This window comes from Haemaphysalis longicornis, unplaced genomic scaffold, assembly GCF_048455015.1.
Source record: "Haemaphysalis longicornis isolate Haplotype H1 unplaced genomic scaffold, Haemaphysalis longicornis Haplotype H1 scaffold_10, whole genome shotgun sequence".
Lineage (NCBI taxonomy): Eukaryota > Metazoa > Arthropoda > Arachnida > Ixodida > Ixodidae > Haemaphysalis > Haemaphysalis longicornis.
The window spans coordinates 86,160,594-86,304,772 of record NW_027526204.1 but is presented as its reverse complement, the minus strand read 5'-3'; the positions used below and the strand labels follow the sequence as shown (position 1 = coordinate 86,304,772).

General features: G+C 47.3%; 3 protein-coding genes across 3 annotated transcripts; 2 read left to right on the top strand and 1 right to left on the bottom strand.

The window, feature by feature from the left end:
- Window positions 1-4,005: 4,005 nt before the first annotated feature.
- On the bottom strand, window positions 4,006-6,334 carry LOC144157833 (uncharacterized). Its single transcript, XM_077688570.1, has 2 exons — window positions 6,240-6,334; window positions 4,006-5,606 (listed from the first exon to the last, which is right to left on the bottom strand). The coding sequence occupies exon 2, from the start codon at window positions 5,603-5,605 to the stop codon at window positions 4,421-4,423; it is 1,185 nt and encodes a 394-aa protein (XP_077544696.1). The 5' UTR covers window position 5,606; window positions 6,240-6,334; the 3' UTR covers window positions 4,006-4,420.
- Window positions 6,335-76,483: 70,149 nt separating this feature from the next.
- On the top strand, window positions 76,484-100,191 carry LOC144158867 (uncharacterized). The gene is made up of 10 exons (XM_077690038.1): window positions 76,484-76,667; window positions 78,058-78,107; window positions 80,071-80,109; window positions 80,398-80,433; window positions 87,812-87,908; window positions 90,584-90,696; window positions 90,895-90,942; window positions 91,994-92,029; window positions 96,881-97,037; window positions 100,029-100,191. The coding sequence occupies exons 1-10, from the start codon at window positions 76,595-76,597 to the stop codon at window positions 100,031-100,033; spliced, it is 654 nt and encodes a 217-aa protein (XP_077546164.1). The 5' UTR covers window positions 76,484-76,594; the 3' UTR covers window positions 100,034-100,191.
- A 21,290-nt stretch (window positions 100,192-121,481) lies between these two features.
- Window positions 121,482-142,253, top strand: LOC144158868 (uncharacterized). The gene is made up of 10 exons (XM_077690039.1): window positions 121,482-121,707; window positions 123,379-123,428; window positions 125,381-125,419; window positions 125,707-125,742; window positions 130,049-130,145; window positions 132,995-133,107; window positions 133,306-133,353; window positions 134,378-134,413; window positions 139,398-139,554; window positions 142,086-142,253. Exons 1-10 carry the CDS (start codon window positions 121,635-121,637, stop codon window positions 142,088-142,090), a joined length of 654 nt encoding a protein of 217 aa, XP_077546165.1. The 5' UTR covers window positions 121,482-121,634; the 3' UTR covers window positions 142,091-142,253.
- Window positions 142,254-144,179: the final 1,926 nt, after the last annotated feature.

Genomic DNA, 144,179 nt, shown 5'->3' with positions numbered 1-144,179 from the left:
TTGTGTGTTGTGTGCCCATTAGCTGATCCCCCCCCCCCCCCCACACACAATACAGGAATTTAAACAATATTTTAAGCCAACAGGTTAAAAAAAATAGTTTATTAAAGGAGCCATGAAGAGAAAATGCAAGTTGGTTTTATTCGAAAAATTTCGTGTTTTATAGTGCCCCCAGCGCTTGTCCGGATACAAACGGTGCTTTATTCACTGATAAATTAAACAATTTAGGTTAAAATTTTGATTTTCCCGCTCAATCGTTCGTTTTCGTGGTCCCAAGTGACATCACGGGAACCGACCGCTCTGCAGCCTAGAGTACCTTCATTCACGCATCCGCCGTACAGGGAAGAGACACGTAACGCTGGCGCCGCCATGTTCGGTTGCTCGCTCGCCGCCGAAGCAAGCCATTGTGTCAAAACCGCGCTAAAATTATCGCCGCAACGCGGTTTACTGAAGAAGTTTGAATCATATTGTCTGTTTCGCGTTGCTAGGTCTCGTGGGAAACGAAAAGAATAACGCGTTGAGCCCGTTGGCCCAATTGCGGCGGCACGGGACCGTTCAAAGGTTGTCTCCACCCTGTAGCGGTGTTGGTTTGTTCCCGCGTTTCTTTACGTTCCGTAACCTAGATGGCGCCACCATACCGTGGCAAGCGTTTGGTTTGTTTTTGCCCGCATTTAAACCTGGCTTGTTTTTGTTCTGGGAGAAAATATTCGTTCCCTGAAACAGTGCTCGCTCGACAAATGGGGTCACGTAAGACACCGTTGCTTGCGTCAATCGGCCAGTGTCGTCTGAGACAATCCCAAGCCCCATAGTGCTGTGCAGCTAAACCAAAGCATGCTGTGCGCAGTACGAACAGCAGAACGCATCAGTACTTCTATGTTTAGATGTGCTTTCGTAACTTCCACTGTTTGTCCCATCATTCCTATTGCTTTGTAAAGAATGTGCCCTAAATTTAAGCGCAAATCGCTCGTTCGTCTAGTTTGTAAGCTCTACCTAATTTGCGTCTGCTTCTGCCAGCCTCCGCCAATCGCAGAGCTTAGCCCATGTGACATCACAGGTTCTGTTGCGGGAAATGAGCTGGTGGGTCGCATGACCATTCCCGTTTTTCCTAATTATGTAGCTTATTTGAGCGAAGTTTACGTTAAAAGTGGTATCAGTATGATTCTAACGAGACAATCTTTGGTCACCATCTTTCTCAGTCACTGCATTCATGGGCTTGCTGATGGAGTTAGCAAGCATGAAGACAGTCGGCACCAACTATCAGCCGAGTTACCTCTGGATCGGACAATTGCTGGAGAGGCTAAACAATGTTTTTGAGATCCCGAACTGTGAGCTTCCACTTTTTTTTTGCAAGAGAACATCTAGCTAAGCCTTTGAGAACTGTCCGAAATGCCTCGCATAAAAATCTATCAATGCAAACCTACCCTTTGAACCTGTTTAATACTTTGCAGAGACTCACTGCTTTGGCTGTTTTATTGCACTGTGTGTGTGTGTGTGTGTGGGGTGGGGGGGATGGGTGGTGCTACTGGTTTTTACCTATAGAGTTTGTGGGTTTCGTTAGAGTTTCCAGTCCTGCTGTCAAATTTTTTTGGAGACTAGCACTACCCTGCAGTGTACCTCCGTGGATTCCTTGGGTTGGCCATGGGAAATTCTAGTGAATCGTTACAAGCCACCAAAGCTGGCTGGCAAGTGAGCATTTGTTTATCGACCACTGCTTTTGTGACCACGAAGAAAAAAACACGTTTCTTTTATTAAAAAGACTAAAAAATGACATAAATTTTATTGCAAACTTCAAACAAATAATTGGTATTACAGGAATTGTGTAATGGAGTGGGAGCTCTTTAGCCACTTTCTGGCTATTTCTCTCTGACATCACAGAATCTTGTTTGTGCGACTCACAGTCACCGACCTAATCCACTGCAAAGAAACATAACTAGGCGATTGCAGTAGGGCCTCTAGTTCCGTTTTATCGTATCATGTGAGTTTATATACAGTTAACATATGCTACTGGTAACTGTGTTTAGAGTGTGTGTCCATATGGCATCACTTCTTACCCTATTACATCAGTGTAGTTTGAAATTGGGATGTTTTTCACCATTTCTTTTCGTTAGACTCGCCCCATGACAGCCTTGACGTTTTCCTATAAATTACATTTGCAGCGAGCTTGCTGCTTATACCTGTGCACACAAACTATCCGTAGATGCTTTCACATTCCGGGCACATTTTAAGATTATCTTTGACGTTGATTATTGAGCGTGCGTAGAACCCATGGGTTTTTATATGCTAGAGTGCATTTAATGTGTATTAGACACGATGGTCGGCCAAGTGTATACCCTTCCTGTTACCGTCTGTACAGCATCTTCTCTGACCCTATCGTATGGCTGTCCTGAATTAACTTCCTTTGCATGATGGGACTCAGTAAAATCTGGCCAACATAGCGTATACCTCAATATATACAGTGAGACGTGAATGTTATGCCAATGCAGTAGCTATGGGATGAAACGCCTAACTAGCGTACATTTTTAAGGACCCAGGTCCTAATATGTCGTAAAATCATGTATGTGCAAATGTGAGGAGTTGAATGCATGACGGAAACTACCAAATTACGTTCTGGGACATGGTACATAAGAGACTGGTCTGACTTCCGGCATCCTTTGTGTCGCAGATGTATTTTAGCCACATTTTATTGTAATGAAAGGGCTCGCGAGTACAGCTGCAAGGGTTTCTTGTAAAAAATCCTTTCAATCGCAGACTATCATGCATTTACAATGCTTGTGGCGCATGCTCACAAGACTTTTCTGTTCATAAAACGTATCCTGGGTGTAAAAACAAATTTTAAGTTACAACTTCGTCCACTCGTAAATAAGAATTGCCCGATTTTTGATAGTTTTCCTTGCTAGTATTCCTGAACGGGAGATCTACTGTAGGGGTACGTACGCGGTACATGTGTGGGGACAGCAAAGATTACCTTTCCTATTCTTGGCGCAATTGTTGGTAATTGTAATGCGCACATGTGCCTAGTAAAAAAACAGTTGCCGTGTCTAGCCTTCGTCGTGAGCACTGTACATTTCGTATATCTTTTGGCACTGCTAAGATTTCTTCATTTCGAGAACACACACTGGGATTTCAGGCCACCCACTTAAGCATTCTGAACTTTCCGCGGGGCACTGTTGATAGCTGATGCCGCCGTGCCGACATGGCTCGGAAGGTTCACAGAATTACGCTCGGACTGTGTCTTTTCTTGCGTGGAACGCAGGTTGTTCGAACGGGGCCAGTCGGCTGTGCGATGTCGTCTCACGTACGCTTAAAATTATACGCAGGTACCATCGGCGTACATCAAGCGGTCACGGGTCAACATTACTCGAGAGCGGCTATTTTGCTACCGTCTGGAAATGCTGGCTTGGTCTCCATGCAGTACTTAATCACAAGCAAGGTTCTCACGTTTTCAAATAGTGCTTATAACATTATGAACTCCGGTTTACCTACGTTGTCGGCCCGAGAAAACCGGAGCTTCGTCCCCCTTTCGGATACGCCATACGGCTGCAGCAGCAGCAGCAGCAGCGCCGGCTGTTCCCGCAAGAACAAAAATGGTTTGTTTAGAAAACTTCTAGCAGTTGAATAGCGCGTTAATTTGTACTGCAAATAAAAAAAAATGAGTGTTTCGGGCTACACTACGCAAAATAATCACAATTGTAATTAATATTATGACTTAATTATGATGTCACACGGGGCACGAGCCACCGCGAGGGGGGGGGGGGGTGGGCGTCTGGCACCACGCGCGGGGTACGAGACGCTGCCAATGGTTATCCTATCAAACGCCTACGAAAGAGAAATCCTTGCTACAGGATAATGCCCTGAACCCGCGAAAGGCTCAGCGTCAGCAGGCGAAGTCAACAGTGGAGGGACCAGAATCAAGTCATGACATCAAACTGATTTTATTTACTACTTCAACTCAAAATACGTACACACAGTGGTCATATAATACACGAGTCTACAAGTGAGCATGGTCCTACTTGCGTTATCCTCACCTACTTGCGCTGTGCATTGAGCTGGAATTTTCCGTATATTTCTGAGAAACCTGTGCTCCGTGTGACTAAAGTTTAATAATGGCTGTGACTGATGAGTTGAAAATGTTTTTTACTTATTTCGAGTTTTCGAGCACTGCCGTGTAAGGAGTATGTGGACGGATAATAAAGGTAGTGGGGTAGTGTTTTGAACCATAGAAACAAACATGGTTGTTCAGGAACGGCTTCATTCCGTGCCGCAGAAACTTTGGTGCCACGTGAATCTACTGAAGGTACAGAATTGGAACACTGGAGTTAACGCAGCGTAGTGTGTGCCTTCACATGTGGGCATCTGCACTGGCTTATCATATATGGCCCGCGTCATCTGTGCTATCCCACTGCGTGCGTGCTGATCGGTCATCTCAATACGTCTCCTGTCCAGGAGTAAGCTGTATCAGCACCACAGTGTACGTGGCCACAGCGCCAGCTATGGTCAGAATGAAGGATCGGTCAACCTCGAAGAGACCCCACGCGCTGAGCGTGAATCTGGACGCGTTGATGCCGGACTCCAGCAGCGACACTTGCTGACACAGCTGCCAGTCATCGACCGGCACTGCGTTCCGGAGACGGAACGTCTCCTCTTCCAGCTCCTTGTACTCCTTGTCCACCTGGGCCAGCGAAAATGAGAAGGTCATGAAGAAGGACACGGAGTAGACGACCTCGATGAAGAACGACATCACATTGGCGATGGTGAAGGACGCGATGCCGTTGATGAGCGTACGGATGGGAAGCACTATGTTGACCAGGAGGTCGATGAACCAGAGGAGGACCACGGGCGAGAACAAAGAGTCGAGCCGCCGTTCGACGTCGATGAGCCTCGTGCACATGTTGCGGACCTTCTGGAACTTGGCGTTGTCCAATGGTCCACTGTCCAGGACGGCCCTCTCGGCGACCCTGAAGCTGAGCATCTGGGCACGCAGGCGGTCGCAGAGGTACATGTACTCAGTCATCAGCAAGGGAGAGCCCGTGACGATGAGGTTGTACGAGTTCCACTCGATCATCCCAATGAGAATGGCGGCCCCGTTCGGAATACCAGCGCTAACGAGGTTTATACCGTAGAAGCATTTGTCGAAGTACTTCTGCGCTGGCACCAGGACAAAAAAGAGACACGTGGTGGCGATAAGGAGGAGGCTGTAGCATGCCACGGAGAAACGAAGGTACCGCCGCTTAGCGGCTGCTTTCCTCAAGAACTCGGCCGGTTCGAGCCCCTCGAACGTTGCCAGCTCGTCGGCGATGCCGCTTATCTCCGCTCTTTTGGTGACGGCGTAAGTGGTGGTGATGGTGGAGACGAGGGAACGGACGGTGTAGGTGAGCGTCTCGATGATGTACGCCAGAGAGCTGGTGCGTATGCTTCCGGCTATGGCATTGGACACGATGTGGATGCTGTACACGTACATGAGGGCTAGCTTCAGCAGGATCCAGGATGAGATGGTATTCTTGTTGTCCTTTTCGCCGTCCCATGCCCTTTCGGCTATGATTGGCCCAGTCTTTCCGTGGAACGGACGAACGGCAGCCTCAGCGGGGAAGATGTCCTTCCGGAACATCATTCTGCAAAAGGAAGGGGTGTGTGCAAAACAAACTGAGGGGTGGGTAGTACGATGGATATAGAACGGCTGAGCGGATAAGGAGTTCTAGCGCGTGAAGCAAGAAGGGATGCTGCGAGTTGATCAGATGGTTGTGTGTAACCACGAAATCACGACATGGCATGCCCATAACAAGTGCGTAATCTTATCAGTGCCGTGCTATCAGCTGAGTTGTGTTCTGAAAACAAGTACAAACAGTAATTGTAGCGCGCGTAGTACGCGCAGGCAATCTAATAATACAAGCAGCATGCGCAGGCAATCTAGCGGAATGCTGAAGGAATAAAGATGTCGAGAATCCTTGAAGTTAGCGCTAAAACAAAAAAAAGCTGCCAAAAGCACACTTCTGCGAAATACAAAGTTGTTTTTTTTAGTATTAGGCTACATTGAGGGGAGTAATGAAACGCATGCAATTTTTATCATCCTTTCACGAAGTTTTCCAGCGTGCCGCAAAGTTATCGGTCAGAAACCAAACCATTTATTTGTAACGTAAATTTAGTAAATAAATAACTTTATAATTAGTAAGTACCTTAAAATGCTCTCTTAAAGTGGATGCGAGGAATATCGCGTAGACTGATGCATTATTGCGACTAAGACTGACCTGGTCCTCTTTGGTGACTGCGCAAGCAAGCTCCAACTCGCTCCTCTGTGACAACGTACCGGAAAGCACCCAAGGACAGAGTGCACAGATTCGCAAGAACACAAAAAGTTCTGAAGGTAAGAGTTACATGTGGCCACACCGGATGGTTCGCGGTACCTCTGTCCACCATTACAGCGCTGCAGCTGTAATGGTGCATATTAGCTCCCCGTGAAAAACAGGTCGATATCCTTCGTCGATAGAGGCATAATGCGTTGGCCACCATTAAACCAAATTGGTTCGCGAGACGGCTTCAAGTTCATCACAATCGTCTTTGTACACGACACGCTACAGTAAGGAGGCGTGGCCAAGAGTCAACATCTGCTGACAATGGTCAAGAAACTTTCTCGTGAAAGAAAGTCGATGTCATTTCGCTCGCGGAAACGCAGAAGTGCGCTGCTAACGATGCTTTCTTCGGCAAACAGGTGTCTTCAGTAATCAGGACAAGTAGCGCCACACCCAACCAGAGACAATTTTTCGAGGACAGGGACATCCCGAAGGGCATTATGTAAATGGCTGTACGTGGCGGGCTATGCGCGCAAAACTCCACCATCGATGAGAAAACGCCCCGTGGCTCGTGAAACCTCTGTACGTTTGATATGGCCAGAATCGCACACAGCACTCCGTGGCTGCAAGCGTCTACAGAAGGCGCTTGGACTTGTCGCTGCTGCCTGTGCACCGAGGGCCCCCGGGTCGGGCTTTTCATAACGACAAACATGTCCGAGACGAAAGGTCGAACCGTGGTGCCAAGCGATGTCGCCCGAAGGATTTTCACACCAAACCTTTACATGCGCGTCCTGGAGTCCGGGCCCACTGGATTTTTGCAGAAGATCGCCTTCCTCAAATGGCCTCTTTTGTTGGCCGCCTATGCCTACACGCTGCATACGACCCTGAACGTCTGCTTGACCTTCATGCGCGTCCACAACATGATGAAGATCCTCGACATCGTCAGCTACGTCATGAGATCCTTCTTTGCGGCCGTGAATCTTCACTTGGCGTTCGGCATCAGCACACCTTCCAAGAGGCTCCGTCAGCGGTTGAATCTAGAAGATGACAGGGACCATCGCTTCCGATTCTTCACTCTGGCCGGTTTCCTCAAAGCATTTGTGTTTGCCTATTTCGTTCTCGAAGTCTGCCTTTCCGTCGACTTCGTCTTAAACGAGGACATTGCAGACTACTGCGCCAATTTCCTGTACGGGATAAATATAACGACCACGAACGTGACGCTCGACGGTATTGAGGCAGCGGCATTCTTCAACCTGACCGCATTCGATCTCCTCAGCATCGTACCGGGCCTCCTGATTGCAGACTTTGTGGCGGCCTGTCTCAAGATCAAGTCACTCGTAAGGGGCTTCAAAACGGTCGTCTCGAATAGCAACAAGAAAGGAAACACACAAGCCGAAGATGTGAAGCGCTACCAGGAGATGTCCTACGAGGCGTGGAAGGAGATAAAACGCCTGGACACCATATACAGCACGGCCGTGTTCCTCTGGTACCTGGACATCATCATAAACCTCGTTCTTTCGGTGAGGAACCTAGCCAAGGGAGTGAGGACCGGGCAGTGTGCTCTGGACTCGACGTACTACGCGGTCATCTTCTTGATCCTGTCCCTGAGTGCTTCGAGCGTCGACGTCGAAGCCAAGGAGCTCGTCCAAGAGGCCAAGCAGCTGCGCACCACGGTGAATGGCGACGACTGGCAGACGAGTGGCCAGATGCTCCTCCTGGAGACAGGCTTGCAGTCATCGAGACTCGTCCTGAGCAGCGGTCACTTCTGCGTCCTTGACAGACCGTTCATCCTCGGAGTCGTCGGAGCCATCGTCACGTACACCATCCTGCTTGTCCAGCTCACGCCAGCGGGAACTTGAGCGGCGCTATGGACGCAGAGTTTATCCGTCCGTTACGCCTGCGGCAATTTGAGGGGACGTTGAGCTGTTAATTGAACTTCAGTAACTAAGATAAGAAGTAATTTAGGAATTTGATTTAAACAAACATTTTAGAGCCTGCTGCATGAGAATGCGCTAGAGGCGGCAATTCCTGGCCAGGACCTCTGCAATCACCAGTGTTAGTATTACAAACATAACAAGCGGTCCAGGCATGATACTTCACGCACTTTACGCAACCAACGAAACCACAAATAGCAATTTCGCTCAGTGATAGGAGTGTAGACATCCCGGCTGCTTAGCGTTAGGACATTGCAGGCTGTGCACATAAAATGAATAGTAGCTGAGTGAACCTATAAAGCTCGTTTCTATTGCTGGTCACGTTCTGAAATCACGCTTTTAGCCACGTTTTCTTGGCGAAATAAAGTTCTGATGCATGCTTTGTTTCGGCCTCACGTTTCTTGTGCTTTTTTTGCTCAGAAGTAACGCCAATTTCAAACTTCTGGTGGCATGTTGCTGATGGCGCTGCAGACGCGTTTTCAGCATACGTCAAAGGGTACACAGTCGGCTACAGCGAATTGACAACGGCGTTTTTTGTGCCCGCAATGTCAACGACATTGGCATTTCCTCTACAGGGAGCCATTTTATTGTCGGATTAGGACGCAGATTGACTTTTCACGTGTGCGCGCCGCCACTCAGGTACGCGAACGAGATCACGCGAGCACGCACGTGTGCACAAACAACACACACAAAATTGAAATTAAATTAAATTAAATTAAATTAAAGGGCGTATTATGTGCGCAATTCGCGTAGTGCGTTTTATCCCTGTATCATTCAAAAGCAATACCCAGGATGAAATTTACTAAGAATTTCTTAACTGCCTTCAAGATGCACCGAAAGGAGGTCATGTGCCCCTACGGTGTTCAGCAATTTGCAGCACCGCTTTGGTTCGTTAGTTGAAAATGACCTTTACCGATCGCTTGAACTGATCCCCCGTTCGAAGCGCCACTGCATGGAGGGGCCCTGACGGCCAACTACGGCGTTCATTAAAATTTAACTCGCATCATAAATGCAAGAGTAGGTTCAAAGTTTTCGCATGCTCGTTTCGCACGCAGGTGAATGATTAGGCGTAATTGCCCCGTCGACACGAACGAACGATTTTCGATAAACCCGGTGACAAACCAGTTGAGTTGAAGGGGTACTGGGAACACTTTCACTGCTGCAGTGCGAATCCACGAGTGCACGAAGCTGACGCGTCAGCACCGTCTGAAAGACACCGAAGGAAACATGCTGAGACGCGTCAAGGTCGGAGACGACGGTCCTTGGAGCTCCGCCATTTCCGTCATTGTAAGTACTTACAAGGATGACTCAACACGGAATCAAGTTCGTTGCAAGGGCGGCGAACTTTTGTGGCCAATCATTACCATTTGTTTTTTATTCGTTAGCCTATTTCTGCTAACTGCAGGAGGAAGGCCTCTCTTACCATGGTATACGTGTCAGCCGAATAGTTCGCCAGAATGGCCAAATACTGTCTGGGGATGAGTGTGCTGTTTTTGCCCCAGATTATCCGCCGCCTGGAACTGCGCTAGGTGGTATACGCCGACAAAAAATTGGGCCCATCTCCCCGCGGGGGGGACTCGAGTAAATGCGTCGCATAGGGGGTGGGTGTATTGCGTTAACGTTTAGTGTTTGGGGAGTTGGTGGTAGTGAATGCGTTGTATCAACAGCTTCTTGACGTAGTTTGAATCAGTCAAGGATATAAGGCGCGTTCGCAGCCTCCCATTCTGTGTCGGCTTTGTGGCGCAGTGGGTAGAGCACCATGTACATTGCGTTCCGCCCGCAGGGTCGAGGGATCGAAACCAAGCGCCGGATAGTATTTTTTTTATATAGTGGGGGGGGGGGGGGGAGGGGTGCGGACTACGACTACGGACGTCAACGCGGGTGACATCGTGAGTTACTGAAATGCTCTGCATTTAAAAGGACTAAAATTGCTTTTTAGGGATATATGAAGACATGCCTGGAGCCACTAGATACCCTTATTTAGAGACTATAGCACGGGGCGGCCTCTCTAGCATTCACCGTGGTCCCGCGTAATTCGCGCCAACAGCGCCAAATCCTCCCCTAGTGGTACGTGGCGTCTGAAAAACGTTGCATTTATCGTCATGGCAACGAGTGGCGAGGGGGAAAGGAGGTTGGTGACGTCGCGGACGCTGATGACGTCATTTTTTCCGCGGCAGCCGGTCCGGGCCGCCGCGCGCCGGCCGCAGCAACCGACGCTCGTCCAACTTCCGCGCCTGCCGCCGGTCGCTGCTCATGGGCCGCTCGGCAATGGCACCAGGCGCGAAAGTTGGACGAGCGGCGGCGATGCCTCGGAATGGCCGGCGCCCGTCGTTTGGTATGTGTGTGCAGTAACGTGTCTAACAATTGAACGAAGAAAACATGTTGGTAATAGTATGTTTTCTGGTGTCGAATTGTTGTCTTTGTGGCGATAATAATTGGAGCGTTACACAAACATTCTTCTCGCTTTTGTTTTATTCAAAATTCATATGAAGACATCTTTGATTCGAAGTCATGAAAACACATGCACTACACAGAATATAATGCACATACATTTTATGTACACTCTGTTGGACCCTAAGCAAAAATATGACATGCAAATTTAGGCATGCAACATTGCAGAATAGGAAAAAAAAACTTGCAAGATGCACATTTAGGTACACAATAATTGATTACGCAAGAATAACTTCGAAATTTCTAATCACTATACATATTTTGTTTCGCGCACACCTCGGCGGGAGAAGGAAAGAACTTGAAAGTTCCACTCAATTTATACATATTTCTTGGGCTCGCCTCGAGACGGGGATGTTCTTTAGACATTAAAAAAATTCGTTTCAGTTTCGTTACACAGTAAACGGGAACCTATAATTTAAAAGAAAGCACGCACATGTATGCTTCAACGCCTGCCTTTTGGGCCAGTTAACGCAAACTCTGAAAGGAAGTGTTGACCCGACCATACACTTCCGAGAAATCTTGTTCACACCAACAAAATGCAGCGAGAAAAAACTGTTGCAACACAATAACCGCACTATTGACCACTCATTGCTAGATTATATCTGCGTACAAAAATAATGAGCAACCACGTCGTATAATACAGAACACAATCGCAACACAAATGGAGCGCACCCGTCTTTTCTTTTAATGGCGCGTGAACAGTCTGATTATGAGGGGGGGGACGCGCAGAAAAAAAAGTTTTCCTGTATTGTAAGCCGCATGTACCGAGCTCATTACTTGCAGATATCGGCTAGGTTGTCACACGCTACTCCCTAGCTCGTGTCTGGGCAGCGCCTCTTATCTGATCCTGTCCGATATCGACTCTAACTTTAGAACTATGGAACAGCAAAGCCACTCGCGATAAGATGACATGGCGCGGGCGCGCAGGTTAGATTGAACAGCAAAGCGGGCTTGTTTTTTTTTTTATGAGAGAAACGCTTGCAATGGCAGCTGCAGACAACGCATGTATTTCGGCTTGGCCTTCCACTGCCCCTGTGCAAATTGACTGGCATTGAACACCGCGGTTTTAGGTCAGATTTTTTGGAGCACTGAAGCAACGTTTGGCAGCAGTTTTGCCGGAAATATCCGTTTTGGAGCAAGATGGCACCGGAAAAATTGGTTAGGGCACGCCAGCCCGCGCCAATAATCGCCGTGGGAATAGGTACGCAGTCAATGACAAGAAGCGCGTACAGTTGAGCTTGCCTTCTTTGTGAGCAGGTGCAGCGTGATAACTTTGGAGGGGTTGAGGTGATTCACCATAGGAAACGTCCAATGAAGTCTCGAACCGTCCTCGACTTGGGGCCCCACCCAAGACTCAAACCCACTGCACGAAACAACAACAAAAAATACACCGATAAGAATCCTGAATCGACGTTCAAGCAGTTACTCAGGCAATCGCGAAACGGCAATGCCGCCTCAAATTCACCTTACGAGCAAGAGTCTGCGCGCGGAATGCCCGTTTACTTCTATTAAAACTTTGTGTACCTGCAAAGCTGGGATATATTTGCACATTAGTTTCCACTCCAAGACGACTGTCAAGTCTCATTAACTTCACGTTACATGTGCGAAGTGAAAATAGAAGAGTGGAATCGGGCGGCTTCTAAGGAATTCACTATAACTTGTACAAAGCTAATTTGCTTACCTGTCATTTTTGGAGAAGACGAGAAACTTGGCCGAACTGTTTCGCCCTGTGTTGCTGCACCACAAAGCTGCGCAGGACTGGTGACGCTCCTTCCCCCGCGGCCCCATATTTAGAATACATGCGTATATATTTTATAATGCAGCGAAACTTTCAGCCCGTGGAGGCGTTTAGGCAACCCGCGGAGCCCTTCGCACGCCGGCTCGCTTACGCACGCACCGAACTGGCCCGCCGTGCGCGCCCAGAGAAAGAAAAAAAAAATATTGGCGCCGGTGAGCTGTTGCGCATGCGTGAGGAGGCGCAGAAGCATGCGTGGTGTGGAAAGAAAGAAACGATGAGGGAAAGGGAAGGGCCACGCCGCAGCACCCTGCCGCTAGGATCGCCCCAATTTTGAAAACGAAACTAGCCAGAGTCGCCGACCAGTGACTATAGTGGTACCTAGAGCCACTAGATAGTGGCTCCAGAGGTACTTTGCTTTGGCCTTCCTGCTTCGGTGTTATAATCCTTATACTGAACCTAGAAAAATACCTTTGCGGCGATGTATTTATGTGTAGTACTGAAGCCGACATTAAAGGAAATAAGTAAGGAATGGAATGGATGACGTTATTGCAGGAAGGTGGCCAAGAGGCCCTGTTGTGGGATGTGGGAATAAATGTAGGGGAAGATGGTTCCTATAAGGCTTTTTCTCTGCACTTCGAGCGTTCCCCTTACGCACGCCTGTAGTAGTGGCGAAGACACTCTGAGGCGATGATCATCCAAGTATCCATAAGGAGGAGTTCGGGAGCCACAAAGGGGTTTGTAGCTTCACAACGAGGAGCCTCAAAGGAGCCACCCCCCACTCCTTAGAGTCATTTAGAGAGCGGGTGACGATCCGCAATCATACTGTTTTTAGACCGAATTCGGTAATTTGCTCTAAGGAAGGAAGGAAGCCTAAGAAAGGCAGGAAAGTTAACCTGGCTAGAGCCAAGTTTTCTATCCTGCACGTGGGAAAGGGGAAATGGGCAAAAAAGGGAGAGGAAAAAAAGAGGAAAAGTTGGACCAGACACGTATGCCTAACACTGAGGCACTGACAGTGATTGACACTGGAGGCTCTCAGTCTATAGCCTAGTGTTCAAGTTCGACGCCCGTAGAAAACGTAATAGTTCCTTAGTCGCCTTCTGAGCGGATGACTGAGAAGGCCAGTGGCACAGAATCTTCTCCTTCGAAAATGGCCGCCGAGAGTCTAAGTTCCTCAGTGCTGATGACAGCTTCTTCCTTGCAGGCGAGTAGTGTGGGCACTCGCATAAAACGTGGCGTATCGTCTCCGATGTGCCGCACGTTTCGCACTCCGCCCTTGCTGCTATTCCTATTAAGTACAAGTAAGCATTTGTGAATGCTACCCCCAGCCAGAGACGGCAAAGAAGAGTTGCGTCAGACCGTGGGAGGCCTAGTTGAAGGGGACGTTGCAGGTGCGTGTCAAAGGCACCAATGCGTGCACATGTGAAATCTTCTGGAGACCATTTGGAGATAGCTGTTTCCCGGGCAAGAATGCGGAGGGCCCTAGCTGCGTCTGTCCTAGACAATGGGATGAGTACAGTTGTCGCTGTTTGATGCGCCAGCCGGGCGGCAGCGTCCGCACTTTCGTTGCCGACAATGCCGCAGTGGCTAGGAAGCCACTGTGACATCATGACCCGCCTGGGCAGCACGGTCGTACACCATTCTTATTTCTGTCAGGAGCTGTTCGTGAGGTCCCCGGCACAGCGCTTACGGGAGTGACTGAAGTGCAGGCTTCGAATCACAGAATATAGCCCATCTACGGCACGAACTTTGCTCGATGGTGTGAAGAGCGCTACGGATGGCCGTAAGTTCTGCAGCCGTAGATGTTGTAAGATTGGCTATCTTGAATTTTCTGCACAGTGACAGTCGTGGTATAACAACAGCTCCGGCAGAACCCGACGATGTTACCGAGCCATCAGTGTATACATGGGTTCGGTCACTGTATGTCTCGTGCATGTACGTCAAAGCGAGCTGTTGCAGGGCCGGAATTGGAAGATCACGTTTTTTTTGTCACTCCTGGGATATCTAGGCACACTCGGGGCTGCATCACACACCACAGCGGAACAAGCGGTCTCATCGCCGGCGTGTAGTTCGATGGAATGCTGGTGTTGTGGCCAGCTACTACCCTTGCGAACGACGCCCGGGGACGGGTCACTGGTATTCCCGCGAGGTGATGATCAGGTAGACGGGCGAGGTGCCTGATATGTGTCCCTTTGGCAACCTTTGTGGACGTTGCTCTAAATTTTAAAGCAAAGCTTTCTACCTCTACCAGCCAACGGTTCTTTCGTGGGGATAAGAAACTCACAACGCGGCTGGGGAGGGAAGGACGGTTTTTACTCACGGAGCATGGTGTAGATGGCGCAGCGAATTAACCAAGCGTTAGCGCGCTCACGCCGGTGGGCGTATCGGCGCGACCCGGCTTTGTCGTCTGCTTTCGCGACGGTTGTTTTGGGCCTGTTTTGGCGCAGCTTCGCGTCTATTGCGCGCTTCCTTTGCACGGCCTGATTAAATTGTTCGACAGCGCCTCCTGGGTAAACCGGACACGACGGAATTAAGTGGCCGTACGACAACGATACGTTAAAGATTAGTTTGCAGGGCACGAAAACAAAATGTAGAGACCACATACAGACGTCTGACCGCTAACCAAACACTACCTTTTGGACACTGCTTGGCATGAATGGGACTCCGTTTTATAAATTGGTGAAGACCAATTCGGTTGTGTTTTAACAGGTATTACTAAAGGCAAAAGGAGCAACTAGTTATAATAAATAGAGATTATAAAAGTTCCCTTATATTTCTCGCTATTCGTAAACTTACTAAACTAACTAGTTTAAATCGGTATAAATGGGAATCACTAAGCTCACATGCCGAACGGTTTCGGTGTCGGCGCTTGTGTAGCGCGTTGATGTAGCCCCGAGCTAGCACATCAGGATGGCTAGGTTCCGCAGTCTCACCCTTCGAATGGCGCTCCTCGCCGTTTTCTCTCTCCCGACTCACGGCCAGGGCTACAGCGGCTGCGTCCGCCGCTCTAGCCCGGCCGTGGCCGACGCTTCTGCGTTTTGGAAGCCGCCCCTGCGAATTATAGGTAACGGCAGGCAGAATCTCGATCTGGTTTCACTCTTTGCAGAGCCACGTGCGTGAATTCAAGTGACGTCGCATAGGCAATTGTTGTGGGTGTCGTTTGCAGCTTTGCTTTCCACCCACCCTCAAAGCGTGGATTAGAGGCAATTTTTCTTCCCAGTACCTTTAGTCGGGGGGTTTCTTCTTTGGAAGCTGTGCCCGAAACTGTCCCGGCCTGGACGTCAGAACAAGCTGCCTCTCTGCGGTGCGGTCAGCCAGCCTCGCCTCCCCGGATGACACAGTTCGGTTGTAGATGAGGGTTCATCGTTAGTTGCCGATCACAGGCCCGTAATGTGTGGAAGATCTGAGAGTAACCTCCGCAACTCAAAGGGAGAGCTTCATACGCTGCGTTTGGCTGCCACGCGGTGGTGCCACCGTCTGACTGCGGTCACTCCTCGGGCTGCGATGCGCTGGCTCGAACGACGGATACGCGGCGAGTTGTGCTTCTTTTGTGCGGGAAATAAATGTAACGTGCATCTCGCGCTACTGTGATGCGACTTAAGTAGTGCAATGACGATGCCGGACACGTGTTGTGTCCCGGGATATCGTTCCGGGTGCAAGGGTACAACAGAAAAATTTCCTTGGTCTCTTTACCGAGCTACGGGGTGCTGCGTGAGAAATGGAAGCGCGTCATTCCAAGGCAAGAAACGCGAGATTTCAGCTTCGATTCTAAGTATGTGAGGGTGTGTGAGAATCATTTCGACGACAGTGACATCATTCGTGCAGATGAATTGTTGTGAATGGTGAAACGGTGTCACCTCAGCGCTACAAGCTGCTTCTGAAGCCTGGTGCCATCCAGAGGAAGTTTGATGGCGTGCCAGCCTATTGAACCAATCCGAAGCAGCGATCACAGATCATCAGTACTGTTTGATATGGAAGGGGTGTTACCTTGTCAGTAACTTGATTTCTTGTTTGTTCGACAATGTTCTCGATCCTATTTTCATGGATGTGAAAATTAATAACGTTCCGAGAATAATGCATGCATAGCAAATGCCGCGCAACTAACTTTATCGACTTCATCTGTGCAGGTCACGCTGCGGACTGCTTCTTCGACTTTTGTGTTTCATTCTAGTCTTTTGTAAAACAGGAGTTCGCCTTAATATACTTCATTCAGTAGAGCTTTGCGTCGTTCTTGTCTGCGTGGCAATATTCTGCTTGACCCGCCGCGGTGGCTCAGTGGCTAAGGCGTTGCGCTGCTGAGCACGAGGTCGCGAGTTCGATTCTCGGCCGCGGCGACCGCTTTTCTGATGGAGGCGAAAAGCAAAAACGCCCGTGTGTACGAGATTTCGGCGCACGTTAAAGATCCCCAGGTGGTCAAAATTAATCCGGAGCCCTCCACTACGGCGCGCCGCCGCAGCGCCTGCGTTGCGTCGGCGCGTTAAACCCTACAATCAATCAATCAATCAATTAATCAATATTCTGCTTCATCCGTGTGCTGCGACACATCACAGCGCATAAAATAAATTTTTGTACGCTCGACCACGCTCTTTTGTCTCCCTTCGTAATACTGAATTTTTTTGGTAGCGTGTGATAAAATCGGTTTTATTCTTGTTTTTGCACTTCCTTTTTCGCAAGGATTGAAAGAGGTGGTAGTGGAACACGCAGTGCAACATGTATCTTTCCGTGTTTTGATCATTTGACTTTCTGCAGCGCTTTTAAATGTTTGAAAGCATGTAACAACTCGTCCTTGCTGCTAAGCACGAGGACGCGATTCTCGGCCACAACGGCCGCTTTTCTGATGGAGGTGAAAAGCAAAAAACGCCTGTGTGTTCGAGATTTCGGCGCATGTTAAAGAACCCCAGGTGGTCAAAATTAATCCGCAGCCCACAACTACGGCGCGCCTCATCGCCTGCGTTGCGTCGGCGCGTTAAACACTACAATCAATCAATTCAAACAACTCGTAGAAACGAAAATATTAGTGTGATATCTATTTGAGTGTTCTGTGCATTCCCGAGCAATCACAAATTCATTAATAGCGTAGTCTGAACGACGCGTACTTGCTCCCTTTCAGGTTTTTTTATTGTATTATCGATAGTCCCGCAGCAGTCCGTGACTACGGAGCTACCGTATGCATTGTGGTTACAACGTTTGCTTTAAGAAAACAAACACAATGCATTTTGAAATCTGTAAACACGAAGGCGCAGCGCTTGTGCCCGACTACGCGGAAATAGTTGCCGTTCACGGCCGAAGTCTACAGCGATTTATTTGGAAAAAATAAAAGCACATTGAAGGCACGTGGTATACACAATGATTGGATGATTCACCGCTAAATACTACGAAAAAAAAACACACTTAATCAGCGCACAGAAACCAGAAGCAGTGAGCGTTTGCACACCGAAAGCTTGCAAATATGCCGCACGCGCGGCAGCTGGATGCCCATCTTGAGGCGGTGGCGCCAGTAGTGGCTCCCGCGGTCCCGATATGAAACGAGCGCTGAAGAAAGCTATAAATAACTCTGGTAATAGCCACCGAGCAGAACATAACAGGAGTGCGAGACTGGCTACTACTTCATTGACTTGGAGCATGCCGCGGGGCATGAACCAAGCAATCAATTTGTAGCTGCGGCATCACCACCTGCCTTTAGCGCCACTGTCCCAATCATAAATGAATGTAAACATCATCACCCGAGCGTGAGCCGCGCCACGCGCCAGATCGAACAGCACCGCACACCAGTACACATCAACTACGCATAGACACGTCAAGGGAGCAATGGGAAGCCATCCTGAGCAGCGATGGCTGGTAGGGAAAGACACATCGGCGTTGGAGGTCAGTGGAATTCTGGAATTAGGATTGCCACGTTCTCTCCTTCCTCCCTCCTTTTTCTTTTTAATAAAGCAACATTTGCAATCAATCAATCAATCAATCAATCAATCAATCAATCAATCAATCAATCAATCAATCAATCAATCAATCAATCAATCAATCAATCAATCAATCAATCAATCAATCAATCAATCAATCAATCAATCAATCAATCAATCAATCATTCATTCATTCAATCAATCAATCAATCAATCAATCAATCAATCAATCAATCAATCAATCAATCAATCAATCAATCAATCAATAAATAAATAAATAAATAAATAAATAAATAAATAAATACCAGTTCGGGCCGGGCTTTCGCACCCGCAATAAACGCAGGAGCCCAAATCCGTGTAGTGAGTCGACGGCCCCGTGCCTGGAAATTAATCAGTTAATCGATTAGTTAGAGCGCAGACACGGGGGAAGGGGACCACAAGAGATCTGTGCCGGTTCAGTCAATGATATTGTCACGAAGCCAAGGACGACGCAGCTGTCTTGAAGGAGAAATGCGCTGCTGAGCACGAGGTCGCGGGTTCGATTCCCGGCCGCGGCGGCCGCTTTTCTGATGGAGGCGAAAAGCAAAAACGCCCGTGTGTACGAGATTTCGGCGCACGTTAAAGATCCCCAGGTGGTCTAAATTAATCCGGAGCCCTCCACTACGGCGCGCCTCATCGCCTGCGTTGCGTCGGCGCGTTAAACCCCGCAATCAATCAATTGAAGGAGAAACAAGTTTATTGGAGCGAACTTGCGCTCCCCTAACAAGTCAAAGAATACAGAGGCGGCGAAGCAGCAGTCAACAGAGTGACGTGCGCAGGCGAGTGTCGATAAAATCGAATGCCGCGGCGTCTAGCTGCTCGCGGGAATTTATCTTTGGGCGCTAGTGTTTCTACCGTCGAATTACACCCAGAACACTGTAGATGAAAGAAGATTATGCTAGGCTGTTGACGTTAGTTCGAAACGCCCTCCCTGTCAAAAGACGTAACACATGCGGCATAGAAATAAAGTATGGAACACGCGGTTCCCTTGGCACAAAGATAACACAGACCGGCGCAGCCGGGCGGTAAAAGCAAAACATAAACAAAACCAACCCATGGTTCGCGGCAATATGTACGCGTCCTCTGAAGCATACCAAAAGTGCTACATATTGCTTTCGCCTTAAAATGGCAAGGGCATCTGTAACCCTACGTGCCACATTCCGAAGCCCACGTGTGCACACATAAAAAATGCCTACACTCGAGGCTTTTTGCCCATTTTAAGCAATTCCTTTCCTTTTTCAAGTCACGGCCAGCCGGGTACTTGCTGACGTAATTCGCGCCGTTAGACGAAGAAACAAAAGCGAAGAAAGAGGCGCAAGCACTGTGTAGCAAAAAAACAGCAGCATCTCCACTCCGTGGATGATGGCGAGGGGGCGGAGTACGGGGACTCCAAATGACATCCAAGTTGCGCCCCGAGTGACATCCGATTGGCGCCCCGACCGTCATTCGATTTAAGCCGGGAGTTGCACCTCGATTATTCCCTAAATGAAACTGCAACTCACGGCTCAAATCGAATTTAGCTTGATTTATGCTTGATAGTGGTGTGCGCACAGATGGACGCGGACGGACATTGGGAGGTCCTAGGGTACTCCGCACCGTTACAGGAGAGGGAGTAAGCCGTTTGACTCTCGGTTACTAGCTCACGGTCATAGCCCAATGGGTAAGACGGGTGCCACTAATTCTGTCTGGTCTTTTAGACGCAGGCTCGAATTCTGCCGTTGTCTGTGCGATTTCTTTGCGATTGTAAATGCTATGCGTCCAGACGTGGACGGACATTGTGCGGTCATGAGGTACTCCGAACCTAAAAAAAATCACACATCTCCACGCCGTGAACGATGCCGAGGGTGCGAAGCACTGGGACGCAAGTTGTGTATTGCCTGTGTGATGAGCGTCATCGTCCGCGCGTGCTGATGCATTGTGAGTTTTAAATGATTTGAGGTGCAGTAATGCACTGTAATGACAAGCGGCACCACTTTCCGCGCTCTCAGCTCCGGGTCCGCTTGACGCTTTTGCCGTTTTGCCGCCGCTTCTCGCGCCTTCGTCTCCGGGGACGCTTGTTGTCTTCGCAGACGTTGAGCATCAGCATGACGCTGTTTGCGTTCATTCCCATCCATGACGGAAAGAGGATCCGTGATGGCGGAACGCGCTTATACAGTGTGTTGCGACGATAACTGGAACACTTTAAAAATTTTTCCTGAGCGATCCGCCGCTCTGTTCACGCTCAAACTTCACACAAAGGTCGCATTTTGTGGTCTATTTTGTTTGACACCGGGAACAACAACGGTAGTTACCTGTTTATTCTGAAAATAAATAAAAACGATTTTCGCCTATGGGGAAATGGCGGCGATTTGGACGTGCGAGCCCGAAAACCGGGTTTTCGGATCGTCTGTTAGCTCATTTCTAGGTGCATTTTCTGATCGTCTGCTGCACCATTTGGCTCCGTAAGTGAATCCCAAACGTGCGTTTCACTCTGCAGGTGGTTCCGTCGTTCCAACATCAACTTGCGCTGGCTCGCACGTCCAAATCAGCGGCCATTTTCCCATAGGCGAAAATCGTTTTTATTTATTTTCAGAATAAACAGGTAAGTACCGTTGTTTTTCCCGGTGTCAAACAAAATAGACCACAAAATGCGACCTTTGTGTGAAGTTTGAGCGCGAACAGAGCGGCGGATCGCTCAGGAAAATGTTTTAAAGTGTTCCAGTTATCGTCGCAACACCCTGTATACGCGTTGCACCGGAGCGCCCTCTCGTGTTTGCGCGTAGCGCCCTCTCGGTTAGCTCTCTGTAGTCACCACGCGCACGCCGGAGAACGCGCGGATTACGGACATTGCGAGGTCCTAAGGGGCTTCGCACCTAAAACACGCCGGCCGAAAAAATTTGCCCCAAAAGGCAAAGGAACGAAAGCAAAGACGGAGACGCAAATACGATGCCGGAGTAAAGACGTTATTGATGATTCTCGACACGCTTTCGCGTTCGAAGCACGTAAGCAAACTCACGTGACGCTGAAGAAATTTCTTTTCCCCGGCAGTGCGCGTATATTCAACAATCACATCAATCGATTTTTCTGGTTTCATTCACACACGCTGCAGGGTGCCACCCCGACATCGGAATCGCCCCAGAGCACGAAGGCTGTACATCTTCGAGACACCAGGCGGACTGAGGAGGATAAACACATTCCAGGCATACGACATCTCCTCCTCAAAGTTGGCATATGCCTGCTGTACGTCGTCGGACTGCACAACACCGTGTCGACGATCTTCAAGTGCACGTCGACGCGCCAAGCCATGGAAGTGCTGGACGCCGTGTCCGTTGCTTGCCGCACACTCTTCGGAGCGGTCACTTCCCACCTCTACTACCGTAACTACCCGAGCGTCGCCCGCTTCCTTGCCCGAGACAGAAAACAAGACCCAGGTAAGGACCACGGGATTATGAGCGATAGATAGATAGATAGATAGATAGATAGATAGATAGATAGATAGATAGATAGATAGATAGATAGATAGATAGATAGATAGAGAGAGAGAGAGACAGGGAGAGAGAGAGAGAGAGAGAGACAGGGAGAGAGATAGAGAGAGAGAGAGAGAGAGAGAGATAGAGAGAGAGAGAGAGAGAGAGAGAGAGAGAGAGAGAGAGAGAGAGAGAGAGAGAGAGAGAGAGAGAGAGAGAGAGAGAGAGAGAGAGAGAGAGAGAGAGAGAGAGAGAGAGATAACTTTATTCCGCAAAGCCTTGTGGGAGTGGAGCCTTCTTACAGTTAGCCATGCGCCGTCCAGGATAATACCGCTCTCTCAACCAACAGAAACTGATCGTAAAGGAGGGGGCTGGACAGCAGCGTCTCCTACTGCTCGAGGGAATGGGGAGGGGGAGGAGGTGGCAAATCAGTATTCTGGGCGCATTCAAGGATGATGTGCCTGAGTGTTCCTGATGCGAGTGATATTCCGAGCCGTGAGGCTGGCCTTTTGCATGCTGGCCTCTCCAGACTGTTCCAGCATTGCTGCCTGGTCTTTCTAACCTCGCGCACTTATTTGCGTTCGATATACTTGCGTACATAGAGTTTCATACAATAATATTATTGCACGAAACTCTATGCCTGTGTTCAACATAAGAACGACATCGGAAGGTCCCCTGCGCCTCATCACCGCAGCCGAGTGTTCCTCCGCGAGGCACGATGAGTCCACTGCCGTTACTATTTTGATCGTGACACGAGTCGTTTCCACAATTTTTCGGACTGTAGCGCCGACAAGCAAACTGTGAGGAAAAGTAGATGGCATGACGAATCAGGCACACTCTCCTTTCAAAACGCGCGCGCTCATTGACGTCACGGTTTCATGGCTTCGGCCCAATGGTACACTGATATTGCCGTTCCTAACTTATACACGGGCATAGACTGACTGCACTACATGTGAATATCGCACCGGGTTGCACGAAAGCACGGAGGTCATATGACGATTGTAAAAACTGCGAACTTCGAGGACTTTTCTCTCTCAATTTTAAACTCCATAGCAGTCGCTATGTTGATTTTTTTGATAGTGTGGTGCATCGTCGGCACTGATTTTAATTCGTACCATTGTTTGCCGCGTACCGCCACAGCCAGGACCGTGCAACGCCCTGCATTTCCACAAAAATTCAAATTTGCGCCTGGAATCGTCGTAATGACGTAAATGGAGATAATTGGTAGAACAGAATTAAAAAAAAAACAGAAAATAAGAAAAATAGAAAAAAAATGGTGAGAAGTGGTGAACAATGTAACGGCCCTCATTTCCACAAAAATGCAGATTTGGTGGAAGTTCCACCTGTAATCGTTATAATAGCGTAAATGGAGAAAATTGACCGAACAGAATTTTGAAAAACAAATAAATTTGTCTGTAAAGAGCTCACATGCTATACAAACGGCAGAATAATTCTACGCATTAGTGGACCATCATCTGAATTTCCGCAGAATTTTTATTTCGCCGGGCTGCGCACAAAATTTTGGTCAGCAGTGCAGGCTCGACCCTGCACAATTTCACGCTCGCACAGCCCCCGATTCGTACAATTCTCTTCGCATACCATGCCATTCTCATCCTTAGACGGGTGGCAGTTGGCTACTAAGCCTTATTTGCACCCTCCCCGTCACACGCATCGTTACTTTCCTCGCCACTGTTGGTTTCGCAGTTCATGCTTAAAACGTGCCACGTGACACTTGTTACCACCATACAGTGCTCCTTGGCATTATAAGACGCTTCCTTAAGTCTTAAGTTGAACATAACGTTTTCGTTATGGCATTAAGCATTCGGTGCATAAGGCCCTAAAGTTGGCATTAAGGTAACCCTAAAGGGTTAGCTCTTCAACCCCCAGAGGCTCTTGCTCCTCGTGCGAAGTATGTGGGTATGAAACAACAGGTGTCGGCGGCCCTTGTAGCTAGTGCCATGTGTATAAAGCTGGCGAATCAGCCTAGCCGAGCAGGTTGGTAGCGACACTCAGCAAATGTGCATGGTAGAACTGTGCATGGTAGAACTAGCCAGCATCCTACCGACTGCATGGAAGGAGGCAGAGGTGAGATTTCTACCAAAACCGGGCAAGACGCCATGCGTCGACAACCTCCGCCTGATCTCCCTCACCTCCTGCGTCGGGAAGGTTATGGAGCACGTTGTTCTAGACAGGCTGCAAAGATATTTAGAAAGAACTGAACAAATGCCACATACGATGTTCGGGTTTCGTCTTCACCTTTCAACACAAGACATCCTACTGCAACTGAAAACCGACATCTTCGAATCGGCCAGTAAGACCACGCCCAAGGCCATCCTCACGTTAGACCTCAAGAGGGCCTTCGACAACGTTGCTCATGCCGCCATCCTAATGAACCTCAGCTACCTCGGCTGCGGCGAAAAAATGTACGGATACGTCCGCGACTTTCTTACGGGCCGGCAAGCTGTCATCAAGGTGGGCGACCTGCGATCCGACCCCTTGATATGCGGAAGTAGGGGTACGCCGCAAGGCGCTGTCTTGTCTCCAATACTTTTCAATATAGCCCTGATAAACCTGCCAAAAGAGTTGAACGAAATCCCGGACATTAAGCACGGCATTTACGCCGATGATATCACTATCTGGGTAAGCAAAGGGTCCGCAGGAGCCATGCAGGACCGCCTCCAACAGGCTGCAGACGTGGTGAATGCCTACGCCAAAGGGTGTGGTCTCAACTGTGCGCCTGAGAAATCGGAACTTGTCATGGTGCAAAAACGCCGCCGAGATACAACCACGGACATCTATATCACAATGGATGGGACCAAAATCCATCCCACCCCAACCATCAAAATACTCGGCATGACATATCAGGCAGATTGCAAAAACACCCAACTAATAAAAAAACTGGACTCGTCCACCACCCGAATAGTCAGGATGCTTCGCCGCATTGCCAACCAAAATCATGGCATGAAGGAACAGGACATGCTGCGTCTGGTCCAAGCCTTCATAATATCGAGAATAACGTACGTCGTTCCCTACGCCACCCTCCTGGCAACAGAACGCCGGAAGATTGACACCATCATACGCAAGGCCTACAAACAAGCCCTCGCACTTCCTACCAGCACTTCTACCGCTCGCCTGATGGCTCTGGGAGTACATAACACCCTAGACGAACTTGCGGAAGCGCACCTGAATGCCCAAAAAGCGCGACTAAGTACTACGCCCACAGGACGCCAAGTACTCTCGAACGTGGGGCTCATGTCGCCAACGGAAGCAGATACTGCGATAGACATACCCTGGGATATAAGATCCAAGCTATACGTTCCCCCACTTCCAAGAAACATGAGCCCCCAACATCACGAAGGCAGAAGAACGGCCAGGGCGCTGGCCCTCGAAAGACAATACGGCGACTCGAGTACGACAGTCTTCACCGACGCAGCGGACTATGCGCGTGCAAACACTAAAACAGCGGTCGTCGCCACCCCCACTTCTCTCATTACAAGTGTCACCCTTCGTAAGTCCAGCATCCTCGAAGCAGAAGAAGTGGCACTTGCACTAGCCATAACGCAGACCCAAGCCACGACCATCATTACGGACTCACAAGCGGCGTGTCGAACGTATACGGCTGGAAGAATTTCTAAGGTAGCCGCACGAATTATAACCCAGAACCCCCCCAAGAGAACAGTCAAGATTATCTGGACACCTGCTCACTCGTCTCTTTGCGGTAATCAAGCGGCGCACGCTTACGCCCGAGAACTTGCTCGCCGGGCACCGCAAGAGGATGATGAGAGGACCCGTCACTCACTCATCACATACAGCGACATCACCCAACACTACATGCTCACACGACGCACCTTCCCGCCGCCGGCCGACCAGCTAACAAAAGAACAAGTCACCCTTCGACGGCTTCAAACCAACACATTTCCACACCCCACGCGGCTACACACCATCCACCCCACGTTATACTACCCCCTGTGCAAATACTGCGGCAGCCAAGCTACGCTATACCATATGGTTTGGGCCTGCCAGTCAAACCCAGACCTTGATCCAATCCCTGATGCAACTCACGAGCAGTGGGAGAGTGAGCTTGCCAGCTCAGACCTGAGTAAGCAGCTTTGGCTCGCTGAAAGGGCGAAGACGGCAGGCCGCACCAACGGAGTCCTGGAATGAGGACCCCGACCACGATCCCGCTCGACTTCACTGTTAATAAAGTTTGTTCCTCCTCCTCCTGGTAGAACTAGATCAGGACATATGCAATGCTTCAGACTTGCGGAACCTTAAATTTGGTCGACAAACCCCGCAACATCGTATTCAGTGCATGAAGTTGAACAGCGCAGGGACGGCACTGAGTGCAGAGGCGGCAAACACGGGCGCTGCCGCCTCTGCACTCGCCTCGCACTCAGTCCCGTCCCTGCGCTGTTCAACTTCATGCAATGAACCAACTAGCCCAGTTACAAACCCTCCTATCATATTCAGTACTGCGGCTCAAACCTTTAACTTTTGGCGTTGAAATTTGGGCTTGTTGGTTCACAACTTTCAAACTGTAGCGGAGAAGACCAGGGGCAAAAAACGAGATAGATAGATAGATAGATAGATAGATAGATAGATAGATAGATAGATAGATAGATAGATAGATAGATAGATAGATAGATAGATAGATAGATAGATAGATAGATAGATAGATAGATAGATATGTAGATAGATAGATAGATAGATAGATAGATAGATAGATAGATAGATAGATAGATAGATAGATAGATAGATAGATAGATAGATAGATAGATAGATAGATAGATAGATAGATAGATAGATAGATAGATAGATAGATAGATAGCGCTCTTTATTGGGCAAGCGGGGTCAGCCAGGCCCCAGTAGGTTGCCTTTACCACAGTATTCCAAAATGACCATTGTAAGTGGCCCAGTATAAAAATTCAATGAATGACGTGTTCGATCATGCAATTTAAATGAAAGAAAGCAACTAAACAGGGACATTGCGCAATGAAAACGCCATTTACATCATGCGTGTGGTCTCCGCGCACATGCACTTTTTTACTCAAATTGTACGTTGGGCTTCGTCATTCGCCGAATTGGCACACTTGGTCCCTTCAATTGGTCATTCTGTAGCATTGTGATGAAACGACCTACAGGGACGTCCTACTGAGAAGGTAGTATGAAAAGATATATCGCGTACGCATGACTGTTCACGCGCACAGAAACACACGAAGAGCACACAGTAGACGCACACAGCGCTGCGTGTCTACCCGTTCTTTGTCCCTCGTCTTCCGCGCCACAGCTTGACCGTTCACTTTGAGTGTGCACGCGCATCTTGCCTTCTTGTCTACGTGCAAGGACCGTGTGCGCCTCCCGTTGCCAGGGCTGTACCAGGCGTGGAACTGCAGTAAGACCATGCAACGCAAGCGTTGGCTGGCCGTCGGGTTCGTGGCCCTCTACGGCGTGGCCATGGCTATACAGCAGTGCGTCTGGCTTCTCGCGTACGGACCGGTGGCGTACTTTCGCAGCCAGGTATACGGCCTGGACCCGGTGGCGCTGCGCCTCCCCTCCATACTGGTCGTACTCGTCGCCATCTTGGACTTCACGGCGTACAACCTGAGCGTGCTCGTGCCGGCGGCCTGCATCGTCCACTACGTCGGAATCTGCGACCTCATTGTCCTCAAGGTATACGCGCATCTTCCGCTCCTCGTTCTTGGCGGGAAAACGTGTGCCTCAGTTGGACTCGACTGAAGTTCAATTAATGTCATCTGGGAACGTTTTCAGAGAAAAGATGTCAGGCAGCAGCGCTACACGATGGACACAGGAGCAAGAAAAAGGGAATCGAAAGTTACGGAGTTTTCCTATTTTCTTCAAGAATTTGGGCTACAGAAACTCTGAAAGAACAGGTGCGCAGCCGCACGTCGAAAATTCTCCATCGGTAACTCTGTAACGCCTCCACCATTGAAATTATTAAAAATGATCTGAACAAGCGGCAGAGAGACAGACAGATACTGACCGACCGACAGACCGGTTGATTGATTGATTGATTGATTTACTGATTGATTGCTCTTCAACTGGTCTGCGATGTGTAGGTAGATCAATCAATCAATTGATCAATACCTCTAAAATTCACACTCGCCCACCCCGGCCCCCTTGTGTGGTCATACCTTACTTTCGCTTACTCTCGCTTGCCTGACGCTTAGCGCGCTCTTTCACACATGCCAACAGCCGCACTAATGCATGCAGCTGTGAAGAGCGAGAGCTCGTCCTGTGGAAAGTTTTCTGTCGTGTGCCTGTCTCTCTGCACACCGTTACTGTCTAAAAAGCGCCCCAGCGCATGCGCATGCCACTTTGCCGCATCTTCTTTCTGTGTCTCACATCCGTCGACACAGGGCGAGCGTTTCCGTAGCGCCCTCCAGTGCTGCTCTGCCCTTGGCTCCGACGGACTCAAGGCGGCCAGCGTACGCAAGCTGCAGGCCTCCTACTCAGCACTCTTGGAAGCCGTGCAGTACCTGGACGAGAGGCTGCGCTCGGCCATTTTCTTCTGGTGCGTGCTTCTGAACCCTCCCCCACCCTCAGTCATTTCCCATTTGACAGCAGAACGTTGTGACCTCTGGATACCAGTACTTAACGGGAGCGGTGTAAAGATACATGCGTTTTGTATCAGCGGAACTGTTGTAGGTGGGGCCTTTTCGTCCGTCTGCTGATGGTCGTGCGTCACGGAGGGGTAGGAGCTGGTTCTCAGACCTGCCGATAGAGAGCGCAGTGGTCTCGCAGGGGCGGATTTCTCCCCCTTCCGTTAGGCGAGGGAGAGGAACTGTTTTTTTAGATGCGAAGCACCTTAGGACCTCGCATGGTCCGTCCGGTGGCGTCCGTGCACACAGCATTATGGACGCACGGCTCCAAGGGAGTCACAGAAAAAAAAAAAAAAAAACCCAGCCCCAGCAATATTCGAGCCACCGACTCCCGCAACAACACGCAAGGAATCCAATACTCTAACACTACACTCTTAGTCAATTCCTGGTTATACGACCCGCATGCAGGCGGGCCGCCGCGTCATTTTAAAGCCGCTTATAAAGCGGCGGTTCAGGCGGCCTCGCGCGCAAGCGGCCCGCCAAACATGTGGCCCACCGAACACGCGGCTGGCGTTTAAGCGGCCGTATTGAGGGCCGCCTAACCAGCGGGCCACCTAACCAACGGGCCACCTAAACACCGGGCCGTGTGTTCGGCAGGCCACTGGCCGTAATTTTTTTACGCGGCCCGTTATGCTAATCTATTCCCACTTAAGACGCGGCCCCCAAATCATACGGCCCCTCAAATAAGCGGCCTTGTTGCTTTCCACCAAAAAAAGAAGAAAAAACCAGCCAATCTGCCAGAATTTAGTTTATCCGGTTTTTTTTGCTCGCATTGCCAGGTCAACATCAGCATCCCGTGACGAATGCTCTAACACATGTTACATGATACGAGACACACAAAGTGCACATAGGCACATACACACAACCCTACGGAGATTCGAACCTGGGTCTACTACAACACATGAAGAGGCGGGTATCATAACCACTGCTCCACGACCCACGGGTTGCTGGGGAGGGCAAACATGGGCTTATAAGTATTCTGCACGCTGATGCGCGTCAAGCAGGAGTCTTAAATAACACATTCCGCTGCGAGTTACTTTCTTTAGACCACCGTTTTCGAATCACTCTACTAAAGAGGCATAATACTACGGTTTGGAGGGCTTTAAGTACATTGATACGAGCGGAAACCTTTTGTTATGCTGTGTGCCCGTTTCAACAGTATGATGCGCCATGCGGTGATTTATTCCATCGATGCAAACGGAATTGATAACAGTTTTTCTGCCTTGTAACCAAAAGTATTCTTGGCCATTGGCGGAAAGTGCCTCCTATGACAATGAATGCAAATAACTATACACGTAAGGCACACTGTCGTGCTGAACATAAGAGCTGTTTGTCACGAGTGGCAAGTATACCAAGCATTAAATGGTGTACTGAATTTTTTCTGCTCGTCGTAGCTCTTCTGATGGTGCGGTTACATGCCTTCACCTTTATTTTTGTAAGAGGGGGCAGTAGTAAATTACGTCTGTGGTAATGTAATGAACCAATAATAAATTACTCATTCTATATAACACTGTGTCGCGACGCCAGCATAATTGCTGCGTCGCCTGAAGAATTGGTGATCGCGAGCACACAAAGAATATCCTAGCGTTTTCTCGCGCAGACCGGATAGGCGCTCGGCCGTGTAACTTGTAACCCCCTGCATTTCCAAAAAAATGCAGTTTTCGCGGAAGTTCCACCTTTAATCGTTATGATATCGTAAAGATCATTGGTCGAATTAAATTTTGAGATACCAAAAAAATAAAAAATATATAAAAAAATGACGGAAACTGGCGAACAGTATAACACCTTGCATTTCCACAATAATGCAGATTTTGCGGAAATTCCACTTGTAATCGTTATCATAGCGTAGATCGAGAGAATTGGCCGAACATAATTTTGAAAAACGAAAAACCAAGAAAAATATAAAAAATACGGAAAATGGTTAGCCGTGTAACGCCCTTCATTTACAAAAAAATGCAGATTTGGCGCAAATAACACCTGTGATCGTTATAATAGTGTAAATGGAGATAATTGGACGGACAGGACTTAGAAAAATCAAGAAATTTGGCTCTAAAAGACTGACACTCAAGAGAAGCGCCATAAGATTGCTGAGCATTAGTAGACAATTCTCTTAATTTCTGCAATTTTTTTAAGTGGCCTCATTTAACTCGCACTTCCGTTATTAACGAGTTATATTATTGTACGCGGTAGCGCATGGTCGCGGTTAAGCATTTTCAACATTTTCAAGGCCGTTCACCAAAACCATTGCACTTGGTAATGAACGCACACTTGTGCATCTGAAGTTTAGACCGTATAAAACAATGCCACCAATAAATGGGTTACAATGGCTGCAATTGCACTAACACATTCGTGATTTGTGCACTTCTGGAACACGTTCATGACCTCAATTGTCATGCAATGAGGTTTTACCTTTATAATCTCAGTGTTTTGCCACCTGATCTATCAGGCCTCAATGCACATACCATGAATTAAAAAAAAAACTCCCTATATTTATAATGCCATGTTACAAGCAAAGCTGTAAAGCAAATATCTGTATACCTTAAACCTATACGGATCTTGAAGTGACAGTCTACTCATACGAGCTTGGGACATGAACAGAGAGCTGAGTTGGGTATGTAAATTTTAAGTATTTTGTCATTCTCGAGTTCATGAGCATGCACAAGTGTGAGATTAAAATGACATGAATGACACCATGTCGAAGGAACGATGTTTTCTTTTTATTTGATATCAAAAATACAAATACGAACATGAAATACTTATACTGAAATAACAAATACAAATATTAGCAGATTGCCCTTATGGAACACACAAATGAAAATATTCTTTTGTGGAAGAGCAAATAAGGACCTGTCAAGATAAAATTATTTTTTTCATTTATGGAATTTTCAGCAGCTTGCTGAACAGGGAGGAAACTCATCTTTTTTGCAGGCTGCTGAATGTATAAAGCCCAATGTTTGGCCTAAAGCTGACGGGTATACCTCATGTCCTAATGTAATATATTACCAAACAAAGAAAAAGTACTTTCTCCGGGCTTCAATTATGGTCCAGGTGAGGTGAGGTGCCTGTGAGAGGGAAAGAGGTTCCCAGCCTGCACCACATATGTATCGCAGGGAGAGAAAGGGAAGAGGAGGGGGTAGAAATACACCACTTCCGATGATGTAGAAGGCCTTTGTAGAATCCCCCCCCCAGCAATCTTTGGCCCGGGAGCTGCTGCTTCTGGGATTTCGTCGCACTGTAATGAAAACAGCGTTGTAAACATTTCAAAAACCTCGAGTTACGGGTAGCATTCTGTTGTGTTGGCACTGCGTGAAGAAAAGAAACGGCAGTTGAAAAAGTGACCAGGTACAAAATTGTGGCGTTATTTATCGGCGGTAAAACAGTATAGCCTGTAGGGGCGCAGCAGAAGTATCACCAACACCTTAGCAGATATGTGAAAATATCATAAATCAGGCAAGTGCATCGCTGTAGTTTAGGCAATTATTTCTTTCTTACTGCTTTATATTCAAAAGCTCTCCAAAAGGACGTTTTCTTCATATACATAGGAAGGCCGAGCGCTTTTTCAGTGCAAAGGCGTGCGAGAAAACTTTGGCATAATTTTATTTGACGCCGGCACGTCAATTGGACGTCGTAAAAAAACCCTGTTCGCTGTTACACGCGGAGAGTAATGTGCCCTAGTTTCTTTTTATGAAACAATTTCCACCAATAGTATGGCGCAAAACGTTTTATGAAAGGTCGAATAAAACTGCTAGCAATAATTTTTGCTAAAGCATAGATAAACTGCGCGCACCGACCAACAGCCAACGCATCTGTAACCATAGCCTCCTGTATAACGCCTTTACAGGAGGCTGAGTAACAACATTAGAAGCCACCGCTATGAGCAACCTCCACGCCGGCACCGCGCCGCGTTTGCGCTGCCAATGCATCATGTTTCTGCAAACCGCGAGTTGACACTCTAGACAGACGACAGCCGTGCCGAACACAACAAGATGGGGGCTGGTGTTACTCATGAATGTTGCTTCATTTGAAAACTTTACCACTTAAACGCACCGTCAGAAACTTTCCAAATCGCCACAGGATCCAGACTACTCAACTTGCCAGAAAATTCACTAGCCGAAACGACGACGCGAAAATCAAACTGTGTTTTATGTGGCTTGACGTTGACAATGGGATGCGTGTAAAAATGCAAATTCGGCACCACGGTATACTCATTACGGCAACGGAAGTACCCCACATGTGCAAGCGTTTTCGTTTTTTCCTGGATCCCAAAACGGCTGCCGCACTGGGAAACCGAATCCTCTCTATAAGCACGTCAAATTTACCGTACGATCCTGGGTATCGGAGAACGGTTTTGGCGCGGGCTTCTTACGACGACGCAAAAGGCATAATTTCGTGGTCCTTGCTACATTGTCTGCAAACACAAATTCTTACAGTCTGCGCTCCCCCACCCCTCGTAAAAAAAGAAATCCAGGGACTTACCTATCCACTCGTGTTCAACTGGGCTATGCCCGTAATACACACACCAGCCGGCTTGACATGGCGCTGCTGCTTGACTTGCCTTCCCGGTGGCCGGTGTAACAGGGTCGGTGTAACAGGGGAAGCAACTGCAGTTGCTTCCCCTGTTACACTGATTTCGGTGCACACATTTGATGTCAGCGGAAGAGAACGTGGTCAAGAAAGTGTGAGCGCTCGGAACTGAGTATGAACTATACAGAGCATGGGTCAAAGCGCGGGACCCCAACTTGCTCCGCGCTGAAATTACGCGCTAAAGACAAATCACCGGACCACAACTGCCACGCGCGAACTTTTTTCCACTCCTACTGCGCATGTGGGCGCAAGTTTTTTTTTAATGTTTTTCGGCTGTCGCCGCGTCGTCGGGCGCGTGTCGTCGGCCGCCGCAAAGGAACGTTGCGGGCCATTGTGTGAGGGGGAATACGCGCATGCGCCGCAAGCCACACATATCGCTCGGAGCTTCACGATTGCCCCTCTCTTTTTATTTATTTTCTGGCGTCAGGCTGTCCGCTAGTATATAGCCGTGACACGGGTCGTTGGCGCAGCATATAAGCGTGCTGTAACCACCAGAGGTTTTGTCACGGAAAAGAAGTCTGTCAGGGCCTCTTATATCACGGTATTGAGGCTGCCCACCGCATATAAATAGGACGCTATCCGGGACGCGACTAAGAGTGTAGACTACGCCGCTTTTTTTATTAAGCACAAGACTACGCCGCGAGACGGAAATTTAAATAGAAAATAGGTACTGAAGTGTACGGTGACCTCGCAATGTCCGTGCACACAGCATTATAATCGAAAAATATGTTAGTCAAGCCACCTAAAAGGGTACAAAACGCAAAAAAAATCACAGATCTCCACGCCGTAAATGATGCCGAGGGTGCGAAGTACTGGGACGCGAATTGTCTTTTGTGTGGCGCTTGTCATTTACAGTGCAGTTACTGCACCTCAAAATCATTTAAAACCGAGAGTGCATCAGCACGCACGGACGATGACGCTCATCACACAGGCCATACACAACTTGCGTCCCAGTGCTTCGCACCCTCGGCAACGTTCACGGCATGGAGATGTGTGGTTTTATTTAAAGGAACCCTGCAACACTTAACTTCTTCAAATCATGAAATGCTCTCAAAACATGAAAAACATGCAAATACCGAACTTACAATAGGAAACTTCACTAAGTACCTAAGTAAAATTTATTCCTCTAAGCCTATCATATAACCTAGACACTTAATCGAAATAAATTTCGCTCTTCACGCCAGGCAAAGACCGAATACACAACAAACTACTGCGTAACCTCAACCCCGAATGCACAGCCGCACTTCTCGACTATTTTAATCATTGCTGGACAACCAACTATCTGCCCCCTCAATGGAAACATGCCGAAATCACGCTCATACCGAAGCCCGGGAAGCCAGTCACCCTAGAAAATCTTCGTCCCATATCTTTAACATCTTGTGTAGGCAAGTTATATGAACACCTAGTTAATAATCGGCTCACAGCGTACCTCGAAAAAAACAGCTTACTTCCTCATACCATGTTTGGCTTCCGCGCACACCTATCCTCGCAAGACGTCCTGTTACAGCTAAAAGACGAAGTCCTTACACCACTGAGCTCACAAACCAAACGCGCTATCCTAGCTCTGGACATTAAAGGCGCCTTTGACAATGTATCACATCAGGCTGTACTCGAAGGACTCCAATTAACTAACTGCGGCACACGTACATACAATTACATACAAAATTTTCTTACCGATCGCACCGCCAACCTTAACCTCGGCCCCATCCGATCAGTCGGCTTTCGTGCCCGACCGCGTGGTACACCCCAGGGGTCAGTCATTTCCCCACTCCTCTTTAATCTTGCCCTGCTACAACTTCCGCCACTTCTACAACAAATTCCACACATACAACACGCACTTTATGCAGACGATCTGACTATTTGGACCACAGGGGGTTCGATTGGGGAACAGCAAGACGCCCTCCAAGAAGCCATTAACACCACCGACAACTACCTTACAGCCCGCGGCCTCAACTGTGCACCAGAAAAATCTGCCCTTCCCGTCCTCCAAAAACGCACGCAAGGCCGTAAACGACAGCCCCTCCCAGACCCACAATTAAGCCTACAAGGCGCTCCAATCCTAACCACCCCTACAATTCGTGTTCTGGGACTTACTATCCAATCAGACGGCGCAGACATTTCTACTATTCATAAATTACAAGGAACACTATTGCAAATCACGCACCTCATCAAACGCATTGCTAATCGTCGACAAGGACTGAAAGAAAATGACCTCGTGCGCCTAATTCAAGCCCTCCTAATTAGCCGCATCACATACGGAACTCCATATTTGGCTCTCAAAAATAGTGAAATACAAAAACTCGATATAATCATCCGGCAAGCCTATAAATTAGCACTAGGGCTACCACCGACAACTTCCACTGCCAAATTACTACAGATGGGACTTCATAACACCTCGGACGAACTTCGAGAGGCACATCATGTCAACCAGATCGAACGGCTCAAGCTTTCAAACACTGGCTGTCACCTCCTCCGTCGCCTCGGCTACCCACTACCTGCCACCCATCTCCCCCGCCAACGCATCCCTCTCGAACTACGCGATTGCATCTCCGTCGCCCCAATACCCAAGAATATGCACCCCCTTCATAACCAGGGTCGCCGAAAAGCCCGGATTCGAATGCTTCGCAAGATGCTTCAAGTCAAGCCACGAGAAACCCGCTACCTTGACGCCGCCAAATATGCCGATAATCCAGCCTTCGCAATTTCAACAGTAGACCACCGAGGAATTGAATTGGCTTCCGCAACAGTAATTGGCAACGACTCCACAACTGCAGAAGAAATCGCAATAGCCCTCGCAGCCACTACATCTCAAGACATTATCACCATCGTCACAGATTCGCAAGCTGCCTGTCGCCATTACACCGCCGGTCACATAGCTCCCTTAGCCCTCCGCATTCTACAGTCCATCCCTAACCCTCCTTACCTCTACATTCTCTGGACCCCGGGACATGAGTCTCTGGAGGGGAATGAGGCGGCTCATGCTGCCGCCCGCGCGCATATCTACCGGGCGTTCCCCTCCAACACTCCAGCATCACCGTCGGAAGTCCACCATTCTGTGCCTCAAAAATTCAACGACATCCTCGACCATTACCGCCTCGAACGCCGCATCTTTCCCCCACCCCACGACAAGTTGACTAAGAAAGAAGCCACCACGTACCGCCGCCTTCAAACCAACACCTACCCGCACGGCACCCTCCTCCACGCCATTCATCCCACCTCCTACTCCGCCACCTGCAGGTACTGTCCCCAACCCTGCACACTGTATCATATGATTTGGGCGTGCTCCCACACACCATCCCTCCCCCCTACTCCCTGCCCCAACCATGAGCAGTGGGAAGGCATGCTAGCCAGCCCGGACCCCGGCGATCAGCTTCGGCTGGTTGAAAGGGCCCGCCTGGCAGCGACGGCCCAGGGACTTCTGGACTGAGAAGACCCCCCATTGCCACTACTACAAAAACTAACATTGAAATAAAGTTTATTCCTCCTCCTCCTCCTCGTCGTGGTCTTGGCGCTCTTTCCGCGCTCTATGACGTCATTGGAGCGATGCAGCGGCTATTGGGCGCCTCAGCTGCAATTGCAGCAATGGACGCACTCGATAGCTACATTGAGGAAAATCGCAACAAAGGCAAACCAGAAACTGGAAGTCGGATCTGCTGCGACAAACAAATCACTCAATGCATCTGTGCACTGACGATACAGCTTTCGCAATGCTTCCAAGCTCGAAAGAAAGAGTGAAATCATTGATCGGCAGATTTGCAGATTTATATGTAAAAAAAGGGACTCTGCAACACTTCCGATAAACGCTTTCACTTTTTCCTTCGCTTCCTGAAGCGCTGCGAAAGCTATAGTTATCGCCAGCACAGAGCGGCACACACTGCGTGGTTTGCTCGTCGCAGTAGATACGCCTTCCGTTTCCGATTTGCTTTTGTGGCTTTCTAATGCGTTCATTGCTACAACTGAAGAAAAACCGACCAATAGCCGCCACACCGCTGCAATGACGTAATTCTGGGGGTTGAAGAACGCAAGACCGGGAAAGAGAGAAAAATCTTTTGAACAAGTTTCTGAGTTATCTGATGGGCACAGACAGAGCAGTGATTTTTGGCTGAGGTACCTTGCGACTTCGTAATCTAAATACTGGTTGAGTTGGGTGACTAGGTTCTGCAAACATTTAAGATTCTGAAAAAAAAAGTGTTGCAGCGTCCCTTTAAAAGTTGGAGGGAGTGTTCTGTTTTCGAAGGTTATCATTTTACATCTAGTACTTCGAACAAGGTTCGGTGTCCTCTAATCTTCTCTGAGACGTTTTTGACTGGTACACCGCAGGTACGTGGACACGGTGCTGAACATCGTGGTGAGCGTCCGCTCCGTGCAACACACGCTGGCTCATTTCAATCCGTACGCGGCCGCGGGCGCGTACGTGCACGGCGCCTACTTGGTCACGGCCTTCCTGCTCGTCTCGCTGTCCGCGGCCAATCTCGTGGCGCAGAGGAGGCACATATACCGGGACATGTGCCGCCTTGTCTGTGGTATTGGCGCCGACGACGACAACCTCTGCAACCAGGTCTGGGAGAATGCACGCGAATATAGCAGGAGACGTGCCTGTTGTTTGGTCGTGACTAGCGTCACTAAATAAAGGCTTTTAGAGTATCGACACTGTTTCTCTCATTATTATGTGCCGCCGGGATTTTCATTGGTCGGTAAGCACCACGTGATATTTGTTTACATAGGGGCGCAGCCATTTTGTTTCTGGGCGCCTCCCCCCCCCCCTCTCTCTCTCTGCTGCGCAGACGCTAGAGCGGCCAGTCACACTCTGCCCGTCACAAGCGGCGGATCGTTGGGAGAGATGGCAACACTGCAAGCCAGAAACAAAATGGCCCCCAGACGCTTCCGGGTGCACGAAGTGGCGGTACTCTTAAGCGTAGCTTATTTAGTGACGCTAGTCGTGACGTCTTAGGGGGCACAACTATCATCTCAGTGCTGTTTCTTGTTACGCGAGCAATAACTGGTACATATCGGCAAAAATTGGCGCCGTCGATCCGTGGACATTGAGCGAGTGAACTACAAAGAGAACCTGCGCTTGTTTGTACGTTTTACATGTTTGCATGTTTTACGCCTCCAAAGGAAATCAGGGTTTCGGCCATTGGGAATGGAACCCACGACCTCACGTCTACGAGCACGATGCCAATAGGCGAGGAGCTCTGAAATAAACGCATCTCTTGAGCAACAGTGGACATTTACAAGACTGCCTGCACACACGCACGCGCGCACGTGTTTATGCGCAGTTTATGAAACCTATGTTAACCATGTACGGTACTTGTCCCCAAAGAATAGTGCAAGTTTCACCCCGGGCTTAATGCTCAAAATTTTCTAGCCATTGTATCTTGTCACAATATAAGGCTCCGATGAAGGTGGTGTGTGGGCGCGGTAGAAGCAATAACTGCGGCTTCCCGCTACACTTCTCCTGGCCGAACAATCTGATAGCCAGCGGTTTTTCTCCCCGCAGGTGATGCTGCTTCAAGAGGACATATCCAACGGGGAGCTGGCCTTCACCGGGTGGAACTGCTTCGTCATCGACCGACCCTTCATACTCAGCGTCACGGGGGCGGTCATCACCTACGCGGTGGTGCTTCAGCAACTGACCTAATCGATACGCAATGGAGGCCCACACCATTATCTAAAGCTGGAAAATATGGTGGTGTCGAAAAAAAATTCTGCAAAAATTCAGAGAATTGTCTACTAATGCGTAGCATTCTCATGCCGCTTGTCTTAAGTGTGTGTTCTTTACAGCCAAATTTTTTGTGTTCAAAATTGACGTCAACCAATTATCTCCCTTTACGCTATTATAACGATTACATCTGGAACTTTCGCGAAATCTGCATTATTGTGGAGATGCCATGTTTTATACCGTTTTCCGTTTTGCGTAATTTTATTATATTTTTTTATTTTTTTTAGTTTTTCAAAATTTCCTTTCACCAATTATTTCCATTCACGCTATTGTAACGACTACAGGTGGAACTTTCACAAAAACTGCGTTAATGTGGAAATGCTTTTCCGTGATGTGATTTTTTATATTGTGTTATTTTTCCGTTTTTCAAAATTTTGTGCGACCAGTATCGCCATTTTAACTATTGTAACGATTACAAGTGGAACTTCCGCAATATCTGCATTCTTGTGGAGATGCAGGGCTTTACACGGTCGGAATTTTAAGGGGTGGGGGGGGGTGGGGGTCGGGTACTCGACAAAGAATGCTACGCGTTAAAAGGTGCATTCCTCCAGGAGAGATATACGGGAAGAAGACAAGAGAAGAGCGTCCGGAGCTTGTTTTGGCCCTTTGTTTCCATCCCGGCACAAAAGAATCGGCAACCCACGTGAAGCTTGTATCAGCTATGCGACTGGCTTTGATTTTGGCCCTGACCTCCTTTCCGGCTTTTCCCCTTCACTCTGGATTTGGCTCTGGCTTATGCTTCATCTCAGCTCTGACCGGTGACCTTGCAGGTGTGATCAGTGCGCCACAGAAGAAGCACTCAGGAAGTCCGAGTGTTGTTGTTTTGTAGCGCAAGCTACACTGGCCGAGGTTGAGCTGTTTCGCGTGGACCTTGAAAGGTCGTGCTGCGTAAGCGCGAGAAGCATTGGATTGGATTGGATTAGATTGGCTTAGATTAGATTGGATTTGGATTGGATTGGATTGGAATAAATTTGATTTGGAGTACGGGTGTGTAGAGAATTGGGTCTGAACATTGGGACGTCATAGCCGCGGCAGAAGCACTGGCAACGGCGCGTGCCCAGCTGTGCGCCTCCGTTGCGCAGTAGCCAAGTCTGAAGGTGCGCCAAAGCCGCTTAATAGCAGTTTCGCGTAGCTCCTGGAGAGCCGTGCGGCGCATGCGCGAGGAGCAGTGACTGGACTGAACTGGACTGGATTGGATTGGATTGGATTGGAAATCGTTTTAGCAGCAGTAAGCATGATAGTCAACCAATCCTAGACAACCAGGAAACCTAAGAATAATCCGCTGAACCTTAGCTCACGCTGCGTATATCCTGGCATAGCCGAGCGAAGCCACTGCTAGTTTTTTAAAGACGATAGTCTTTCTTGGGCTCCTTAAACCCAGAAATTTTGGTCTGTCTGTATGTCTGTCTGTCCGTCTGTCTGTCTGTGACTCGATTCAGCCACCCGGCCAAAGCAAAAGAATGCCTGCGCAATAGTCTTATATAGTCACAGCTAAATCTACCCGTCTTGGTCCGGTGTAATGTTCATACTTGTCAACATTGTTGAAGAAGAACAAGACATTACGCAAATATAAGACAACAAATCAATACAGAAGTGATATTTGCAGTGTTCCTTTATAAAAATTCAAACATGCGTGACTTTTGCGAAATTAAATACTTCATCAACTGCAGAAAAAGAATTCACTCCGCCGTCGCCTGCTGTCGCCAGCGCCACTATAGCTTCTGGCACCATTTTAAGAAATCAACCGGCAACAGTTACGCAAGGTTCCACTAGATAGTTTCCACGTTCTGCTTGCAACGCACGTGGAGTAGGGAAACGCGGTTCTATAAACGTTGAAGTAGGGTGCCTCGATTAACGCGCATCTTCGCCGTACGGCAGCGTTCGCATCGACACACCCGGTTTGGAGCAGTGGAACGCGGGAAATTTAAAATGATTTAAGCAAACCTTTGGTGTCTTTACCTTGGGAGGAGCGCGACGCAAGAGGAACAACTTGAGAGGTGAGCGGTAAAGCGAAGGGAGGCATTTACTTGGCAAAAGTCGATAAAGACTATCGTCTTTTGACGACATTTGCAACGAAAGAAGCAGATACGCGGCCAATTTTTTTTTTCCTTCACTCTGGTTTTGGCTCTGGCTGATTCTGCTTATGCTTCATCTCAGCTGCGACCGGTGAGCTTGCAGGTTGGATCAGTGCGCCACGGAAGAAACACTGAGGAAGTCCGAGTGTTGCTGTTTTTGTAGCACCTTCATTGAAGACGGAAGGCCAGTGGCCGAGTGGCTTGAGGTGGGTGGCGGCGTAGTGGGTTGTGAACTTTTGAACGCTGTTCGTAGGAGATGCGGGTGTCATTGTCGATCTAGATTACACTGCTCGTGCAAAACCACTTCTAATAGAATAATGCCTTATGGGATGTAAGGGGGCTTTGTCTAACGATAATTGGTCCTGTTGGGGTCTGCTCATTTTGTGTTGGCTAGAATGGAGTTTCTATTTTAGGTGAAAATTGAGCGGTTTCAAACGAGATGGTGGAGGTCGGTATTGGGGAAAGTTTACTGTATGAGCATTGAGGTGGAAGGTGAGAGGAGAACCATTTGCTAAGAATCTCAAGAGTGAGTACAAGGGGCATTGGCCATGTACTTATTTAAAAAGTTCTCCTCAGAACGCGGTGTCCCTGGAAATGAACATGCCCACGTGTCTCTTAAAAGGGAACTGAAGTTATTTGTAAACATTATGTGATTACTTGCGGAAATTGAAGTCTGGAGTGCGCCATGTTTTGACCATTCTGGGTGCGTTTACGCAACTTTATTTAGCTTAAAAATCAATTCGAAGGTGCTGTCCTCCTCTCTACATCCTCCTTCCTGGTTTCCCATGATGCTTTGTGTGACGCTTACTCGAGATGGCTTGGCTTGACTACACTATTGCGTGGCTCGCCGATCCTCCGACAGAGTCAGTGGGCCGGCCGCCGCCGGGTCGTCGCAATTCTTTCGCTCAGCTAAAACGAAGCCACGACACGATTTATGCACGGAAGAATGTGGCTTTAGTTTGTTAATTTGTTGACTGCATCAAGCTTAGTAAAGTTTGTGAAGTCAAAGTAGCTCCACACAGGCAAAAACGCAACGCTTCGCTGACTGCGCTTCACTGGAGCTTTCGGCTGCATATGCCTGTGCGACGTGTTCGCTAGTAGAAACGCTAAGATCAATTACAGGCGGGAGAAGGGTGAGCCATGCTAATATAGGTAATAATGAATTAAAATAAACGAAAACTTTTTTTTTCTAAATCCGAAGAGACACAGTCTATAGTCTTAAGATATTCGTGGGGATTTGGGGGGGACGTTTACTGCACCAGTGTTATACAAGAAATACTCATGCAAGCTGCTGTAAATGCTGAAACTAAAAACAATAAACAGTCTATACGATATAATATCCATATTTCCTCCCCGACACTCTTGGGGTGAAGGCCGAGTGGTCTGGAGCACTAGACGTAGTTCGTCAAAATGAGCGGGTGCGAATCCCCGATTGAACGTGTTTTTGTAGTGTAAGCTACACTGGCTGAGGTTGAGCGGTTTCGCGTGGACCTTGAAGGGCCGGGCTGCGCAAGCGCGAGGAGCATTGGATTGGATTGGATTGGAATCCAATTCGATTGGAGTACAGGTGTGTAGACAATTGGGTCTGCACATGCGCCGGTCTGCGCATTCCAGAGGAGTGACGTCATAGCCGCGGAACACGCACTCGCGCCGGAGCGTGCCCAGCTGTGCGCTTCCGTTGCGCAGTAGCCAAGGCTGACGCTGAGCCGGGGCCGCTTGATAGCCGTTTCGCGTGGCTCCTGGAGAGCCGTGCTGCGCATGCGTGAGGAGCAGTGACTGGACTGGACTGGACCGGACTGAACTGAACTGGATTAGATTGGATTTGAAATCGTTTTAGCAGCAGTAAGCATGGTAATCAGCTAATCCTAGACAACCAGGAAACCTAAGAATAACCAGCTGAACCTTATCTCACGCTAGGTGAATCTTGGCACAGCCGAGCTAAGCCACTGCTAATTTTTTGGGGTTATTTCTTTTCAGTGGGTCGAAACGAAAAAAAAATACCGGTTCGGTTACGGTTCGGGTTCGGGGAAATTCATTTCGTTCCGGTTCAGTTCCGGTTCGCCTAAGTCACTACCCGAGCCGGTTCGCGAAGTGGTTCGGAGAGTTAATCATTAGCGATGTGCGAAAAGGTGTTTCGTAGTTTGAAGCAACTCTAAAAACTCAATGCAATTGCGACGCATTCACAACACTGCTTTTCACTGTAGGAGTTGTGCAATTTTAAATACAACAGTAAGCAATTAGCTCGAATAATAATGAAAACAGATGAAGTACTGATGATTTACGAGCTAGTTTCACGCCCAGCCCTTATGCTGTTTTTAGGAAAAAATACCCCAAGCAGAGGGCGGCAGAAAGTTAGATGGGCAGATGATCAGATCAAGGAGTTTGCAGGGATAAATTGGTCGCAGTTAGCACAGGACCGGAGTAATTGGAGATTAATGGCAGAGGCTTTTGCCCTGCAACGAGCGTAGATACTCTGGCGGCGATGTTGATGATGATGATGACCTCAAGCAACCACCACGGGTCCCGACTGGCTATGGGATATACTTTCTCCCGCTTACTTTGTTTTGTTGTTGAAAAAGAGCTCTATATGTTTATCAAACTGAACATAAAACCCCTGGAGTTAGGCCTGCGTACCGGCGCGTCACCCCTCTAAATAAATCATACATCAGCCACGTACCTGCTACCAATGAATTCGGTTGTTTGGCCACATAGGATAACTATTAGCAGCCGCCTCCTGGATAATGTGAGCCAAAAGTTTGTAAAAAAAAGAGAGCTTTAGTAACGCTTAGTCCCTTATTATTGCTCTGATCACTGGAATGCATTTTCATACAGCTGTTATCGATGTGTGCGTCAACATGAATACGTCTCCGTTCCGCCTGACCATCGCCCGCGTTCCGTCCGCGCTACTTTGCCGAATCTTGTAACACATTATGCGATTACAAACTGAAAGCGTGATTGGACGCACGAAGCCCGAGGTGGAATTAGTTTTTGAAGGCGCTCTCTGATTTGTCGGCGGCACTACTCCCCCTCCGGAACCAGAAGCAGCGGCAGCGTGGCAGCGAGTTAGTCTAGTCGGTGAAGTGAATCTCCAGTAACAAAGCCTCCCTAAACGGGAGCAAACAGCAGAACAAGCGCAAAGTGTGAACGGTGCGGGACCGGCCTCCCTTTGTGCATGTGTGATCTACTTCTTGAGTGCCGGTTTCTTTATCCAAGAAGAAATACGTATCGCCTGCCAGGTTTGGAGATACAATTTCTTGCAAAAGGAGAAATACACGCCCTAGAGCTCTGCGCTCGGTCACCCTGCCATATGATACCGGTTTTGTAGCGTAAGCTACACTAGCCGAAGTTGAGCAGTTTCGCGTTGACTCTGAGGGGCGGTGCTGCGCAAGCGCGAGGAGCAGTGGATTGGATTGCATTTGATTAAATTGGATTGTATTTAGAGTACGGCTGTGTAGAGAATTGGGTCTGCACATTCGCCGGTCTGCACATTCCAGAGGATTGACGTCATAGCCGCGGCAGACGCACTGGCACCGGCGCGTGCCCAGCTGTGCGATTCCGTTGCGCAGCAGCCAAGTCTGACGCTGCACCGGAGCCGCTCGATAGCCGTTTCGCGTGGATCCTGGAGAGCCGTGCTGCGCATGTGCGAGGAGTAGTGACTGGACTGGACTGGACTGGACTGGATCGACTGGACTGGACTGGACTGGATTGGATTTGATGGTATTGGATTGCTGAACCTTAGCTCACGCTACGTATATCCTGGCATAGCCGAGCTAAGCCACTGCTAATTTTGTATTATCATTATTTAGATTTCAAAAGACGCCAAGTTAGTTTTCCGCTCTACGCGTCCTAAAAAAATTGGCGCTTACTTGCTCCTTCGGTGCAAGTGTCGTCGAAATAGACGCTGGGGCTCTGCCGCTCCTGCTTAGAAACTACCTTCGCTCTTTCTCCTGTTCAAGCTGTTCCCTCCAGTCTCGGTCCTCCCGTAATAAGCACACTGACGGTTTGCTGAATTCAATTCAAATTTCCCGCGTTCGCACTGCTGCCGGGCCATCGGCTGGGAACTTTTATTACTGCTGCAGGCCACGAGCCCAAGGCTCCAGCGCGAGCCCTTTTTGTATTTGGTGGTAAAAATATTGCTTTGACCCGTTGTTCCTTGTTTAACTTCGCAAACATTACGCCCACGTCTTTTTTTATTAAAGGAACAGTGGGAGCATCAGTTATGTATGGCTGTTTCGCCTCAACTATCCCGAATGTTTGCTTTTTGCTGAATGATATTGACAAGTATGAAGCGTTGTTCCATCTCTAGCACTTTGGAAGTTGTTTTGCCTGTACATTTCTCTTGTTCAAAAGTTCGCTTAACTTCTAGCAGGACGGCTGAATCAAGGAGTGCATAGACAGACATGCAGAGCAAAGTTTGTGCGTTTAATCTGCTCAAGCAAGACTATCGTCTACAAAACGGACTATTATACCAGGCGCCATGGCGCTCGCTGCCTTCGCCGTGATGACACGCTCGGATATGCTAACGGTTCGTCAAAGGAAGGGGTGTCTAGAGCAAAATCTACCTTTGGGTGTTTTGTTTATGCGATGGCTGAGCGGAGCAAAAAAGAGGAGAAATTGTTCATGTGGGAACTTGGCGCGGCATAATTTAAAACGACGTGATGGGCCTTTTCTGTTCTGTTTTCTGGTGGGAAAATACCTCTAAAAAAATACTGGCGCGTTTGATGCCCCGAAGCTTATCCCGTGCTGGCGGGCCGGCAGGCCGGCCTAGCAATTTAGACCACCTGCATTGGGATCTTTAACGTGCGTCGAAATTTCGAGATATAGTAGTTTACGTTTTCTGTCTGCGTCAGAAAAACGGCAGCCGGGTGTGGTGATCAAACCCGCATCCTTGGGGTCAGCTGCCAAAGGCTCAGCCACCGCGCAGCCCTTGTGGGTCGCTCTTGTCAAGTATTTGGACTTTCCAGGTGTGCGACCCTTCTAAGGCAAATTCAGAAATTCAACAAGAATAGAATAGAATAGAACTTTTTTTCACATCATTTGCATGATGCAGGAGACCTGCGGAAAAAGCTGAAAGAAGTCAACTTGACAAGGACGCAGGGCCCCTTCATTGGGATGATACGTAAAATTTGCGATGGCATTATATATAATTTGGCATACATGGGCATGATGCGTAAAATTGGCATGATACTCAAACAGAGCAATAAAACAGAATTTTTTTCGAAATGAAAAAAAAAAAAAGCACGAAAGATCACTGTACACATAGTGTTAGGCAAGCTGCCAAAAATGATGACTACGAGATTTCTTTTATTACATATCTGCGCCTGATAGCGCGTGAACAAAAAATCAGCATATTGACACATATTAAAAAAATTATTTATCATAATGAACAAACTAACACCACTACAGCCAAAGGTGATGAATTAGCCAATAAAAAATTGAAAGAGAGGCAAGAAAAGGCATGTACTACATTTTGAAATGGTCTTGCAATACTTGCGCATTTCGGGTGTGGACCTTCGCCGTTGCGCGGTGCCACAATTCTGCGGCCAGATTGTTACTAAACATTTGCAGCGAGAGAAGGGCAAAGTAGACGTTTCGTATCACCTGCAGGCTGCTCAGGGTGTGATATTTCGTTTGCTCAGCCTTGCACTCTTCTCGCGGTAGCAGCAGTAGCATACCATTGCAACATTGGTGCACATAGCTTTCCTCATCTTGTAACGACGGAGAGAGCGTTGATAGTGTGGCAATTGATACACAAAGTCATTCCTTACGAAGTTACGGAGTTCATGATGTGTGAAAGAGAAAAGCTCCGAATGCCTCTGACCACGCATTATCAACGGCGGATGGTCGAACCGTTTCGTCATGAACCGGTAACCGTTATTTTTTTTTTTCGGTTCAGTTCCGGATCGGGTTAAGCGTACTCAAAAAATAACGGCCCGGGTTCCGGTTCAGTTCCGGGAAAAACACCAGTTCAGTCCGGTTCCAGTTCGACAACCTGCTTTTTATTAGGTAATGTTTTCTATACTGCATTCACCTTTTTTTTTTTTTTTTGCGCTGCAACGTTCATTGCTCCACGAGCGAGTTGGCAGACGGCGTGGAGACTCACAAGCTGGCGAGTTCCCGTTGGTGTGGTGTTGACATAAGCACCGACACTTTGCAGGCTCAGTGCTTAATCCGCCGATAGTCGGCCTGGTGCGAACACGACTCTTACGGTACAGGCATAAGCCAGGAAAGCGCCAAAGGTGGGGGCGAAGCGCCTCGTAGTTGAGCGTCTACGATGACGCGGAGAGCGTACAACCACTGCGTACGCCTAGGCCAGTGAACATTATCATTGTAAGCGATGCTGGCAAGCTTATCTAGCCCATTCTACAGCCGACAACGTGGCAGAAGCGCAGTGAGCCGATTCCTGAGATATCGAGAATGCCCATTCAGACGATAACTTCGCATGCCAAGGGCCCTATTCTCGACTGCACAAATTGCCGGCAATTTGCCGGAAGTCTTGTCTGATTGGCTTTCAACTTTGGTCACGTGCTTCTGGTTGACAAAGCAGTTGTGTGTGTTGTCGTCATTTTGACGTTTTATGACGTTTACGGGCACCAGTTCTAAAGTTTGCCTTATTTCTCTTTACTGAAACCGCATTTTTCTTGGCCGGCAATGAAAAACCAGAGTAAAAGCACTAGACATTACAACGTAGGCCTTTCTTTGCTATTCAACAACAATAATGCCTGTAATACACGCCCTCTCTGTGATTGGCTGAGAAGGCATGACGTAATTTAAACAGTTGGCGTGAACGATTACGTCATGCAGTGGCAACTTCAGGCTGCGTAAAAGTGACGTAATGCTACGTAACAGCTTGAAAATGGCAGCTGTTTTTGTTGCAAAATACAAGCAAAATAGGGCAAAAAATTGCCCCGGCGTTCGGCGCCGCAAAATGTCCCCCAATTTGCAGCAGGCGCAGTTTCGCATGCACGCTGTTTAAAGCATGTTTCCTACCGAAACAAATTATAGTTTCAACTGATTCCTAGTCAGCGATCATGAGAACGCAAATAACGTGCAGTATTTTGCTTTTATGTTTGGCGATAAAATAAAAATTATTTGTTTGGCGTAACCGCAATATAAGAGGGCAGTACAAGCCTCTCCATGACAAAGAGAACCCAATGCATGGCATTTGTCCACACTCGTTCTAGTAAGCTGTTGGGTCACATGATCGAACTCAAGAGAAAAATAACAAAGAAAAGTGACTCTTTGGTTCATTACAGCGCTGATTGAAGTCGAGCTTGACGAATGAGTGAATCGGCGACATCGGTGCGCTCCGCGGTTATTAGGCGTAGCGCTTCGCTGCTCTTATGTGTCATAGAAGCGATGGTCGCGGCCGTCTTTTTCTGTGATCACGCCATAAACTTGTAACCTAGCAGCAGACGATGGCGTGGCGGCGGTGGCGGCAGGGAATGTGATAACGCAACAAAGCTTGCATTGAAGCAGAGAGCCCATCTATGTTACTAAAAGCGATTGAAAGAAATAAATAGATACGGTAAAAAAATGTGTGATGCTCTTTAGCTCGACGTCCGCCTTTCGCTCGCTTTTGGATCAAAGTTGCTCGATCGCGTTGTGGTGTTGACGCCAATTTTGACCTCCAGAAATGTGTTTTTCTTGTCAGCCTCAGCTACCACCTTAATTTTTATAGTACATGCTAAGTGTTTTTATATCTTTCTTGCACAATATTTGATACCTTGGTTGCGACCTTTATGAGGGAATAGTCAAATTACACTGCATGTCGTCATAGCTATAGGTGCCGCACGTCACTGATTGCTTACGTCGTTCTTACGCAAAAAATTGCCGGCAATCTGTGCAGTCGAGAATAAGGCACCAAGAGAGTTGTTGCACGGAACCGAAACCGAAACTGGCTTGAACTCCAATCTCGGACATTGCCCAATCACATGGCACCTCGAATACGCGTCACTCCTGTTAGATGTGGTTTCCGCTGCACATGTCGCATGGTATTTTTTCTTCTTTCAGGCTTTATAAGTTAAATGCTGCTTTATCGATATAATAACCGATGAAACGTGTGTTTCTTTGAGCCAGCTGTATGCAATGTAAAGAAAAGCAGACGTATGACAAATCCTCTTCAGTGTTCCTTTAAAGGGGCAATGAAGACTCAATACATCTTTGTTCAAATTGAAAGAACTGGCCTTTGGCAGCTCACTCAGCTCCATTACAGCCACAAAAGGCGCTTCTGAACCTAAAAAAACGACATAAATATTGAACAGATTTCAAACTTCGCGGTAGGAGTGACATATTATGGCCAGCACTAAAAGTATTTTTATAAGAGTTCTAAGTTCACTTTTTCAGTATAGGGATTCGAACAAGCGGAACCAGATTCCCCACTACAAGCACCCAATCATGTTTCTGGCGCGGGGCTTAGATCGGCGATTGCCAATCGCACAAGCAAGATTCTGTGACGTCACAAAAAATCGCTCGAAAATGTCTGGGGACTCGGCCACTACTTCACTTGTTTTCTTTAATACCTCCGTTATTTATTGGAAGCTTGAGATAAAATTGATGTCATCGTTATTGGGACAAAGCAATCCTTTTAATCAACCGAACTGGATGGCCCCTTTGACAGCGTTCTCATCTTAACCACAAGGACGAGCAGATATACAACTGCTGCGTCACGTTACGCACTAGACTGTCGCTGTTCGCTATTACGGCCGCCCTCCTAACGAAACAGTGGCAAAGCGTCCCAGCAGCAGTTACGCCCGCCCGTAAGAGTTGCTCAATAACGCCGCGTGTGTCGCCCGCGCCTACGCGGTAGGTAGCCCTTGACCCCGTGAGTCGGCGGTAATGCCGCGGCGGCCCGACAGAGTCCTGCTTGGTTCGGTGCTCAAGTCGGCCGGCCTCGTTAGATGAGATCCGCTGTACGCTGTGTAGCTCGATCCCCGTATACGGCCTCATCGCTGCACCACTGGGGTCGTCGTCGTCGGGGTGGCGCGGCAGGATATTTCATGTCAGCAGCACAACAAGGACGTGAAGGAAGAACGGAAAAACACGAGCGCTGACTTTCAACAACTTTAACTTGGGAAACAAAACCAGCTCGTATGCGTCAAAAGGGATGATGAAAACAACTAGAGATACGTAAACTTTACCATCCCGTCCTAAAGAAAGCTGAGAGAGGCGCGAAAGCTTTCTGACATCAAAACCGCGCCAAAACTGCGTCAGAACCTTCGCTTAAAGTGCGTCTAAACTTCGTTGAATTGCGTCCCATCGATCGTCACACGTTCAAAGACCCCAATCGCAAACGAAAAACGAACCCATGCGGCCATTTTTCCCGCACCAACTAAACGCATCTACGAACGATCAAAATGTATACCGATGCATGGTTTTATGAGAAAATGGTAAGCTATTGTACTCCTTTTTCATGGTCGATGCGAAGATTGGCTTACCTAGAACCGTTCCTTTTTCGCAATTTTCAAGTAACTGTTTTGACACAGTGGAATAAACCGATTTCACGAACACACTGCGTGTATAGATATCTTATCAGAGCTCTTCGGTTGAGTAACCGGTCTATGGGGAAATACATTAGTTTTTTGACAGAACGCCATCAGTTCTACTAAGAAAGTTTTCGCTTTAAAAAAACCCATCACATGGTACTTGTGAAATTGGTGCGGAACTGCGGCGATGGTGATTAAAGGGGCCATCAAGACAAAATACAAGTGTAATTCACGGTCATTCACGCGAAACAACCGAGACCAAAAAATCGACATTGCCAATTTTAATAAGAAATTTCGGTTAGTTGCAGATGAAAGGTACGTGGTTTGCACGAAGTAATTTCGCCGAAAAAAAATGTGCGGCCTTGCGAGGGATCTTTGAAGTTTCTGCAAATATGATGTACTTGGAGATATTAATTTTTAAGTCAAGAATCAAACTATGTAGAATGACAGATAATACTTTAAAAAATTCCGCTTGCATTGTTCTTTAATGTAGTATCGTGAATGAGGTCGTGTAAAAAGTTTTCGCAATGTATTGGTTGAATAAAAAGGCAAGAAATGTAGCGTTTCCAGGAATGTTTTCGCCAAAGCACCGTAAAACCTACAGCCGTAATAGTTCCCTCGTAAGCTGGAATGTTCCTTGAGCGTCTACAAAAAGTTAAAGAGCGTACTTTTCAAGCAAGTTGCTCACAATGAGGCAAAAATGAATTTTCGCCAGAAACCAGACCTAAATAAAGCATCAAGCCCTTCCTTGTAAAATTATGTGAGAGAGTTCATTATACGCACCAACGCTTTAGCTTTTATTGTTGCAATTTTCATTTGAGTAAATTTTGTTTGAGGTGAGAAAAAAAAAACATTGGAGTTCACAATCAGCTGCACTGATGTGCTCTACGAAACTGTGTCTCCACCTCGGAACACGTACGTGCCCCCGGATTTTTAAAGACGATAGTCTTTCTTGGCAACTATTTTTTAATTACTGTTTTTGCCTCGTGGATTATGAGATTCAGCCATCTGGCCAAAGTGAAACGGAGTCTGCGCAGTAGTCTTATAAACCCACAACCAAACCTAAACCCCGAAGTCCCGTGGCAATCTTCATACTTGTCAACATTGCAGAAAAAGAACATGACATTACACTAATGTGAGGCAGAGAATCAATTCAGAAGTGATATTTGCAGTGTTTCTTTATTTTAAAAAATTATGGATTTTTTTTTGTGATATCAAATGAAATACTACATCACTTGCAGAAAATCATCGTCTGCTGTTGCCCGCGCCACTATAGCTTCTGGCGAAAGTTTAAGAAATCAAACGGCAACAGTAATGAAAGGTTCCACTAGATACGTTCCACGTTCTGCTTGGAATGCACGTGGAGCAGAGAAACGTGGTTTTATAAACATTGTAGTAGGGTGCCTCGAATCACGCGCGTCTCCACCGTACGGCAGCGCTGGCATAGAGGAACCCAGCCTGTAGCAGTGTAACGCGGTAAATTTAAATTGACTTGAGGAAACATCTAACGTGTTTACCTTGGGAGGAGCGCGACGAACTAGGAACAGCATGAAAGGTGAGCGGGAAAGTGAAGGGACCCATTTACTTGACAAATGTCGACGAAAGACTATTGTCTTTTGACTCCTTGAACAGGAAGCATACATAGCCGAGACCGTTCCATTGCACTGAACAAACTCCCAAATATTCATTTGGAGAGAGAGGGAGGGAAGAGTGGAGGTGGTGGGAGGGCATGGCGGAAAACGAGTTACGTGGCAAGGGTGGCGGACGGCTATCGTCTTTTGTCGACATGTTCAGCGAAACAAGTAGATACGGGGCCATTTCTTTGATGCAAAACGACACAGACGTTTCTCAAAGAACGAGAAAGGGCATGCATGCCAAAAAAAATAAACAGCCGGCGGCACGTACGTGTTCCGAGGTGGAGACACAATTCCGAGAACACATCCGTGTGGCTGACTGTGAACCAGAAGTTTTGTTCTCCAGTGAAACAAAATGCACTTCAATAAAATTTTCTAGATTGAAAGCTTAAATGTTGGTGCGTATAGCGAGCCTTCTAACGTGATTTTACCTGTAGCTCCTTAAAGCTTCATATAGGTCTGGATATTGGCCAAAATTCTCTTTTTGGCATCTCCGTAAACCAGTTGCTTCAAAAGTACCCTCTGTAACCGACTTAAAGTATTTTTCGTAGACACTCAAGGAACATAGTAACGCAAGATGGAAATATTATGGCTGAAGCTTTGATGGTTCCGTTGCGAAAAACCCCTGAAAACGCGGCACTTCTTGCAGTTTTATTAAGCCAATACAATGCTAAAAACTCTTACAACGCTTCATTCATGATTCCATATCAAAAAACAACGCCAGCAGAATGTTTTAAGATTGATTGATTGATTGATTGATTGATTGATTGATTGATTGATTGATTGATTGATTGATTGATTGATTGATTGATTGAGGACACCAGTAGCCCGAGGAGTGTTAGCGATTATAGGATGGGGAGAGCAGGGTGGTGCACCTTCGTGCCGTCATTCATGGATGCCATCTTGGAGCGGTTTGGTCAGGATCACCTCAGACTGCTCTAAAGAGACCGCTTTTCAGCGCTTAGTGCCCAATTTCTCCGAGCAAGGGTGGTTCGTCGTGGACTAATCTAAGATGGATGTTTAGGTCATTCGAGGCCTGTAATTTGTGGAGTAAGGCGTCCCTACCCCTGCTGGAGCATGTGCAGTGCTAGGTTAAATGTTGCAGGTCCGGCACTACTTGGACCTCGAAGAAAAATAATATCTGCCATTCCACAATGTTTGGCTCTTAAAAATTACTATCACCAAACACATTGTGCTTCTTTGCAGAAACTTCAAGGAGGTCTAGCAAGGCCGAAATTTTTTTCGACAAAACTCATACCCAGCTTTCTCGCTCAAAATTCTGACTTCTCAGGAACCTAGGTAAACGATTCTAGGAAAATTATATTTGGCACAAAGCAAGACGTCCACTTGAAGATGACACCACTAGAAGAACTTTCCATGATTCGCAATATTTGATGTGCTATTCGCTGTCAAATCTTACTCCCCATGCGGTTCTATGGGATAGTTTCCATGGCTCAGGAACCTAGCCACAAAACGTTTAAGATTTGAAACTGAGCGCAAAGCAAGTTTTCACCCCTAATATTAGCAGCGCGAAAGAATTTTACATTACGGTAAATACCTACAGAGTAATCGCTGTTGAAAGGACTGCCATGAGCGGGAAAGCTGCACATGTCTGTGCAAACCTCATACTGTTTTTCTGCAACCAGCTCAATTTTTTTCACGAAAATTGGTTATGGTCGGTTTTTGGTCTATGACGTTTCGCGTCGAACGACCCTTTACTAAACAGTCTGCTTCGCCCTAATACCAAAGAAATTAATTTTATCACAAACTTGAAACAAAGCCTAGAGCAGTGGCGACTACCCAGCCACTTTACGGCAACACTTTTTTATGACGTCACAGGATCTTGTTTGCGTGATTGGTGGTCGCCGACCAAAGCCCCCGCCGAGAAGCATGACCGGGCGATTGTAGCAAGGCTTCTAGTTCCCTTTGATCGCATCACTGTAATGCTAAAATGCAGTTGAAGCACTGATACCTTTTCTTTAGTGCACGAATTTATTGCACCCCTTTTCGCATAAAAGCATCATTGTGGCACGACATTTGAGTCCTTCAATATTTCTTGCTTTTGTCTGTAGAATGGAGCTGACTGAGTTACCAAAAGGTAATAATTCTTACAAATTGAACAAAGCCGTATTTCGTTTTCATGGCACGCTGAAGAAATAAATATTGATTGATTGATTGGCTGATTGAGGAGGTTTAACGCGCCGATGCTACGCAGGCGATGAGGCGCGTCGTAGTGTAGTGCTCCGGATTAATTTTGACCACCTGGGGATCTTAAGCGTGCGCCTAAATCTCGAATACATGGGCATTCTTGCTTTTCGCCTTCCTCAAAAAAGCGGCCGCCACGGCGGGAATCGAACCCGTGTCCCTGGGCTCAGCTGCACAACGCCATTTTTGGGAAAGAATTTCTCAGGTTCCCGCGCATGCTGATATTATCACCATTGTTATGTAAATAGAATCCATGGTTCCCTCTGCACGTCCCGGCCCTTTGTCTTCTGGTTTCCCACAACACTGGTGCATGAAACCCGGGAACAAAATCCCCTAGACGACTCGGAAGCGTCTGACCTTGGGTTCAGCAACGATGGAGGCCAGAGACCCAACCTATGCCGATGGACTCGCCTGCACTGTGAAAGGCCCATGAAGATGTTGACCGCACCGACAGCTCACCACCGCTGCGGAATCGTGGTGAGTGAATCCAGAGCCGCATCTTCACTCCGGGAAAATATGATGGCTGACGCAGAAAAAGAGGACAGTTTATTGAAGCCTCGGGCTATCGAAGTCTCTACCATAAAACGACAGGCATTTCGTGCAGTAATACAAAAAAAAAATTCCCCCGCGTTTCCCCGAGGGGAAGAATGTGAAAGTGCGAATGCAGGAGTTGAATTTGCGCGGTTCGGTAATGTTCGCGAAAGAGAGATCACACACACACACACACAACTACAAAGAAAGAAAGATGCATTTATTCACAGACACCTATTTGTGTTGTCGTTGTACTTGATTGCTAGAGCGGATCTCAGCTTTGAAATTTCGTGTCAGTACTCCTTTAAGCGGGTGCATTAGCCCTTCTCACGCCCGATTCCTGGCCAATCCCCCACGTGGGTATGTGCTATGCACAGACACCTATTTGTGTTGTCGTTGTACTTGATTGCTAGAGCGGATCTCAGCTTTGAAATTTCGTGTCAGCACTCCTTTAAGCGGGTGCATTAGCCCTTCTCACGCCCGATTCCTGGCCAACCCCCCACGTGGGTATGTGCCATGTCAGCGGCCAGGCAGCGCGCGCCCATCTCCCCCCGTTGCCAAGGAAGACGAGGAGATTCCTGGCCAATCTCCCACGTGGGTATGTGCCATCTCCCCCCGTTGCCAAGGAAGACGAGGAGCGCGCGCACCCGCAGCTGTTGCTATGTGGACGGACGGCAGTCAACGGAATTCAGGGTCGCTTATAAAGTGCATTCGCACTTAAAAATTCACGCAGGAGCCATTTCCGCCGTGAACTGTCTAAGGTCCAGCGTTCTAATACTAAAAAGCCTTCTTCACCGACCCCAAGAACATGAAGCTAAGCTGAAGTTATTGGACAATTATAAAGACCTTGAGCCACACATATCCACCGAATGTATCGAAGAGGCATTTACCACACGGTTTGAATGGAAGAATATCATAACCGACACGAGAACCAGATTACGGGGCTCTTTAAAAGAGGCAAACACAGCAGAATCTCAGCTTACTACTGATTTATTATCCGGCATCTCCGACTCTTCACTCGTAAAGAAGTTACCAAGGAACTCACAGATATTCGAGCTACGAACAATTCAATTTTGACGCGGCCCTATTTGATCGTGGACAACGTTAATGAAGTCTTTTGGGGTGGACCAGACAATTTCCAGACAGCGAAGCCTGTATCCATTCGTAAGCAGCACTCAGAGAAGACGCATAATGACAACGGCCAACCGGAGCGCGAGCTACCTTCACCAGACCTCGACCAGGAGCAGCTCCCACGGAACACAACTTATAATGAGCTTCAACCTGCAAATAGCACACCCAGGGCAGCCGCAAATACAGGCTTCAAGGACCAGCCTCAAGACCTTGGCCTTCACCAGACGCTTTGTGCAACAAGCAGGCGTTTTCGTTGACGCTTGAACTGTTGGACAGTCCAACTTAGGGAGCGCACCAAAGATTGGGAAATGTACGAAGGCGGAAAATTTAAGAGGCCACCGAGGCTCTTGATTAGGCTCACCAAACTGACGCACCATCGGACGGGACAGAAAACTCGTTTGCTCAGAAGACACGCAAGACCAGAAATGGACAGTGAAACAAACAGGCACGATCCACACAGGAATCATCATAAACAGCTTCAAGTGCTTCCATGAAGGACTTTTTAGGCCCTGGAGCAACGAAGATAGTGCGGTGCGGGGTCTTAAAGCTCTTGTGCGTTTTCTTAGAGACTCTGGACTCGACTCCGGCCTGTGACTGCCCCTGTCGTGTTTTTATGTGTGTGCGTGTGGATCCGTCTGGTGAATTTTCTTTCGTTTTTCCTTTTTTTTAATTTGTTTCATTTATGTTAGCATTTAACCCTCATCACATGTTCACCAACCATCTGGAGTAGCAAGCCCAGCATTATGAAGGGATGACCTCTTCGGTCTCATTAAAGAATTTTTTCCTTCTCTCCCCATCTCTCTCTCTCTCTCTCTCTCTCTCCCTCCGAAGAAAATCGTCCACTCTCATGCGAAACCAAATTTCATTAAACAAGTTGTAATCGCTGTCTACAGGTGTGTAACCATACACAATTTCATTAAACAAGTTGTGGTCGCTGTCTACAGGTCTGTAACCATACACAAGTCTCCCTGCCGGAAACGTTATCGACGCTACAAACATCTTTGGACAATTAAGCCGTCCCCTAATGGAACTAGGCGAACTTAGAAAGTGACCATGCCAGTGAATCGGAATATATACAGGGATGGGACTAGTTTACTCACACTGTCCGGCCGGGGAGGATGTTGTGAAAGAAGTTTCCCGATTCCCGCGCATGCTAATATTGTCACCATCATTATTTAAATAGAATCTATGGTGCCCTCTACACGTCCCGGCCCTTTGTCTTCTGTTTTTCCACAACAGCCATAGCCACAGAGCCGCCGCGGCAGGTTAAGCAAAAAACGATATATTCACGCAAAAATCTCACTTTTTTTTCCGGCAGGGAAAAGGAAGGCGCGGAACCACCCAGACCGAGAAATATATATATACATATTGCTACGTAACACCCGGAACATTTCACATAGCATTGGACTGGACCACCAGGTGGTCAATCCATCGTACCCTTCACCTATGAGTATGTGCCTCATCAGTGAGCGCGTACAGCAAGCCGAGAGACGAAGAAGAGATTGGGCAGAAAACGGACTGGCACGAGCTGCATTAGATTCCTTGGCTTTGATCTCTTGGCCTTCAGCTGTAATTATCTGTAAATAGACAGCTTATTCGCATCTGCCTCGTAACATCTTTTTGGTGGCAGGCTCCACAGCGACGCCGACTGCCTGTCACGCCAACCAGTCGACCAACCGGACACAGCTGACCACGACATCGATTCTTGCGTCCTTGCACTATCCGACTTTACCCACATCGCCGACCACCAGCGCCGCGACAAACCATTGCGGTCGATCATTGACCGTCTCACTAACATCCCGTCAGACCCTGCATTAAACGCATTTTTGCTCCGTGACGGCGTACTATTCCGCCGCAACTTTCGCGCAGATGGCCCGCCGTCGGTTCGTCGTGCAGCTGGCGAGGCGAAGGATGTCAGGCCGAAGGTGCTCAGGCACAACGAGAAGCTCGGCAGGGCCATCTGCGCGAAAGTTGCGGCGGAATAGTACGCCGTCACGGAGCAAAAATGCGTTTAATGCAGGGTCTGACGGGATGTTAGTGAGACGGTCAATGATCGACCGCAATGGTTTGTCGCGGCGCTGGTGGTCGGCGATGTGGGTAAAGTCGGATAGTGCAAGGACGCAAGAATCGATGTCGTGGTCAGCTGTGTCCGGTAGGTCGACTGGTTGACGTGACAGGCAGTCGGCGTCGCTGTGGAGCCTGCCAGACTTGTAGGCCACGGAGTAGTCATACTCCTGAAGGCGCAAAGCCCAGCGACCAAGACGGCCTGTAGGATCTTTTAAGGAGGCCAGCCAGCATAGGGCATGGTGGTCAGTGACCGCGGAAAAAGGACGTCCGTATAAATATGGGCGAAATTTGTTGACGGCCCATACAAGAGCCAGGCATTCCCGTTCGGTAATTGAATAGTTTCGCTCGGAAGGTGACAAAAGGCGACTGGCGTACGCTATTACTCGTTCAAGGCCAGCGTGCTTCTGAACCAGTACGGCACCGATGCCGTGGCCACTCGCGTCTGTGTGGACTTCGGTCGGAGCGGAACCGTCAAAGTGCGCCAGAATAGGTGGATTTGTGAGACGGTCGACGAGGGTTGAAAAAGCGGCAGCTTAATCAGGGCCCCAAGAAAACAGGGTATCGTGCTTAAGCAAATCCGTGAGTGGTCTGGCAATTGCAGCGAAGTTCTTGACGAAGCGGCGAAAGTAGAAGCAGAGCCCTACAAAGCTGCGAACGTCTTTCACAGATCGAGGAACAGGGAATTCTTTTACCGCGCGGATTTTGTCTGGATCAGGTTGAACTGCGGTAGCGTCGACGAGGTGCCCAAGGATCTTGATTTGACGGCAGCCGAAGTGGCATTTTGACGAATTGAGCTGAAGTCCAGCTCTGCGAAAAACTGCCAGGACGTCAGAGAGGCGATGTAGGTGGGTCTCAAACGTGGGAGAAAAGACGATAACGTCGTCCAAATAGCATAGGCATGTCCATTTAAATCCATGAAGAAGCGAGTCCATCATTCTTTCGAATGTGGCTGGCGCATTGCACAGACCAAACGGCATGACCTTAAATTCGTACAGTCCGTCTGGTGTGACAAAAGCGGTATTTTCTCGGTCCATGGCGTCGTCCACCTTGGCATCGCTCGAACTTCTGACCGTGTGCGTAAGCGCTTTTATTGCCCTGCACTCTACCGCTCAGTCCGTCGCTACGTCACGGCGTGTGACCTGTGCCAGCGCCGGAAACGCCCTTCCTTGTGCCCAGCCGGACCGCTCCAACCCATAGAGATTCCTTCCGAAGCTTTCTTTCGTGTGGGTTTGGACCTACTCGGTCCTTTTCCTCTGTCCCGTTCAGGAAATCGCTGGATTGCTGTTGCGACCGATTATGCGACCCGCTACGCTATTACGCGTGCCCTTCCCACCAGTTGTGCCACAGACATTGCTGATTTCCTGCTTCAAGACGTTATCCTACACCACGGTGCTCCTCGTCAGCTCCTCACCGACCGTGGACGGTACTTCCTGTCTCGGGTTGTTGACGACCTCCTCCGCTCTTGTCGCACAAAGCACAAGCTAACCACCGCCTACCATCCTCAGACTAATGGACTGACTGAAAGATTGAACAAGACCATCACTGACATGCTCGAAATGTACGTCTCTGCGGATCATCTGGATTGGGACGTCACTTTGCCATTTGTTACGTTCGCGTATAACTCATCCCGCCATGACACCGCCGGCTATTCTCCATTCTTTCTTCTCTACGGCCGCGAACCCACTCTTCCATTGGATACCCTCCTTCCTGATGCGACACCTCTAGCTACAGAATATGCTCGTGATGCTGTCGCTCACGCTGATGTGGCCCGCCAGGTTGCCCGTGCCAAGCTCTCGGCTTCCCAGTCCGCTCAGAAGCACCGCTATGACCAGCAACATCGCACCGCCCATTTTACGCCCGGCTCTTTGGTCCTGGTCAGTACGCCATGCCGCCGAATTGGACTTTCCGAAAAACTGCAGCCTCGCTTCAAAGGCCCCTATCGCATTAAGCGCATGGTCACACCGGTCACCTACGAAATCGTTCCTGTTGCTTCGTCCTCACCGTCCCTGGACCCTGCAGCTCAACTAGTCCACGTCGGCCGCCTCAAGCCCTATTTCTCAACGGCCCCACCTGCTCCCTGAGCCTAATTTCAAATGTGCACCGAGATGGTGCTTACCCCGCTGGAGTGGGGGTCATGCTACGTAACACCCGGAACATTTCACATAGCATTGGACTGGACCACCAGGTGGTCAATCCATCGTACCCTTCACCTATGAGTATGTGCTCATCAGTGAGCGCGTACAGCAAGCCGAGAGACGAAGAAGAGATCGGGCAGAAAACGGACTGGCACGAGCTGCATTAGATTCCTTGGCTTTGATCTCTTGGCCTTCAGCTGTAATTATCTGTAAATAGACAGCTTATTCGCATCTGCCTCGTAACAATATATATATATATATATATATATATATATATATATATATATATATATATATATATATATATATATATATATATATATATATCCCACCCGGCGGGCATTTTTTCACCATTTTCTTTCTGACTCAAAAAATTCTTGATCTCTTTCTGTGACCTAACGCATTCCCCCCTTTGCTTTCCGAGGTTTTCTTGACTGCCAACCCTCACTGAGCCCCTCATTTCCCATTTCTGATTCGCTATATATATATATATATATATATATATATATATATATATATATATATATATATATATATATAAGGTGAGTAGAGACAGAGACACACGAAAAGGACATTAAAAATAAAAATAAAAGTTTACTGACGTTTCAGGGAGAGGACTCCCTTTCTTCAGAGTACTCTGAAGAAAGGGAGTCCTCTCCCTGATACTCTGAAGAAAGGGAGTCCTCTCCCTGAAACGTCAGTAAACTTTTATTTTTATTTTTAATGTCCAAATAAAAGTTTACTGACGTTTCAGGGAGAGGACTCCCTTTCTTAAGAGTACTCTGATGAGAGGGAGTCCTCTTCCTGATACTCTGAAGAAAGGGAGTCCTCCCTGAAACGTCAGTAAACTTTTATTTTTATTTTTAATGTCCTTCTCGTGTGTCTCTGTCTCTACTAACCTTATTTTTTCGCGCTCTGTGTAAGTTTTTGATTCCCGACTATATATATATATATATATATATATATATATATATATATATATATATATATATATATATATGTATATATATATGTGTGTCGAATCGAAAAAAAATATCGGTTCGGTTATGGTTCGGGTTCACACGAAATATTGCGTTCCGGTTAAGTTCCGGTTCGGCAAAATCACTTACCGAACTGGTTAGATGAGTTTAATAGCCAGTTAAGTGAGAAACAAAGATTTCGTGGTTTAAAACGCCAGTCAAATCAAAGTACAAACAAAAGTTCAAAAACCTGCTGTTTTTCAACTTCGTGCAATTTCAAAGCAAACTTTAAACAGATCGTGGCAGTAGCATAGCTGCACTTTCTTGAAGTGTACCGTATGCTCCCTTATTAGAAACTACGATAGGGCTGAATCAAGGTTAAGCCTTGTGACAACTTCGATGAGATTAAAGACCCAGAGATGAGTGTTACGTGATGTCGCGTGATTAATCCAGAGCATTGAGAGGTCGTTATAATTTCATTCGTTTTCCTTTGCAATCCTTTGTTTGAGCTGACTGTTGTCGCAGAGCTGGTAAAGCTCAGGAGTGCCTTTCTGCGTAGTCGTCATGGGGAAAGGCCATAAGCCTTTCAATCTTTTGTCTTTCTTTCAGGCGCAGAGCGTGGGATTTTTATTATAGTTATGTGCTTGTCTCGGTACCAACAAACCAATTGTCACACGTTTAAAAGAGAAGCCACCGACAGAAAGAAGCAAAAACTGAGGTGAGAAAACAAAAACGTAGCGAACTTCCCCAGACTTTCTACGTCACGAAGTCTTCAAATCACTGGAATTTTCTCCGGAGCACCTCGCTCATTGCAAGCAATAAAGTACGCCCCCTAATAACCTCTTTTCACAGCATCGTACCCGCACTTACCGGCCCTTAGGTGCCACCCTACACCAAGTTTGAACATCGACGCGCTTCACTTCTCGTCGAGGGTCCGTGCGCGCCTTGAGAGAGTCAAGGAGGTCGCAGTGTGTCCAAGAAGGCACAGGAAGCTGAGTGAAAGATGTATAATCACGGGTGACCACCACTGGCCTCGGGGCGTTGTACTTTACTCGAACATAGCTCGTAAAACCGAGGATGTGACTAACTTAGCCTTCTGCAGCGTATACCTGCTAAGTCAGGAGGAATGGCCTGACTCGCGATCACCTTGACCATTCCAGACGAAGTGATTGTGCCACTGGGGCAACCTCAATTACGCACACATTTTACGGTGTTTTTTCCTCGCAACGTATATGCACAATGGTGTGACGTAAGTAGAATTAGTCGTGCTTAAGCTATCGCCACCATGTTGGCATAGACGCTTCGGCGCATCGTGATAATATGTCATGCGTTGTGATGACATGTCTCGTGACCGATTTGGGAGCGCTGAACCTTTTAATGGGCTTGCAATGACTCACGCAACCTGTAGATGCTTCGCTAACTCCACATTTGTTGCATTGCTGTGTCAGACCGAGGTTCTTTGTCACTGTTGTTTTGTTATATGGCTTTGAAGACCTGTAATAAACTCCGTGTTCACACAAACCCATGTAATCATTCGGTCTGTACATCTTAATGCTGCAAATGCAGCTAGCGTACTTTCCGCTAAATCAGGTCCGTGTGCATTTGCGTCTGCGTCCCGTGTAAAAGCAGCACCATGTAATCCGCTTCTTATTACTTTTGGGACATTGTCAAGGACTGGTACCATGCTCCACCGCAATTATCACGAAAGGTCACCGTTCTCTCTTCACCCGCCAAAAAAGGTTGGAGAGGATTCTTAGAATATTTTCGTTAGATGACAACGCGAGGGCGTTTACTTTTTTGAGGTTTGTCGGTGAGTTTTCTTCCGATGCCCACAGTCTCTCCAGAATGATTATCCATGTCTCCCCATCATTGCCTTCATAGAATCTGAAGCAACCGCAAAATGGAACGCTCCTCAGCCAATGAGAATTCAGGGCATGGTTTTTGAGTACGACCTTTGCGGATGCGAGCCTGGGGTGCCTTTTCGCCAACCTAGCCAAGAAAACCCTTCGAGCAGAAACCCGCGTATGTATTCTTTATTTTGCCTCCGCAACCAATGAATCCACCGGTGCGGTATACAGAACGCCGCATGCGCAAATGGGATATCTGGAGTCTTTATATGACCAAATGCACAATCAGCGACCGGTGGAGCAGTAATCTTGGCTGGGGACTTCAAACTGCCCTTTGTAAATACGCAATGTCTGAGCAATGAACAGCTATGAAGGACCTTTTAAGCGATTACCTATTGTCATTTAATCACATACAACTTATTGCCACGCCAACCCGTGAACAAATTAATCCGGAGCTTTCCACTACGGCGTGCCTCATCGCCTGTGTTGCGCCTGGTGCGTTAAACCCCACAATCGTCAATCAGCCCGTGAACAACGGGCATCTAGTTTCCTACTAGATCTCATCTTTGTGAGTGATCATTTCCCAATAAACAAAACTGCAACAGAAACGCCAGAGGTATTATCTGATCATAAAATGTTTTTTATGCTGCCTGCCTGTACCGTTCTGCGCTCGCATGCGAGGCCCGGTTAAGTATGTCCCGGCGTTTCACAAGGCGAATGACGCTGCAGTTATGACGTATCTAGAGCATGAATACCACGACTTCTTGGGTATCTGTGCTAACTGGTCCTTTGCAGTTGGCGAGATTTGCATTTGGGCTAAACTTAAAGCTATTATTGCTCATTGTATGACCAATGTTGTTCCGCACGTTGCAAAAGTAACAAGGAAACACAACCCTTGGATCGCGCGCAACTTTATGCACATTAAAAGAAAAATAAAAAGGGTTAGAAAATCTAAGGAATCAAGTTCAGTCCATGGGTACCAATAAAAAATAAATTACTTGTCTAGGTCATTAAAAATAAAAATCCCTTATGCAAAGAAAAATTCTGAAGCACAACAACACTAAGCAGGTTTATCACAGAGTCGCCTTAGAAGGTCTAGCAATATCTTGGTTCAAGAAACAACCCCCCTACTGCCGTTTCACCGGAGGAGGAATTAATGAAAGGGACACTTACTTCCAGTCTGTCTTCACTGCTGACAATATTGTAAAAACGCCGTTTCCATTTCAGAATCACGACGGAAGTACTTTAGGCACACCTCAATTGTCTGATCCCGGTTTGCTTTCACTTTTATTGAACATCGATGAAAAAATAAAAGGTAGTGAACCCGACTGGATTCCTAACACCTTTTCAAAACGTTACGCTGAACGAGCGTGTAAATATAGTCTCCTTATATTTTCCAAATCGCTTTAAGATTGACAGCTTCCATCCGACTGGAAAATTTCAAAAATCTTTCACATAGACAAAAGTAGTGACTCGTCTTGTTCATCAAATTGCAGACTGATTTTATTACGTGTAATTCTGCAAACATTTTCAGCACGTTATTATAAAGTTCCTTTCCCAATACGTGGAAGAAAATGCAATTCTCCATTCCAATCAACATGGTTTTCGTCGCGGCCTAGCTGCTGTCACACAACTGGTTTAAACCTTGCATGACCTTGCCAATTGCATTAACGATCAATTGCAGGTGGACGTAATCTTTTTAGACCTGTCAAAAGCTTTTGACCGTGTTTCCCATCCCAAACAGTTCCTAAAGCTTACACGTATACTGGACAACGGACCTATGACCACGTGGATCAAAAGGTATTTGACCGAGCGCTACCAATTTGTTCAATATGGTGAACATTTGTCTGAAACCATCTTAGTGTGATCAGGAGTCCCCCAGGGTTCAGTTTTAGCCCCCATGTTCTTCCTTCTTTTTATTAACGACATAGCAGATGTAGTCAAAGTAAAAACCACATTGTTCGCAGATCATTGCACCCTTACCAGAAAATAGACATTTTCCAGGATCAGTTAACACTATACAAGTCGCTAAAAAAGGTCGAGACCTGGTGTCGAGAATGGCAAATTGACATAAATACAGAGAAAACTGTCGCCATGTCAATAACACAGAAAAAATGAAGGCAAATTTTTCGTATTCGCTGGGAAATGTACCACTTCGCAACGTCACTGCCTGCGAATATCTGGGCATCTTGATATCTCCCTACCTAAATTACACTGCGCATGTAGAATATATTACAAAAAAAGGCTGTCGACAAAAAATTTTTTCTTAAGCTAACCATGCGTCATTCGACGCTCCAAACAATACTTTTAGCCAATTCCATGCTTATCTGTCCCATCCTTGAATAGGCGCATGTGGCCTGGTTCCCTTTCACAAACAAAAAAATGTAGGCGCCCTTGAAAGAGTACAAGGGACGGGAGTTCGTTTTATCTATGATCGTTATAAACGTGCCGACTCACCTGCTGCTCTTTCGAAATGAGCGGATATGCCCACGCTAGCGAGCCACGCCAAGCTGAAATCGCCTGAAATTTTGTATCTGATCCTGCACAACCCATTGAAAATGAATCCGGCTAGTTATATTAAGGCTAGTTACTCTTTGAAGAGTACTCTTTCAAGAATATTTCGTGGCCAGATAGCTATTTGTCGGCAGCGTCTTTCATTCATTTCTTGTGCATGCAAAACTTCTGATGTCATTCATACATAAACAAGCGTGCTGGTTTAAGGCATGGGGATGACTGTATCAGTGAACTACTTTGTTTTTGTAGTAATAAAAACTGTGAAAACTAGCCTTTTTTTTCTTGTGTGAAGTCATGACGCAGCAGTAACTAAATACCAGTTTTACTTTTGTGCACTTATGTTGTTTTTATTGTTTGTTTTGCTTTCTTTTCTTTCACACAGTGAAGTGTCCCATGCCTTGGATAAGGTATAGCTGGGGTTCTGTTATATTTCAGAATTGTGTTTATTGTGTCTATGCATTTTTTATATTGTTACTTAATGTATGTCATCTATGAACATACGTAAGAGTGTGTACACTTATACATTGTTGTTCGTATATAGGTGTGTTTTTACATGGGTATACATCTGTTAATTTCACGTGCCTACTAGCGCGTGTACGCTTTTTGCCGTTGCCAAACAGCTGATGTGGTTACGGGCTGCCAGGCACCCTTCAAGTGGTCGCTGACCGCTTTTTCGCCTGGTGGACCCCCAGCACTCTAATGTTGGAAAATAAACTTGATCTTGAACTTGAACTAGAATGTTTTTGGTCACTCTTTTTTTCAACGAGTAATACGCGACTGCAATGCACTGCACCCCGCTGTGTTGACAAAGCCGAGAGTTAAAAAAATTGTTCTTCGAGCGAATAAATCAGTGTTGACTTCCATGTAGCCTTGATTTCTTGACTTTGACTACTTCGCGAGTTTTATCTCTGTGCCTGTGCTTTTATTTTTCATTATTCTGCCTTGCCTCCACAAGGAAGTTAACCTACGTTTATATTCACGTAATCATGACGATTCTTTGCCTTTCACTTGTTGCACCACGCCCATGATTTCATGTTCTAATTCCAATTGTTTGCAACGTGTTTTTGAGTTTGTATATTGTTTTTTTAATGGTGTGGCTCCACTCCTGTAATAATCTCATGACGGGATTGACAGTATTCTGAAATAAATAAATACATACCACCACTCTGCGCGTGAATCTAACACGAGGAGATGTGATCCACCACAGTAGGAGTTCTGCTAATCACCGTGGTGAAAGAGTGTGAATAGGAATTCATTCAACTCGTCTTGTCATCTAACGCGGCTAGTTGTATACCGGTTTCGTCGGGCCAAGCTTGCAAACGAACATTTTCTGCCATGACCTTGATTTTACTGTTCGGCTGTGGTGGATAATAACTTTCTGTGGGCCCCCATGGCAGCCTTCAAGGTTTTCGCACATGGATTCTTTAAAAAGCAGTTGTCTCCGCTATGTGATAAAACCGCAGTCGACAGCTTCTGGGGCGGAGGTGAAACAACGAAAAACGCGGTGAAATTTATCAATCGAGACTAACGGCATTAACAAAGATTCTTACGCCACATACCCTGCACTACCTTACAGATGAAATAAGAAAAACAATGGACGCCATCCCGGTCTGCGAAAGTGGATGTCCAGCGCAGCCGTTGTAAATCACTACACATGCTGCTGGGGGAGGGTATGAAATGTTCCTCGTTGTCTAGGCGGCCTTGTCGCTTGCACTAGGCTTCTCTGGTGGCAAATGCTGGGTCCTGACGCATGTGCTCGGCGTCTTGGGCGAGAACTGCTAGGTCCTGCCTAGCCTGACGCAAGCGAGAGCCCTCCAAAGACGTCAACCACCTCCCCTTTCGAGAGCAGCGGCAAACCTATTCTTTACCAGAACACATGAAGGGGAGGTGTTCTCTTTGTTCACCGCCACCTTGTCATCCATTATGTGGTTTCAATGCTTGTTTTGTGGTTTTTCTTTACACGAATACTGAGCTGCGTGTGTTTTTTGTTTATGACACGACATTTTCCGACCATCGAGCAGCTAACAGCTTCGCTGTAATAAAAGCTGAAGTTGCAAAGCTTATACTGAAACACGGAGCACGAGCAAGACAGGAGGGGAAATCGCGCTTCCTTGGGCGACCAGATAACGTCACAAGCGCTTAACCTAGGTTAAGCTAGCGCCATCTCTTGCGGGAGAAGAAACAGCCTGGCCGGGCCGCGATGGGCATTTCACTTCAATGCCCCACAATAAATTGTGGCCTATATCATTTCGTCTACCACATTCCGCTACCCTCCCCTTCGCCGTCACAGGTGTATGAAGCTTCGTAGTCCGCTTTGGTTTTCATTGTCACATTATCTGGTCGCTCGCCCGCGCCAGCCGAAATGGGCCGTTTCCCCACCTATAAAATCTTCCTCCGTGCACTGAACCAAGCACGAATGAACCGCGAAGCGGTGTATAAAGTCTGTGAACACTAAAGCGCCTTGCGTATACGCTATACGATGTCCTGTACTCGCTCAAAACACCGTAATTGCTTTCTCGTTATAGACCGTGCTTCCCCGTCGCGATTCGTCACGACTGCCGAGCCACGAATGCGATTCGCCTGGCCACCCCAACGTCGCCGCTGTTGGCTTCGACCGCTCAGTGGGCGTTTCGATCGTTCCATCAACGCCTACGCCCGAGCATACAATCATCGTCGCGCCGAGCGCGGAGAGCTAGCACACGTGACCAACCATTTCTCTTATCCCGCCAATTCACTACTTGTGCTTTCCGCCGCGGTGACTCCTCCTTTTCGCTTCTTTTGTTTCCTTTATTTCAGCGTCATTTCTTTCTCATCTTCGCTATTGTTTACATGCTGCCGGGGCGACGGGCGACCACGTTTAATCACGCCGTGGCACGCGATAGCCACGTTCCTCAAGACTCCCACAAGGACACTGTCTCTGGGACGGGCACAGTCATTCACACGCCCCGTACAGACAGACGAATGCCTGGACACCACGAACAGACACTTTTCCCAACAGCGAGCAGCAATAACACGCGCATGCGCAGGACGCAGTCACGCGTTCGCGCACTTACAAGCCGCGCACACTCACGAGACGTTTTCGATTTTTCAAATTTAAGGGATTTACAAGCCGAAGCTGCTCCAGTTCTGTGAGGTGCGCCGTAGTGGGTGGGCGCGCCTCATTCATTTTAACCCCTGAGGATCTTTACGGTGCGCCGAAATATCGACACACGGGCGTTTTCATTTTTCGCCTCCATCAGAAAAACAGCCGCCGTGGCCGGGATCAAACCCGCGTCCTTGGGCTGAGCAGCACAACGCCTTAGCCACTGGTCCGCCGCCGCAGGTAAATCCACGCTTTCAAGCACCCTCACACCCATAAATACATCCGGTAAAATCCGATGATACTCGGGTGTATTAACGTATCAAAGAGTCCAACAGATATTGAGGAACGCGTAAAAACGCGTATTTGGTCCCAAATTCAGAGCGGCCCGTTAGGCTCGTTTGGGACAAAACCTTGCTTTACTTTGTAGACTTTGTAGACGCATATATATAATATATATCAATGGGCACATACCAAAGTACCATCGGGCCATCAGGGTATGCGTCTACAAAGTCTACAAAGTAAAACAAGGTTTTGTCCAAAACGAGCCTAACGGGGCGCTCTGGATTTGGGACCAAATGAGCATTTTTACGCGTTCCTCAATATCTGTTGTACTCGTTGATACGTTAATACACCCGAGTATCATCGGATTTTACCGGATGTATTTATGGGTGTGAGGGTGCTTGAAAGCATGGATTTACCTGCGGCGGGGGCATAATATTGTCACGAAGCAAGGGACGACGCAGTTGTTTTGGAAAAGAAACAAGTTTATTGGAGCGAACTTGTGCTCCCCTAACAACTCAAAAGAATACAGAGGCGGCGAAACAGCGGTGAACAAAGTGACGTGCGTCGGCGAACGTCGCAGAATCGAATACCCCGGCGTCTGCTCTGCCGGCTTTTAGGGGCGAAGCTCCTAAAGCCATGGGTATGTCCATCCCTTGTGTCTCGTGGTACGTGACCGCCGCATGCTTTCGGAGATGTCGCAAAGTGGGCCGCGTTGCACGCGCAAGAACGGGCTGCAACCGGCAGCGCAAACTCGGCACCGGGAGCGCGAGCTTGTCTGTGTTCGCCAACGGAGGCGCGAGCGCACGTGCACTGCGAGGGGGAGATCACGCAAGAGATCACGCCACAAACGCAGGCAGTCGTTCTCGGAGATCGAACGAGACGCAAGGACCTTTGCTCGTTTCCTCTCGTCTTGTTCGGGCACAAGTTCGCCCTAAATAAAAGTTCTTTCTTCAAATACGCACTCAGATGTATCCATATGAACCCTACCACGATCCGAGTAACGTGTATAGACTTAATGTTTGCAAACTTCCCATTGCAGCCAGTACAAGAAACTCTCTCGCTTCATTTCACTGATCATAAACCCGTCGTAATGAAGGGACCTCGCAATCCAGTCATGGCAACGACGAAATGAAAAGAACAAACGAAGAAACGAAACAACAAACGAACAAGAACAAAATAAAAGAACAAAATAAAAGTTGATTTGTACAATGTACGCACAGTCTTACGTCTTTCTTAATGATGTAATGGGCGAACTTTCACGGGAGAGTTACGGTTACCGATGATCTCCCCCTCTCGAGCTTCGCCCCACTTATCATCATTCATTCCGTGGATATGGCGTGATTTTTTTATCTTTCGGCGCGCGTGGTTCTCGAACCTTCGATTCGCATCGAGAACATTGTAGATCCAAGAAGATTATTCCGGGCTGTTCACGTTACATCGAAATGCTCTCCCTATCAGAACAGATAACACATGCGGCACAGAAAGAAAGAATGGAACACGCGCTTCCCTTGGCACAGAGATAACACAGACCGGCGCAGCCGGGCGGTAAAAGCAAAACACAAATAAGCAAACCCAATGCATGGTTCTGCGTGTGTACGTGTGCGTGGGCGTGTGCATGTGTGCGTTTGCGGGCACATGCACACACACGAATACAAGAACGCCCGCACAGAGACGTACATCCAGGGACATACACACGTATACACATGAACGTATATATGCAGGCCAGTTCCACCTGCATCCCATGCCTCATCGTTCACACATGTGAACGTTCTTTATCGGCGCGCATACTTTGTGTATGCTCTGCCCTCGACAGCCGCCAGAAACAGAAGTATCTGTGACGCGCAGTCTCTTCTGAATAGTTTTGTATGCTAGGAGGGAAAGCAAGGTGGACTCTTTAAAAGAAGTTCGTTGAAGATCTGCAAATTGAACTTCCAAAAGCTGGAGCACATCTGCCCTTTTCGCGAACTTGAGTCCCGGCCCGAAGCGCACGCCTTTGCTCCGGTTTCCTGTTTTCCAGCCCTGCATTGGCTGCGCACTCTGTCCTAAAGCGCGTGCGAGCGCTGGCGGGGGTCATGGGACCCGTCGAGACGGCGCAAAGGCAGGTGGCGACCGCGCTTCTACTTGGCGTCGTCCTGACAATGTCGCCAGCGTTGCGTAGTTCTGTGCTCTTTTGTAGCTCGCTTTGTTGACGGACTAACCAACCTCTGCTGACCGATGCGGCATTCTCCTATGTTGCTCAAGCAATAATAAGTAAGGTCCTATCAATGTCGTCAGCCATCTCAGGCTGTAGTTACTCCAAACTCCAGCCGGCTAAGGCTTTCGTTCACCGTGGTGACAAGGGCATACCGACAGGGTCTTTGAAGTGAAGCTTATTACTCCAAGCACAAACTGGGCTCCTAGTAGCGTCCCTCTGATCTTCAAGTTCAGCGAGGTCAGGCAAGCACCTCGTGAGGTTTCGCGGCGCCGACGGAAGCGCCACCGACCGCGCTTCGGTCGGCGGGTGAAGTAAATGAAAGCAGTGAGTAGAGCCGGTGTATGAACAGCGCGGTGGCCACGTATGCGACATCGTGAGAGACGAGCAGTGTGGTGAGCACTACTACACCACAAGCCACAGAGTTTCATACCAATATATATTAGAGGGAAATCTGACACTGGAGTCGCGGTAGCCACCTTAGTCGCGGGCCGTCGTGGGCCCCGTCATTGCAACTAGCGACGCTCCTCGCCTACTTGGCTTGGCTAACCACGTGGCTTCTTTTATGTCTCGAAGCCAAAATTAATAAAAAAAGGGTAACATCGTTTCCTTGTTCATCTCGCATGAAGCTTCTGAATAACCCTGACAAATAAATTTCTCGGGTTTCAATTTTATAATAACAAAACAAATTCGATTATTCTTCTACGTAATATTGTTGCTTTTTTTGCAGCCAGAGGCAACTTTCCAGCCTGTTCATGAGCCATGCCAAGGACAAGTGAAACATGCCTGCCTGCACATGGCGGAACGCTCGCCCCTAGACAGTGGGGCCAGATTTCCGTCTGCTATATATTAGTAAGAAACTCTACGCCACAAGCGCCAGACGGAACAGCGTCTCGTGGCCCTACGAGAGCAGCGCGTCTCATGTTTAGGCGCAGAGAAATGCGTGGAAAAGCACTCTGTGAGGGTCGCATTCGGAATGGCATGCAACCAAAGCGCCGCTTCCCGTCAATTCCCACCTATGTGCGGGATATGCCTCAATATGTCTAGCAGCAGAGCTGTTTAGGGGCTCGCAATGCCCGGTGGAGATGTACGTCACGCCAGGTGAAGGTACCCCGCTGGGCCAACAGATGGCGCCACCGCCGTGGTGCATTTTTTTCCCCTCTCCAAATGGAGAGAAAAAATGGAAGCTAAAACGTCGTTAGAGATGTACAGGGCAGAGAAATTATGGAAAATTTCTACGATAATTCCAAGGGCAGTGCTTTGTTTTTGGAGACTAGAGCAGGTTGCTTGCGAATGAAGAGCTTTGTGGGGAAGTATACCTGGTATTCATTGAAATGTTTAGCGGTCAATTTCTTCGCTTGGCAACACTGAAATGGCCACGGACTTGGCCGAAGCGCCACGGACATGGCGCAGCCTATGCCACTGCGGCCGCACGCCGAAGAATAAAAATAACACCGGCGTGCGTCGTCTGCTCCGTTCCAACCAGATTCTCCACCGTGGTGTCAACAGAGGTGTTATTCGCACTCACATTGGAGTCGAGGCATTACTTTGCGTTCGGCGGGCTAGAGCTTGGAATGTCCAACTCATATCATGCGCTTAGCATGGACATAACCAGTGACGGCGCATTCACATGGTTGCATGCATGCGTACCTCGCTATTGAATACAGGCTATACAGAAAATTATGTGTTGTGTGTGGTCTGCAAAAAAAGAAACAAACTATGTGGCACATGGTTTTAGAGTGTGAGTGTATCCATCCAAACCTTCGATAATGAAATATTCGGCTTCCAGAAGCCCTAGGATTTAAGGGTAGCTTAGAAGGAGTTTACTTCAAGACTGTCGAGGCGACTAAAAGAAGATTAGAATGCTGGTGGATTAAAGCAGAGAGGGAACTAATGCCTATAGGACAGCTACAATCTACAACAGGAAAAAAAAGTGTTTTGTGCCTTCCCTCAGAGCAGCGCTAGTAATAAACGAAGAGTATAAAACATTGATATGTTATTTTTTTTCTGGGTAAGATGACACGTCATCACCCCGTTTACAAGGGGATGCCACTAGCAATCAACCAATAAATCAATCAGTCCAGTGCACGACCTCGGCACGCGGCGCACTATATATGCACCGATAAACTACCCGACGTCCATGGGTCTGCTGAGAGTGCGTACATTCCTTGGCGAAAGGCGTTATGAGCGACCCCCGTCTCTGCGGGAGGTGGCCGCCAGAGTGCCGAACTCAGCCCCGCTGTGTCAGCAGATTTAACAGGCGTAGAACTGGCTTGAATTTCTTTTTGTTCGCGTTCCTTAAAACAAGGCTGAGCATCACGAATGCGCGAGTATTAGATGCGCAGCTGGGGGAGCAACCTTCAAACACGTATCTGGGCTTGGAACGCACACTAAAAACTGGCGGCCATAAAATGTCCCACTGACGACAGGCGTACCGCTTCACTCTAAGGAGACGACTTTTTGACCCGTGTACAGTGGAGTGCGGACACTTGCTCTGGGGGTTTTAGGGGTGAAGAACCTCAGGGGCTCGGGCTGTCGGCGTCTCATGTCATCGGTACAGTCGTTTTCCAACACCTCGCGCTGGAACTTTAATCTCCGTAGGCAAAAACGTGTAATAAAAGAAGACACCGGTACACTCGTTTTACAACGCCTCGCGCAACTTCTTAGCATACTTCTTAGCTTGCTGACACAAAGACAACTTTCGGCCAGTCTGTCTCTCATTTAATTACCTAAATCCGGTTCAACGCAAAAGAGGGCGCCACCGCTTCAGCAGGCGTGCGATTGCTCCTCCCATTGGCGCTTCTCCGGCGTCAAATCTGCGCTTACCATGTGGCAAGAGAAAGAAATACAATCTTTGAGCACACTTATACAGTGCATGCTTCCCCCCTCCCAGGTTTCACGTTAATGGAGATGGCCCGGGAGTTTTTGCCGTCTTCTTTCGTGTACGAAAAACACATACTACGTATCTGTTTTACATTTCTTTGTCGAAGCCATGGGTTTTGAAACAAATTTGGTTGCTTATCTTGCTTATTTTCATAAAAGATGAGCACCACGTGCACATCTCAATACTAGAGTTTTTTTTCCATGACAAATGGTAAACAACAGTTAATGCCTGACCTTAGCATAGTTCTTTTGCAACCAGCGCAAAAAAAACTTATGTCATGTATTCTGTACTAGCATTCCATCGTCGAATCTAAAACCACTCGTACTAGAAAAATAGAACACTCGAACATTCTATGAACATGAACTTTTTGTAAACTTTTCCTGGCTAATGCTTGTGCTACCTATGGTTACCTGAAATGAGGAACCACCCCATTCAAACCGAGCTTAATAAAGAAGGTTTTTCTGTCTCCTGATAGTTGTTTCGTAATGTGTCGATTGCCATGGATGCTTAGGACTGACTGGATACTTTTTATATTTATACAGCGAAGATGTTGTCATTCCTCTGGGCGGTACTTATCGTGACGTACGTGGTCAATAAACATTTAATATTACTAGGTGTGAAGAAATGATCTGCAAGCGAGCCCAAAGCTGGGGTGGGAGATAGCAAAAAAAAAGAACAAACCGAGAAGGAGAGGGAGAGAGGGAATAAACATCTTTAATTTCGAGCGTAATGGTGCGGGATGGTGAGAGCACCAGGAGGGAGGGGGGGGGGGGGTGGGAGGGGCGTCTGCTAGTCCGGGATGCCTTGGTCCTTGCTGGCTGCTCGTGCCCTCTCTATCAGCATGCGCTGGGTCGAGAGGTCCGAGCTGGACAGCCGGTACGTGGGACGGAGATTGGGTGTGAAGGATGGAGATTGTTGGCATTCCCAGACCAAATGGTACATGCTCTGGCTGGGAGCAAAAGTGGCAGGTACTATAATATTGGATGGGGTAGATATGGTGGGGTGCGGTATAGTGCGGGTACGAGTTGGTCTGTAGCCGGCGAAGTGTGGTCGCTTCGGCTCTGGAAAGGTGGCAGTTGGGTAGAGGGAACCGTTGACGCTTGTGTCTGAAGTGAGAGAGGATGTCCGCGTAGCCATGCAGTGTGTGTGTGGGAAGGGGGGAGTCTTCTCCATGCCTTGGCTCTCTTCGGAAATGGCTCGGACGGTGTGTACTCGGGCAGCGGCGTGTGGCCTCATTTCCGTCGAGAGACTCGTGTCCAGGGCACCAAACGATATGGATGTCGGGAAGCTGCGGGATAGTATTATTAAGGAGCTTGACGGCGAAGGATGATATGCGGCCGAGCTGGTAGTTGCGGCATGCTACTTGCGAGTCCGTAATGACTGTGATGTATTCGCTGTTTGTTGTGGCTGCTAGGGCGATGGCGATTTGCTGAGCGGCGTTTGTAGGGGTGGTGAATATCGCGTCGGCTGTGAGTTCTGTTTCCTGGTGGTCCATAACCGTGAGTGCGTGTGCGGGTTTGCGGGTGTAGCGTGCAGCGTCCGTGTTGAACGTCGTAGGGTTCCGTGTGAGCTTCTTCGTAACCGCATCGAGTCGTGCTTTGCGGCGTGCTTTGTTGTAAAGGGGGTGCATATTCTGCGGTACGGGAGCTACGCGAATGTGTTGGCGAAGACGTTTGTGGTGATTCGGTCAGCCAGAGAGGACGTGGTCTACTCCAAATAGACGTTTTAGCGAGCTCAAGCGAAACGTGTGTTGTCTCTGTACGCTGCTGATGGAAATGAATGCGCCATAGCCGCTCAAGTGCCCGTCAAAATGTCAACGAGAGTGCCTTCCCATTGGCCAGCCGGGAAAAGATCACGTGGACATCTGAAACAGGAAAGCCCGGACACGTGTACAGCCAGCCGAAAATCACGTGAGCAGCGCCGGCCTGCGCGACGTGGCAGGTGTAGTACGGAGAGAGAGACAAAAGCCTTTATTTAACACCACGGAGAATGAACAGGAGACAGCGGGTATAGAAAGAGTAGCTTGGCACATCACTCTTCACTGAACATCCACTTCGGTAGGACATGACCGCTCCTCGGGTTTTCTTTTTGTCCACAGATGACAACGAAACGAGCGATGAAATCCCGAGGGCTGCGCAATTTTAAAAAAATCTCCACGGGTACCCGCGAGCTTCGGCGTAAATTTTACTGTCAGCGAAACTTCCCATTTATGAGATTATACATTTTTTACAACAACAAGGTTCCGCACGACGGAAACGTTGCTAAAACTGTCAGTGACGAGTCCGTTACAACGCGTGGTTCCATGGAAACGATGCAAAAACAGAAGTCAGAAACCAAAAAAAAACAAAAAAAAAACACACACACAACAAAGCATCGTAATTTTTTAAAGCAAACAAAGTAAAAACAAAACGCTTATCTTCTGTTTTTAAAAAGATGTAAGCGCCAAGGCTGTTGAATCCGAGGTTGTTTTTCGTAGCGGTTTTTCCGGCATGTGTCTAAATACAAGGACTCGTTTTTAGCTATGCAAGGGCATCATGTGCGTGTGTGCGTGTGTGTGTTGAAATGCTGCAGCCACAAATCGGAACAATATCACTCCAAGGGGAACCACACGTGCCTAACCAAGGTACAATACAGCACGTAGGGAGCTTTTGCATTGAAGGATGAGCGCGTTTATTCGGAGGGAAATCTGTAGGCCAATTTTAGAACAGGCGATTGGATGGAAAAATTGAAAACACCGCTTTCCTCAAAACAAGTCGCTGCGCACATTTAAGCAGCCTTGGTAGTAAGGGGAGCGCTTGAGCAGCTGAAATACTAATAGGGCGTGCTACGTGGTACAGCCACATTCAGGATAGAATCAGTCATGTCGTCATCCTCTTCCCTGGTCTTACTGATTGTCCTGACCGCAACGTGCACCATACCTGCCGAGTCGTCCGGTAAGGCTATGAACGGTTTGGTAGTAAGCTCAACGCGCAGGGCAATGCAAAGACACAGGCTGAGTGAATCGTTTTTTTAGAAACAATCCTTACTGAACTCGCAAAAGCCGGCAGTGTGATATTCTGTTCACACGAAAGGAAAAGGATAGCTAAGAGGCTTGTGTCGGCCAATAAAGATTTCTTTTATTATTGCCGTGAAATGGCACGTAGAGAATTGCCTCCAGAGCAAAAGAAAACTGAAGGCTTTTGCAAATGGCAGTATGTGTAATCCCTTTGTCTAGGCCGCTTTACACGTCTTGTTCGTTCGTTTAGGTCACCCATAAAAATGCATATCGTCTCACTGCCACCGGTTTTTATAAGACAGAGAGAGAATAAACTTATTAAGTTTGCAAACTGTGATGCTTAGACATCGGCCGTGAGGCCTTGGGCTCTGGCCGCGTCCTCAGCTAGCCGGACGGCCCACACTTGATCTTACGGGCGGGAGCTGAGCAGTATGGTCTCCTATTGTTCATGGGTTATTTAAAGACTAGAAATTTTATTGGGATCTTTCATGCCATGTTTGATGGCTTATAAGGAGTATATAGGGACGTACGTGTCAACACAATAACGTTTCACCTCACGTTATTCAATGACAATACGTATGTTTCTTAAGAATACAGCAAGCGTACTTTGACTGCACGCAACCAATTAGTTGCCAGGTTTATCAAAGTAAAGGGGGGGGGGGGGGTGAGAAAATCTGTGATGGTTTCTAAAAAGATTCAAGGTTTCTTTTGTTACAGTTGCTGCGAGAATTTCGCACGTCTGATAATATTGAAGAATCCTCTTTCAACAGTGAAAATCACGATGAAATCCTGGAAAGGCACACACAGATGGAAACAGGAGTCTTTCTTCATATGGTTAATGTACTGTATGGGCGAAGCAGCGCGAGAACGTGAAACCAAATAAATCGTGTGTATCTCTGTAACGCATCGCCGCTCTATAATCGCCTGCGCCTGAGCCTTATCATCTAGCGGCGGCCGGGCCGCCTGTGTGTGCGGTTCAGAGCAAGCCAACCATGCAAGGTTTTAACGACTGATACTGTGCTGACTGAGGGTACAGAAACAACGACGATACAAACCACGACCGGCGCCGGTTTTGAGACAAACGCACGATGCACGCACACGGAAGTGCTGCTTGGCGAGCGCTTGGTTCCTCAGTCTCGCCAAAGATGGCGCCCCGGCTGGTCTATCAATTCGTGCTTTTCAGCACAAGCGACCGGATGAATCCAATCATCCAGTAGGATGCAAAATCACGTAAGGCCTATTTCGCGAAACACTGTGTGCAAAGTCTTTGCTTTAGCTCGGCTTGGAAGTGGCAAACCTGAGCACTTTCTTCTATTTTGTTTTTACAGCAGCAAGATGTATCAATATCACCATTAACAACGTTCTCGATATCGGAAAGGTACGTACTTGCAAATTCTGTCCGTCTTCGTGACGGAATATTTTTGTGTGTACATTTCTGCATGATGATTAGACTAGAAAGAAGGCCCGGCCTGCTGTATAAGTAGATTTTCCGTATTTTCTGCCTCGCCTAAATGTTTTTAAGTGAGTGAGCAAAACAATTCAGTAGCACAGAATTCTTCCCTTGCGGTTCATGAAACATGCGAGACTGTTTTGATTAGGCGTAGGAATCACGTCCGTTGCGACATGGCGGATGCTTCGATGAAAAAAAAAAGAAACAGGTCAGCTCAAAAAGCCACGGGAGACAAGGTCGACAGATGTAAGGTTTAAAGACCGAGTGGTCCTCTTAGGTCAGAAATCTAATTCGCGCAAAAGACATGGTGGCTAAGATTGAGGGGCACAAGGTTGAGGGGGGCGGAGCATTCAAGACGGTTGAATTAACAATTTTGGTGGATGATCCGAGATTATCTTTGATTGATTTTACATTTGTTCTTGCTCACCGATTTTAGTATTCACGCTTTCATCTCTGTTATCTGGCCACTCTCATGGGGATTTTTGCCCCACTTGGCCTTACGCCATCAACACCCAGCTATCACAACCATCATCATCATCATCCCAACCATTATCATCATCATCATCCTAGTAGCAGTATGGCAACCTTTAGAGACGGGGGAGAAGCAAGGGAGGACGCATCACACAGTGGAAAGATCATGTAACACATGTAAGGGCAAGGAATGCACTGATGAAGTATGGGCGCACCAGTTTCAAATATATGCCCTGGAGTAATCTGATTATGACATTAATGACATCCCACATTCGTGTGAACGTGTAATGAGCGCATGTGCAGGTTGTGCGCTCTTCATCCATAGAATGACTCGTTAAGTTTATTCAATGACTTTGCTAGGTTTAACAGTTACTTCTGAGCGGAACGATAAGCACGTCTTCAGACAGCGTAGTTCGGCTGACATCGCTAGTATCATTAAGAATTAGTCTCTTTAAATACGTCCACATATTTCGGCCAATTATACTCTCAACGAAATGACAGCTTAACTGGGGAATAGGCTTTTACTGCGTGAAAAGGCAGCGGGCGCATTTGAAATTCTTAATGGCAACAAATTCGTCTGGGCTGCTGAACGCAACGCCGCCAAGAACTTGAACAATGAAAATGTTACATTTATGGATTACGATAACAGATAATTGTACGAACGCCTGCCTTTTTGCTGATTTCCGTAACCCATATGATGCTTTCTGTGATGAGTATATGGGCGGCTTACCCCCCACCCCCCCCCCCTTCCCCTTTCCGTTTATTTATTAACATGAAGTCGACCAAATGTGGCTTCTGGAGGGCAACAAACGACATTTTGGTTTAACGTGACTTCCCTGGTGTTACATACTACTGCGTACTAAACTGAGTAATGCGGTTAGATCACGTTCCAAGTTCTTGGGTTAGCGACAAAATGCCGTAAGGAGCGAAGTACGATAGAGAGCTACAGGTTAGTGACTAATGGCATTGAAAGAGGGTCTACTATCCCACTCATCGCGTTAGCGAGCTGTGGTATCAAAGCGTTTTCATAATCCTGATCCCGACACTGGGTGGTGACGCGGATGTAGACGCGAGCGCAGACAACGAAGGTTCGATAAGCAGCCCCGCAATACCTTTGACATTCAAAAAATGAGACGTATCAGTTGTGTTTGGTTAGTAAATATGTGAATATCTCTTTGCTGAAGGCGCGGTATAAGGCGTGTCACAAGCAAGCACCAGTTCAATTTCCCAGAATAGCTCACTCGGTTATTACTTAGCAAAACAATAGCGTATGTAATCGCCACCTGCGTGCGATTCCTCAAATAAAATTAAACTTGTGTCCTAACAACACGAAAATGCGTTAGACTGTACTTGACGGCCAGGAATATATCTCAGAGGCTTAGAGGTTGAATATGCATTCGGATTTTTTTTTTCATTCCAGTGTCTTGGGTCAAAAGCGGATTTCTGTTCATCACCTTCTGTAAGTATTCCTACCCCAAGTAACAGTGATTAACACTGGGGTTAGCTTGTGCGTTCATTGGAAACAGTCAACTATCCTAAAGCTATCTTCGTCTTTTACTTACTTACATACTTATTTACGTACAGATTTATAACCGAACCTTTTTTTATACAGTTTTCGTTTCCTTCGTTTCAGTTTGTAAGGAGAAGGCAAAGAGTTGAAGCTGGGCTTCGGGAATGCGAATTGTACATGCTGATTTTTAGAATTGTGAATTTTGTTGATGACACGTTGCTTCTTTTGGACTAACAGGCTCCCATTACCGATGCCCTTGTGAAAATTGTTGGGGTGAGTACGCGGTTTTCTCTACATCAATAGATGGTTCATAGGTTAATTAAGCGGAATACTCCTCCTCAATGATCACCAAGTAATGTGATGCTCTGTCCTATTCTACCACGTACATTGTTTTACAATTACGTTCTCGCTTCTCTTCGAAACTTCTTGAGCCTCCACGTGGTACTAATAGGGCCAAATAAAAAATGTAGTGATGGCGTAGAAAAAAAATTAAAGCCGTTCCACTCAACGTGAAAGCTTTCGTAAATGCAGAGCAGTGATTCGCCATAACGGCCTGTGACACCGTTATCCGCTTACTGCTGCTACCCATCACGCTCTTCGCCTCCCTGTCTCACTTCTCTCTTGATGAATTGAACTGAGGTTTGTCCAAAGCAGTTCAAATTTCTCGCCTTCGCAGTGCTCGCGCACCCCCTGCCTTGAACGAACAGCGCGAGCGGTTCTCGCACGTGCCGGCACCGGCCGGACCACAACGCGTTGTTTTTGGCGGTGACTTATTTCGCTTACTATCGTAAAATTGGGCCCATCTCCCCGCGAGGGGGACTCGAGTAAATGCGTCGCATAGGGGGTGGGTGTATTGCGTTAACGTTTAGTGTTTGGGGAGTTGGTGGTAGTGAATGCGTTGTATCAGCAGCTTCTTGACGTAGTTTTAATGAGTGAAGGATATAAGGCGCGTCGGTAGCCTCCCATTCTGTGGCGGCTTTGTGGCGCAGTGGGTAGAGCACCATGCACATTGCATTCCGCCCGCAGGGTCGAGGGATCGAAACCAGGCGCTGCATAGTATTTTTTTATATAGTGTAGGGGGAGGGGTGCGGACTACGACTACGGACGTCAACGCGGGTGACATCGTGAGTTACTGAAATGCTCTGCATTTAAAAAAGAGCCTGAGGTTTCTGAACACGTCTAATCAATATGAGGATGCAATTAAAGAAGGTATGCTGGTAGAAAATTATAACCACTTACATACATACATACATACATACATACATACATACATACATACATACATACATACATACATACATACATACATACATACATACATACATAGATAACATTATCACCGCTATCCACATAACAAGACAGTTCGAGACAAGGGCAAAACAAAACGTTACTCAGTGCGGCCACGCGATGGTAGACCGGAGCAAGGGGTACTGACAGAAAATTTTTAAGGCGAGATAACTTCGGAGATAGGTTGGTGAGAACACACATACACATAATCTGCAAAATATTAGTGGCAAGTACAGCCCAGAACATATTTAAAATTAATTTTAAAGCGAGCGAAATGCACCCGATCCGCCAACGGAGGACCTCGCGCAACCGACATTCCTTGGATAGTTTGTAAATAAGCAACATCCAAACACGTCACGAGTTTGCGTTGGCCGCTTCCGCACTGCCGGCGTTTTCCGCCGGCTCGCCGCTCCAATAGGGACCGGGCAGCTGGACGGGTGGCGCCACCACTCGGCGCTCCCCTCGTCAGTGGAATGAGCCTGTGCATTGGACTACACAGCCTCCCGTTGTTTTTGTCGTGTTTGCTTCGGTGCTTTGTATGTTTTGGTGGCGTTGTGAGCAGACATGTGAGATTAAACGAAGTCTAAACAGATGTGTAGGGTTCTTAGATGCAGTAATGACTACGTAAACTTGTCGGATGCGTCTGGGTATCGGCTGCAATGGCATAAGCGCTTTTTGCAGCGATCTGCGCTTGGCTCCACCCGTTCTGAGTACGAATAAAACTACTATTATTAGTATTATTTTCTTCTTAAATACACTCATGGCTACGCAAACTTATTGTATGTTTGTAAGGTTGGGGAAGGGCTACATTGACACGAGCGCTTTTGCAGCGCTCTGCGCCTGGCTCCGCGCGATCTGAGTAGGAATCAAACGATTAGCAATATTAGAATTTATTTCTACCACTTTCTTCACTGGTTTCAATGACTACGGTTTCCACGCCAGCCTTAGCTCTGGGATACCTCGATACGTGTGCTTTAAATAGAAAGGCACCAGCATACGAGATGGATTACCGTGTAGCCATAGAAATGTTGCGGTAGTTAACACTTTCTGTAACCGTGAGCTTTGTACCGTAGGTTTTGGTGAGCGGCACTTTGACAGCATGGGAACCTGAAACCCGAAGTGGAAAACCCACGTTTCTGGTGGTCATTTTATCAAGAGCCAAAGTTATTCACCAACTCAACAGCCCAAGCTACAAACCATCCCTCTTCCCCTTCCCGTTTTACCCCCTGCGCAGAATAAAGGCTGGCACTGATAGTTAAAAATGTGGCAGTGTTAACGTCAGCCGGTGTTTTTGAATGCTTAAGTATTCTTTACAGAGTACCTAAAAAATGGTGTGATGCCTGGTGAAGACACCAAAAACGTGCGATTAGTTGCCTCAAATATGGGTGCATGAGCCCGAGTCCTCCACCACAGACACATTTCCGACACACTGGAAAAAGTTTAGATTTGGAGAGGGGGCATGGAAGTTCAAAATTAAACAGCAAAATCATCTAATGATTATGATGGTTGAACACAGAGCTTTCTTCGTGCGAAATCGAATGGGAAAGGGTCAAAGTCAAAGACGCTGCGACCAAAAGACCAAACTGCGTGCTGGTCAAATTCGACGCTTAACTAGTCAAAGTTTAAATCCAGAAGGCAACCAAGGAAACCCATACGATAGAGCTTTGCGATAAACCATCATCGTCGTTAGACGGAGGTGTGCACGATTTTTCAAGCGTAGGTGGCCGCTTGTAAACCGACCGCCGCATTCAGTTGTGAAGCTGAGTACAGGTTTCGGGCACCCTCCTGTCTTGCGTCCTTCAGTCACGCAGGAATTGGTTTTTGAAAAACGATTTACCAACTAGCCAGAAACCATTGCAATTCTTGTAAAGCAATGCTTCTCCACGACAAGCAATAACATTCTACTATCATGCGTACAATCATGCGGTATTTATGATATCAAGGATTCCCGATGACTGTATTAAGAGCATTTCTGTGAAATTAAAGACATTTCAGCCGTAGGTAATGAAGATACGGAAGCGTCATCCGTCACAATTTCTGTTTTGAGGTAAATCTTCGAAGACACCCTCCAACTTTGTCTTTCGCTTGTGCACGACGTCGGCGCCGTTTCGTCATCAACTGCCAAAGGCCTTCGCCGCAGCATTCCTAGATCGGTTGCACACACCGGCTTTGTGGGAGCATTTATCGGGAATATACTCCTCGATTCGCAAAACTGCATGCAGGCATTAAAAAATTGCAAGAAGCAACGAACTTTCACTTCCAGCTTGACTTCCAGCTTGGCGCATTGAGCGTCGTCTGCTATTTGTAAATACTGAGTATGGGCGTAAATAACGCACATGGCATACCTTGTAAACGTCACATCCACACTCAAGATTTACCGATCTGAAAAATGCACGTGGGGTTACCTTCGCTTTGCAAGCCGCACCGCAGAAAAACGACAGAAAGCCATGCACAACTACGCTGCGCTGACCGCCACCGGCATTCCACTGACGAGCGGTTCGCCACTGGCGGCGCTGTTCGCTGAAACGACGGTGGTGCCATACAACGGCCGCCCGGTCCCTATAGGAGGTCGGAGCTTCTGCTCTCGAGCAACGAACGACCCGATCGTTGGCGGCGGAGGCGCCGTGATTTCTTCGGCTGATCGGGGACCTGCCGGGATCTATTTTCTACAGCGATACCAGGCACCCTGTTTTTATTGCTTTTTATTACACTAGACGCGAAAACGCGCCAGAGACACGAGAAGCGCGCTGAGTGAGCCTCACGGTCGCTGCGCTGGCGGCAGCCGCGAAGTGGCGCAGGCCGGAACAGGTAGCTCAAGGGATAGCTTGTTACGGCTGCACGAAATGGGATCCAAGTCCCAAACTTGGCAGCACATATGAGAAAGGAGTTAATGATGCGATGGCGGGCTGCATGAAATATCGTCATCTGCACCGCTTACCAGAGCGGCAATCGAATATCCGCCGCAGTGCTAAGCCGAACACATCTGTAGGAGGACCTGTAGGCAAATCGCCCGGCTGCTCCCAGCGCGCGTCTTCCCACTCACTGTCTCGAGCGTCGCGCGTCGGTCTCTAGCCGCGGCAGCAATCTGCACTCGCAGCATTTCTTTAACTCACGATGTCACCAGTTCTAGGCGTCCGTAGTAGTCCGCATCGCTCGCAGGTGCGCCCTCTCCCTCGCTCTTCCTCGCCTACTCTCCGCTCGCATCGCGCGCTCTCTCCGCGGTCGGTTCGCGCCCAACAGGTGGGGGCGCGCGCGTCGCGGGACCAACAACACCTGTGGCGTGATCGTGACGTCAGCATCGCGCGCGCGTGGCGTGATCGTGGCGTGATAAAGGCGGGTGTCGGCGAGGCTGGAACGCACTCATCGCCGCGCTCTCTCGTCAGCAGTTGCCGTCGTAGAGTCTCCGTTGCACGAGATGGAATCAAGACCTTCAACCAGTGGTGCTACGCAATGGAACAATAACGTAATGCAAACTACTTAACGTCGTGCGCCCCCGAAATGCTCTGCATTTGATCGTGCCCATCGCGAGGGGGATGTTTTTTTTTGAGCGGCTCACGAGATAAGTACGTGTGGGCATTTGCAGAAACTGCCGGCGACGCGGATTCGACAGTGTTACGGCAGCTGTGCTCTGTGATATCCGTCCGAAGGTCACGTGGTCAGCTTTGTTTACACAATATCTCGCGCTTCGCGGCACCCGCTCAAACCGAAACTGTGACTGGCCGCATTGAAAGCGCCTCTAATTAAGCAACCGTCGAACGCTGAAGCAAATGACGCTTGCAGATGTGATAAGCAGGTCATTAGCTACTTATCGCAAGAAAAAACCAAGATGCAAAATTTTGGTCCCAAAGTGAATTTGCCAAACTTGTTTTTGTTTGCATTGCATAGACTGGCTCAAACGACCACACCTTTAATCGTTAATCCGGTCGATAAAGCAGTATTTAATTTATAAAGCCTCAAAAAAGAAGTAATACCATGCGACATTCACGGCGGCTTCAACACCTAACAGCAGGGACGCGCATACGAAATGCGATGTTGTTCGGATGATGTCAAGGATTAGAATTCAAACCAGTTTCTGTTTCGGTTCTGGGAAGCAACATGCTTGGCATCTGACGTTCTCTTTGGCTGGGCATTCTCGATATTTCACTAAAAGGTATACCGCGCTTCTGCCATGTTGTCGGCTGTGAAATGTGTCAGGTAAGCCTGCCAGCACGGCTTGGAATCGTGACGATCACTAGCCGAGGCGTACGCAGTGGATGATCGCCCTCCGCGGCACGGGAGACGCTCAAATGCGATGGGATTTTTCCCCACCTTTGGAGTTGGTCTTGCTCGTGCCTGTATCGTGAAAGGCGCGTTCGAAACAGTCCAAGGGTCAGCTGATTCAGCACTGTGTCCGCAAGCAGTCGGTGCTTATGGCAACACCACGCCAACGAGAACTCGCCAGCGCGTCCGTGTCAGTCTGTACAAGTTCTGCGAACTCTCTCGTGGAGCAATGGACGTTACAGTACAAAAATGGTGAAATCACTACAGAGAACATTACTCAAAAACGAATAAATCAACCCTAAAAACAACATGCGCTTTCGGGGATTCAAACTTGCGAATTGCAAAACGATCACCTAATGCTTCAGACCACTCGGCCATAAGGCAGCGTAGTCGGGAACGGACATATGAAGTATATATTGTATAGCCTGTTTACGTTTTATTTGTTTAGTTTAGTTTTAGCATTCCAAGAAACTCAGATGACGATTTCTGGAATAACGCTCATGCAGTAAGCGCCCCAATTTCCCGCAGGTATCTCATCTCTAGCGGCTGCATTCATTAGGCAGAAAAGCGATTGCAAATGTTTGGTCACGCTGATGACCGCTGTGCTTGCTCACCCTTCGCTAAAAGTGCTTCTCGAACCTTAATTTTACGCTGTAAAATAAATGTTTCGGTTTATTTTCATTCCTTAGTACCTTTATTATCCTCGCTACCTCTTCTTCCACCTTTCATTGGCCTTGAATTTGTCTACTAGCGTACGAGTCAGCGAAGCGTCGCATGTGCACTTGTGTTGAGCTACTTGGACTCAGAGCTTGATACATTCTACAAACTAGCAAACTTAAGGCACATTCTTCCAGGCACAAATCGTGTCGTGGCTTAGTTTCAAATGAGTGAACTAATTGCGACAACCACCGCCGGCGAGCCGACTAAACTCTGCGCTGATTGATTCTGTCGGAGAGTCGGCGAGCCGTGCAATAGCGCAGCAAAGCCAAGCCACCTTGTTTTGACGTCATACCGAACATAAGAAATCGGCAAGAAGGATTCAGAGAGGAGGACGGCACTTTTGAATTGACTGTTTTACTAAGTAAAGTCGCGTAAACGCAGCAAGAGCGGTCGAAACGTGGCCTAGAGACTCCAGACTACAATTTGCGCTAGTAATCCCACAATGTTTACAAATCACTTCAACGTTACTTTACGACAGCCTCTGAGTAAGGCCGGAAGGTCCTTGCACGAAGGTCGTCGGCGACGAGTATCCGGCCATCGCTAATGCTCGCACTCAGCAGGCCTGCCCTCGAAAGAGAGCGTGAAGGCCAACCCCGGTCGAGGCGCAACGTTCAGCCGCGCGTCTGCGGGTAAAAAGAAAAAAAAAAGATGACTAAAGTAAATTTATAACCAGTTGGGTCATGATTTTTGAACAGTGAAACCAGTGCTAAGGTGGCCGCACAAAGTAATGGCCGCCCGTTTTTTTTTTGCTCTCCTTTGTGCAGTGTCTTCCCGACGTAGTTTTCCCTTTTAGAAAATCAGAATATACGCAGGACGGTTATATTAGGGTGCCGTTACCTGGCTATAGATGTAGTACAGTTTAACAACGGCTATGTGTCGTCTGTGTGCATGTGCGCACTTGTGTGCGTGAGTGCGCGCGCGCATTGCCCGGACTTGGTCCGGATTGTGTTAATAACAATGATGGCATTTATGGAACTTTGGTTTTTTTACTGTCCTTTGATTGTGACTACGTAGGCAACTGAAAGACTGAAACATAACTCTCACGGCAGTAGGTCTGCCTAAGGCAAATCAGATTCTTAACCAATGTCAGACTGTCGGTTTGAACTAATAATATATGTAATGTGCAAAAGGTAGCCTAGTAACGCTGGGTGTTTCCACATGTGGCTTTTTCGCTCTACGCGTCCAAGCAAATTTCTAAGGACGCAAAAATCTACCTGCATCAACTGCAATGCACAAAAAAGTAGTAAAGTTTTTGGGAACGCAGTAGTTTGCACCCACACAAGGTAGGGTAATCACATGCATTTAATTTGCGAAATTTTTCATCGTGCTTAATTCTCATATCCTTAAAAAAGAGTGACTTCTGGCTCTTTTTTTTCTTTTTCAGTGTGCGTTTAAAGGTGTTCTCCAGTATGGCTCACCTGAAGGCATACTCAACGCGCTATTTGGACTTGGAGCGATTCTTCTCAATAGCCTTGGGCTAGGTACGGGCGACATGTCTTTGACAGCGCTGCCAGACACCCACTATTTTTTCACGTTCTTGATGTCTCAGCTAGTGACGAACCAGTACCCGCTACAGGAAATGACGCAAATCGTTTACGGTTAAAAAAAAGCGTAAGAGGTGAGAAGTTGTCCAAGTAGGAAACTTCTTCCGTTATTTTGTCTCATGAAAATCGATGGCATCTCTAAACAGAGCTCCCAGCAATGGACATTGTCACCGAGGTCACTTTTTATTTCATTACGAATAACCTCGGGATTTTTTTTATTGCATCTTGCTTAGTGTGAACAAACTGCTTCTCAGCATCAGGCTGACGTTGAAACCTAACGTCAATTATTCAAAATCCAGAATTGGCGCTTAACGTTGTAGTGTTGCAACTTTCGCGAATTAAAATGTGACACTCCTGTCAGTGCACACAACGATAGTATATATATATATATATATATATATATATATATATATATATATATATATATATATATATATATATATATATATATATATATATATATATATATATATATATATATATATATATATATATATATATATATATATATATAGGGAGAAATAAAACTTGCAAGATGGTAGACAACACAAGAAAAGAAAACTTCGAACAAGGTAGAAACCACGATTGTTGCCAACGTTTCAGCAAAGAGACTTGCCTTCGCGAGGGCCTTGCCTTCGTCATTTGCCTTCGTCACTTTCTTTCTGTCTTCCAAAATTATTTATCTGTTTCAGTGACCTACCACATTCTCCTCTTTGCTTTCCGAAGCATTCTTGACTGCCAACCCTTATTTCTGTCTTTATTCAACGAGCCCCTCAATTCCCATTCTGATTCGCTACATGCATTGCGAGGGCCTCTGTTTTTTTTGGTGCCATAGTCTTGGTGCCATAGGTAGCTATAGGGTTCAACGCTGGTCGACCACTCTCGACATGTCGTAGACACTGTAGTCATGCCCCGGGGGGTTAAAAAGAAGGTCCCCTTCACCGCGAGTAGTCCGAGTGGCGCTGCCTGCCACCCACAAGCGCAGGAAACAAAAATTACCTTCACATAAATACCCCAGAAAGTGGAGGGCAAAATAGCCCTGCCGGTAGCGCAGTGGTAATCGCCCCAGACGCGTATTCTGGAGGTCATGGATTCGGATCGCACCCGGCGGGCATTTTTTCTCCACTTCCTTTCGGTCTTTCAAAATTGTTTATCGGTTTCAGTGACCTGCCACATTCTCCCCTCTGCTTTCCGAGGCATTCTTGACTTCCAACCCTTATTTCTGTCGTTATCCAACGAGGCTCTCATTTCCCATTCTGATTCGCTATATATATAAGCAATTCCTCATTACAACGAAGTCGCCTTACTCGAAATATCGCTTCATTCGATATTTATTCTGTTCCATTCCAAACGCATGAATTTTAGGCTGCATTATTCTAAGTGCACGAAGAGCTTGACCCGCTTAGAGCGGAGTTGCGAGCGGAGGCATGGCCAAACGGCGGCGACCCAGCGGCGAGTCAGGCTGCCAACATGGCGGAAAACGCAAGCAGGTCTTCCCTCGTCGGTTTTTCCGAGCCCGTCATGCCCGATTCACGCCATTTGTCTTTAGACAAACGCCCCGAATACGTGGCAGGGTCATTGAATTTGGTTCCTAGACATTGATCAATGGCCTAGACACCATGCTGCGCGAAGACCGACACTCGAACCGTAGAATTAGTGTCGTCGACAACGAGGCGCCGAAAAACTCTTGTTTTGCAAACTTTACAGCTGCACATCTCGGGAAAAAATTTCTCAGAGATCATACAAAGCTCCTAGTGTATAACCGTCAAGTTTTCATGATTGCGCTGTGCACCCGAAATGAGCGGTTAATCGTTTTTTGAGCGCAACGAACACCATACAGACTCGAGCCACGGCATTTCCTGCGCTTTCCAGCGCGAAACTCGCGTAGCGCTCCGTGACGCCAGTACGTCCCCCTGTAAATTGGCCACAGCCACTGCCACTTTTATGGGCGGCGACCCCAGCCTTATGCAATGCATGGTCAAACGGGATCAGGGGTTGCTCACGCCCGGCAAGAATTTGAAACAGCCAAAGCTAACGGCCTTTTTTGCCCCTGAGTAAAGCTTCGCTTCACTGAATACATTGTGTTTTGATTCCTTGCAAATGTGGTGCAATGAAAGCTCAACTGCTTAGCTTTTTTCAAGTTGCCGCTGATATCGAAATACCGCTTATAACAAAATTTTCCGCCGTCCCGCTGATTTCGTTATAACGATGGATTTATATATATATATATATATATATATATATATATATATATATATATATATATATATATATATATATATATATATATATATATATATATATATATATATATATATATATATATATATATATATATATATACACATACATACCACGAAAAGGTTCCTGGCTATACGGTTAACTGTACGATAGAGAAGTCACATTGAAAAACATAACAATATTTATTCTAACATTTCGACCGGGGGCCGGTTTTTTCGGGGGGCCGGTAACTTAACAAAGACCGGCCCCCAGTCTTTGTTATGCTGTTATGTTTTGACTGCGTTATGTTATGTTTGTTTTTCACTGTGCCTTCTCTATCGTATATATATATATATATATATATATAGGCTTGAGTTTTCTTTATTATGCAGGGCTCCTTATCAAGGATATTCCTCAGCCGTGTCCATGTCAGTGGCTGGGGAAAGACAACACGTGCGGAGATCCACTGGTCATTAATCTCCCACCGACAGGAGTTATCGGAAAGGTAGGTCCCCACAGCGTTGCAAAGGTGTTATCTTTCTTTTACTGTTCTCTGTTTATATAGTGATCTTGAAGATCAGAAAACGGCTGGAATCATTTATATGGAAGTGTGTTTGCCATCTGCCTACTTTCTAGTATATACTAGTAGGCAGCAATGTTTCGTTTGCATTTTTACTCTCTTGCTCTTTTTTGTATGTTTCAGTGCGTCGACGACCTAGCCGTAACTTGTCAAAACGGTCAACTGGCTGAGGTAAGGGTCAAAGTTTCGTTCGGCCCATCTTACAAGCAGATAGCCAGTTTAAACTTCTGGTAACTTATTCGAATGTTTTGAAGCCCGTTCCTACGTAGAGTAAATGTGCTGCGGCGGAACAAAAATCTCGGCCCATCTCCACTAACGTGAAACGTAGGGAGGGGCGAAGTATGCAGTGTGTAAGTGGGGTTTCTGCCAACGAAGATTAAACCATTGCTGGGTAGAGGTATGCAGCTTTGTTGTAAAAGTCTATTGTTCTCGAAGCTCGAAGTTTTCTAGCGCGAGACGCAAACGAGTGTCCCGCTGTGTTATTTAGCACGCGTTACGTTCTAGCGCGAGACGTAAACGAGTTTCCCGGCGTTTTAGTACCGTGACTAAATGAGACGAAGATTCCGACGACGACGACAGGAGACGCCAACAGCCCCATCCCCTTAGGGGTTTCACCCCTAACACAAAACGACCTGCTCGGCGGACACTGTTTGAAAGGAAAGCTGACGCCTCGCAGTTCTTAAGACCGCTTGCCGGAAACATCTTTGCGAATAACTTGCCTACAATTGAAAGACAATGCAAGTGAAGCAATCTTCGATGACTGTGGATGTAATGTAGCCATTATCCGGTTGCGTGACGAATTTATGTCCGAGCTGAACGCCCTTCCCTCCCCTCTTCGCGAAAACAGCCCGAAAGTCAATAAATTGGCAACGCAATTTGAGGAGCAAGTGTAAGTAGCGGATATTGAGAAGTGCGGGAGAGCTTGTTTCGCAAAAAAAAAAAATAATAAAAATAAAAGCAAGTACAGTAAACCCTCGTTATTGCGAAGTTCTCGGCAAAAAAAGCATGTTCCATTGTAATCAATATTTCGTTAAAACCAGGTAAACCGGGTATAATATATGACAGTGGGAATGAAGTGACATTTCGAATGAAACAATTTTGCTATCGCGAGGGCTTACTGTAATTAAGCAGCCTAACATCTACAACAGTGTATTTTTTTGGCACTTCTACGCACAGCGTGTTTTTGACTCGACCATTTTTCTGCCCTTTCTATGTGGACCAGGATGCGACCGTTGAAGAAGTGATACAAACGCTCGAGGTAGGTCAACTTGAAACACTCAACTAGTACTGATACGAAATTTTCGTGTTACGTTTTGTTGGCTGCTACGGGTGCCTATTAGCCCACTAATCATACAATGGTGCATTAGACGTTCGATCGCAGCGTTAACAATCATTTACGGCGTCGTTTATTCGTGTCAGTTTCGGTTTCGACAAAACGAACGCCGAGCGGCCGCCATGACAGGAGGTAGCACCTGACGTCACCATTCTTGTCGCACCGCTGCCGGTCTAAACTCGCGTGCGAGTGAGCGCACGCCCAGACCGTCCGAGGCCTTCACCATCCCCGTGAGCCCGGGCAGCATGACGTCAGTCCCAAAACCATGACGTATACACACGGTGTATCAGCGCGCGCCAACCGCAGCCAGCGCTACGGCTACGTTACGGGAGCCCCGACGTCGGCAGTTTGGAGCAAGTAGCAGACGATGCCATGCTGGCCCGCTATGGGCTTTCTCGTGCGGGCAGAGATTAAAATTGATTCAAAACATGTTATACTGAACGGCTACTGTTGAAACTGGCTGGGAGATATCTCCTGATAAAAAGGCAGCATTTTGCGTAGTTATCTCAACTTTGAAATTTCGTGTCACTACTCCTTTAACGTGGTTGTTACCGTTCGGCTAGCGCGTCTGCACTGCGCACGCGTAGTGCCAATCAGTATGACATGTCGGAATAATATACCGTTCCGGAGCTATCTAGCTGTGCAGATTTATAATGCGCAAGCTTTTTTTCTAAAGCATTCCATGAAATATATCCGTCTGCAATGCGCACACGACGCCCTCTATAGGTAGACATGGGGTCGTGCAGGGTATTCAATAAAAAATCCGTGGACGTTCATATTTTCGTCCAAGACTGCCTCGGAAAATTGTTTTTTTTATCAATGCATTTGTGTACAAATGGGAGCCCGACTCTGAGAGCTCTAAGGTGTATAGCAGTTCGTACTTTGTGAAGTTGCCTTCCTTGTATTGACTGTGTGTATTGCAGTGAAGTTTCTGCATTTCTGTAAGATGGTGAGGCCGACTCTAAATGCTTCCTGGTGTGTAGCAGTGGAACACGCATTACGAAGACTCTGTAAAGTTGCCTTCTGGGCAATGGTTTTGTGTACTGCAGCGATGTCTTATGAGTCATGACAGCCGTCAAAAAGAAAATCCAAGCGTGAATCGTCGTCGCGTATAAACGAAGATGAGCGGCCAGAAATAATTTCTGCTAGTTTACCAAATTTCCGACATGGTATATTTTAAAAATTTTATAACTCTCTCTTGGGACGCCTAAACGCGAGAACTTTTGTTTAGTCTTTCTGGCTGGCTGGCTGGCTGGCTGGCTGACTGGCTGACCGGCTGGCTGACCGGCTGGCTGACTGACTGCTTGCCCCCAATTCAACCACCGGTCAAACTAAGGCAGAAGCAACGCTCGAACACGAAGTATATATGCGCAAGACCGTTCCGAACAACCAGAACTGGTGCTAATGCCTTATACAAGCTCACATTGTTCAGCGCGAAGAAAACCTCACGCATATTTGAAGCAAAATATGAGTACATAATTGAGGATACCGGCGGTCTTTTAATTAGAGTGCACGTCGGATTGTTCAGTACGACAGCAAGTGAGAACGCGACGCGTTAAAAACAGGGTCGAAGAGAGCCGAGATAAAAGCGAACACTGAAAGTCAGCTCGAGTACAACAGAAACAAAAGGCCTCAAGAGGTGGCGCGCGAGATCGAACGCGGGAAATTTGAATTGAAATGACCAAATCTCCATTGCACTCATAAAGAGGCGAATGAGATGGGAGGTGGTAAGAATGTGAAGGGGGGTAGAGAGGGCAGAGGGTGTTAGGGGGAAGAGGCAGCGGGCGACTATGTATCTTTCAACGACATCAACGCCCCCCCCCCCCCTCTCCCCGCAAGCGCTAAAGAGAGGGTACTTAGCATTGCTTAGGATGGAAGTCGAATGCTTGTTTTGTTATTCTTGGTGAGGAACATTTTATGCGCAACTTAGGTTTTTCTAATAAATTTTCTTCTATCCAACGTGTTGTTCGTACTCATGTAAAAGTACCGTGAAAGTACCGTTTGGAACAAAGAAAGCAGTTTTTAGCTATATATCGCCTCATCGGTTGGTGTAATCGTCAGCCACATTCTTGTAGGGCTTATACGTCAGAAGTATTAGTATACAATATGTACGAGATCTCTCAAACGATAGCAAAAGGCGTTCTGATTCGCTAAAAGAGTTTGCAGAAGAACTGGAGATTTTGTTTGGATCCCGACGAATGAGTTTCATCCGTGGCGTACATGTACTGCCCAAAAGTAAGAAATTTACTAACTTGTGAGCTCAGTCCCGCTCGTTGCAACGATTATCTACACAGCACGCAACTGACAAAACTTTGAAGTCCTTGGATCAGCTGTCGGCTCTAAAAATAATAACACTGTTGACACGTAAAATAATACAAAAGCTACAGAAGCAATAAAGCTCGCAGGATTTCAATCTTTCGCAGTTTTTTCTCGTTGTTTTTCCAGCAAACATCATAGAAGACGCCAGGTGAACTTCGTTTTCGAAACGAAAAGCACGATTGAATTGAATAAAAAATGAAACCCAGCTACACCCAGTGCGAAATCACCTGAAACAGTGGAGCTGCGGCTCTCTTGTATCTGCTCGAACGTCAAGGGGCGCTCGCCCGAGAACTGCAGCACCGTCGCGGCACAAATTCTACGTTTCGCGCAAAAGAATCGGCAGATAAACAAACGTCCGCGGTGGCAGGCTCCATCCCCTCTCCTTCCCCTAACGGGAGGGGATGAGAGGAACCTGCCATTTCGAGACCACTGCGCAATCTATCGTTGGGTCTGGGAACCGGTTCCCGTGAGGCAATTCACAGACCCTCCGATAGAGGCCGCCGTCGGGTCTGGAAAGCTGCTCCAACCCCGGCGTGACGCATGACTTACGCAAGACGGATGAAAAGCTCTGCCTACAACAGCTCCGCAGTTAAAATACCAAAGTTTGGTTTAACGTGCGAGAGCTACACAAGGCATGCCGTTGTGGAGGGCCATGGATTTATCCACTGAAGAGACAAATCCCGCCATGGCAAGGGAGCGTTCATCAGTTCCACAATGCCTTAGTCAGTGAGCCACAATGGCAGGTTCTTGAGTGTAAACGTAGAATCAGTCTTTGAAAGCGAAAAAAAAAATTAGCAGTGGCTAGCTCGGCTATGCCAGGATATACGTAGCGTGAGCTAAGGTTCAAATGGTTATTCTTAGCTTTCCTGGTTGTCTAGGATTAGTTGATTATCATGCTTACTGCTGCTATAACGATTTCCAAACCAATCCAATCAACTACAATCTAATTTAGTCCAATCCAATTCAACCCATTCCAGTCCAATCGAATCCAATCCAGTCGCGGCGGCGGCGGCTCCGGCGCGCCAGCTGTGCGCCGTGAGACGTCCCTGCTCCTCGCGCATGCGCAGCACGGCTCTCCAGGAGCCACGCGAAACTGCTAAACTTCGGCCAGGGTAGCTCACGCTACAAAAAAAAAAAAAATCGGGGATCTTGCGCACGGAAGGAAAAGCTTAAAAGATGCCGCAGCTCAGGTAAGTTAAGCTAACGTTGAGATCAGAAAAATGGCAGCTGCATTGAAGTGCGGTGGCACGCGTTGCAAGGTATATACAGAGTGACAGCATGTGCCGTGGGGGATAAAAAACGCCATTTTCAAATCAACCTAGTGAGGTTTCTTGGTCAATTTTTCCGTCATTGCTTAATCCCTCAGCTTCCAAACTATTTCTTAATCCAGAGATGTGGATACTAATTTACCTGGCTGTTCCCCCTGAACATCGGCTAATAATTGGTTGTAAGGGTATAAAAATGCCGCCACCGGCGCGGCTCCCACCACGCATGCGCCCCGCGCAGCGAACCACTCGGATCAAATTATGAACAAGTTTTATTAAGCGACGAGACTGATTGGCATGACCTCAAGGTCACCGGAAGACTGCTACCATGCGCGTTGAAGAAGAGCGGGGTGCAAGCCTGTTGCAGCCTGTAGGGTGAGAGTTCTATGGCGTGATGTGCGCACCAATGGAGTAGTCGGAAGGCAGCCGCCGTTGCGGGTGGTGCTTGATGCGCGCTGCAGGTTTTAATGACGATACCATTTCTTGGGATGCTTAAAATGAAGGTAAAATGATTTCATGAGCGAGACGCTTATATAGGCAAAACATTTTCAATCTAGTAAATCTATAAATAGGCTCCATATTTGACAACATGGTTCACTAAAAAGATATTATTCGGCTCATTTGACGTAGACTGTCAATGCATAACTGGTCGTCGTAGCTTTGTAGTGTTCTTCTAATTAAACGTACACGTGTGTTCAGTGTTTGCGATAGCACAAAAAAAAACGCGTTTAAAAACAATGTTTATACCAGAAAATACACACAATGCTGTTGCCGGGGCCTCGCGCTAGTGGCTCCGGCGCGAAGTCTCAGCAGTCTCAACAGAGATGGCGCAGCAGAGCGAACGCGGCAAAATTGAACTCCGGAAATCTCCAATGGGTGGACAGAGAGTGCAGCGGTGAAGGGACGAGATAGGAGAGGCAGTTACGTAGCAGGGGGCGGCACAAAACTATCGTCTTTCTACGACATTTGTAGTGACGCGATCACATGCGCGGCCATTTTTCTCTGTGTCGGGCGCAGACGATTGGGGCTGTGAGGCGGGTTGGGATCACACGTGTTGTACAGGGTGTGTGATGAGCATGGGTATGTAAAAGTGCAATCTTGCGAGATGAACGCACCAAGAAGAGATCTGTTCGTCTGCTGTCCTTGAATTGGTGCGAAGGGTTACATTAACTGTGTGCAATTTCTTTTTCAGTGTGTTCTGGAGACGCTGTCAAAACAGGATTTCGTTAAAATCACCAAAGGAGTGCTGTGTGACCTCATCAATCTGCTCAAGAAGGCCAACATTGGCGGGCCCAATCTCTTGCAGATTATAACTGGGGCTGTTTCCGGTATAATCGGGTCCTTTTCATGTAAGTTTACGGATTTTCCCTTTTCTTTAAAAAGCAGTCCTCCAATTGCGCGGGTTTACGTAGTTTATTTGATCATGAGACGACGCAACAGCGATCATGGTCTATACACTTTTAGATAGCTACAAAGGTATTGTAGTCTAGAATGGTTAAGGTGTAAAAACCTTCATTTCTGACCTATCTTCTGGCCACAGAATCAGTTAAGAATGGAAAGATTCGCATTTTATGAATTTCTGCGAATGCGTTTTTGTTTTCCAGGATACATGGCGTACAACGCCTTTTCGCCGTGAAAAAGGCGCTGAAAGTGCAATACAGAAGTCATGCTTTCACCAGTAGCCGCGGCGTTTTTGCTTGCTTGGCCGATACGAACTATTGTTGCTCGTACGCCGATGCCTGCTTTCTCTCTATTCAGCGGCGTAGCTGGTGTCAGAAATTATGTTATTGAGCAACAAAAGATTTGCGCCCTGCGAGCTTTTTGATTAAAAGTATCACTCTTATTTGCCCAGTAGCCAATTCTAACGGGAATGGTATTTTCAGCTACACAATTCAAAGGCCCCTGGCACACTGGCGCGAGTTGTTTAAGGGGCCAACTGCCGGGTGGACGCCATGTATTATTCATTGGTCTGCTGCTTATTATTCAGTTTATCTGTAACCCAGCGCTACGTTTTTACGTAAACAAGCGTTGACCTTAGCCAAACGTTACACAATAACGTCGTTCCCAGCTTGAAAAAACTGATTCCAATTTATTTTCCTTCAAGATGTGTAAAAGAGTGAAACAAAATGATGAACGATGAAGCTACCAATCGTTGGCTTCACTCAAGCTCATCCTATTCGAAAGAAAAACAATCTGCACAAATTCAGAGAATTGTCTACTAAGGCGTAGCATTCTTACGACGCTTGTCTAGAGTTGCAGTTCTCAACAGTCAATTTTTTTTGTTCTTCTCCGTTCTGTCCGACCAATTATCTCAATTTGCGCTATTATAATGATTACAGGTGTAGCATCCGCCAAATCTGGAATTTTGTGGAAATTCACGGCGTTAAGCGGTTCGCCGTTTTCGCTTTTTTCCCCTATTTTTCTTATGTTTTGGCTTTCCAAAATTCTATCGAACTAATTGTCTCCCTTCACGACATTATAACAATTAAAGGTTGAACTTCCGCGAAATTTGCATTTTTGTGCCAATGCTACACGGCTCACCATTTCCACTACTTTTTTACATTTTTAAAAATTTTTTAGCTTTTCGAGATTACTGCCAATCAATTATATTCATTCACGCTATTATATGAATTAAAGGTGGAAATTCCGCGAATCTGCATTTTTGTGTAAATTGAGGGCGTTCCATGGTCTTGGCTGCGGGGTTACTCAGCATAGAATTTAAAAAGTGCATTAAAAAGTGCATGCATTTTTTTGTTTTTGGTGTGCAAAATGCACACAGTTGCTTTTTTTTCGCTTGACCATGAAACCTTCCTGTTCATTGCCTACGTAGATTAAAGGGACCTTGCAACACTTTTTTCAACTTTTTGTGTAATCTTAAATGCTCGCAGAACATAGCCACCCAACACTTTCAGTACTTAGATTAATGGGTCGCAATGTACCTCAACCAAAAATTACTGCTCTATGCCCATCAGATAACTTGTAAGCTCGCTCAAAAGATTTTTCTCTCTTTCCCGGTCTTGACGCTCTTCGACGGATCGAATTACGCCACTAAGGACATGAAGCACCTGTTGGCCGTTTTCTCTTCAGTTGCAGCAATGAAAGTTTTTCGATAGCAACTTTAAAAAAGCCACAAAAGCAAAGCAAAAATGGAAGGCGTATCTGATGCGGCGCGCAAACACGTATTGCAACACCGGGCTGGCGATAACTATAGCTTTCGCAGTGGTTCCAGACGTGAGGGAAAGAGTGAAAGCGCTTATCGAAAGTGTTGCAGGTTCCCTTTAAAGAGACTGCAACATTTCCGATAAACTCTTCCACTCCTTCCTTGGCGTCTGGAAGCACTGCAAAAGCTTGAGTTATCGCCAGCACGGTGTTGCAATACGTGATTTGCTCGTCACAGCGCATACACCTTCTCAAAGTGTCTATCGAATGCGTTCATTGCTCCAGCTTAAGGAAAGCCGGCCAATAGCCGCTACACCACTCTAACGACAAAATTCCAGTGGTCGAAGAACGCCAAGACTGGGAAAGAGAGAAAAATCTTTTGAGAACATTTCTCTGATGGGCATTTAGCGGTACTTTGTAGCTTTGGTACTTTGTGATTCCGAATTTTAAGTACTTGATGTGTTGGTTGAACGGTTTCTTAAAGCATGTAAGAGTTAGAAAAAGAAGTTGGGAAAGTGTTGCAGGGTTCCTTTAAGTCTCCCAAAGGAAGCAAGCGCAACACGGATTGTAGGTGGGCCAGTTGGTACATAACTGAGTTGCAAAGAGCGCAGGAACAGGACGATAGGAGAATCACACATTGTCATTCCTAGATTACGATGTCACGGGTCTTCTGTATTTTATTATTTATTGCCTGTTCGCGATAATAAACATCAGTTGGTAGTCGGCGCAGTGTTTGTGTGACTCTCATATCGGCCTGCTCACGCGCTGTTTGTAACTCAGGAAACAAGCGTCTTGGATTAGGGAACAAACTAGGTGTAAAGGCATCACAGCTAAAATTAAGTGGAAGAAATGGAGTTGGGCTAAGCGTGTGACGCGGAGATCCGACAACTGATGGTCAACGAAGTTTAAAGAAGCAGGCTACCGGGAGACGGGGCTAAAAGAAGGGCAAGACAATTAACCCGATAGATGAGTGAAATGCGAAAATCCTGTGGCAAGAAGTGACTCCGGCATTGAAAGAGAGGAGAATTTGGGCAGGCCTCCACTACCGGTAGGGCTCCCTCCCGTAGTGGACATAAGTAGGCTGCTGATGATAATGGCGCTGATGGTGATTATGAATTGACGTCGGTTTTTTACTGCCCTCCTAATATTTATTTCTATTTCCGCGCTTTCTTTTCATTCAGGTTAACCGCCAGCGGACTTATTCGGAAGGATTACCAACCCGAGAGAAAAGATTGCTTTGTGTAACCAAGAGTGTGACTTACCACTGCATAGTCAAGGAAGCGTGCATTCAGAACGTCAACACCATGAACCGTTTTTTTCTCATATCTAATAAATTTGTTGCAATGTGATTTTTGCGCACTTTTAGATACCTTGAAAGACGGCTTGAAAGTTGCCGTCAGGGCATTAGGCTTTGATTAGCATTGCAATATTTTTACACAACAAGCATTCCAATCAGGCGTTATGTACACAGCTATGTAAAACGCACTAACCTCCCCAGCAGCTCCATAGTCTGTTACCGTTAAAACGTTGAAAGGGGCCACGAAGACAGCGTCATTTAACTTGAAAGAACTAGCCTTTGCTAATTCACTACACTTAATTATAGCCCTGAAAGAGTACTTTGTCCAAAATAATACAAGCAATATTGACGAGGAGTAAACTTCAATGACTAGGATTTCTTTTAGTCCCCGATGAGTGGTTTTGTGGTTCCAGGAAACTATGGTCCTGTGGTACTTGCCCTGCCCGGGTTAACAGCCTGTGTTCGTAGTAGGGGTATAGTCAATAAGGGTACATAGTAGGGGTACATAGTCAATAAGGGGTGCATAGTACATAGTAAGGGTACATGTAAGGTTTGTAGTAGGGGTATAGACATGTCAGTAAGCCTCCCATTGGTCTCCGGCTAAGGGTTAGTCCTGAGGAGTTTTAACAGCGGAGCTCTGGAAGGTCGAGCCTTTTCGCAAGTCTGCTAAATGTCGCGCATGACACAGGGGTAGGAGGAGGTTTTCAGACCCTCCGGCGACCCCCGAGGAACCGGTTCCCAGACCCAAGGATAGAGGGCGCAGTGGTCTCGCAAGGGCAGGTACCTCTCCTTCCCGCCAGGGAAGAGAGAGGGAAGAAAGCCTTCCAGCGCTGATGTCTAGCTGCGGATTCTTTTGCGCGAACCGTAGAATTTGCGCAGTGACGGCGCTGCCGTTCTCGGGCGAGCACCCATCCACGTGTTGGAGCCGACACAAGGAAACCACAGTTTCGCTGTTTCGACAGACATCACACTGGGTGGGAGTGGCGTTAAGTTAATTTTTGTTTTCTAGTACCACATAGTATAGAGAGTTATCGAGGTCCGCGCAGGGTGTGTTCTCGGATATATAGCAGAGTTCAGTATATTTATAGTTTCTGTTTGCAATCTGCTTCTTCCCTTCAGTTGCTCTCAGTACTAGGACATTTTCGCGTCTTCATTGTAGTGATCTAATATAAACGCATATTTTCGTGGGGTGATAAATTTGCCTTCGGGGTGGTTGTAATACCAGGTGCACATGTCTCAGCCATGGCGTATGCCTTGAGGTTTGTGCCCTGGTTTACACAGTGAGAGTTTGTGCCCCGGCTTACACAGTATGCAGATGTCTGGTATGGCCTTGTTTTGTCGCATCTTTGGAAATCTCCCACAGGCCCTTTCAGTTTCAGTTTCAGTATCAGTTTTTTATTCGCAACAAAATATACAGCGTGGGAAAAAATATTATACAGAAAGGGGTCCTAGAGCTTAGAATGTAATGACACCCCTTGTCATTTGACGAGTAGAAAACAAAATTCTCAGCAGTAGCGTAAGCTACGAGTTGTGTTATTCTGAGAACGCAGTGAAGTTATCCAACAGAAATTATACAAAAAAATAACAGAGAAAGCCACAGTAAAATATTGGATACAATAGTTCGCGGCAAAGCCACGTTTAGTTCACATAAAAATGGCAAAACACTGGGAATGAAGTGGGAAAGCATTTCAATACAAAACATAATGCATACACTGATGTAAATGAATGTCTAGGATTCTAACACTTCAAAATGAACAGACAGGAAGTTAAATGGCGTATGATTGTTCAGATATGTATGATCGCAGTAATGTTTTGAAACGTGGAAGCGATACCATAGTTTTTAAGACGGGGAGTAAGACTTTTTAAGCTTTACGCTGCGTTAGACGCGGTGACTGCCCCGGCCAGTTCCTTCCGCTCTGGTAACGTCTCGAGCGTGCAGGGTTGCTTCCGTTGCCCGCCTCTCTTCGTCGTGAGCTACGCTTACTACGTAGTAGTCCTTTCTCACGTATGTTGCCGCATCGGTGAATCCGATGCCTTGCCTGCTAAGGGCACAGTAAACCTTTGGGGAGAGAGCGTAACAAATGAATGAAACTGTCGAAGGAATTGGTAAGAGCACATTATAAAGGCTCATAACGAGTACACACACACAAACGCAATGTGGCAGCCTGACCCCCGTCGCCCAAGTCACCCCTCAAAACTGCTATTTTTATGATGGACCGACCGGACTTCCACTGTCCACGCAGCAGCTACCGAAATCACCGTTACCCTATGATACATGGACCTGCCAAGTTCGTCGAATTCTCTCTCTCTCTCTCTCTCTCTCTCTCTCTCTCTCTCTCTCTCTCTCTCTCTCTCTCTCTCTCTCTCTCCGCCCTCTCTCTCCCTCTCTCTATTTCAGTGGGCGTTCTAGATAAACCTTCTGTATTTATCATCCAAATCGACATCAGAAAGAATCGCGCTACCGAATTTAATAGAGCTATGAATAAACGACTAGTGCCAGTGACTATCAGGTGGTTCCCTGCGCATATGGGCCCGGTGAGCACGGGTGCGAACCGTAACGAGGAAGCAGACGGAGCAGCGCGTGTGCTCACCGGCCACGGCACTGCCCTAAGCCCTCGACCTACGGAAGGCGACAATGACGGGATGATACCGGTTGGCACATATAAAGGGGTGCTGACCTGGTATCGAGAAAACACAAGGACGTATCCGCCACCACACCGGAATCTCACCCGATGGGAGGCAGTACTGCTACGACAGCTGCAGGCACGCGCAATATGGACGCCAGTACTCGCAAAGCATGTATGCCCGGAGGTATACCAAAGTGATGTGTGTGCGGTGTGCGGCAGGGATCGAGCCACCATGGTGCACATGTTATGGGAGTGCCAAGAGACAGACCCACTCACGGACACGCTGCCACCGCGCCTTGCCAGTGCGGTGGCCAGCACAGACTGCAACCTACAGCGGGAGGCCGTTCAGCTTGCGCTGGCGGCCCTTGAACGCCAGCGGCCAAACACGCTGCCTCCCCGCCCAGGAGGCCGGCGACAGTTAGTAACCTCTCGCAGGCAATAAAGATGTTGTTTCTCTCTCTCGTGTGGGCCATAGACAAACACTCTCTTTTCTACCACACACATGAAACGCTAATTTGCAAACACCCTTTTTGCACTGTGACTCCTGTGACTCCCACCACGAACACATCTGTTGCAGGTAGGTTGCCGAACCCGACAACTACAGGGGTTCATCAGGGTTAGAGATCCTCAATCCCGCATCCACAGCGGACGGTACCGAAAGTACGGTGTTCGGACTGGCGTATCTGTATGCCTGCCGCGTATTAGAGACGCGTAACAACAAGGCCAGACATTGGCCCCGGAGGTGTCACCCACAGAGAGACCGCGTCGTGTCTCTCAGTCAACTAACGCAACGGGAAGGCGAACGGCACAAGCGCCACCGAAAGCATGGCGCCCCGCTTCCAGAGCAGGCTGGACGAGGGGAAAAGGTCGGTGACGTGAAAACCACACCCACCACGTTTCTGCATCCCGTGTCAATCGCACCGCCGCCGATGAACCGAAGACGAGTAAAACAAACACTCCTGCCCCACCCGCTTCCTAACCGAGTTGTCGCTACTCTCCCTGCACGAGGTACTTTTTGTTCTCTCCAGGACTTCGTCAACAACACCTATGCCAAAAGGCCTGAGCGCTGCGCTGGGTTTCGGAGAGGAAGACGGGATGGAAAGAGACATTTGACCCAACTTCAAGCTACTGAAAGAAACTTGGAGTTGCTGCCGAAGCTAAGAGAATGTGAGCAGGAGAGGGAACGTTATATGCAGGGCTTTTGAATATGTTGGTCGATTCAACACGCACAGTAGGAGTCGAAAGCCATGTGTACGTATGTGTGCCGAACCTACACGTCAGTCACTGCTGGATTGATCCGAGAGAACGCATCGGTCACGCATGACGATCGCTGCACGCGGAACAGCGATGAGAAGCGTTACGTGGGGTAACGCGGCGCGCGGGAAACATAAATTCGTCACGTCGTCCCCACTTTGACGAGTCGAGCCGTAAATAACCAACTCCTTTCTAATTTGTGTTTGTTTGCACACGAACTTCTCAGATCCGGGTCGACAAAAAAAAAATGAAAGCCACTCCCGGGTATTTTCCTCTTTCGAAAGCTGTTATTTCTGGCCAGTTTCTGGCAGTTGAAAACTTCATTGCATTTGTTGCTTAGTAGTGTTGTTTTCCTTTTTAAAAAATTGGCTCCAATCCACGCTGGGAAGGTGGTTGGAAAAAAAAGCTTTAAACGACACCTGCAACAATTACCCATGCCACGTCACTTGAATTCACACACGTGGCTCTACAAAGAGTGAAACGAGAGATTCTGCCAGCCGTTACTTTGAATTCGCGGGGGCGGCATCCCGAACGCAGCAGCGTCAGCCACGGCTTGGCTAGAGCGGTGGGCGCCCGCCGCCGTAGCCCGGCCGTGCGTCGGCAGAGAGAAAACGGACAGGAGCGTCTTTCGAAGAGTGAGACCGCGGAGCCTAGCCATCCTGATGTGCCAGCTCTGGGCTACACCACCGCGCGACACAAGCGCATACAGTGAAACAATTCGGCATGTCAGCTTAGTGATTCCCATTTATACCGATTTAAACTAGTTAGTTTAGTAAGTTTGACAATTGCGAGAAAGCTGAGGAAACTTTTATAATCGCTATTTGTCAATACCAGTTGCTTCTTCCGCCTTTTGTAATACCTCATAAAACACAACCGAATCGGTATTCACCAATTTAGAAAACAGAGTCCCATTCGGGGCAAGCAGTGCGCAAAAGTTACCGTTTCTCTGGCGGCGAAATGTCTGTATTTGGTTTCTACATTTTGTTTTTCCCCATTCAAACCAATCGTTAACGTATCTTTGCCGCACGGCCCCCTGATTCCGTCGGGTCCGGGTTACCCAGGAGGTGCTGTCGAACAAGTTAATTGGGCCATGCGAAGGAAGCGCGCAATGGAAGCGAAGTTGTGCCAAAACAGGCCCGAAACAACCGTCGCTAAAGCAGACGACAAAGCCGTACCGCCGACGCGCCCGCCGGGGAACAGGCGCCTCCACGTTGGGAACGCTGGGCGAATTCGCCGCGCCATCTACAGTGTGCTCCGTGAGTGAAACCCTCCGCCCCCTACCGCCGCCGCCTCCGCCGTGTGGGGAGTTTATTGTCCCGCACGCTGCGAAAGAACCGTTAGCTCGTAGAGGTAGAAAGTTTTGCTATAAAAATACCTGCATCGGTATTTTGTCATGGAGCGTAGCGCTTACGTGATGAAGTCAAGCAACAGGTCAAGCCAGATGGCCGAGTGGTCTTAGCCAATCCATTCGGCAATAGCTTGCATGGGGAACTGGCAACTCTAAAGTTGTTGCATGGGAATGTGCATGAGTGCGTATAGGCTTCAGCCAGTTTTGTTCTCACCCCAGAGGAACCTCAGCATTTACATACCAACGACATAAAAGTACATTCCTCGTTCCGCTACATTGGCTAGAGCACCCTGCCAGGTGTGTACTAGGCACCTTAGTGAAACGTTCCGTATATTTGAAATTTTGGGAATACGGTATTCACACGGAGTATTATTCTCCCAGGCGTAACTATTGCAAATAATGTTTCAGAAGACAACAGAGTCAAAGGATTTGTCCCGATAGAAACACTTGTCATTGTTTTCGTGTTTCTGTATTAACTAAAATGCAAACTATGGCACCATACGTTTTCCGTATGTTTTTTTTGTGTACTCCGTATACACGGAATTCATACGTACCATGATCTGACGTTTCTGGCGATCTCACAAAAATAAAATACTTTGTCAAAATTTTTCAACGTAATTTCATACTCTATTGTGTTGCGGACACATATCCCTGCTCGCGCTGCTTTCTATTTTCTTTTTTGTTTTCTTTTGCGAGAGTGATGACCCCGCTGTGTCGAAATGTTAACTGCGAAGCATGCAGAACCACGATGGCCCGCGCCCAGGGGTTAAAAGCTAGCTCCGTAAACGGAATAAGTCAGTCGCGTTTCTCGAGGGTCCCCCTGCCGATGCTACGTACTGGAAGCAAAGGGCGGCGGTATGTTGCTCGCGCTGCTTTCTATTTTCTTTTTCGTTTTCTTTTGCGAGAGTGATGACCCCGCCGTGTCGAAATGTTAACTGCGAAGCATGCAGAACCACGATGGCCCGCGCCCAGGGGTTAAAAGCTAGCTCCGCAAACGGAATAAGCTACGCAATTTTGGAATTGCACATTGGGGCTTGGGGTGCGGCCTGATCCCGGCGACCATTGCCGGCAACGCACTCCCTCACCAGAGCAGGATTGGCCACCCTGGTGTAGTAACGGCCACAACCTCCCATGAATACGCCAATTAACCCTCGGCCCTCAGTCCCCAGCGGCTGCGAAGCAACTGACCACGGCGGCGGTCAGACCTGTGACGTAGCAGAGGGTGCTAAGAATCCCTGGACCCGGACAGGCCGCCAATGGAATCTGAACCTGGCAACGTTTAACGCGCGAACCTTATCTAGCGAAGCAAGTCTCGAGGTGTTGTTTGAGGAATTAGAGGGCATTAAATGGGATGTGATAGGGCTTAGCGAGGTTAGGAGGACGGGTGAAGCCTTTACGGTGCTGAAAAATGGACACGTCCTATGTTACCGTGGTCTAGAGGACAGAAGAGAACTGGGAGTGGGATTTCTAGTCAATAAAAGCATAGCTGGCAACATAGACGAATACTATAGCATTAACGAAAGGGCCGCAGGTCTTGTAATTAGGCTCAATTACAAGCTCAAGGTGGTGCAGGGCTACGCGCCCACATACAGCCACGACGACCAAGTAGTGGAACGCTTCTATGAAGATGTGGAATCGGCAATGGCTAAAGTAAAAACACAGTATACCGTAGTTATGGGGGACTTCAATGCTAAAGTAGGCAAGAATCAGGCTGGAGACAAGGCAGTTGGGAACTATGGTCTGGGTTGTAGAAATAGCAGGGGGGACCTACTAGTTGAGTTTGCAGAACGGAATAACCTACGGATAATGAATACCTTCTTCTGTAAACGGGAGAGTCGGAAGTGGACCTGGAGGAGCCCGAATGGGGAGCACAAAAATGAAATAGACTTCATATTATGCGATCACCCTGGCGTGGTGCAGGATGTGGAAGTGCTCGGAAGGGTAAGGTGTAGTGACCACCGTATGGTAAGATCTCGAGTTAGGCTAGATTTGAGGAGGGACCGCAACAAGCTAGTACGAAAGAAGCCAATAAATGAGCTAACAGTAAGACATAAAGTAGAAAAATTCAGGATCGCGCTGCAGAACCGATATTCCGCCCTTAACATGGAAGCCGAGCTTACGACACAGGAAGCCAGCGACAACCTTACACGCATTATCACGGAATGTGCAGTAGAAGTCGGGGGCACTATGGCTAGACAGGATACTGGTAAACTTTCACAGGAGACGAAAGATCTAATCAGGAAACGGCAAACCATGAGAATCTCTACCGCAGCTGACAGAATAGAACTAGCCGAGCTCTCGAAGTTAATCAATAAGCGGAAGACAGCTGACATACGGAAGTATAATATGGAGAGGATCGAATACGTTGTAAAAAACGGAGGTAGCCTGAAAGCAGCGAAGAGACGTCTTGGCGTGGGGAAAAATCAGCTGTATGCACTTAAGGATAAGCAAGGCAATGTCATCACAAATAGGGATAAAATAGTCACAGTGGCCGAGGAGTTCTATAGGGATCTGTACAGTAGCCGGGACATACAGGATAATGCCGAACGAGACAGTAGTTCAGAGGAGATAGACATCCCACCAGTAACGACCGAAGAAGTAAGGAATGCCTTGAAAGAAATGAAAGGGGGCAAAGCACCTGGTGAGGATCAGATAACAGCAGACCTCTTGAAGGATGGCGGAGAAATTGTACTTGAAAAACTGGCAAACCTGTATACGCAATGCCTAAAGACCGCAATGGTACCGGAATCTTGGAAGAACGCGAAAATCATCCTAATCCATAAGAAAGGCGACATGATGGACTTGAAAAATTACAGGCCGATCAGCTTACTGTCAGTCGTCTACAAGGTATTTACCAAGATAATCGCTAACCGAATCTCTGCAACCTTAGATTTCAGTCAACCTAAAGAACAAGCAGGGTTCCGTAAAGGTTACTCAACAATGGACCATATTCACACGATCAATCAGGTGATAGAGAAGTGCGCTGAGTATAATGAACCCCTATATTTAGCCTTCATAGATTATGAGAAAGCATTTGACTCGGTCGAAACCCTAGCAGTCATTCAGGCATTACGGAACCAGGGGGTAGATGAGCAATACGTAAGAATACTAGAGGACATCTACAATGGGTCTACAGCTACCATCATCCTCCATAGGGAGAGCAGTAAAATACTTATAAGGAAGGGTGTCAGACAAGGAGACGCAATCTCTCCGATGTTATTCACAGCATGCTTACAAGAAATATTCAGAACGCTGGATTGGGAACAGGTGGGAGTAAGGGTTAATGGAGAATACCTCAGTAACCTCAGATTTGCTGACGACGTTGCGTTGCTAAGTAACTCGGGGGACGAATTGCAAAGCATGCTTTCTGCACTGGGCGAACAGAGTAGAACCGTGGGCCTGAAAATTAATATGCAGAAAACTAAAGTAATGATCAATAACCTCGGGACAGCACAGCAGTTTGAGATAGGTGGCGAGGCAGTGGAAGTGGTAAGCGAATATATCTACTTAGGCCAAGTTGTGACCCCAGATCCCAACCATGAGGCAGAGATAATTAGAAGAATCAGAATGGGGTGGGGTGCATATGGCAGACATTCCCAGATAATGAATAGCAGCCTACCATTGTCGCTGAAGAAGAAAGTGTATGACAGCTGCATATTACCGGTACTCACCTACGGGGCAGAAACTTGGAGGCTGACTAAGAGGGTTCAACTTAAATTGAGAACGACTCAGCGGGCAATGGAGCGGAAAATGCTAGGTGTAACATTAAGGGACAGGAAGAGAGCGGAGTGGGTCAGGGAGCAAACTGGTGTTAAAGACATATTGGTAGAAATTACGAAGAGGAAATGGACGTGGGCAGGGCATGTAATGCGAAGGCAAGATAACCGCTGGTCGTTAAGGGTAACAGAGTGGATCCCTAGAGAAGGCAAGCGCTGCAGGGGGCGGCAGAAAATTAGATGGGCAGATGAGATCAAGAAGTTTGCGGGGATAAATTGGTCACGGTTGGCACAGGACCGAGGTAATTGGAGAAGACTGGGAGAGGCCTTTGCCCTGCAGTGGGCGTAGACAGGCTGGTGATGATGATGATGATGATGATGATCCCTGTTTTTATTCCGGCGCTGCATCAGAAAAGTTTAAGAAACATTATTCTCATAATTCCGTATATTCGGAACATTTCAGGATGGCAGTATAGTTCATGATTTCATTTGAGGCACGTTTACAAGCCCTTGATGAATAACCTTCGCATCCCGCACCTCCAGATGATGTCAAAATTGCCTGTGAAAAACCCTTAAAACTTTTTCTGATCAACAAAGTGTCGGGACAGAGCATATGTTGTGTCTTCCGCTTCCGAACGCGTGGGTGCTGGCTCAATCCCTAGTATTGATAAGTGTTTTATTTTTCCCATACAGTGAACCCTCGTTATAATGAACTACTCGGGACAGAATACGGACTTCGTTATAAGCGATACTTCGTTCAAATCGAGGCTATTTGCTCTTTAGGCGCTGCAATAAGGGACCACGAGAAACTTGGAATAAAGTGAGATTACATTACAGTTGTTCCGTTACAACGGCGATTTGTTCATGCACCATAGAATGTCTCCATGCACTCACACGCGCACAAAAGCAAAGGTTGAATATGAGCTCGGCATTTTATACATAAAAGAATTTAATATCCCTACCCAAGGAAAGTTGAGAGAAGCGTGAAAGCTAAAGGTGCGTACAACCTGCGCTGAAAGTGCGTCGAATCGATCGTCAGGCCTTAGAAGACTTCAAATTTTCGCGCACTTAGGAAACGCATCTACAAACGATGTAAATGTATACAGGTACATGGTTTATGAGACAGAGGTGTACTGTTGTACTCCTTCGTCATGATCGTTGCGTGCATTCTCTTATCTAGAGCCGTTCCCTTTTCGCGATTTCTGAATTACCGCTTTGACAAAATGAAATCCCGGGGTCACAAATGCGACGCGTGTTCACAGATCTTATCAGAGGTTTTCGGTTGACCAACGGGTGTATGGGGAAATGTGCAAGGTAGTTTTTTGACAGCACGACATCGGTACCACTAGGAAAGCTTTAGCTTCAAAAAACACACACACTAGGTCCCCACTGGAAGCAAACGCCAAAATACCGGTTAGTTGTGGCGGTTTCCGTCCAATGTGAGGCCGACTGTTTCAGCAACTGTCCTCCGTGTTAGTTCCCCGTGAAGAAACCGCTAATTAAACTCAGGGGCTGCAGGAAGTGATGCTCACACGCGAGTCACACAAAGTATTGGGTCGTATGGAAATGTCCCCGGGCGCGACTGCCGACGTCGATGCCGCATTTCAACACGGTGGGGCCGTGACGAAGACGGATAATGTCTTCGCCCCAACGAAACCTTGAAACTGCCGAGTAAGTTGTCCCGACTGCTAAGGCCGTTCTTTCCAGTCGGTTATACCCTGCGAGTGTTGTTTCTCCAGCGACAGTATATTTGTTTCTTGGTTGGCGGATGTAGTCACCCCATCTTGGCAGCGACTTCGAACAACTCTTTTCGAAGCTGTCGATGGAGCTGGAATTTTCTCGAGACAAGTGAGGTCCCGGAAGGCCTCGCGAGCTCTAACAATGACACAAGCACCGCGGTTGCGTGTAATTCAATAATTTCGCTTTGAAAGGCAGCTTAACGGCCTCTTTTTTTCAAGAAAAGGACGAACTAAGATGAAGCTACCCAGACGTCGTACTCGGAGTCCGTGCGTAAAAGTTGTCGGAGGAACCACGTTGGGCGCCAATTGCGATGGGTTTAGGAAAGAAACGCATCTCATGGTGCATGTCCCACTTCAAAGCGCAGCAAGGATACGCGTGGTTCTCCACAATGTAACATTACAAGGTCGCTCAAAGTGTTATTCCACACTGTCCCGTGTTATTCGCCCCCGAATATGTGAATGTAGTGCCTAACACGAGGCAATATCTGGTATGAACAGCTTAGACCTCTTAGGTATTGTTTACTTCTCATTACACGAAAATGCACCGCATGGAGCATACCGATGATCCAAGGGCTTAAACTGTAAAACGCTTTGCCCGCCGCTTATGAACACTGCACTTTTTCATAGAGAGGCGCACTGCCTGTTTTGCCCTTAGATTTTTGCCTTTCATTTTAGTACTTGTTCGCCAAGAACGGTTTCGCAATGTTCTTTTGTGCGTACACGAACAAATCCGTTTGTCGAGCCCTTAAAATGATTAAAGGCTTTACAGGCTGAATCGTATGCCCACAAAAAAAAACCCCGGGTCATCTCCACTAACGCAAAACCTGTTGAGGGGCGAAGCATGCAGTATATAATTGTATTCTTGGCGCCTTGGCTTTTTTTCCAACGGATATGAAACCGTTGGGGGATACAGGTGTACTGCTTTTCTGTAAGAGTCTCTTTTCTTTGAAGCGAGACGTAAACGAGTGTTTCAGTGTTTTTTTAGTGCGCGTTACGTTCTAGCGTGAGTCGTAAACCAGTTTACCGGTGTTTTAGTACCGTGACTACATGAGGCGAACGACATTTGCGACGACGGCGACGACAGGAGATGCCAACAGCAGCAGCCCCTAAGGGGCTTCGACCCTAAAATGGTCGCCATCCTACCCTGTGAAAGTGGATGCCCAGTGAAGCTGTTGTAAACCACAACACATGCTGATGTGGGGGGGCATGAATTGTTCCTCGTCATCTCGGTGGGCTCGGCTGACTGCGCTCTGCTTTTCTGGCGGAAAAGCCTGACACATGTGCTCGCCCTCGAATGACGTCAACCCCCCGCTTCCCGAGTTGTTGTAAACCTAGTCTTCATCAGGAACACATGGGTGGTCTCATTGTTAACAGGTGCCTTATCATCTACCGTGCGGTTTCTATGCTTGTTTTCTGGTTTGTTTGACGAATACTTGAATCCGTGTTGTATGCCTGATTGCAAAGAAAGATAGCGCTGGGCTTCTCCGGCGGCAGATGCTGGGCCCTGCCAATTCTGACGCATGCGCTCGCCGTCTTGGGTGAGATCCTGCCTGGGTTTTTTGTTTACGACACAAAATTTTCCGACCAAAGAGAGACTAACAGCTTCGTTGTAAAAAAAGCATCCTAGTAGAAGGCGACCTGTTCGTGTTCATTCATCACCATCGCCTTTACCACCGCCTTCATAGTCACCTTTTTGTTATCACCCCAAAATAAACGTACCTGCTTCAGCGGCTCACTGGGTCCACACCGGATTCGGAACAGCAGGCCTCATCGGTTTTCGGCGCTTTCCATTGTGCAGCGCCGAAAGGGAGCTTTCTTCCGGTGTGATGAACTTCGCAATGTATTTTATGGTCACCAAACTTACCAGCGAAAAACATGCAGCTGGAGCCCAACGCATACCAGCTCATATTTGTTATAAAAAATACATACCGAATTCGGATTTCGTAATAGCCCTTCCGGCCTTGGCGGTGTGAGTTGACGTCATCACATACAAGTTCCTCTAGCGCACAGACAACGAAACGAAAACTGCTAGTTTACCGGGAAATTGTTCTTCGATGATGCCTTTTGCCAGAGACCTCTTGGTCGTTGCTTTCTACCGTAGCTGCACGCTACAAAGGAGGCGAAGCTCCAGTGAAGACAAAAGTACGACATTGAGGCTAAAAAACAGACGTCCTAGTTTAATTCTTGTAAATCTGTGAATACGTGCGCTTTGAAGCTTATTTTTTGTTTGTGGGCTCATGTGGTCATAAAGTTTAGGAAAACATGCTGAAGACGTGTTTCTGATAAACACAAAATTTTTAATTGCCAGATGTCTTAATTAATTGGCTCATTAGTAAATCAGTTATTACTTGCACTACGAGCTCTATTTTTGTTTGAGGGTTTATGTGTTCCCCTAAAATTTGAGGAAACACACACACAAAACAGTGTTTTCATTGAAATGAAAAATCAAGGCTGAAAAAGGTAGGTTTACAAGTTGTCACAGCGCTGTTATCGTTCTCGAAGTCATCGTGAAGTTGCTACCTGCTAATTTATTTATCGATGATATTTTGCAAGCCTGTAGCTATTATGCAAGGTAAGACCCCCGAACCCAGTGATTTAAGGTATCTTCGACACAAAATATAAAACGATCTGACTGACAATATGTTCATGCTCAAAAATAGTATTGGTGAGCATGGGTCATGTTGTCTTGTTTGCGCTTTTGGTACTTCGCAGTTTCCCTGACCTAACCGCAGCGACGCTACACTAAATATAAGTTATCACTTGCACCTTACTCAACATCCACTCCCCATGAGCTCCTGAAGAATTCGTTATAGCTCCGGCCGTCACCCACACTACGTTTTTGATGATAATAGCGAATTCCCATGCTGCTTGACCTAGCTTCTTGTCCGATAAGGTGGCCCCAACAGCTCTCCGGCTACTCAGCCATCATCACCCTACCCGTAACATTGACGTTTTCTGGACTTCAGCGCACTCACCACTGTCGGGCAACTATGCCCCCCAGCAAGCAAGCGCCCTTCCTTTCCAGCCTACCGAGGACGATCTGGACACCCCACACCTGGTCACCTTCTAAAACATCACCTTCTCAACGCGCGCAGGCCCCCAGTACACATGAGACAATATCATCGGGTGTGCTCACAGCCCTGCCCAGCCACCTCTTTTAAAGCTCTAGGTGCCGTTGTACGCCAATACGCCCTGCGAGAAATCCAACTCTCTCTGACTATGATGATGAATGATCGTGGGGGAAGTTAAAGAAAAAAACGGTTCAGGTGGCCGGAATCACACCTGGGTCCCTCGCGTCAGTAGCCAGCGCCTATCCGATTGCTCCAATTCGACATGTTCGAGGCGAACGCCAACCAGCAGGTGCCGATTCGAGCCGTGCACCCCAAACCTAAACATTAGGCCTAGGAAGTCCGCACCTGATTCTAGAAAAGTGGTGCGTAAATCCAGAGAATCGCCCAAACTCGCAGTGTGGGATAGGCCAACAAAATAAGCCATCACGGGAAAGCTTCGTGTCCAACCATCGTCGTAAGACGGAGGTGCACACATATTTTTTTCTCTCCCCTCAACTTTACTGCGTTGTGGGTGAACGTTTATTGAGGCCAATAGGAGTAGCCAAGCACGTTCATGCTAATCTTTAGGGCTAAAAAGGTGAAGGAGTAGAAGACAATACCACGACGCAAAGGAAGAAAGGCCCTCGAACACTCCTGCTCAGCGTGTACGTGTCGTCCTGGTAACGTCCAGTACACCGCCATTCTCGCGAACACAGACACGTTTAGTTCGACAAGCTGAACTCCATACAGTGTCTAATAAGCACTCCACGTTTCAAATGTTGCAAAATGCGTTCACAGGTAGACAGATGGCACCGCATCCTTCGCTTAGAATTTCCCCTAGAGAAAGGCGACACACCCCTCAAACTCCATCACGATGCAACGTGCCACAACGAAGCACGCGGAGGCTGACACTCGCCTCCTAACCGTTTGTTGAGAGGAGGAAAGCGGACGCGGAATAAATGTCATACCGGAGTCACAGGTGGTCGTAAAAATACTAATGGCAGCAATATTACCCTAAGCTCTCAGGAGAGTTATGCCCTGAGACCTTCCAGAAGACGTACAACATCACAGGGAGGACATGAGAGATTCCCGCGGGTAACGAGGCAGCAAACCAGCGACAGTGCCACTTTAATCACCAGTCCTCTGCGACCAACGCCCTACGGTACCCTAGTACCCCTACGTACGGTGAATACCTCCAAAAGGCCAGAAAGCAGTGTGCTACATTTCCAACCCCACATCGCGAATTTACGGCAACTGAAGCCAGTTTTACGGAAAATACAAACACTTTATAAGTCTGACTCGGCCAAGATGTTCAGCAAACGATACCGCGACTGTGCAGAATAATGCTATGTTGAGAGACCACCACCCTCTATCCACCCATCCCTCTACCCCTCACCTTTTTGTCCCGCATGTGGCGGTTGTGCCACAGTTCCCCAGTCAATGTGTGGGGGCCCTTCAAATCCCTTACATTCAATCACTCGTGACGAGCAATGGGAGGTTGCCCTGGGTAGCTGGACTCGGGCCTTCAGATCGCCTTGGTGGAACGAGCTGACGTAGTCGCCGCCGACATCAAACCGGCGGAAACTACGCTTCCCTAACCTCCGTCACTCAAAAATTTACCATCCCTTCCCGAAGAAAGTTGAGAGACACGCGAAAGCTTTCTGACATCAAAGTTGCGCCAAACGTGCGTCAGAACTACCGTTGAAAGTGAGTCGAGCCTTCGCTGAAAGTGCGTCAAGGTCACCGGTTTCCTGTTTTCCAGCCCTGCATTGGCTGCGCACTTTGTCGTACCGCGCGTGCGAGAGCTTGCGGGAGTCAGGGGACCCGTCGAGACGGTGCAAAGGCAGGTGCCGGCCGCACTTCTACTTGGCGTCGTCCTGGCAACGTCGCCAGCGTTGCGTAGTTCTGTGCTCTTCTGTAGCTCACTTTGTTGACGGATAAACCAACCTCTGCTGACCTACGCAGCATTCCCATATGTTGCTCAAGCATTAATAAGTAAGGTCCTATAAATGTCGTCAGCCATCTCAGGCTGTAGTTACTCCAAACTCCAGCCAGCTAAGGCTTTCGTTCACAGTGGTGACAAGGGCATACCGACAGGTTCTTTGAAGTGAAGCTTACTACTCCACGCACAAACTCGGTACCTGGTAGCGTCCCTCTGACCTTCAAGTTCAGCGAGGTCAGCAAGCGCCTCGTGAGGCTTCGCGGCGCCGACGGAAGCGCCACCGACCGCGCTTCGGTCGGCGGGTAAAGTGAATGAAGGCAGTGCGTAGAGCCGGTGTATGAACAGTGCGGTGGCCACGTATGCGACACCGTGAGACACGAGCAGCGTGGTGAGCACTACTACCACCACAAGCCATAGAGTTTCATACAAATATATACTAGAGGGAAATCTGACACTGCAATCGCGGTAGCCACCTTAGTCGCGGGCCGTCGTGGGCTCCGCCATTACAACTAGCGACGCTCCTCGCCCACTTGGCTTGGCTAACCAAATGGCTTCTTTTTTTGTCTCGAAGCCAACAAAAAAGGGTAACATCGTTTTCTTCTTCATCTTATATGAAGCTTCTGAACAACCCCTGACAAATAAATGTCTCGAATTTCAATTTTATATTAAGAAAATAAATTCTATTATTCCTCCAAGTAATAGTGTTGCTTTTTTTTCAGACAGAGACAACTTTCCAGCCTGTTAATGAGCCATGCCAAGGACAAGTGAAATATGCCTGCCATGGCTGAACGCTCGCTGAAGCGCGGCTTCCCTAGACAGTGAGGCCATATTTCTGTCAGGTTATATTAGTAAGAAACTCTATGCCACAAGCGACAGGCGGAACAGCTTCTCGTCGCCGCACGAGAGCAGCGCGTCTTGTCTTTAAGCGCAGAGAAATGCTTCGAAAATCACTCTTTGAGGGTCGAATTCGGAATGGCACGCAACCAAAGCGCCGCTGCACGTCCATTCCAACCTATGCGCGGGATATGCCTCAATTTTTCTAGCAGCAGAGCTGTTTAGGGGCTCACAATGCCCGGCTGGGATGTCAATCACCCCAGGCGAGGTACCCCGCTGGGCGAACAGATGGTGCCACCACCGTGGCGCAATTTTTTTAGCTACCGTGTTTTTAGCTTCCATTTTTATGTTCCATTTTTTCTCTCCAGATGGAGAGAAAAAACGGAAGGTAAAACGTCCTTAGAGATGTACAGGGCAGAGAAATAATAAAAATTTCTACGATAATTGCAAGGGCAGTGCTTTGTTTTTTGAGACAAGAGCAGGTTGCTTGCGAACTAGCAGCTTTGTGGGGAAGTATACAGAAAATGACCGGGTGTGTGTGGTCTGCAAAAAAAAGAGAAACTATGCGGCACATAGTTTTAGAGCGTGAGTGTATCCATCCAAACCTTCGAGAAGGAAATATTCGGCTTGCAGAAGCCCTAAGATTTAAGGGTAGCACACACGGAGTTTACTTCAAGACTGTCGAGGCGACTAAAAGAAGATTAGAATGCTGGTGGATTAAAGCAGAGAGGGAACTAATGCCTATAGGACAGCTACAATCTACAACAGGAAAAAAAAGTGTTTTGTGCCTTTCCTCAGAGCAGCGCTAGTAATAAACGAAGAGTATAAAACACTGATATATTATTTTTTTTCTGGGTAAGATGACACGTCATCACCCCGTTTACAAGGGGATGCCACTAGCAATCAACCAATAAATCAATCAGTCCAGTGCACGACCTCGGCACGCGGCGCACTATATATGCACCGATAAACTACCCGACGTCCATGGGTCTGCTGAGAGTGCGTACATTCCTTGGCGAAAGGCGTTATGAGCGACCCCCGTCTCTGCGGGAGGTGGCCGCCAGAGTGCCGAACTCAGCCCCGCTGTGTCAGCAGGTTTAACAGGCGTAGAACTGGCTTGAATTTCTTTTTGTTCGCGTTCCTTAAAACAAGGCTGAGCATCACGAATGCGCGAGTGATAGATGCGCAGCTGGGGGATCAACCTTCAAACACTTATCGGGGCATGAAACGCACACTCAAAAGTGGAGGCCATAAAATTTCCTACTGACGACAGGCGTACCGCTTTGCTCTAAGAAAACGACTTTTTGACCCGTGTACAGCGGAGTGCGGGCACTAGGGGTGGAGAACCTCAGGGGCTCGGGCTGTCAGCGTCTCATGTCATCGGGACAGCTGTTTTCCAACACCTCGGGCTGGGAAGTTTCATCTCCGTGGGCAAAAACGTGTACTAAAAGAAGACACTGGGAAACTCGTTTTAAAACGCCTCGCGCTACTTCTTAGCATACGTCTTAGCTTGCTGACACCAAGACAACTTTCGGCCAGTCTGTCTCTCATTTAATTGCTTAAATCAGGTTCAACGCAAGAGAGGGCGCCACCGCCTCAGCAAGTGCGCGATTGCTCCTCCCATTGGCGCTACTCCGGCGAGAAATCAGCGCGCGCCATGTGGGAAGAGAGAGACATACAATCTTTGAACACACTTATATAGTGCATGCTTCCACCTTCCCAGGTTTCACGTTAGTGGAGATGGCCCGGGAGTTTTCGCCGTCTTCTTTCGGGTACGAAAAACACATACTGCATATCTGTTTTACATTTTTTTGTCGAAGCCGTGGGTTTCGAAACAAAATTTGGAGTCTTCTTCATGCCTTGGCTCTCTTCGGAAATGGCTCGGAGGGTGTATACTTGGGCAGCGGCGTGTGGCCTCATTTCTGTCGAGACTCGTGTCCAGGGGCCCAAACGATATGGATGTCGGGAAGCTGCGGGATAGTATTATTAAGGAGCTTGACGGCGAAGGGTGATATGCGGCCGAGCTGGTAGTTGCGGCATGCAACTTGCGAGTCCGTAATGACTGTGATGTATTTGCTGTTTGTTGTGGCTGCTAGGGCGATGGCGATTTGCTGAGCGGCGTTTGTAGGAGTGGTGCATATTGTGTCGGCTGTGAGTTCTGTTTCCTGGTGGTCCATAACCGTGATTGCGTGTGTGGGTTTGCGGGTGTAGCGTGCAGCGTCCGTGTTGAACGTCGTAGGGTTCCGTGCGTGCTTCTTCGTAACCACATCGAGTCGTGCTTTGGGGCGTGCTTTGTTGTAAATGGGGTGCATATTCTGTGGTACGGGAGCTACGCGAATGTGTTAGCGAAGACGTTTGCGGTGATTCGGTCAGCCAGAGAGGACGTAGTCTACTCCAAATAGACGTTTTAGCGAGCTCAAGCGAAACGTGTGTTGTCTCTGTAGGCTGCTGATGGAAATGAATGCGCCATAGCCGCTCAAGTGCCTGTCAAAATGTCAACGAGAGTGCCTTCCCATTGGCCAGCCGGGAAAAGATCACGTGGACATCTGAAACAGGAAATCCCGGACACGTGTACAGCCAGCGAAAAATCACGTGAGCAGCGCGGCCGGCGCGACGTAGCAGGTGTAGCACGGAGAGAGAGAAAAACCTTTATTTAACACCACGGAGAATGAACGGGAGACAGCGGGTGTAGAAAGAGTAGCTTGGCACATCACTCTTCACTCGCCTTCCACTTCTGTAGGACATGACCGCTCCTCAGTTTTCCTTTTTGTCCGCAGATGACAAAGAAACGAGCGATGAAATCCCGATGGCTGCCGCAAACCCCTGGAAGTTTCACTGCACAAATTTACACGGACTCAACGGCGGCCATAGGGGATTAGCGCCGTGTAAACTCCAACTCGCCTGTCTCAAGAGACGTTCATAAACTTCTGGACACGTGCCCCTGCCCTCTCCGACTGTCGTGGACCGGCGTAATAGATTGATTGTAGGGTTTAACGCGCCGACGCAACGCAGGCGATGAGGCGCGCCGTAGTGGAGGGCTCCGGATTAATTTTGACCACATGGGGATCTTTAACGTGTGCCGAAATCTCGTACACACGGGCGTTTTTGCTTTTCGCCTCCATCAGAAAAGCGGCCGCCGCAGCCGGGAATCGAACCCGCGACCTCGTGCTCAGTAGCGCAACGCCTTAGCCAATGAGCCACCGCGGCGGGTGGACCGGCGTAATACTATCACCGCTCATATTGCGGTGGATAGTTTTTGTCACCTTACGTCGGTTCCGCGACCGCTGCCCTTGCTTGCAACTGACCCACATGACCAATTTCTCCAACTAAAGGAAGATCAGCGTCGCGCCACACGCGGTCTCATCCCACCGTGTGGAACATACCTTCCCAGTGGGCTCGCTCGCTGGGAGGAGATCCTGCTGCGTAGACATCTAGTTAAGGTGGCCCTCTCTCCTGCGGTAACCCGGGCGTGACCACCGCGATACCATGCCCGTTTTCCAACGACTGCTCCTTCTTTACGACGAGAGTGTAAAGTTGGGCTTGTTGGTGATGCATTCTTGTAGGGTAAGAGCGGTTTATTTCGAGAAGCAAACGAATATATACCCCGCCCCAAAACAGTGCAAAAATACACACAAGCATACAGAGATAACACACTACTCGAAAGTTGTCGAAATAAACTTTGTTGAAGTTAGCGCTCGTCCGCGTCCCATCTCTTGTCTCGTCCTGTGTCTGTCTCGCGCTTAGCCTACAAGAACCCTTCTGTACGGCTCCTGCCGAAGACGCCGACACCAACCACCTGTCACGGACGTGCCTTTCCCTGAGTGCAGCGAGATCCCGACACCTTCGCGGCACAGGCCTGCATCCTGGAAAACCACCAGATCTTCAGCGATGGCTGTGGGGGCCCCACCACCGCTGTCTTCTAGACTTCCTCCGGGAAACGGGTGCCAACTTGTACCCTATGCCAAATGGCGTACTATCGCAATTAAAAAAAAATCTCCTCAGGTACCCTCGAGCTTCGGCGTAAATTTTACTTCCAGCGAAACTTCCCATTTATTAGATTATACCTTTTTTACAACAATAAGGTTCCGCACGACGGAAACGTTGCTACAACGGTCAGTGACGAGTCCGTTACAACGTGTGGCTATAGTTACGACGCAAAAACAGAAGTCAGAAAAAAAAAAAACACACACACACACCAAAGCATCGTAATTGTTTAAAGAAAACGAAGTAAAAACAAAACGCTTATCTTCTGTTTTGAAAAAGATGTAAGCGCCTAGGCTGTTGAAGCCGTGGTTGTTTTTCGTAGCGGTTTTTCCGGCAGGTGTCTAAATAGAAGCACCGGCTGGGCTGTCATTTCGTGCTTTTCAGCGCAAGCGACCGGATGAATCGAATCATCCAGTAGGATGCAAAATCATGTAGGACCTATTTCGCGAAACACTGTGTGCAAAGTATTTGCTTTATCTCGGCTTGGAAGTTTCAACACACACACACACACACACACACACACACACACACACACACACACACACACACACACACACACACACACACACACACACACACACACACACACACACACCAAAGCATCGTAATTGTTTAAAGAAAACGAAGTAAAAACAAAACGCTTATCTTCTGTTTTGAAAAAGATGTAAGTGCCAAGGCTGTTGAAGCCGAAATTGTTTTTCGTAGCGGTTTTTCCGGCAGGTGGTGTCTAAATAGAAGGACGCGTTTTTAGCTCACCAAGGTAGAATACAGCACTTGGGGAGCTTTTGTATTGAAGCATGAGCGCGTTTATTCGGAGGGAAATCTGTAGGCCAATTTTGAAACATGCGATTGGATGAAAGATTAAAAACACCGCTTTTCTCAAAACAGGTCGCTTCGCACATTTCCGCAGCCTCGGTCATAAAGGGAGCACTTGAGCGGATGAAATATAAATAGGGCGTGCTGCGTGGTACAGCCACATTCAGGATAGAAGCAGTCATGTCGTCATCCTCTTCCGTGGTCTTGCTGATTGTCCTGACCGCAACGTGCGCCATACCTACTGAGTCGTCCGGTAAGGCTATGAATGGTTTGGTAGCAAGCTCAACGCGCAGGGCAATGAAAAGACACAGGCTGAGTGAATCGTTTTTTTAGTAACAATCCTTACGGAACTCGCAAAAGCCGGCAGTGTGACAGACCGATGCATGCTTTAGATTTTATTCTGTTCACACGAAAGGGAAAGGATAGCTAAGAGGCTTGTGTCAGCCAATAAAGATTTCCTTTATTATTCCTGTGAATCGGCGCGTAGAGAATGGCCTCCAGAGTTGAAGAAAACTGAAGGCTTTTGGAAAAAGACAGTATGTGCAATCCTTGTGTAGGCCGCTTTATACGTCTTGTTCGTTCGTTTAGGTCACCTATAAAAATGCATGCGACTGCTTTATGTAAGACAGAGAGAGAATAAACTTATTAAGTTTGCGAACTTTGATGCTTAGTCATCGGCCGTGAGGCCTTGGGCTCTGGCCGCGTCCTCAGCCAGCCGGACGGCCCACAGTTGATCTTACGGGCGGGAGCTGAGCAGCATGGTCTCCTACTGTTCATGGGTTATTTAAAGACTAAACATTTTATTGCGATCGTTCATGCCATGTTTGATGGCTGATGAGGAGTAGGGACTTACGTGTCAACAAAATAACGTGTCACCCGCCGTGGTGGCTCAGTGGCTAAGGCGTTGCGCTGCTCAGCACGAGGACGCGGGTTCGTTTCCCGGCCACGGCGGCCGCTTTTCTGATAAAGGCGAAAAGCAAAAACGCCCGTGTGTTCAAGATTTCGGCGCACGTTAAAGGTCCCCAGGTGGTCAAAGCCCCGCACTACGGCGCGCCTCATCGCCTGCGTTGCGTCGGCGCGTTAAACCTCACAATCAATCAATCAATCAACAAAATATCGTGTCACATCATGAGAACAGCACCCTCATGTTATTCATTGATAATACTAATGTTTCTCAAGAGTACAGCAAGCGTACTTTAACTCCACGCAACCAATTAGTTGCCAAATTTACCGAAGGAAACAGGTGGGGTGGAGAAAATCTGTGATGGTTATTTTCTAAAAAGTTGCTAGGTTTTTTTGTGACAGTTGCTGCGAAAACTTCCCACGTGTGATAATATTGAAGAATCGTCTTTCAGCCGTGAAAATCACGGTAAAAGCGTGGAAAGGCACACAGAGATGGAAAGAGGAGTCTTTCTTCATAAGGTTAATGTACTGTATGGGCGAAGCAGCGCGAGAACGTGAAACCAAATTAATCGTGTGTATCTCTGTAACGCATTGCCACTCTATAATCGCCTGCGCCTGCGCCTTATCATTCAGTGGTGGCTGGACCGCCTGTGTGTGCGGTTCATAGCTAGCCAATCACGTCACCAGGCGAGGTCTTAACGACTGATACTGGGCTGACTGAAGGTACAGAAACAACGACGAGGCAAACCACGACCGGCGTCGGTTTTGGGACAAACGCACGATGCACGCACACGAAAGTGCTGCTTGGCGAGCGCTTGGTTCCTTAGTCTCGCCAAAGATGGCGCACCGGCTGGGCTGTCATTTCGTGCTTTTCAGCGCAAGCGACCGGATGAATCGAATCATCCAGTAGGATGAAAAATCACGTAGGACCTATTTCGCGAAACACTGTGTGCAAAGTATTTGCTTTAGCTCGGCTTGGAAGTGGCGAACCTGAGCACTTTCTTCTATTTTGTTTTTACAGCAGCAGGATGTATCAATATCACCATTAACAACGTTCTCGATATCGGAAAGGTACGTACTTGCAAATTCTGTCCGTCTTCGTGACGGAATATTTTTGTGTGTACATTTCTACATGATGATTAGACCAAAAGAAGGCCCGGCCCGCTGTACAAGTAGATTTTCCGTATCTTCTGCCTCGCTTAAATGTTTTTAGGTGAGTGAGCAAAACTATTCATTTGGACTTAATTCTTCCCTTCCGGTTCATAAAACATGCAAGACAGTTTTGATTAGGCGTAGAAATTACGTTCATTGCGACATGGCGGATGCTTCGATGAAAAAAAAAAAAGAAACAGGTCAGCTCAAAACGCCACGGAGACAAGGCCGAGAGACGTAAGTTGTAAAGACCGAGTGGTACTCTTATGTCATAAATCTAATTCGCGCAAATGACATGCTCGCTCGGATTGAGGGGCCCAAGGTTGAGGGGGGCGGAGCATTCGAAACGGTTGAATTAACAATTATGGTGGATGATCCGAGATTATCTTTGATTGATTTTACATTTGTTCTTGCTCACCGATTTTAGCATCTACGGTTTCATCTCTGCTATCTGACCACTCTCATGGGTAGTTTTGCCCCAGTTGGCCTTCCGCCATCAACACCCAACTATCATCATCATCATCGTCGTCATCATCAGCAGCATCATCATTCTAATAGCAGCAGCCTTTAGAGACAGGGGAGAAGCAAGGAAGGACGCATCGCTCCGTGGAAAGATCATGTAACACATGTACGGTCAAAGAATGCACTGATGAAGTATGGGCGCACCAGTTTCAAGTATGTGGCCTGGTGAAATCTGATTATGACAGTGGTGGCATCCCACGTTCGTGCGAACGTGTAACGAGCGTATGTGCAGGTTGTGCGCTCTTCCTCCATAGTATGACTCGTTAAGTTTATTCAATGACTTTGCTAGGTTTGTCAATTACTTCTGATCGAAACGCCAGGCTCGTCTCCAGGCAGCGTAGTTCGGCTGACATCGCTAGTCTCATTAAAGATTAGTCTCTTTGAACACGTCCACATATTTCGGCCAATCACACGCTCAACAAAATTACAACTTAACTTCGGAATAGGCTTTCACTGCGTGAAAAGGCAGCGTGCGAATTTGAAATTCCTAATGGGAACAAATTCATCTGGGCTGTTGAACGCAACGCCGCCAAGAACTTGAACAATGAAAATCTTACATTTATGGATTACGATAACAGATAATTGTACGGACGCCTGCCTTTTTGATGATTTCCGTAACGCGTATATGATGCTTTCTGTGATGCTTATATGAGCGGCATACCCCCCTCACCCCCCCCCCCCCTTCCGTTTATTTACTAACATGAAGTCGACCAAATGTGGCTTCTGAGGGCAACAAACGATATTTTTGTTTAACGTGACTTACCTGGTGTTGCATACTACTGCGTACTCAACTGAGTAATGCGGTTAGATCACGTACCAAGTTCTCGGGTTAGCGACAAAGTGCCGTTAGGAGCGAAGTACGATAGAGAGCTACAGGTTAGTGACTAATGGCATTGAAAGAGGGTCTACTATCCCACTAATCGCATTAGCGAGCTATGGTATCAGAGCGGTTTCAGAATCCTGATCCCGATACTGGGCGGGGACGTGGATGTAGACACGAGCGCAAACAACGAAGGTTCGATAAGCAGCCCCGCAATACCTTTGACATTAAAAAAATGAGACACATCAGTTGTGTTTGGTTAGTAAATATATGAATATCTCTTTGCTAAAGACGCGGAATTAGTCACGTAACAAGCAAGCACCAGTTCAATTTCCCAGAATCGCTCACTCGGTTATTAACTTAGCAAAATAATAGCGTGTGTAATCGCCACCTACGTGCGATTCCTTAAATAAAATTAAACTTGTGTCCTAACAACACGAAAATGCATTAGACTGTAATTGGCGGCCAGGAATATATCTCAGAGGCTTAGAGGTTGAATATGCATTGGGGTTTCTTTTTTTCATTCTAGTGTCTTGGATCAAAAGCGGATTTCTGTACATCACCTTCTGTAAGTATTCGTTCCATAAATAACAATGATTAACACTGGCGTCGGCTTGTGTGTTCGGTCTAAAGAGTAAACTATCCTAAAACTATCTTCGTCTTTTATTTACTTACATACTTATTTACGTACAAATTTATAACCCAACCTTTTTTATCTAGTTTTCGTTTCCTTCGTTTCAATTTTTAGGGAGAGGGCAAAGAGTTGAAGCTGGGCTTCGGGAATGCGAATTGTACAAGTTGATTTTTAGAATTGTGAATTTTGTTGATGACACGTTGCTTCTTTTGGACTAACAGGCTCCCATTACCGATGCCCTTGTGAAAATTGTTGGGGTGAGTACTCGGTTTTTCTCTACATCACTAGATGGTTCATAGTTTAAGCGGAATACTCCTCCTCCTCAATGATCACCAAGTATTGTGATGCTCTGTCCTACCCTACCACGTACATTGTTTTATAATTACGCTCTCGCTTCCCTCCGAAACTTCTTAAGCATCCACATGGTACTAATAGGGCCAAATAAAAAATGTAGTTATGGCGTAGCAAAACAAAAAAAAAGCCCGAGGTTTCTCAGCAGTTCTAATCAATATGAGGATGGTATTAAAGAAGGTCTGCTGGTAGAATATTTTAACCACATACACACACACACATACATACATACATACATACATACATACATACATACATACATACATACATACATACATACATACATACATACATACATACATACATGCATACATACATACATACATACATACATACATACATACATACATACATACATACATACATACATACATACATACATACATACATAACATTATCACCGCTATCCACATAACAAGACAGTTCGAGACAACGGAAAAACAAAACGTTACTCAGTGCGGCCATGCGATGGTAGACGGGAGCTTAAAGGGGTACTGACAGAAAATTTTGAAGGCGAGATAACTTCGGAGATAGATTGGTGAGAACACACATACATAATCTGCAAAATATCAGTGGCCACTACAGCCCAGAACATATTTAAAATCAATTTCAAAGCGAGCGAAATGCAACCGAGCAGCCAACGGAGGACCTAGCGCAAACGACATTCCTTGGATAGTTTGTAAATAAACAACATCCAAACACGTCACGAGTTTCTGCTGGCCGCTTCCGCACTGCCGGCGTTTTGCTCCGGCTCGCCGCTCTAATCGGAGGTCGGAGCTTCTGCTCTCGAGCAACGAACGACCCGATCGTTGGCGGCGGAGGCGCCGTGATTTCTTCGGCTGATCGGGCAGCTTGCCGCGATCTATTTTCTACAGCGATACCAGGCACCCTAATTTTAGTGCTTTTTATTACACTGGACGCGAAAACGCGCCGGGGACACGAAAGTGCGCTGAGTAAGCCTCACGGTCGCTGCGCTGGCGGCGGAGACAGCCGAGAAGTGGCGGAGGCCGGCGCAGGTAGCTCGAGCGATAGCTTGTTACGGCTGCACGAAATGGGACCGAAGTCCCAAACATGGCAGCACATATGATAAAGGAGTTAAGGATGCGATGGCGGGTTGCATTAAATATCGTCATCTGCACCGTTTACGAGAGCGGTAATTGAATATCCGCCGCAGTGCTAATCCAAACACATCTGTAGGCGGACCTGTAGGCAAATCGGCCCGCTGCTCCCAGCGCGCGTCTTCCCGCCCACTGTCTCGAGCTTCGCGCGTCGTTCTCTAGCCGCGGTAGCATTTGCCCTCGCAGCGCCTGCGTCACGTCCACGGTCGCTTTTTAATTAAGCGCCTCACGAAATCAGTACGTGGGGGCATTCGCAGAAACTGCCGGCGATGCGGATTCGACAGTGCTACGGCAGCTCTGCTCTGTGATATCGCTCCGACGGTCACAGGGTCAGCTTTGTTCACACAAAATCCATCGTTTCGCGGTACCCGCTGAAACCGAAACTGCGACTCTAATTGCTCCAACTGCGACTCTAAAATGCCTCTAATTGAACAACCGTCGCACGCTGAAGCAAATGAGGTTTCTACAGGTTATAAGTAGGTCACTAGCTACTTACCGCAACAAAAAACCAAGATGCAATTTTTTTGCCTCAGTGCCCCTTTAAAGGGAGGGACACTGATGTGAAGTTGCCAAACTTGTTTTTGATAGCATTGCATAGACTGGCTCAAATGACCACACCTTTAATCGTTCATCCGGCCGATAAAGCAGTATTTAATTTATAAAGCCTGAAAGAAGAAATAGTACCATGCGACATGCACGGCGGCTTCAACAACTAACAGCAGGGACGCGCATACGAAATGCGATGTTGTTCGGATGATGTCAAGGATTAGAATTCAAACCATGCAGTTTCGGTTTCGGTTCTGTGAAGCAACATGCTTGGAATCTGACGTTCTCTTTGGCTGGGCATTCTCTATATTTCACGAAATGGTATACCGCGCTTCTACCATGTTATCGGCTGTGAAATGTGTCAGTTATGCCTGCCAGCACGGCTTGGAATCGTAACGATCACTAGCCGAGGCGTACGCAGTGGATGAACGCCCTCCGCGGCAAGGGAGACGCTCAAATGCGATTCGATTTGCCCACACCTTTGGAGCTTGCCTGGCTCATGCCTGCGTCGCAAGAGGCAGGTTCGCACCAGACCAAGGGTTAGCTGATTCGGCACTGTGCCCGCAAGCAGTCGGTGCTTATGGCAACACCACGCCAACGAGAACTCGCCAGCGCGTCCGTGTCAGTCTGTACACGTTCTACGAACTCGCTCGTGGAGCAATGGACGTTACAACACAAAAAATGGCGAATTCAGTATAGTGAATATTACTCAAAAACGAATAAATCAACCTAGAAAACAACATGCGCTTTCAGGGATTCAAACTTGCGAATTGCAAAACGATCACCTAATGCTTCAGACCACTCGGCCATAAGGCAGCGTAGTCGGGAACGGACATATGAAGTATATATTGTATAGCCTGTTTACTTTTTATTTGTTTATTTAGTTTTAGCTGTCCAAGAAACTCAGATGACGATTTCTTGAATAACGCTCATGCAGTAAGCGCCCCCCAAATTCCCGCAGGTATACCTCATCTCTAGCGACTGCATTCCATAGGCAGAAAAGCGATTGTAAATGTGTGGTCGCACTGCTGACCGCTGTGCTTGCTCACCCAGCGCAAAAAGTGTTTCCCGAACCTTAATTTTACGCTCTACAATAAATGTTTCGGTTGGTTTTCATTCCCTAGTACCTATATTATATTCGCTAACTCTTCTTCCACCTTTCATTGGCCTTAAATTTCTCCACTAGCGTACGAGTCAGCGAAGCGTCGCATGTGCGCTTGTGTGGAGCTACTTGGACTCAGAGCTTGATACAGTCTACAAACTAGCAAACTTAAGGCACATTCTTCCAGGCACAAATCGTGTCGTGGCTTAGTTTCAAATGAGCGAACGAATTGCGATAACCCACCGGCGGCCAGCCGACTAAACGCTGGGCTGAGTGATTATATGTCGGAGGGTCGGCGAGCCGTGCAGTAGCGCAGTCAAACCAAGCCATCTTGTTTTGACGTCATACCGAACGTCATAGGAAATCGGCAAAAAGGAAGGATTCAGAGAGGACGACGGCACTTTTGAATAGACTTTTTTACTAAATAAAGTCGCGCAAACGGAGCAAGAGCGGTCGAAACTAGGTCTAGAGACACCAGACTACAATTTGCGCTTGTAATCCAACAATGTTTACAAATCACTTCAACGTTACTTTACGACAGCCTCTGAGTAAGGCCGGAAGGTCCTTGCACGAAGGTCGTCGGCGACGAGTATCCGGCCATCGCTAATGCTCGCACTCAACAAGCCTGCCCTCGAAAGAGAGCGTGAAGGCCAACTCCGGCTGGGGGCGCAACGTTCGGCTGCGCGTCTGTGGGTTAAAAAAAAAAAAAAACATGACTAAAGTAAATTCATAATCAGTTGGTTCACGATTTTTGGACAGTGAAACCAGTGGTAAGGTGGCCACTCAAAGAAGTTGCCGCCCGTTCTTTTTTCCCTCTCCTTTGTGCAGTGTACTCACGACGTAGTTTTCACTTTTAGAAAATCAGAATATACGCAGGACGGTTATATAAGGGTGCAGTTACCTGGCTATAGATGTAGTATAGTTTAACAACGGCTATGTGTCGTCTGTGTGCATGTGCGCACTTGTGTGCGTGAGTGCGCCCGCGCATTGCCCGGACTTGGTCCGGATTGTGTTAATAACAATGATGGCATTTATGGACCTTTGGTTTTTTTTACTGGCCTTTGATTGTGACTACGTGGGCAACTGAAAGACTGAAACATAACTCTCACGGCAGTAGGTCTACCTAAGGCAAATCGGATTCTTAAACAATGTCGGACTGTCGGTTTGAACTAATATGTAATGTTCAAAAGGTAGCCTAGTAACGCTGGGTGTTTCTACATGTGGCCTTTTCGCTCTACGCGTCCAAGCAAATTTCTAAGGACGCAAAAATCTATCTGCATCAACTACAATGCATAAAAAAGCAGTAAAGTTTTTTGGGAACGCAATAGTTTGCACCCACACAAGTTAGGGTGATCACATGCATTTAATTTACGAAATTTCTCATCTTGCTTAATTCTCATATCCTTAAAAAAAGTGACTTCTGGCTCTGTTTTTTTCCTTTTTCAGTGTGCTTTTAAAGGTGTTCTGCAGTATGGCTCACCTCAAGGCGTACTCAACGCGCTATTTGGACTTGGAAGGATTCTTCTCAACAGCCTTGGGCTAGGTACGGCCGACATGTCTTTGACTGCGCTGCCAGACACCCACTATTTTTTATGTTCTTGATGTATCAGCTAGTGACGAACCAGTAGTACCCGCTACAGGAAATGGCGAAAATCGTTTACGGTTAAAAAAAAAAAAACGTAAGAGGTGAGAAATTGTCTAAGTAGAAAACTTCTTCCTTTATTTTGTCTCATGAAAATCGATGGCATCTCTAAACAAAGCACCCAGCAATGGACATTGCCACCGAGGTCACTTTTTATTTCATTGCGAATAACCTCAGGATTTGTTATTGCATCTTGCTTAGTGTGAACGAACTGCTTCTCAGGATCCGGCTAACGTTGAAACCTAACGGCAATTATTCAAAATCCAGAATGGCTTGTCGCTTAGCCTTGTAGTGTTTCAGCTTTCGCGAATTGAAATATATTTGTCACACACCTGTTAGTGCACACAAAAGAAATATATGTATATATATATATATATATATATATATATAGGCGTGGGTTCGGTCCCCACTCTGGGCGCGTGTTTTACTTTCTTTCTTTCTTCCTTATATTAAAAAAAATCTTACCTTCATTAACCGTAGTAATAAATAGAGCCTAACCACACCCCTATGCCTCCTTTGGCGTTGTAGACTACCGACCTATGTTTCTGTATATATATATATATATATATATATATATATATATATATATATATATATATATATATATATATATATATATATATATATATATATACAGAAATAAGGGTTGGCAATCAAGAAAACCTCGGAAAGCAAAGGGGAGGATGTGGTAGGGCATTGAAACAGATCAAGAATTAAAGAATTTGGAAAGAAAGAAAGTGGAGAAAAAACGCCCGCCAGGTGGTATCCGAACCCACGACCTCCGGAATACCGGTCTGGTGCGGTGACCACTACGCTTCCGGCGAGGGGATTTTCCCTCCGCTTTCTGGGGTATTTATGTGAATGTAATTTTTTCCTGTGCTTGGGGGTGGTAGTCAGCGCCACTCTGACTTCTCGGGGTGAAGGGGACCTTCTTTTTCATCCCCGGGCCGTGACTCGAGTGTCTACGACATGTCGAGAGTGGTCAACCAGCGTTGATCCCTCTTAAGCTCCCTATGGCACCAAGACTGCCAGAACAGAGGCCCGCGCTATGCATGTAGCGAATCAGAATAGGAAATGAGGGGCTCGTAGAAATAACACAGAAATAAGAGTTGGCAGTCAAGAAAACCTCGGAAAGCAAAGGGGAGGATGTGGTAGGTCATTGAAACAGATAAAAAATTTGGAAAGAAAGAAAGCGGAGAAAAGCGGAGCTTGGCTACCACCCCCAAGCACAGGAAAAAATTACATTCACATAAATACCCCAGAAAGCGGAGGGGAAAACGTACCGGCGGTAGCGTAGTGGTCATCGCACCAGACCGGTAAGACCGGTATTCTGGAGGTCGTGGGTTCGGATCCCACCTGGCGGGCATTTTTTCTCCGCTTTCTTTCTTTGCAAATTCGTTATCTGTTTCAATGACCTACCACATCCTCCCATTTGCTTTCCGAGGTTTTATTGACTGCCAACCCTTATTTCTGTGTTATTTCTACGAGCCCCTCATTTCCTATATATATATATATATATATATATATATATATATATAGGGAGAAATAAAACTTGGAATATGGTAGAGAACACAAGAAAAGAAAACTTGGAACAAGGTACAAACCACGATTGTTGCCAACGTTTCAGCAAAGAGACTAGCCTTCGTCAGGGCTTTGCCTTCGTCACTTTCTTTCTGTTTTCCAAAATTCTTTATCTGCTTCAGTGACGTACCACATTCTCCCCTTTGCTTTCAGAGGCATTCTTGGCTGCCAACCCTTATTTCTGTCTTTATTCAACGAGCCCCTCATTTCCCTTTCTGATTCGTTACATGCATTGCGAGGGCCTCTGTTTTGGCAGTATTGGTGCCAAAGGTAGCTGAAGAGGGTTCAACGCTGGCCGACCACTCTCGGCATGTCGTAGACACTCGAGTCCCGGCCCGGGGGTCAAAAAGAACGTACCTTTCACCCCGGGTAGTCCGAGTGGCGCTACCTACCACCCCCAAGCACAGGAAACAAAGATACCTTAACATAAATACCCTAGAAGGTGGATGGTAAAATAGCCCCGCCGGCAGCGTAGTGGTAATCACACCAGACGCGTATTCTGGAGGTCATGGGTTCGGATCCCACCCGGCGGGCATTTTTTTCTCCACTTCCTTTCTGTATTTCACAATTCTTTAACTGTTTCAGTGACCTACCACATTCTCCCCCTGCTTTCTGAGGCATCCTTTACTGCCAACCCTTATTTCGGTCTTTATCCAACGAGGCCCTCATTTCCAATTCTGATTCGCTATAAATATAAGGAATACCTCATTATAACGAAATCGCTTTACTCGAAATATCGCTTTGTTCGAAATTTATTCTATTCCCAGCCTAAACGCATGAATTTTAGGCCGCATTATGCGAAGTGCACGAAGAGCTTCTCTGTGATGGGACTTCTCTGTCGTGTGTGTATGTATATATATATACATATATATATATATATATATATATATATATATATATATATATATATATATTGCGCCTTGTGTCATATTAACGAATTGCTATCGAGCTGTGTTGTTTTCGTTCTCGGTCATAATTGTATGTGCTTGCTCATGCTTAGTAATGGACCTTTTCTCTACATTGTACGCGGGTTCTGTAGTGTAGGCATGGTGCCCTGCGCGACTAGTCGAGTTCTCCTCGTAGACATGCCAAACACTCCGTTTTTTTTGTCATTATCCTTGAGTGGTGTTTAAGTTCGAACGAAAGCTTGAGCTCTCTTTATTATGCAGGGTATCTTCTCAACAATATTATTCAGTCGAGTGGTGGTCCTTTGCTGGGGAAAGACAACACGTGCGGAGATCCACTGGTCATTAATCTCCCACCGACAGGAGGTATCGGAAAGGTAGGTCCCCACAGCATCGCAAAGGTGTTGTCTTTCTTTTACTGTTCCCTGTTTTCATAGTGATCTTGAAGATTAGGAAACGACTCGAAATCATTTATATGGAAGTCTGTTTGCCATCTGCCTACTTTCTAGTATCTACTAGTTGACAGTAATGTTTCTTTTGCAGTTTACTCTCTTGCTCTTTTTTTTACGTTTCAGTGCGTCGACGACCTAGCCGTAACTTGCCAAAACGGCCAACTGGCTAAGGTAAGAGTCAAAGTTTCGCTCGTCCAATCTTACGCGCAAATAGCCAGTTTGAACTTCTGGTAACCTAGTCAAATGTTTTGAAGCCAGTTCCTACGTAGAGCAAATGTGCTGCGGAAGAACAAAAACCTCGGCCCATCTCCACTAACGGGAAACCTGGGGAGGGGCGAAGCATGCAGTGTGTAAGTGTATTCTTAGCGCCTTCGGGTTTTTGCCAACGGAGATGTAACCATTGGTGGGTAGAGGTATGAAGCTTTGCTGTCAAAGCCTTTTGTTTTCGAAACACGAAGTTCTCTAGCGCGAGGCGTAAACGAGTTTCCCGGTGTTTTAGTAGAGTGACTACATCAGACGACGATTACGGTGACGACGACAGGAGACGCCAATAGCCCCAGCCGCTAAGGGGCTTCGACCCTAAAACAAAACGACCTGCTCGATGGACACCGTTTGAAATGAAAGCGGAGGCCTCGCGGTCCGCTTGCCGGAAATAACTTTGCGAATAACTTCCCTACAATTGAAAGATAATGCAAGTGAAAGCAATCTTAGATTGTGGATGTAATGTAGTGATTCTCCGGTTGTGTGACGAATCTGTGTCCAAGCCGAACGCCCTTCCCTCCCCTCTTTGACGAAAGCAGCCCGAGCCCGAAAGTTAGTAATTTCGAAACGTAACGTGAGGGGCACTTGTAAGTAGCGGATATTGAGAAGTGCTGGAGAGCTTGTTTCGCAAAAAAGAAAAAGAGAGCAAGTACAGAAAACCCTCGTTACTGCGAAGTTGTCGGCAAAAAACATTGGTTACATTGTAATCAATATTTCGTCAAAACCAGGTATAACCGGGTATAATATATGACAGTTCGAATAAAGCGACATTTCGAAAAAAAAATTTTGCTATCGCGACGGCTTACCATTCTAATGGCTTACCATTAACCATCCTAACATCTATAAACAGTTTATTATAAAGGTATTTTTTTGGACTTCTACGCACAGCATGTTTTTGACTCAACCATTTTTCTGCCCTTTCTATGTGGACCAGGATACGACCGTTGTAGAAGTGATGGAAACGCTCCAGGTAGGTCAATTTGTAACACTTAAAGGACTACTGACACGAAATTTTCGTGTTACGTTTTTTTTTGCTGCTATGGGTACCTATTAGCCCACTAATCATAGAATGGCGCATTAGACGTTCGACCGCAGCACAAACAATCATTTACGGCGTCGTTTATTCGTGTCAGTTTCGGTTTCGACAAAACGAACGCCGAGCGGCCGCCATGGCAGGAGGTAGCACCTGACGTCACCATTCTTGATGCACCGCTGCCGGTCTCGACGCGCGCGCGAGCGAGCGCACGCCCAGACCGGCCGAGGCCTTCACCATCCCCGCGCGCCCGGGCAGCATGACGTCAGTCCCAAAACCATGACGTGTACACACGGTGTAGCAGCACGCGCTAACCGCAGCCGGCGCGTCGGCTACGTTACGACGCTGGAGCACCTGCTATGCTCCTGCCCAGAGTTTGCAGCACACCGAGGAGTGCTGCAGACCTCGCTCCAGCGTCTTGGGCTGCCCTACCAGCGCCTTGAGAGTCTGCTGTTCCCAGCGGACCTCGACAGCACCCGCCGTGACGCCTTCCGCCTCCTGCTGGCCTACCTGGAGGCCACCGGGCTAAACAAGCGCTTGTAGACAGCAGTCTGCCGTCCGCGCCATTACTGCTGCTGCTTCACTTATTTTCACGTAGAGGCTCCCCGTTTTTCTTTTTCACGCCTACCTATCTCTTTTATCACCCCTTTCTCCTCTCTAATCTTTACATCTCCTTCCTCCCCCTCCCCCCGCACTGGGTTGTATGCAGGTGAGCCCCCAGTTGGGCTCAATAATATCCCCAGTGCACTTCCTTTCCTTTTCACCCGAACCACCTAATAGTAGTAGCGGCTACGTTACGGGAGCCCCGACGTCGGCTGTTTGGGCGAAGTAGCAGATGATGTCATGCTGGCCCGCTCAGGGCTTTCTCGCGCGGGGAGAGATTAAAATTGATTTAAAACATTTTATACTGAACGGCTACTGTTGAAACTTGCTGGGAGATATCTCCTGATAAAAAGGAAGCATTTTACATAGTTATCTCAACTTTGAAATTTCGTGTCACTACTCTTTTAACGTGGTTGTTACCGTTCGGCTAGCGCGTCTGCACTGCGCACGCGCAGTGCCAATCAGTATGACATGTCGGAATAATATACCGTTCCGGAGCTATCCGGTTGTGCAGATTTATAATGCGCAAGCTTTTTTTCTAAAGCATTCCATGGAATATCTCCGTCTGCAATGCGCACACGACGCCCTCTATAGGTAGACATGGGGTCGTGCAGGGTATTCAATAAACAATCCTTGGACGTTCATATTTTCGTCCAAGACTGCTTCGAAGAATTGTTTTTTTTTTTATCAACGCATTTGTGTACAAATGGGAGCCCGACTCTTAGAGCTCTAAGGTGTATAGCAGTTCGTACTTTGTGAAGTTGCCTTGCTTGCACTGACTGTGTGTATTGCAGTGAAGTTTCTGCATTCGTGTAAAATGGTGAAGCCGACTTTAAAGTCTTCCTGGTGTGTAGCAGTGAAACACACATTACGAACACTCTGTAAAGTTGCCTTCCGGCCATTGGTTTTGTGCACTGCAGCGATGTCTTACGAGTCATGACAGCCGTCAAAGCAACAAGAAAATGCAAGCGTGAATCGTCTGCGCGTATAAACGAAGATGAGCGGCCAGAAAGAATTTCTGCTAGTTTCCAAAATTTCCGACAAGGTACATTTTACAAATTTTATAACTCTTTCTTGGGACGCCTAAACACGAGAACTTTTGTTGAGTCTCTCTGGCTGGCTGGCTGGCTGACTGCTTGTCCCTCAATTCAGCCATCGGTCAAACAAACGCTAAAAGAACTGTTGAACCCGAAGTATATATGCGCAAGGCCGTTCCGAAGAACCAGAACTGGTGCTAATGCCTTATACAAGCTCACATTGTTCAGCGCAAAGAAAGCCTCAGGCATATGTGAAGCAAAATATAAGTGCAAAATTGAAGTTACCGACGCTCTTTTGATTGGGAGTGCACGTCGGATTGTTCATTAAGACAGCAAGTGAGAACGCGACGCGTTAAAAACAGGGTCGAAGAGAGCCGAGATAAAAGCAAAAACTAAAAGTCGGCTCGAGCCGCCACAAGCACAACAGAAACAAAAGGCCTCAAGAGGTGGTGCGCGAGCAGTTTGATTGCGGTAAATTTGAATTGAAATGACCAAATCTCCATTGCACTCATAAAGGGAGGGATGAGACGGGAGAGGTAAGAGTGTGAAGGAAGGAAGAGAGGGCAGAGGGTGTTACGGGGAAGAGGCAGCGGGCGACTATGTATCTTTCAACGACATCACCGCCCCCCCCCCCCCACCTCTCCCCGCAAGCGCTAAAGAGAAGGTACTTAGCATTGCTTAGGATGGAAGTCGAATGCTTGTTTTGTTATTCTTGGTGCGTAGCGTTTTATGTGCAACTCAGGTTTTTTAATAAATTTTCTTATATCCAACGTGTTGTTCGTACTCATGTAAAGGTACCGTGAAAGTACCGTTTGGAACAAAGAAAGCAGTTTTTAGCTATCTATCCCCTCATCGGTTGGTGTAATCGTCAGCCACATTCTTGTAGGGCTTATGCCGTCAGAAGTATTAGCACACAATATGTACGAGATCTCTCAAACGATAACAAAAGGCGTTCTGATTCGCTAAAAGAGTTTGCAGAAGAACTGGAGATTTTGTTTGGATCCCGACGAATGAGTTTCATCCATGGCGTACATGTACTGCCCAAAAGTAAGAAATTTACTAACTTGTGAGCTCAGTCCCGCTTGTTACAACGATTATCTACACAGCACGCAACTGACAAAACGTTGAAGTTCTTGGATCAGCTGTCGGCTCTAAAAATAATAACACTGTTGACACGTAAAATAATAGAAAAGCTGCAGAAGCAATAAAGCTCGCATAATTTCAATCTTTCGCAGTTTTTCCTCGTTGTTTTTCCAACAAACCTCATAGAAGACGCAAGGTGAACTTCGTTTTGGAAACAAAAAGCACAATTGAATTGAACAAAAAATGAAACCCAGCTACACCCAGGGTGAAATCAGCTGAAACAAAGGAGCTGCGGCTCCCTTGCGTCTGCGCGAACGTCAAGGGGCGCTCGCCCGAGAACTGCATCGCCGTCGCGGCACGAATTCCACGTTTCGCGCAAAGGAATCGGCAGCTAAACGTCCGCAGTGGGAGGCTCCATCCCCTCTCTCTCCCCTAACGGGAGGAGAAGAGAGGAACCAGCCATTTCGAGACCACTGCGCGATCTATCGTTGGGTCTGGGAACCGGTTCCTGTGAGGCGGTTCACAGACCCTCCGATAGAGGCCGCCGTCGGGTCTGGAAAGCTGCTCCTACCCCTGCGTGACGCATGACCTACGTAAGACGGATGAAAAAGCTCTGCCTACAACAGCTCCGCAGTTAAAATATCGAATTTTGGTTTAACGTGCGAGAGCTACACAAGGCATGCCGTTGTGGAGGGCCATGGATTTATCCACTGAAGAGACAGATGCCGCCATAGCAAGGAAGCGTTCAGCAGTTCCAAAATGCCTTAGCCAGTGAGCTACAATGGCAGGTTCTTGAGTGCAAAAGTAGAATCAGTCTTCGAAAGCGAAAAAAAAAATCGGGGAACTGGCGCACGGAAGGAAAAGCTTAAAAGATGCAGCAGCTCAGGTAAGTTAAGCTGACGTTTAAATAAGAAAAGGGAAGCTGCATTGAAATGCGGCAGCGCGCGTTGCAAGGTACTACATACAGAGTGACAGCTTGTGCTCTGGAGGATAAAAAACGCCATTTTCAGGTCAACCTAGTGAGGTTTGTGATTTCCCTGTCATTGCTTAATCCCTCAACTTCCCAACAATTTCTTAATCCATAGATGTGGATACTAATTTACCTGGATGTTTTCCCGTGAACATCGGCTTATAATTGGTTGTAAGGGTCTAAAAATGCCGCCATCGGCGCGGCTCTGACCGCGCATGCGCCCCGCGCAGCGGACCACTCGCACCAAGTCATAAATGTTTTATTCAGCGACCAGACTGATTGGGACAACCTCAAGGTCTGCTACCACGTGCGTTTAAGAAGAGCGGGGTGCAAGCCTGTTGCAGTCTGTCGGGTGAGAGTCCTATGGCGTGATGTGCGCACACCAATGGCGTAGTCGGAAGGCAGCTGCCGTGGCGGGTGTTCCTTGATGCGCGCTGCAGGTTTTAATGACAATAGTATTTCTTGCGCTGCTCAAACGCGGGAATTTTGTCTGCGTGTATGTATGTACACCTGTCTGTCGCTAGATTCAGCCGCCCGACCAAAATCTAAAGTGAATTCTTCAGCCAGACGCTTATTTAGGCAAAACATTTTCAATCTAGTAAATCCATAAACAGGCTCCATATTTGTCAAAATTTTTCACTAAAAAGATATTATTAGGCTTATTTCACTTGCATTGTCAATACATAACTGTGCTTTGTAGTATTGTAGTGTTGTTCTAATTAAAAGTACACGTGTGTTCAATGTTTGTGAGAGCAAATAAAAAAAAAACGCGTTTAAAAACAATGTGTATACCACATAATACACACAATGCTGTTGCCGGGGCCTCGCGCTAGTGGCTCCGGCGCGAAGTCTTAGCAGTCTCAACAGAGATGGCGCAGCAGAGCGAACGCGGCAAAATTGAACTCCGCAAATCTCCAATGGGAGGTCAAGAGTGCAGCGGTGAACGGACGAGATAGGAGCGGCAGTTACGTAACACGGGGTGGCACAAAACTATCGTATTTCTACGACATTTGTAGCTACGCGAGCAGATACGCGGCCATTTTTCTCTGTCGCAGACGCTTGGGGCTGTGAGGCGGGTTAGGATTACACGTGTTGTACAGGGTGTCTGATGCATGGGTACGTAAAAGTGCAATCTTGCGAGATGAACGCATCAAGAAGAGATCTGCTCGTCTGCTGTCCTTGAATTGGTGCGAATGGTTACATTAACTGTGTGCAATTTTTTTTTCAGTGTGTTCTGGAGGCGCTGTCAAAACAGGATTTGGTTAAAATCACCAAAGGAGTGCTGTGTGACCTCATCAATCTGCTCCAGAAGGCCAACATTGGCGGGCCCAATCTCTTGCAGATTATAACTGGGGCTGTTTCCGGTATAATCGGGTCCTTGTCATGTAAGTTTGCGGATTTTCCATTTTCTATAAAAAGCAGGCCTCCTATTGCGCGGGTTTACGTAATGTATTTGAACATGAAACGACGCAACAGCGTTCATGGTCTATTTACTTTTAGATAGCTTTGTACAAAAGTATTGTAATCTAGAATGGGTAAGGTGCAAAAACCTTAATTTCTGACCTGGCCACAGAAGCAGTTAAGAATGGAAAGATTCGCATTTTATGAATTTCTGCGAATGCGTTTTTGTTTTCCAGGATACATGGCGTACAACGCCTTTTCGCCGTGAAAAAGGCGCTGAAAGTGCATTGCAGAAGTCATGCTTTCACCAGTAGCCGCTGCGTTTATGCTTGCTTGGCCGAAATGGCCTCCGTTGCTTGTACGCCGATGCCTGCTTTCTCTCTATTCAGCGGCGAAGCTGGTGTCACAAATTATGTTCTTGAGCAACAAAAGATTTGCGTCCTGCGAGCTTTTTGAACAAAATGATCACTCTTATTTGCCCGGTAGCCAATTCTAACGGAAATGGCAAGTTCAGTTACACAATTCAAAGGCCCCTGACACACTGGCGCGGGTTCTTTCAGGGGCCAATTGCCGGTTGGACGCCATTTGTCTGCTGCTTATTATTCATTTTATCTGTAACAAAGCGCCACATTTTTACGTAACAAAGCGTTGGCCTTAGGCAAAAGTTACACAATAACGTCGTTCCCAGCTTGAAAAAGCTGCTTCAAATTTTCTTCCCTTGAAGATGTGTAAAGGAGAGAAATAAAATGATGAACGATGAAGCTACCGATCGTTGGGTTCACTCACGCTCATCCCATTAGAAAGTAAAACAATATGCAGAAATTCATAGAATTGTTTACTAACGCGTAGTATTCTTATGACGCTTGTCTAGACTTCAAGTTGTTTACAGTCAATTCTGTCCGAGTCAAGTTCAGTCAAGTTAGGACAGTCAAGTTCTGTCCGTCCAATTATCTCAATTTACGCTATTATAACGATTGCAGGTGTTCCTCCCGCCAAATCTGGATTTTTGTGGAAATTCAGGGCGTTAAGCGGTTCGACATTTTCTCTATTCTTTTTTCTATTTTTCTTACGTTTTGGCTTTCCAAATTTCTGTCCGAGCAATTACATCCATTTACGACAGTACAACAATTACACATGGACCTTCCGCGAAGTTTGCATTTTTGTGGCAATGCAGGGCGTTACACGGTTCGCCATTTTCACTACTTTTTGCATTTTTCTTATTTTTCGGTTTTTCAAAATTATTGCCAACCAATTATCTCCATTCACGCCATTGTAACGATTAAAGGTGGAACTTCCACGAATCTGAATTTTCGTGTAAATTCAGGTCGTTCCACGGTCGTTGCTGCGGGGGTACTCGGCATAGAATGCTACTAAAAAGTGCATGCATTTTTTTGTTGTTTTTGGTGTGCAAAAAGCACATAGTTGCTTTTTTTTCGCTTGATCATAAGGCCCTTCTGTTCATTGTCTACGTAGATTAAAGGGACTGCAACGTTTACGATAAACTCTACCACTCTTTCCTTCGCGTCGGGAAGCACTGCAAAAAGCTTTTGTTATCGCCAGTCCGGTGTTGCAATACGTGAGTTGCTCGTTACAGCGCATACACCTTCTCAAAGTGTCTATCGAATGCGTTCATTGCTCCAACTTAAGGAAAGCCGCCCAATAGCCGCTACACCGCTCTAACGACAAAATTCCAGTGGACGAAGAACGCCAAGAGTGGCAAAAGAGAAAAATCTTTTGAGAAAATTTCTCTGGGGGGTATTTAGCGGTACTTTGTGGCTTTGGTACTTAGTGGTTCCCTATTTTAAGTACTTGATGTGTTGGTTGACCACTTTCTTAGAGCATGTAAGATTTAGAAAAGAAGCCGAGAAAGTGTTGTGCGGTTCCAGGGAACAAGCGTAACACGTATTGTAGGCGGGCCAGTTGGTACGTAACTGAGTTGCAAACAGCACGGGAACAGGACAATAGGAGGATCACACATTGTCATTTCTAGATTAGAATGTCACGTGTTTTCTGTATTTTCTTATTTATTGCCTGTTCGCGATAATAAACATCAGTTGTTAGTCGGCGCCGTGTTTGTGTGGCCCTCCTATCGTCCTTTTCCCGCGCTGTTTGTAACGCAGGAAACAAGCGTCTTGGATCAGGGAACAAACTCAGGTGCAAGGCGTAATAGCTAAAATTAAGTGGAAGAAATGGAGTTGGGCTAAGCGTGTGACGCGGAGATCCGACAACTGATGGTCAACCAAGTTTAAAGAAGCAGGTTACCGGGAGACCGGGCTAAAAGTAGGGCAAGACAATTAACCCGATAGATGAGCAAATACGAAAATCCTGTGGCAAGAAGGGACTCCGGCCTTGAAAGAAAGGAGCATTTGGGAAGGCCTCCACTACCGGAGGCCTCCGTCCCGTAGTGGACATAGGCTGCCCATGATAATGGCGCTGATGGTGATTATGAATTGACGTCGGTTTTTTGCTGCCCTCCTAATATTTATTTTTATTTCCGCGCTTTCTTTTCATTTAGGTTAACCGCCAACGGACGTATTCGGAAGGATTAGCAACCCGAGAGAAAAGATTGCTTTGTGTAACCAAGAGTGTGACTTACCACTGCATAATCAAGGAAGCGTGCATTCAGAACGTCAACACCATGAACGGCTTTTTTCTCATATCCAATAAAGTTGTTGCAAGGTGATTTTTGGATTTTTGTGAACCTTTAGATACCTTGAGGGAAGGCTTGTAAGTTGCCGTGAGGTTATTAGGTTTGATTAGCATTGCAATATTTTTACACAACAAGCATTCCAATAACGCGTTATGTACACTGTTATGTAAAACGGACTACCCTCCCCAGCAGCTCCATAGACTGTTACCGTTAGAACGTTGAAAGGGGCCACGAAGACAGCGTTATTTAACTTGAAACAACTAACCTTTGCTAATTCACTCCACCTAATTATTGCCCTGGAAGGGTATTTTGTCCAAAATAATACAAGCAATATTGACGAGGAGTAAACTTTAATGAGCAGGATTTCTTTTAGTGCCCGATGAGTGGTTATGTCATTCCAGGAATCCATGGTCCTGTGCTACTTGCCCTGCCCGGGTTACAAGCCTGTGTTTGTAGTAGGGGTATAGTCAGTAAGGGTACAAAGTAGGGATACATAGTAGGGGTACATAGTAAGTAAAGGGTATATAGTACATAGTAAGGGTATATAGTAGGGTTTGTAGTAGGGGTATAGTCAGTTAGAGTACGTAGTAGGGGTATAGACATGTCAGTAAGCCTCTCATTGGTCTCCGGCTAAGGGTTAGTCCTGAGGAGTTTTCACAGTGGAGCTCTGGAAGGTCGAGCCTTTTCGAAAGTCTGCTGAATGTCGCACATAACGCAGGGGTTGGAGGAGGTTCTGAGACCCTCCGGCGACCCGGTTCCTAGACGCATCGATAGATGGCGCAGTGGTCTCAAGGGCGGGTACCTCTCCTTCCCGCCAGGGAAGAGAGAGGGAAGGAAGCCTCGCAGCGCTGATGTCTAGCTGCCGACTCCTTTGCGCAAACCGTAGAATTTGCGCAGTGACGGCGCTGTCGTTCTCGGCCAAGCGCCCGTCCGCGTTCGAGCCGACACAAGGCAAGCACACCGTCGCTGTTTCAGCAGATATCACACTGGGTGGGAGTGCCGTTGGTAATTTTTGTTTTCTAATACCACGTAGTAGAGAGAGTTATCGAGGTCCGCGCGGTATTAGCAGTTTCTTGGGTGAGTTCTCGGATATATGGCATTCAGCAGCGATCAGTATATTTGTGGTTTCTGTTTGCAATCTGCTTCTTCCCTGCAGTTGTTCACAGTACCAGGACGTTTTCGGCTCTTCATGTAGTGATCTAATATACACGCATATTCTCGTGGGGTGATAAATTTGCCTTCGGGATGGTTGTAATACCAGGTGCACATGTATCCAGCCATGGTGTATGCCTCGAGGTTTGTGCCCCGGTTTACACAGTGAGGGTTTTTGCCCCGGTTTACAAAGTATGCAGACGTCTGGTATGGCCTTGTTTTGTCGCATCTTTGGAAATTTCCCGCAGGCCCTTTGAGTTTCAGTTTATTATTCCTAACAAAATATACAATGTGGGAAAAAATATTATACAGAAAGGGGTCCCAGAGTTTAGCATGTAATGGGACCCCTTCTCATTTGACGAGTAGAAAACAAAATTCTCAGCAGTAGCATAAGCTACGAGGTGTGTTATTCTGAGAACGTAGTGAAGTAATACAACAGAAATCATACAAAAAATAACAGAGAAAGCCACAGTAAAATATTGTATACAATAGTTCGCGGTAAAGCTGCATTTAATTCACATAAAAATGGCAAAACACTGGGAATGAAGTGGGAAAGCATTTCAATACAAAACATAATGCATACACTGATGTAAATGAATGTCTATGATTCTAACACTTCAAAATGTACAGACAGGAAGTTAAATGGCGTATGATTGTTCAGATATGTATGATCGCAGTAATGTTTTGAAACGTGGAAGCGATAGCACAGTTTTTAAGACGGGGCGTAAGATTTTGTAAGTCTTACGCCCCGTTAGACGTGGTGACGGCCACGGCTATCGCAGTTCCTTCCGCTCCGGTGACGTCTCG

What these genes read in the sequence shown, in the direction of transcription:
- LOC144157833 (XM_077688570.1), bottom strand. Translation starts at nt 5,605, where the DNA reads ATGATGTTCCGGAAGGACATCTTCCCCGCTGAGGCTGCCGTTCGTCCG.
- LOC144158867 (XM_077690038.1), top strand. Translation starts at nt 76,595, where the DNA reads ATGTCGTCATCCTCTTCCCTGGTCTTACTGATTGTCCTGACCGCAACG. An exon ending in ATTTCTGTTCATCACCTTCT is followed by an intron (nt 80,110 to 80,397) that starts GTAAGTATTCCT and finishes TTGGACTAACAG; the next exon opens with GCTCCCATTACCGATGCCCT. An exon ending in CGACAGGAGTTATCGGAAAG is followed by an intron (nt 90,697 to 90,894) that starts GTAGGTCCCCAC and finishes TGTATGTTTCAG; the next exon opens with TGCGTCGACGACCTAGCCGT.
- LOC144158868 (XM_077690039.1), top strand. Translation starts at nt 121,635, where the DNA reads ATGTCGTCATCCTCTTCCGTGGTCTTGCTGATTGTCCTGACCGCAACG. An exon ending in TCTCAACAGCCTTGGGCTAG is followed by an intron (nt 130,146 to 132,994) that starts GTACGGCCGACA and finishes TTTATTATGCAG; the next exon opens with GGTATCTTCTCAACAATATT. An exon ending in AAGTGATGGAAACGCTCCAG is followed by an intron (nt 134,414 to 139,397) that starts GTAGGTCAATTT and finishes TTTTTTTTTCAG; the next exon opens with TGTGTTCTGGAGGCGCTGTC.